This window comes from Diceros bicornis, chromosome 3, assembly GCF_020826845.1.
Source record: "Diceros bicornis minor isolate mBicDic1 chromosome 3, mDicBic1.mat.cur, whole genome shotgun sequence".
NCBI classification, from domain to species: Eukaryota; Metazoa; Chordata; class Mammalia; order Perissodactyla; family Rhinocerotidae; genus Diceros; species Diceros bicornis.
This window is the reverse complement of record NC_080742.1, coordinates 31,875,628-32,019,806: the sequence shown is the minus strand read 5'-3', so window position 1 is coordinate 32,019,806 and position 144,179 is coordinate 31,875,628. Positions and strand designations below refer to the sequence as shown.

At 37.1% G+C, this 144,179-nt stretch overlaps 2 protein-coding genes, 1 long non-coding RNA gene and 1 other non-coding gene across 5 annotated transcripts; 2 read left to right on the top strand and 2 right to left on the bottom strand.

The window, feature by feature from the left end:
• Positions 1-42,100: 42,100 nt before the first annotated feature.
• On the bottom strand, positions 42,101-42,206 carry LOC131400717 (U6 spliceosomal RNA). The gene has a single exon (XR_009217424.1). It is a non-coding gene; the product is annotated as a U6 spliceosomal RNA (small nuclear RNA).
• Positions 42,207-67,217: 25,011 nt separating this feature from the next.
• Positions 67,218-76,293, bottom strand: PEG10 (paternally expressed 10). The gene is given in 3 exon segments (XM_058525757.1): positions 67,218-68,757; positions 68,760-69,949; positions 76,075-76,293. Coding segments are annotated over 3 exon segments (2,367 nt in total). The 5' UTR covers positions 76,080-76,293; the 3' UTR covers positions 67,218-67,585.
• Positions 76,294-76,538: 245 nt separating this feature from the next.
• SGCE (sarcoglycan epsilon) lies at positions 76,539-142,836 on the top strand. Of its 2 annotated transcripts, XM_058525729.1 has the most exons (11): positions 76,540-76,691; positions 102,744-102,866; positions 104,515-104,672; positions 110,750-110,822; positions 114,368-114,566; positions 124,418-124,580; positions 127,343-127,554; positions 128,492-128,518; positions 129,250-129,438; positions 139,697-139,740; positions 142,550-142,836. In XM_058525729.1, exons 1-11 carry the CDS (start codon positions 76,583-76,585, stop codon positions 142,564-142,566), a joined length of 1,314 nt encoding a protein of 437 aa, XP_058381712.1. In that variant the 5' UTR covers positions 76,540-76,582; the 3' UTR covers positions 142,567-142,836. The 2 variants fall into 2 exon arrangements, with proteins under 2 accessions (XP_058381721.1, XP_058381712.1); XM_058525738.1 differs by lacking the exon at positions 139,697-139,740 and having other exon boundaries at positions 76,539-76,691.
• LOC131394395 (uncharacterized) lies at positions 83,435-87,112 on the top strand. Its single transcript, XR_009216116.1, has 3 exons — positions 83,435-84,339; positions 85,010-85,083; positions 86,142-87,112. It is a non-coding gene; the product is annotated as an uncharacterized LOC131394395 (long non-coding RNA).
• Positions 142,837-144,179: the final 1,343 nt, after the last annotated feature.

Below are 144,179 nucleotides of genomic sequence, written 5' to 3'. Positions count from 1 at the left end.
GATATTTTTCTCAGACTAGGGTGATGGATTTTTGGAAGGAAGACCACAGAGGTAAAGTGCCGTTTCCATCACCTTCTATCAAGGGTACATACTGTTAATATGACTTGTCACTGTTGATGTTAACCTTCATCAACTGGCTGATGATTTGCCAGATTTCTCCACTGTAAAGTAACTTTTTCCCCTTCTTTCCATACTGTATCCTTTTGAAGCAAGTTATTATGTACAGTCCATAGTAAAGGAGTAGGGGGTTATGGCCCCATTTCTTGACAGCAGGGTATCTACACAAATTATTTGGAACTCTTTGCATGGGAAATTTGTCTCTTCTGCTCCGTTTATTTACTTATTCAATCATTTAGTTTTATCAGTATGGACTCATGGATATTTATTTTATACTTTGTGTTATAACTCAATACTGTTTTTTTTAATTGCTTAAATTGTTGCAGATTTGACCAGTGGGAAATCTTTCAGTTTGCTTATGTGCCCCTTTGACATGCTTCCATCATGTTTTTTGTTTGTTTTTAGCACCTCCATAATTCTGGCACTACAAGATGCTCTGGGCTCATCTTGTTTATTTCCTGCTCCAGCCCTAGAATCAACCATTCCTCTAAGGATCTCTGGTTCCTTTTTTTTGGAGAATGGTGTTAGAAACCAAGATCTAGGCATTAGGTATCCTCATTGCTACTAGGATGTCATTGCTTCAAGCCCTCTCAGCTGATAGAGCAAGAAAATATACATATGTGTTTACTAATCACTGTATAAACATGTTAACTATAAATATTTCTATATGTAACCATCTGTATTTACATTAAGCTAAACATGAATTCATACTGATGTCTCAAACTCTAATCCGTTGCTGTAACATACACTTTTACAAAGAAAAGGAATTTTCTTTTTCATTAAAAGAGTTAATTTAAATCTCCTTTAAGTTACAATTTTAAGTTTGATCTCAACATTACTCTCTGTTTTGCTTTTTCAAAAAATTACTAAAATAGACTCATTTAACCATTTATCTGTCTAATATTATTTGGTTGATTCAAGTTGGAGAACTTTTATTCTTCTAGGTATACGATTTTATTAGTTAGCAATATCTAGATACACTCATCAGCAGCTTGTCTCTTCTAGTTTGATTACCAAGGAGAAAGAGAAGTTCCAAAGAGGTAGTTCAGGCTGATGAGAAGTCCATTCTCTTGTTATTTATTTAAAATTTTTTTGGTTAGTCAAAAATAAATATGAGAAAAATCATAGGAAACAAAACAAAACAGCTAGTCAAGGGGTTAATGGAAAAATCAGATGTACGCAAAATTATCTACAATATCTACAATATTTTATCTATAATATTTATCTACAAGGGTTTATCTACAATATTTCCTACATGCTCTCTACTTCCTATTTACTGAATTTTTACCAGTTTTGAAGATCACTAATAAGTGATTTGGTTCAAGGGATTCAAGTATCAGATGGAAAGTAATATTAGACTCAGGTAAGAGCTTAACTTAGAAAATCTGCAATTTTGTGATAGTAGGTACTTTATATGGCAATTTTAATCCAAATAAATATATTATGAAAAAAAGATCTAAATCTTACTATAGTTTGAAATCAGGAAGTGTAATGCTTCCAGTTTTGTTTTTCTTTCTCAAGATTGCTTTGGCTATTCCTGGTCTTTTGTGATTCCATATAAATTTTAGGATTGTTTTTTCTATTTCTGTGAAAAACATCATTGGAATTTTGATGGGGATTGCATTAAATCTGTAGACTGCTTTGGGGTAGTATGGACATTTAAACTATATCACTTCTTCCAATTCATGAGCATGGAATGTCTTTCCATTTATTTGTGTCTCCTTAAATTTATTTCATCAGTGTCTTATAGTTTTCAGTGTATAGATCTTCTACCTCCTTGGTTAAATTTATTCCTAAATATTTGATTCTTTTTGATGCTATTGTAAGTGAGATTGTTTTCTTAATTTTTGTTTCTGATAGTTTGTTATTAGTGTATAGAAACAAAACTGATTTTCTGAAAAATTATTTTGTTGATGTCATATGGATTTATAACCTTGTGTAATTTCAGGTGTACATTATTACATATCAGTTTCTGTATAGACTGCATCGTGCTTACCACCAACAGTCTAGTTTTTATCCATCACCATACATATATGCCCCTTTACTCCTTTTGCCCAGCCCCTCACCCCCTTTCCCCTCTGGTAACCACTAATCTGTTCTCTTTGTCCGTGTGTTTGTTTATCTTCCACACATGAGTGAAATCATACAATGTTTGTCTTTCTCTGTCTGGCTTGTTTCACTTAACGTAATACCTCAAGCTCCATCCATGTTGTTGCAAATGGGACGATTTTGTCTTTTTTTTATGGCTGAGTAGTATTGCATTGTGTATATGTACCACATCTTCTTTATCCATTCATCAGTTGATGAGCACTTGGGTTGCTTCCAAGTCTTGGCTGTTGTGAATAATCCTGTAATGAACATAGGGGTGCATAAATCTCTTTGTATTGTTGATTTCATGTTCTTTAGATGAATACCCAGTAGTGGGATAGCTGGATCATATGGAATTTCTATTTTCAATTTTTTGAGAAATCTCCATACTGTTTGCCGTAGTGGCTGCATCAGTTTGTATTCCCACCAGCAGTGTATGAGGGTTCCCTTTGCTCCACATCCTCTCCAACATTTGTTATTTTTTGTCTCATTAATTATAGTCATTCTGACAGGTATAAGGTGATATGTCATTGTAGTTTTGATTTGCATTTCCCTAATAATTAGTGATGTTGAACATCTTTTCATGTGCCTGTTGGCCATCTGTATATCTTCTTTGGAAAAATGTCTGTTCATATCCTCTGCACATTTTTTGATCGGGTTGTTCGTTTTTTTGTTGTTGAGTTGTATGAGTTCTTTATATATTTTGTAAATTAACCCCTTGCTGGATACATGATTTGCAAATATTTTCTCACAGTTGGTGGGTTGTCTTTTTATTTTGTTCATGGTTTCCTTTGCCTTGCAGAAGCTTTTTAGTCTGATGTAGTCCCATTTGTTTATTTTTTCTTTTGTTGCCCTTGCCTGAATAGACATGGTATTTCAAAAGATGCTACTAAGACCGATATAAAAAAGTATACTATCTACATTTTCTTCTAGGAGTTTTATGGTTTCAGGTCTTGCATTCAAGTCTTGAATCCATTTTGAGTTAATTTTTGTGTATGGTGTAAGATAGTGGTCTATTTTCATTCTTTTGCATGTGGTTGTCCAGTTTTCCCAACACCATTTATTGAAGAGACTTTCCTTTCTCCATTGTATGTTCTTGGCTCTTTTGTCAAAGATTAGCTGTCAATAGATGTGTGGTTTTATTTCTGGGCTTTCACTTCTGTTCCATTTATCTGTGGGTCTGTTTTGTACCAGTACCATGCTGTTTTGATTACTATAGCTTTGTAGTGCCTTTTGAAGTCAGGAATTGTGATGCCTCCAGCTTTGTTCTTTTTTCTCAGGATGGCTTTGGCTATTCAGAGTCTTTTGTTGTTCCATAAAAATTTTAGGATTCTTTGTTCTATTTCATGAAGAATGTCATTGGGATTCTGACTGGGATTGCATTGAAACTGTAGATTGCTTTAGGTGATATGGACATTTTAACTATGTTTATTCTTCCAATCCATGAGCAGGGAATATCTTTCCATATCTTTATGTCTTCTTCAGTTTCTTTCAATAATGTCTTATAGTTTTCAGTGTATACATCTTTCACCTCCAGGGTTAAATTTGTTCCTAGGTATTTTATTCTTTTTGTTGTGATTTTAAATGCGATTGGATTCTTGACTTCTCTTTCTTCTAGTTCGTTATTAGTGTATAGAAATGCAACTGACTTTTGTAAATTAATTTTATACCCTGCAACTTTGCTGTAGTTGTTGACTATTTCTAATAGTTTTCTGGTGTATTCTTTAGGGTTTTCTATATTTAGAATCATGTCTTCCACAAACAGCAAGAGTTTTATTTCTTCCTTTCCAATTTGGATAGCTTTTATTTCTTTTTCTTGCCTAATTGCTCTGGCCAAAACCTCCAATACTATGTTGAATAGGAGTGGCAAGAGTGGGCACCCTTGTTTTGTTCCTATTCTCAGAGGGTTGGCTTTCAGTTTTTCCCTGTTAAGTATGATGTTGGCTGTGTTTGTCATATATGGCCTTTATTATGTTGAGGTACTTTCCTTCTATACCCATTTTTTTTAGAGTTTTTATCATAAATGGATGTTGGATCTTGTCAAATGTTTTCTCTGCATCTATTGAGATGATCATGTGGTATTTTTTTATTCCTCATTTTGTTAATGAGGAATAAATGGTCTATCTTTGAGAATGTTCCATGTGCACTTGAGAAGAATACGTATTCTGCTGTTTTGGGCTGGAATGTTCTGTATATATCTATTAAGTCCCTCTGGTCTAGTGGTTCATTTAAGGCCACTCTTTCTTTGTTTACTTTCTATCTGGATGATCTATCCATTGAAGTCAGTGGGGTGTTAAGGTCCCCTACTATTATTGTGTTGCTATCAATTTCTCCCTTCAGGTCTGTTAATAGTTGCTCTATATACTTTAGTGCTCCTGTGTTAGGTGCATATATATTCGTAAGTGTTATGTCCTCTTGGTGGAATGTCTCTTTTATCATTATATATTGCCCCTCTTTGTCTCTCATTGTCTTTTTTATCTTGAAGTCTGCTTTGGCTGATATAAGAGTGGCAACATTTGCTGTCTTTTGCTTGCCGTTTGCTTCCAGTGTCATCTTCCATCCCTTCAGTCTGAGCCTATGTTTGTCATTAGAGCTGAGATGTGTTCCCTGGAAGCAGCATATTGTTGGGTCTTGTTTTTTAATCTATCCAGATACTATTGTCTTTTGATTGGAGAATTCAATCCATTTACATTTAGAGTGATTATTGATAAATGAAGGTTTAATACTGCCATTTTATCTCTTGTTTTCTGGTTGATCTATGTTTCCATTGTTTCTTTTCCCTTGTATTTCTGAATGCCATTTTAGTTTGATGGTTTTCTGTGATGGTTTTCTTTGTTTTCTCTTTATTTATAATTTGTGGCTCTGCTCTGATTTTTTGGTTAGTGGTTACCATAAGTTTGTATAAAAGATCTCAAAGATGAGATAGTCCATTGTCTGATAGTCTCTTATCTCCATTAGCCTAAGCAGCTTTCATCTATTTCCTCTTTCCCCTTTATTTTTTTTGTGAGGAAGATCAGCCCTGAGCTAACATCTGTCAATCTTCCTCTTTTTGCTGAGGAAGACTGGCCCTGGGCTAACATCTGTGCCCATCTTCCTCCACTACACATGAGATGCCACCACAGCATGGCTTGCCAAGCGGTGCATCAGCGCAAGCCCAGGATCCGAACCGGCAAACCCCAGGCTGCCACAGCAGAGTGCGTGCACCTAACTGCTTGCGCCACCAGGCCGGCCCCTCTTCCCCTTTTGAGTTATTGTTGTCACAAATTATTCTTTTTTGTGTTGTGAGTTTGTAACTAAATTAAAGTGTTTATAGTTATTTTTGATGCTTTCCCTCCCTTTATCTTTTATGTTATAATTAAATGTTTGCTAGCCTGTTCTGATAGAGGGCTGCAATTTCCTGATTTTGTCTGTCTATTTATCTTCCTGCTCAAAGCTTTTTAAACTCTTCCTTTTTTGTTTCAGGTAGAAAAGTTGCCTTCATCATTCCTTGTGAGGCAGGTCTAGTGGCTGTGAACTCTCTCAGCTTTTGTTTATCTAGGAAAGCTTTTATTTCTCCATCATATCTGAAGGATAGTTTATCTGGGTAGAGTATTCTTGGCTGAAAGGTCTTGTCTTTCAGTATTTTGAAAATATCATTCCATTCTCTCCTAGCCTGCAAGGTTTCTGCTGAGAAATCCACTGAAAGCCTGATAGGGGTTCATTTGTAGGATATTTTCTTCTGCCTTGCTGCCCTTAATATTTTTTCTTTGTCATTGACTTTTGCCAGTTTTAATATCATGCCTTGGAGAAGGTCTTTTTGTTTTGATGTAATTAGGAGTTCTATTGGCTTCATGTACTTATAAGTCCAGTGCCTTTCCCAGGTTTGGGAAGTTCTGAACTTTTACTTCTTTGAACAAGCTCTCTGCTCCTTTCTCCTTCTTTTCTCTCTGTTGAATACCTATAATCCTTATGTTGCTTTTCCTAGTTGAGTTGGATATTTTTTGAAGAATTTCTTCATTTAAAAAAAAACTTAGTTCTCTCCCCTCTTCCATCTGAAGCATTTCTATATTTCTATCTTCTAGGTCACTTATTCTCTTCTCCATATGTCAGCTCTATTTTTTATGGTTTCTAGGCTCTTTTTTTTCTCATTAATTGTGTTCTTCATAGCCAGAATTTCTGTATAGTTTTTTTTAGGGCTTCGATATCTTTGGTGAAGTATTCCTTCTGCTCATTAATTTTATTCCTGAACTCATTGAACTGTCTTTCTGAGTTTTCTTGTAACTCATTGAGTTTCCTTATGACAACTATTTTGAATTCTCTGTCATTTAGATTGTAAATTTCTGTGACTTCAGGATTGGTTTCTGGAGACTTGTCATTTTCCTTCTGCTCTGAAATGTTACTGTAGTTCTTCATGGTGTTTGATGAATTGATCCTTTACCAGTGCATTCGTTGGTAATGTCAGGTCACAGATTCCACCTGCCACCACTGGTGGGGGCAGGACCTGTGTTTCCTGACCCCGCCTCATCTGCTGGAAGTTGGGCTGGTAGGGCTGCTCTGCATTTGTGTGGCCTGGCCACAGCCACTCTGCAGGTCTCACACAGGCAGGCAGGGCCTCTATGCTCAGTAGGCAGGTTGCTCTTGTGCAGGTGGGGCCCGCTGTTCTCAGCAGGGGACCGGCTGAGCTGTTGCGCTAGGAGGAAGGGGCATTTTCTTTCATGTGAGCCAGTGCTGCTCTAGTGTGAGGTTTGGCTGAGCTGCTGTGATTGATGGGCAGAGTGCCTTTGTGGGTGCTGAGCTGTCACCATGCAGTGGGGAACGTTCCCATAAGCCGGGCTACCATGGCGAAGTTGGTGCTTCCATGGGCTGGGCTACCACTCTAAAGCATTCCTGCACAGGCCAGGCTGCCCCTGCCTCCTCTTACAGTCACACTGGCTACTGTGTGAGGATCCAGGACCTAGATTGCTGCCACTGGGGAGCGGGAGGGGACCACTTACCTAGTTCCACTGTTTTCCAGGGATCCAGCCCACCCACCTTCAGATGTATGGCTGCATGGATCTCTCAGGCATCCTGTTGTGCTGTGTAAGGAATCCTCTGTTGGTTACTGAGTGTCTGTTTAGTTGTAACTTAGAGAGGAGAGACAAAGAGAATAACTCACTCCACCATGATGCTGATGTCACTCCAAAACTGACTTTTGTATAGTGATTTTCTGTCAGGTAACTTTACTGAATTCATTTATTAGTTCTAACAGTTTTTTAGTGGAGTCTTTATGGTTTTCTATATATATAATATGTCATCTGCAAATAGAGACAATTTTACTTCTTCCTTTCTGATTTAGATACTTTTTATTTCTCTTCTTGCCTAATTGCTCTGGCTAGGACTTCCAGTACTACAGTGAATAAAAGTGATGAGAGTGGGCATCCTTGTCTTGTTTCTGATCTTAGAGGAAAAGCATTAAGATTTTTTTTGGGTTTTTTTGTGAGGAAGATCAGCCCTGTGCTAACATCTGCCAATCCTCCTCTTTTTTTTTTTTTTGCTGAGGAAGACTGGCCTGGGCTAACATCTGTGCCCATCTTCCTCCACTTTATATGGGATGCCACCACAGCATGGCTTGCCAAGCGGTGCGTTGGTGCATGCCCAGGATCCGAACTGGTGAACCCTGGGCCGCCGCAGCGGGGCATGCGCACTTAACTGCTTGCACCACCGGGCTGGCCCCGAAAAACATTAAGTTTTTCACCATTCATTATGATGTTAGCTGTAAGCTTGTCATATACGGCCTTTATTATGTTGAGAGTTTTTATCATGAATGGATGTTGAATTTTCTCAAATGCTTTTTCTGCATTTTTTTCTACATCTTTTCAATCATCAATTGAGATGAGCATATGATTTTTATCCTTCATTTTGTCAATGTGGTGTATCACATTGATTTGTGTATGTTGAACCACCCTTAGATTCCTGGAACAAATCCCATTTTATCATGGTATATGATTCTTTTAATTTACTATTGAATTCAATTTGATAATATTTTGTTGAGGATTTTTGCATATATGTTCATCAGGGATATTGGCCTGTAGTTTTCTTTTCTTGCACTGTCCTTGTCTGGTTTTGGTATCTGGGTAATGCTGGCCTTATAAAATCAGTTTGGAAGTGTTTCCTCCTCTTCTATTTTTTGGAAGAGTTTGAAAAGGATTCGTATCAATTATTCTTTAAATACTTCATAGAATTCACCAGTGAATCCCTCTGGTCCTGGGCTTTTCTTTGCTGGGAGGTTTTTGATTACTGTTTCAATCTCCTTTAGTAATTGGTCTTTCAAATTTTCTATTTCTTCATGTATTGGTAGGTCTGATTCTAGGAATTTATCTGTTTCTTCTAGGTTATCCAATTTGTTGGTGTATAGTTGTTCACAGTAGTCTCTTATGATCCTTTGTATTTGTATGGGATGTTATAATGTCTCTTATTTCATTTATACTTTTATTTATTTGAGTCCTCTCACTTTTTTTCTTGGTAAGTCTAGCTAAAGGCTTGTGTCTTTTGTTCACTTTTTCAAAAAACCAGCCCTTAGTTTCGTTGATCTTTTCTATTGTCTTTTTAGTCTCTATTTCATTTATTTCTGCTCTGTTCTTTGTTATTTCCTTTCTTCTGCTACCTTTGGGCTTAGTTTGTTCTTCTTTTTCTGATTGTTTGAGGAGGAACTAGTAAAGTTAAGTTGTTTATTTGAGATCTGTCTTATTTCTTAATGTAGGAGTTTATTGCTATAAATTTCCCTCTTAGAATTTTTGCTCCATCCCATAAGTTCTGGTATGTTGTGTTTCCATTTTCATTTGCCTCAAGATATTTTTTTATTTCTCTTTTTATTTATTCTTTGACACATTGGTTGTTCAGTAACGTGTTGTTTAATTCCCACATATTTGTGAATTTTCCAGTTTTATTCTTGTAATTGATTTCTAGTTTCATATCATTGAGGTCAGAAAAGATGCTTCATATGATTTTAATCTTCTTGAGTTTATTAAGACCTGTTTTGTGGCCTAACATATGATCTATCCCAGAGAATGTTCCTTGCTGCTATTGGATGGAATTTTCTGTAAATGTCTGTTAGGTCCATCTGATCTAATATGCAGTTTAAGTCCAATGTTTCCATATTGGTTTTCTGTCTGGATGATGTATCCATTGTTGAAAGTGGGGTGTTAAAGTCCCTATTATTATTGTATTGTTGCCTAGTTATCCCTTCAGGTCTGTTAGTATTTGCTTTGTATATTTAGGTGCTCCTGTTTTGAGTGCATAAATATTCACTAATGTTATATCTTCTTGAGGAATTGACCCCTTTATCATTATATAATGACCTTCTTTGTCTCTTATTACAGTCTTTGGCTTAAAATCTGTTTTGTCTAAGTATAGCTACCCCTACTTTCTTTTGGTTTCCATTTGCATGGAATATCTCTTTCTATCCCTTCATTTTCAGTCTAGGTGTGTCCTTAAAGCTGAGGTGACTCTCTTGTAGGCAGCATAGAGACAGGTCTTGTTTCTTTATTCATTCAGTCACTCTATGTATTGATTAAAGAATTTATTCCTTTACATTTAAAGTAATTATTGAGAGGTATGGACTTACTATTGCCATTGTGTTAATTTTTTTCCTGGTGTTTTGTAATTCCTCTACTTCTTTATTCCTCTTTGCTCTCTTCTTTTGTGGTTTGATGATTTTCTGTAGTGGTATGCTTTAATTCCTTTCTCTTTATCTTTTGTGTGTCTACTATAGATTGTGCTTTATGGTTACCAAGAGACTTACATTTTACATTTATAACAGTCTATTTTAATCTGATAACAACTTACCTTTGAATGCATACCAAAGCTCTACATTTTCAGATGGAAAATTATTTTGATAGGATGTGGATTATATGTATGTATGCACTTGTCAAAACTCATCAATTGTAGACTTAGTTTTGTGCAGCTAACTGTATATAAATTTTGCCTAAAAGCAAACCTGAGAACAAGGTTCTTGTTAGTAGGCTTACTTTTCTCAGTGATATGATGTAACAATTCTGAAACTAACTTCTGTGTATTCTAGACTTATGAAAATGAGTAAAAATCTTGAGGATAAAGGAATCCAGATTTCTCACTGTTCAGGAACAGTGAAAGAAGGATAAAAATATGGAAAGGGGAGAACCAGTGCATGCTCTGTAGTATTGATTTGGAAATGAAACTCATAGTTATTAATTTAGATATAGAAATAGAAACATAGATACAGAAATAAATATAGGTATAGTATATAGATATAAATAGAGAGATAAAGATATTTCCTAGCTCCCTTTGCTGAAAGGGACTAGAGGCAATAATACATCAGTAGCAATGATCATACATAGCATGCAGATCTTAGTATCTAAATGCCATTCTTGACTAAAAACAACCAAGTTTCCTTGGGAAAGTGAAAGTAAGGAAGTGTTCAAAGAATCATGGAGATATATCAAAAAAATAAAGAAGAGCCTCAGTGGAAGCATGCACTGTGACCCCTGGCCCCCACTGTTGAATAGAGAGGAGGACAGGCAGAGGTATCAAAATAAATATAGTAATGAGTTATAACCACTTTAATAAAATAAGAACCCACGAATCCATACGGGTATAAGTAAATAGGAGAGAATAAATGGCCTTTCTTACAGTGAAATGTCAATAAATACAGATCAGATGATTGAGTTAAAAATCATCAAGAGATAATAAAATTAGTGAATGTTTGAAAAGGATCAAGATATTTTCAAGGCCTCAAATTATCTCCCCACAAATTATTTACTAATGACAATGGGATAAACAATTACTCTAAAGTGGAGAAACTCGCAGACACCACCTTAACGAAGTGATCAAAACTAACTAACATCACGTTACTCCTAAAATGATACACTGAGAATGACACAATATCACTTCTGTGGTATTTCCACCAAAATGAATAACCTAAATCTTATCATGAGGTAAGATCAGACAAAATCACCTTGAGGTACATTCTGCAAAGTAACTGCCCTGCCCTCTTCAAAATTTCAAATCAAGAAAGAAAAAGAAAGTCTAAAGAATTCTTCCAGATTAAAGAAAAACTAAAGAGATGTGATAACCAAAGCAATGCTATGAAAGACATTATTGAGGCACAGATAAACTTGAATATGGATTCAAAATAGTGTATCAATGTCTAATTTCCTTATTTTGACAACTATACTGTAGTTAAGTAAGAAAATATCCTTGTTCTTAGGAAATACACATTGAAGTATTTAGGGAAAAATAGACATGGTATCTTCAACTTGCTTCGAAATGGTTCAGAAAAAAATAGAAATAAGTAGAATAGTAGCAGAAATACATATATGATATACATTTTATGTATAATATGCATATGTGAAATAATACAGCAAATGGGCAAAATGTAAACAATTGGTGTATTTGGGCAATGGGCATATGGAAGATTGCTATCCTACACATTCAACTTTTATGAGTTTGAAATTATATTTAAATAAAATTTTACCAAAGATTTAAAACGTGTTGTTTTTTCTAAAAAAAGAGAGATAAATATAATAATCTCTACAAAATCTAATAAAAATAATAGAAAGAAAACACAAATAAACAAATTTAAGAATGAGAAAATGGATATATGCATAGTCCAGAGGATACTAAAAGGTAAAAGAAAATACTAGCACATCTCTACAGATAAATTTGAAAATATTCTTTGGAATTTATAGATGGAATACTAAGTAGCAAAAAAAATTATGCTGTTGAAGAATACTAAGTGGAATGAAAAATGTTCATGATATATCATTTAAAAAATATAGAACGGTTTGCAAATAGATCGACTCTGGCATTACAAAAATAGATATCAAATCACAATTGGAATAATATATATAAAACAATCTGATAACAGAGATTATCTTTATATAAATGGATTGTGAGTATTTTCTTTTTAGGAGCTTTTCTGTGTTTTCCAAATGTTAGGCAATATCATGTGCTGCTTTTTTCAATAGCTGCAAAAAAACCTCAAAAATTTCATGAAATATCTATGAAAACACACATTAGAAAAACACGTACAATGGCTCTGGAAACTAAGGATTAGAATTCATCATATATCAGAACCTTGGAAGGATTCACACTAATTACAAGCAGATGTTAAGGTTTAAGTAAGTCTAATCATCGCCAACAAATGCTTGACCTCTTGCCCTGGAACAATACAACAGGGAATGGATGCAGCCCTCTGATAGGAAGAGGGTCAACGACTCGGAAATTGGCTGGACACCACCTTCTCATTGCAGATATTTTCTAAGAAAGGAAATTCTTCTCCCCACATCCCCCTCCTCATTAGCTCATTCTTTCTACATCATTTAGAATATCTAAAAGACCTTGAGAATTATCTGAGTGGATATTTTGCCTCCACAGCTCTGCTTTGTAGCTCAGTCAGAGACCAGCAATCCCCAGCATCAGAAAAAGCAGAGAATGATGGAAGAGAGAGTTGGGGCAGAGCAATACAATAATTATTATTTCATGTTGGAGCAATTCATTCATCCATATTATTTCAGTGGAGAACCAGAGGTTTAAATATGATAAATTAAAATAGAGATATATAATAGAATAAATTATTAAGGGAAAAAGAATTTTCTAAAAGATCAATGCAAGAAAGATATGGGAAAGGAAAAAAAGGCTTTAACAAAATATACTAAAGAATAAATATAAAACAAGTTGGATAAAACAAAATCAAACAGAATCATTGATTTGGTTCAATTCCCCCATGAAAAGATAGAGTTTCAGACTGGTTTAAGAAATAAATTCTACCCATATACTGACTACAAGAAACAAATAAAGGATGAAAATAAAGGGATGGAGAAAGATACGTTCAGCAAATACAAATAGAAAAATCAGAGGATGATATTAAGATCCGATAGTAGAATTAAAAAGTATTTAACAAAGAGGGATATTTATAATGATAAAAAGTACAATAAAAATTAATATGGTGGAGAGTGTACAAGATAGCGGCGTAGGCAGACTCTGAACTCACATCTTCCCATGGACACAGCCAATTTACAACTACTCATGGAAAAATTACCCCTGAGACAGAACTGAAAACTGGAAAGAGGAACTCCTGCAACAACGGACAATCCTAACTGAGGTAGAAGAGGCAGAAACTCCCTTCTGGAGAGGAAAAACACTGCCTTCACAAGTCGCCAGCTTCACGGCCGCCCAGGAGCAGCCCACAGGTATGCAGCCTTCCTGGAGGAGCGGGGCCCCGTGCTGGGAGCGCCCCCGCTGTGGGCATTTTGTGGACCCATAGCAATCGAGACGAGTGGCAGAATATCTGACTTTGCCTGCTACTAAAACATTGGGGAGTACCCCCAGAAAAGCTGGTTCACAAAGAAATTAAAACCGGCTCTTAAAGGGCCCACGCGCAAACTCACCCATTTCAGAAAGCAACCTAAAATCACCAGAAAGAAAGGTGCACAGTGCTTTGGTGAAAAGAGACTCACCTAATAGGCCCTGAGTGCATCTCAGTGAGAGGTGAGACCTATAGAGGGACTGGGACATTGGCGGCGGCCAATGTGGCCTGGTGTGGGCGTGCTGACACAGACGCCATTGGAGTTCTCCCTGGGGCCTGCTAACCCAGGGTCTGACCCACCCACTAGAGCACTGATTTAATCCAGCTCAGCCAGGGCAGGCAGCCCACCCTAGAGACTGGCCCCACCTAACAACAAGCCCTCAGGCAACTTGTGGGCCTGTATAGATTGATGACTGGATTCTCTGCAGCCTGGCAACTGGGACTTCAGTGGGGCAGGGTGTGCACAAGGAGCGGGTAGAGAGTGTGGGGCGGTGGTGGAGTGAGTGGGGCTCCTGCCGTGGAGAGCCTGGGTCTGCATCGGGAGGTCGGGACGCGCACACAGGGCAGGAATGTGTTGACTGTGTGTGTGGACCTGTGGGCGGCAAGGCTTGTCAGCTGCAGAAGACTTGTGCTTCTCAAAGACCCACATAGGGGGTTTGCCCCACCTTCCAAAGCCTGAAACAATTGGGTGCTCCCATGCCTGAGGCCAGCCCCACCCAGCTGCAATCCTCAGAGAGCTGACAAGAAACCTAAAGGCTAGAGGGTTATAGCAATTGTAAGGCCCTGAGCCTAACAACCTGCCACGCTGGGGGCCTACTCACTTAAAAGAAATACTGCAACACAAATGTGGTATTAGAACTTGCAGCCAACTGTGCTGGGGCTCCCCATACCTGATAAAGAGACTGAAGGGCCCACAACAACTACAAGCAGCTGAGCATTATGACAGCTGGCCAGGAGCATAACTCGGCCTCCCTGGGCACCTACAGGGAGAGCAAACAGGCCACAACAGAAGGACACACGTAGCCCACATAGGGGTCACCCCTGGAACATTGAGAACTGAGGGAAGCACATGGCAGGCCTCCTAAGCCATCACTTACATAAGGTCACCTATCCAAGAGCAGGAGACATAGCTGACCTACCTAACACGGAGACACAAGCACAGGGAAAGAGGAAAAATGAGGAGGCAAAGGAATACATTCCAAGTAAGGGACCAGGACAAAACCCCAGAAAAGGAACTAAGTGAAACAGAAATGAGCAACCTACCCGACAGAGAGTTCAAACTAAGAGTGTTAAGGATGCTCACTGATCTGGGGAGAAGAATAGATGAACTCAGTGAGAATGTCAACAAAGAAATGGAAGATATAAAACAGAACCAATCCGAAATGAAGAATACAATACTGGAAATGAAAAATTCATTAGAGGGCCTCAAAAGCAGAGTAGAGGATACAGAAGAACGGATCTGTGAGCTGGATGAAAGACTAGAAGAAATTACCCAAGCTGAACAGGTAAAAGAGAAAAGAATTAAAAAGAGTGAGGACAGTCTAAGGGACCTCTGGGACAACATCAAGTGCACTAACATCTGTGATATAGGTGTCCCAGAAGGAGAAGAGAGAGACAAAGGGGCAGAGACTCTGTTTCAAGAAATAATAGATGAAAACTTCCCTAACCTAAGGAAGGAAACAGACATCCAGGTACAGGAAGCACAGAGAGCCCCAAAAAAGGTAAACCCAAGAAGCCCACACCAAAACACATCATAATCAAAATGTCCAGAATTAAAGATAAAGAAAGAATCCTAAAAGCCACAAGAGAAATTCAAGTTACATACAAAGGAAACCCCATAATGCTATCAGCTGACTTCTCAGCAGAAAGCTTACAGGCTAGAAGAGAATGGCATTATATATTTAAAGTGCTTAAAGGAAAAAACTTTCAGCAAGAATACTCTACCCAGCAAGGTTATCATTCAAAATGGAAGGAGAGATCAAAAATTTCCCAGACAAGCAAAAATTAAAGGAGTTTGTCACCAAGAAACCAGTGCTACAAGAAATGTTAAAGGGACTGATTTAAGGGGAAAAGAGAAGACCACAAATAGGAAAAATTATCTATTTCCATGTTAAGAGGGTAATGGATACAAATGCACAAAAAAGAGGTTAGATAGGATATCAAAAACATAAAAGGAGGGAGGAGGGGAGTTAAAGAGTAGAGCTTTCAGACAGAGGTCAAACTAAAGAGACCATCAATTCTGTATAGAAGAAGGAAGGAACAGAGAAAGACTACTAAAACACTGAGAAAAAAAAAAAGTTAAAAAATGGCAGTAAGTACATACTTATCAATAGCTACTTTAAACGTCAATGGACTAAATATGCCAATTAAAAGGCATAGGATGACTGATTGGATAAAAAAACAAGACTCATATATATGCTGCATACAAGAGACACACTTCAGACCTAAAGACACGCACAAACTGAGAGTGAAGGGATGGAAAAAGGTACTCCATGCAAATGGCAATGAAAAGAACGCTGGAGTAGCAGTACTCATATCAGACAAAATAGACTTTAAAACAAAAACTGCAAAAAGAGACAAAGAAGGGCATTACTTAATGATCAAGGGAACAATCCAACAAGAGGATATAACACTTGTAAATATCTATGCACCCAATGTAGGTGCACCTAAATATATAAAGCAATTGTTAACAGACATAAAAACAGAAATAGACAGTAACACAACAATAGTAGGAGACTTTAACACTCCACTTACACCAACGGATAGATCATCCAAACAGAAGGTCAATAAGGAAACATTGGCCTTAAATGATACACTAGAACAGATGGACCTAGTAGATATATACAGAGCATTCCATCCAAAAACCGAAGAATACATGTTCTTCTCAAATGCACATGGAAGATTCTCCAGGATTGATCACATATTAGGCCACAAAACAAGTCTCCACAAATTTAAGAAGATTCAAATAATACCAAGCATCTTTTCTGACCACAACGGTATGAAACTAGAAATCAACTATAGGAAGAAAATCAGAAAAGCCACAAATACGTGGAGATTAAACTAAATGTTACTGAACAACGACTGGGTCAACGAAGAAATCAAAGAAGAAATCAAAAAATACCTGGAGACAAATGAAAATGAAAATACCACATGCCAGAATTTATGGGATACAGCATAAGCGGTTCTAAGAGGGAAGTTTATAGCAATACAGGCCTATCTCAACAAATAAGAAAAATCTCAAATAAACAATCTAACAATGCACCTAAAGGAACTGGAAAAAGAAGAACAAACCAAGCCCCAAATCAGTAGAAGAAGGGAAATAATAAAAATCAGAGCAGAAATAAATGAAATAGAGACCAAAAAAAAAAAAAATAGAAAAAATTAATAAAACCAAGAGCTGGTTCTTTGAAAAGATCGACAAAATTGATAAACCTTTAGCTAGACTCACCAAGAAAAAAAGAGAGAAGGCACAAATAAGTAAAATCAGAAATGAAAGAGGAGAAATTACAACAGACACCTCAGAAATACAAAAAGTTATAAGAGAATACTATGAAAAGCTATATGCCAACCAATTCGACAATCTGGAAGAAATGGATAAATTCTTAGAATCATACACCCTTCCAAAACTGGATCAAGAAGAAGTAGAGAATTTGTATAGACCAATGACTAGTAAGGAGATTGAAACAGTAATCAAAAACCTCCCCAAAAATAAAAGTGCAGGACCAGACGGCTTCCCTGGTGAATTCTACCAAACATTCAAAGAAGACTTAATACCTACCCTTCTCAAACTCTTCCAAAAAATTGAGGAGGTGGGGAAGCTCCCTAACTCATTCTATGAAGCCGACATTACCCTGATACCAAAACGAGACAAGGACAACACAAAAAAAGAAAACTAGAGGCCAATATCACTGATGAACATCGATGCAAAAATCCTCAACAAAATACTAGCAAATCGCATACAACCATACGTTAAGAAGATTATACACCACGATCAAGTGCGATTTATTCCAGGTATGCAGGGATGCTTTAACATTCGCAAATGAATCAAAGTGATAGACCACATTAATAAAATGAAGAATAAAAATCACATGGTCATCTCAATAGATGCAGAGAAAGCATTTGACAAGATACAGCATCCATTTATGTTAAAAACTCTGAATAAAATGGCTATAGAAGGAAAGTACCTCAACATAATAAAGACCATATATGAGAAACCCACAGCTAATATCATCCTCAATGGTGAAAAACTGAAAGCTATCCCTCTAAGAACAGGAACCAGACAAGGATGCCCACTCTCACCACTCCTGTTTAACATAGTACTGGAAGTCCTAGCCAGAGCAATCACACAAGAGAAAGAAATGAAAGGGATCCAAATTGGAAAGGAAGAAGTGAAACTGTCACTATTTACAGATGACATGATTTTATATATAGAAAACCCTAAAGAATCCACCAGAAAACTTTTAGAAGTAATAAACGAATACGGTAAAGTTGCAGGATACAAAATCAACATACAAAAATCAGTTGCATTTCTATACACTAACAACGAAGTAGCAGAAAGAGAAATTAAGAATACCATCCCATTTACAATTGCAACAAAAAGAATAAAATATCTAGGAATAAACTTTTTAACCAAAGAGGTGAAAGAGCTGTACATGGAAAACTATAAAACATTGCTGAAAGAAATTGAAGAAGACACAAAGAAATGGAAAGATATTCCGTGCTCTTGGATTGGAAGAATTAACATGGTTAAGATGTCCATACTTCCTAAAGCCATCTATAGATTCAATGCAATCCCTATCAAAGTTCCAACAACATTTTTCACAGAAATAGAACAAAGAATCCTAAAATTTATATGGAACAACAAAAGACCCCGAATAGCCGAAGGAATCCTGAGAAAAAAGAACAAAGCTGGAGGTATCACACTCCCTGATTTCAAAATATACTACAAAGCTATGGTAACCAAAACAGCATGGTACTGGCACAAAAACAGACACACAGATCAATGGAATAGAATCGAAAACCCAGAAATAAACCCACACATCTATGGACAGCTAATCTTTGACAAAGGAGCCAAGAACATACAATGGAGAAAAGAAAGTCTCTCCAACAAATGGTGTTGGGAAAACTGGACAGCCACATGCAAAAAAGTGAAAGTAGACCCTTACCTTGCACCAAACACAAAAATTAACTCAAAATGGATTAAAGACTTGAATGTAAGACTTGAAACTATGAAACTTCTAGAAGAAAACATAGGCAGTACGCTCTTCGACATCAGTCTTAGCAACATATTTTCAAGTACCATGTCTGACCAGGCAAGAGAAACAAAAGAAAAAATAAACAAATGGGACTACATCAAACTAAAAATCTTCTGCACAGCAAAGGAAACCATCAACAAAACGAAAAGACAACTTAACAATTGGTAGAAGATATTTGCAAACCATGCATCTGATAAAGGCTTAATCTCCAAAATATACAAAGAACTGATGCATCTCAACAACAAAAAACCTAAGAACCCAATTAAAAAATGGGCAAAAGACCTGAACAGACGTTTCTCCAAAGAAGATATACAGATGGCCAACAGGCACATGAAAAGATGTTCAAAATCATTAACTATCAGGGAAATGCAAATCAAAACTACAATGAGATATCACCTCACGCCCGTCAGAATGGCTATATTTAACAAGACAGGAAACAACATGTGTTGGAGAGGATGTGGAGAGAAGGGAACTCTCATACACTGCTGGTGGGAGTGCAAACTGGTGCCGCCACTACGGAAAACAGTATGGAGAGTCCTCAAAAATCAAGGATAGAACTACCATATGATCCAGCTATTCCACTGCTGGGTATTTATCCAAAGAACTTGAAAACACCAATGCGTAAAGATACATTCACCCCTGTGTTCATTGCAGCATTATTCACAATAGCCAAGACTTGGAAGCAACCTTAGTGCCCATCAAGGGACGAATGGATAAAGAAGATGTGGTATATATACACAATGGAATACTACTCAGCCGTAAGAAATGATGAAATCCAGCCATTTGTGACAACATGGATGGACAATGAGGGTATTATGCAAAGTGAAATAAGTCAGAGGGAGAAGGTCAAATACCGTATGATTTCCTTCATTAAGTAGTAGATAATAACAACAATAAACAAACACATAGAGACAGAGATTGGATTGGTGATTACCAGAGGGGAAGTGGGGAGGGAGGAGGGCGAAAGGGATAATTCGGCACATGTGTGTGGTGATGGGTTGCAATTAGTATTTGGGTGGTGAACATGATGTAATTTATGCAGAAATAGAAGTATAATGATGTACACCTGAAATTTATACAATGTTATAAACCAATGTTACTGCAATAAACAAAAAATTTAAAAAAATTAATATGACAATCACTAATGTTTATTTACCAAATAACTAAGAATATAGAGATTTTCAACAGAAGATTTACCAAAATATATGTGATATTTTGTATCTATCACTCTATTATTATATGTATTTCTTATTTTATTATATTCATAGAACAATTGTAAAAAAAAGATCTGAAATTGGGCAGATAAAAAAGTTGGAAAAGTTTTAAATGAAGAGAGTTAGTAAGTAATGTTCTTTCACTAAAATGTGAAAAAAACTAAAATCAATAACAAAGGAACAATGTAAATTTAATTGCTTCATAACTGAAAACACTTTTTAATATGATCTCAAGAAGAAATATGAATTTTAAAACAAAACGTAAAATCACTAAGAGAGTAATGGAAAAGATATATTAGATGAAAACCTAGAAGAACACAGCAAAACCTCTACTTGAAGAAATGCTTCAAGTAAAAGTCTTGCTATTCAATTTTGTAAAGTCAGGAAAGAACAATAAAAGTAACTAAAGTAAACTAAAAGAAAAAAGGAAAAGAAAATTATTACAGGTAAAATTTGAAGTTAATTAAAGGGTGTAACAGTTACCTTTTGTTGTATGACAAACCATCCTCCAATTTAATTGCTTAAAATAAAAACATTTATTTCCTTCAAAAACATGAACTGGTTGCAATTCAGCAGTTTGGCAATATGGGTTGAGCTAGGACGCAGCTGCTGTGGACTGGGGTCTGCTGGTCTCCGCTGGCCTCAGGTACCTGCTATCAGCTGGTGGTCCAACTGAGGCTAGCTAGTTTTTGCAAATCTCAGCTGAGATGGATGGAATGACTGGGGCCTCTCTCCGCTTGGTCTCTCACCCTCCATCAATTTACCTGGGCTTGTTCAAATGGAGGTCATGAATTCTACAGCAAGAGCAGAAGCACACACATCCTCTTGAGGAACAGGCTCTGAATTCACACAGTGTCACTTCTGCCACATTCTATTGGCCAAAGCAAATCACAAGGCCATCTCCAATTCAAAATATGAGGAAATAGATACTATTTTTTGGTAACGGGAATAAAGTTGCAAAGAATTGGGGCCATTTTTGCAATCTATCATAAATGTATTATGTGGCAATTTTAACTTTGAAAACCTGGTATAAATAGGAGCTTTTCTAGTAAAACATACATTTAAATTATTGCCCCAAGAAAAATTGGAAAATTCAGAACAAATCAAGAAATATTTGTTAAAATTCTACAATAAGAAAGATGACAGTTCAGTATAGTTTTATATCCGAGTTGCAGCTAACATCCCAGGAATAGAAAACCTGTGTTATTTAAGCTAATCAGACCATAGAAAAATAAGAAAAAATCCCCGGATATTTGTAATACCACAAATTGCTAACAGTAGCACCTGGAAATAAAAAATACTACCATCATTTGTGAAACTAGATGCTCAAATTCTTTAAAAAAAAAAAAGTGGCTAGCTGAATTAGTTAACTAAAGGCAGCTAACTGGACTATAGTAAAGTAAAAGTTTATTTATTTGGAAAGTATTGACCACCACTATTGACCAAGCAATTTGCTAGGTATTAGGTATACAGCAGTGAACAAAATGTACAACATCTCTTCATCTCATAGGCTAGACAAGTAGAGGGTACAATATACGAGGAACTGGCAAACTCCAGCCCATGGACCAGTTCCAACTTGCTGCCTGTTTTGTAAATAGAGTTTTATGCAAACAAACCACATTTATTTCTTTATGTATTGTCTATGGTTGCTTTTACACAACAGAAGCAGAATTGAGTAGCTGTGACAGAAACCATAAAGACCACAAAGTCTACAATATTCGCTACCTAGCCCTTTATGGAAAAAATTTATTGACCCTGAAACAGACCATAAAGAAATAGCAAGATAATTATAGTTTTTGAAAACTGATGTAAAGAAAATAAATTGATTAATGAGATGGAGAATACCTGAAGAGTCATCTTTAGGTAGATTGGTTAGGGAAAGCTAGTCTGAGGAGATAACGGAGGTCTGAAGGATGAGACTGTCTGACATGTGAAGAATGAGGGAGAGAGCATTTCTGGCAGAGATAACAATATGTAAGAAAGGCTTAATGAGCTTGTGGAGTAGAAGGGAGGCTAGTGCTGTCGAAAAGTAGTAAGCAAGAGCCAAGGGGGAAATTGGTTTGAAAAGATGTTGCAGGTAGGTAAAAACCAGATCCTACAGAGCATGGAAAGAAGTCTGGATTTTACTCGAAGAGCTGTAAGATTCACACTAGCAAGGCAATTACAGCTGGGTGATCTATCAATGTATACTTACAGTTACAAAAAGCAAAAATACGTGATGATATCAATGAATAATTAAAAAAAGACATTTGGTAAAATTCATCAGCCTTTTCTAATTACAACTTCAAGCAAAAAGGAACAGAAAGAAATTCCTTAAAGACAGAAAGAGTCTTTATCAAAACTGCCACCAGCAACAAAATTCATACAAAATGGAAAAATACTGAAGGCATTGCCATTAAAACCAAGCCACCCCCCAAAACAGGCATATCTGCTATCATCTCTATTATTCATTTTTTATAAGATTTTAACTAATGCAAGAAGTAGAAGGAATAAGTACAATTATTGAAAGAAGAAAATTATTATTATTTGTAGTTACTATGAATCTATACCAAGAAAACCCAAGAGACTCAACTTTGAAAACTATTACAGCTAGTTTGAGAATTTAATAAATGGCTAACAATAAATATATAAAAATCAATAGTGTTTACATTAAAAATCACTGGATAGATATTAAAATGTAAAAATGTCCTGCATCCATAATAGTGAAAAAAGTATATGATATGTAGGAATAAATTTAACAAGAAAAATAAGATTTTGTGAAAAGAACTTTTGAAAAACAAGTACCATAAAACAAAATCTGTTTAAATAAAAAGACATCATTTTCCAGGAGGAGGAGAATTCATGTCTATCCTTCCCAGAATAATATATAAATCTAATGTAATTCCAATCAAAATCCCAAAGATATCTAACCTTGGCACTCAATAAAATAATTCTCGAGTTCATATAAAAGAATAAACCCAGGAAACTTGCCAAGAGGTTTGTGAAAAAAAATAGTGTTAGAGAAGTTGTGCTACTAGAAATGAAAATTTTCTTGAAGCTGTTTGATTAAAATGATAGGATACTGGTATAGAAACAGATAAATACATCAAGAGAGTCTACAAGTTATCTACATATATGTTAAATCCTAAAAAGAGAGAGAGAGTGAAATGTAGCATTAAAAGTTAGTGAGGGAAAGAACATACTATTCTATAATTGTGTTAGCGCAACTGGTTAAACATTTCACAGGAGAAAGTTTTAGGTCCCCTAATCTCTCACAGATAGAGTGTAAACTGAAGACAGAATAAAGTTGTAAATGCTAAAAATTAAACTATGGAAACATTCGAAGAAAATATAACAGAATACTTGTATAATCTTGAGGTGAAGGAAGTACTATTAAGCAATACAGGAATCCCAGAATATAAATAACCAAACAAAAAGAACAGAATTGCTAATGTAAAAATTAAATCATCTGTCAATAAGACAATATAAACAAAGCCATAAACATGGATGAACTATATATATGCAAGAATATTAGAAAAATGAGAAAATGAACAGGCAGTTAGAAGATAAAACACAAGTGATTACTAAAAGTATGAAAAGTTGCTCAATCTCAGAGTCTGCAGAGCTTCTTGGATGTATAGATTTGTGTCTTTTTTAACTTGGGAAATTTTCAGCCATTATTTCTTGAAATATTGGGTACTCTTCAAATATTCTTCCTGCCCCTTTCTCTCTCTCCTCTTCTTGTGAGATTTCCTTTATGCGTGTATTGATATTCCTGGTGGTGTCCCACAGTTCTCTTAAGCTCTATTCATTTTTCTGCATCTTTTTTTCTTTCTGCTCCTCAGACGGCATAATTTCATTTGATTTATCTCTAAGTTCTCTGATTCTTTCTTTTGCCTGCTCAAATCTGCTACTGAATCCCGCCAATTTCATTCAAATTTCAAATTTCATTCAAAATTCAAATGAAATTTCAACTGAAATTTCATTTCAGTTATTGTATTTTTCAGTTCCAAATATCCTATTTGGTCCCTTTTTTATGATTTCTCTCTCTTTGTTGATGTTCTCTATTTATTGAAATATCATTTTCCTGGTTTCCTTTATTTCTTTGTCCGTGGTCTCCTTTAGCTCTTTGAGCATACGTAAGACCTTTTATTAAGATCTTCGTCTACTTAAGTGCAAATGTTTGTGCTCCCTCAGGGACAGTTTTTATTCATTTCTTTTTTTTCCTGTGAAAGAGCCATAGTTTTTTCTTTCTTTGTATGCCTCATAATCTTTTGTTGAAAACTGGACATTTTGCTGGAAACTGGAACATGTGGTAACTCTGGAAATGAAATTCTCCTTTCTCTCCAGGATTTGTTGTTTTGTTGCTGTGGGTTGTAGTTTTTGTTTTAGTGACTTTTCTACACTATTTTTGTAAAGACTGTATTCTTTGTCATGTGGGTCTCTGAAGTTTCTGTTCCTTTAGTTTAGTTGTTAGCTAATTGCTTGACAGAGATGTCCTTAAACTCCTGGAGTCAATAAAAAAGAAAAAATAAATGAGAAGAAAAAAGGAAAGGAAAGAAAGAAAAACAATACTCTTCAGGTCTTTGAAGACTGGCACTGTTTGAGGCACTCCTTCATGGCTTAGCTAGTCTGTTTACAACTCTCACTTAGCCTTCACTTCCTGCTTTCATTGAACCTAAAGATCAGCCAAAGGTGAAAGGTTATGGTCTTCTCAGGTCTTTTCTGAGCAGGCATCCTACACTGCGCATGTGTGTGGCTTTCTAGGTTCCCCATTATTGGCAGGAGCTTTTCAAAGCCCTTATTGCCCAAAGATTTTTACTCTCCAAATTTTTATTCCCACATTTCTGTGTGGCTTTCCTTTGTCCCAACTGTTATTTTTGCTCCGGCTGGCAGAACCTCATTCTTTTGATTTTTGATGTTTTAGAGCAACATCCTCCGTGTAGTTGCTTCTCCACCATGAGAGAATTCTAGGTTAGGTGAAACAAAGGCAGGCCCCTAGCATCAGTCCTTCAGGAAACCCACAGACAAGTCAAAAGAGAAAAACACAATTCCCAGGAACAAGGTCTGCTTGGCTCACTCTGGAGTCATGTTCCCACATCAGGAACGCAGGTTATTATTTTCCAGAGCGCTGTTGTGGAAAATAAGACTGGGGAGAGAGGCAGGGCAAGGCTACGTTAACTGTCACAAAATTCTCTTACCCTGTATCTGTGGCCTTTCTCCCAGTTGCTGCAAACATTTGACTATCTGCCACAGTTTCTGTAAGGTCGACTCTGAAAGTTTTTGCAGGTTTTTTGATGTTTCTTGAGAGACAGGCCCTTGGAGGTTCATACTCCACCATTTCCACTGACATCCATGTGTCTAGAAATTCTTTCTTAATGGAAGGGTTGGAGAAATATTTTTTCCCTTTATAATACCAAATGCAATGAAGAGTGCATAAAAAGTTTAAATTACAGACTGATTTTATCAATAACTATGTCAAAAAAAATTTTTGTGTTTCAATGGAATCTGTGCATCTTCCATTCCATAGCCTTCCAGGTTATCAGATTCTAGCCCTGTTCATTGTCTTCAAGCTGTTTTGCATCTTTTTATGTTTAGGTGACTGATAAATATATAAATGCTATCTTATCTGGTAATGACTTTAATTGATTTCCTCCCCTCTTTGGAAAAAACAGTTTTGCCCCCATTTGCAGTTCCTCTCAACATTCCTTTACTCCATATAATTTTTTCTATTTTAACTTTTCCTGTAAACCGGTTATAACATCTGTTTGGTTCCCTCATGTGATAGGAATAAAATAAATTCTTTAACGTGTGTTTATTTATATATTTGTACGAGTGTCATTATTTTCCTTTTTGCTGAAAACTATTTGTTAATAATTATAAATGCAAATATCCTAAATACAAATATTAGTAAATAGAATCTGGCACCACAGTATCAAATATACTATATCTCAGGAATGCAAGGTTGAGTCAATATTAGGATAGCTATTAGTATATATTATCATAATATTTAAGGAGGAAGAAAGTCATGTTATCTTACCTTTAAGAACTTAATTTTTTTGTGTGTGTGAGGAAGATTAGCCCTGAGATAACGTCCATTGTCAATCCTCTTCTTTTTGCTGAGGAAGATTGGCCCTGGGCTAACATCCGTGCCCATCTTCCTCTGCTTTATATGTGGGACGCCTGCCACAGCATGGCTTGATAAGCGGTGCATAGGTCTGCGCCTGGGATCCTAACCCGAGAACCCCAGGCCACCAAGGAGGAGCCTGCGCACTTAACTGCTACACCGCCAGGTTGTCCACTAAGGGCTTAAATTTTTAATGGTTAAGGTATAATTTTCAAAAAGGTAAAATCGTATCTCTCATGAAAATATCAAATGAACATGTATCAAAGATTTTATTCAGCTCATCAAAGAGGGAATCAGTAAGATATTAAAACTAATGCAGAGAGCATTTGAAGAACCAGGATTCTATAGGTAATTTAATAAAAGAATATTAGTATTAGATTTCTGGGGTAGGTACTAAACTGGTTCATACTCTACAGGACAGTAAATGATATAGGGTAGAAGTTATTTGCATCTCTACTGGACAAAAATGTGCATGTTAACTTCTATCTCTACAGACTTGTAAAATGATGCAGGCAATAGGAAGTTCATCAAAGCTGCAAGCCCAGCACGGTGCTCAAAGAATACCCAGTACTCACTTTCGCCTATTTCTGGTTTTGGGGTAATTTTTCTATCACAATGGAGGAGATAATATGTTAGCTTTCCTGTAGGATTGGCTGGTATTTTACTGAGTGTAATTTTGATATTTCTATAAACTATATGACTAGAGAATGTGTTCCCCACGCTTCTCTTCTTACTGTAGCCCTCCTCATAGATCAGCTAGCGGAGATGACCGTGACGTCACTGGGAATTTACTACTCAGGATCCATATCTATGGTTATAGAGTTAGTTTTCAGAGATCAGTGTGGAGAGTCAGATGACCATAACCTGGTTTTGTTAAAGAGAGAGAGGCAAGCATGGATGTGTCAGCTTGACTCCAAAAACCTTTGAATTGAGACCTCCATCATTTTTGGATAAACTCATGGTTACCACACAGCTTTGGGCACAAATAAATGATATGTGTCTATGTATTTCTTTAGAGTAAGGCAAAATGGCATTTTTACTCAGATGTGTTGACTCTGCAGTTCGAGACCAAGTAGCATAATCTTTACACTGGCTCTGAGTGTGATTGATGGTGCTCAGGAACTTATCATAGCTAGAAACCAAAATTTTTCAAATGGGAAAATTCTGAGTGAAAAATTCTGAAATAAACAAAGACAACTCAAGTGAGAACTGACAGGGGTTATTCATTCAGAGTTTGCAAGGCAGTCAGCCTCCATCACTTGCATTTGATGGAGACTCAAAGGCAGACAGGGGAGTGCAAAAGCTTTATAGTGGAAAAAAGGGCTAACTAGAAATGAGGCGTCCTATGTGGTTGGTTTAGGGTAGATTATTTAGCTTTCTCTGGTTCATCCTGAGTTGGAAGCCAGAACAAAAATTAGGGAAGCTGGCAGTCGTTGACCAAGTTCTGATCCTTCAGGGCTGATTGCAGCAGAGGTTGTGGGTCAGAGTTGGATTGCACATATGATCTGACCATTGCCAGTTTGCATATTTAGTCTCTCAGTCCCCTACGCCCTCCCCCTCCCCCCAGCCTTTGGTCATTGTTTCACTTGTGAGAGGTTGACCAATTCAGGGAAGGCTAGAGATCCAGATCTTCACTGATTGGGGATTGTTCAGTCACCTCTGTAGCCAACTGTACTGCAAGATCTTCTTCAATTCCTAAAGACATGTTATAAGCTCAGAAAGGTTGGCACCAAATGTCTGCAAAATCCAGTTAAACTTGGAAATCCTCTCAATTGCTTTTTTACAACGGGTGTAGGATAAGTTTGGACTGTCTCTAGTCTATTAGGAGAGAGTGTTTTTCTCTTATTAATTAAGTCATGCCCTTATTAATGAGTTGTATTTTGGCAAAATTGTAACTACTTTTGAAACTTTATGTCTCTTTTCTGCTATGGCTGAGAGCAAGTACAGTCATGGATCACTTAATGACAGGGATAGTTCTGAGAAATGCGCTCTTAGGCAATTTTGTCATTGTGAGAACATCATACAGTGTACTTACACAAATCTAAATGGTATAGCCTACTACACACCTAGCCTATATGATACTCATCTATGGGATCACCATTGTATATGCTGTTTGTTGTTGACCGAAACGTGTTATGCAGCGTGTGACTGTAAATGGAATCTTTTCTACAGGCTTCTTTATTCCCGGAACTGAGTATGACCTCATATACATACATATTGTATCAGAACTGAATCACAAAGGAAATTTAGATTTTTTAAATCTTGATTGAGGACCTGTTCCTGTAGTTTCTTCTTTTCTCTGTCTCCATAATTCAATCATGGTCCAATCAATTTTTATTGGAAATGTTTCATGTATGGCTTTTAGGAAACTTTGACCTCTTTTTTGAGCCTCTTTCTGACCCTCAGATTTATTGAAAGAGGGATCTTGTAGGTTCCTTTCTGAGTCGATCCAATCAACTTTTGCTATCCAAGATTTAGCATCTGAGATTCTGACCAACATGTGTGCAAGTTTATATAGCCAGGTAACCCTGGGTCATATGCACCCAAAAGAGTTCTGAGTTTCTCTATGAATAGTTGTTCATCCTGTCTGGGTTTAAGGAAATCCTTAATTACAGCTTTTAATTCAACTCAGGTCAAAGATTTAAATTCTACAGTTGCCTGCATACCTGGCTCATGGGAGGGATAGATCTTTAGAGGCAAGTGGTATTTCCAGGTCTTTGGAGAGTCATTGGCAAAGGAAGAGGATCTGGACCAGAGGAAGAAGAGAGAGGAGTCCATGAAGGTGCAGAAGGAGAGAGATCAGAAGATGAGGGGAAGAGGAAGAGCTGGATGTAAGGAGGCAACTGGAGGACGAGGAAAGGGAGGACTTACTAGAGAAATGATCTTGTTTGTTTTTGCTTAAATTTGTTAAATTGCTCATTGTTTTCAGCCAAAGACTCTTTTAGTGAAGCAATTTTTTATTCAGAATTTCATTTAGAGATCTCTGCATATCAATCAAAAAGTCCTGCTCATTAGGCTTGAGATATCTTATTCCCTCTTTTTTCAAAGGTGTCTGTCAAATGAGCAATTTTCTTCAAGTCAAATGTTCCCAAGAGTAGCCATTGAAGGCCCGAATCATCTGTGGTGAAGTTATGCCGTTTAGAAAGATAGGTGCTAGAACTGGGACTGGAAAGAGAGTACATGTAAGAAGGAGTTTTTCCTGGGGAGGAGAGGATTTAGGCTTAGATGACTCCCCGAGGGCTAGCAGTGGTCAGTAGAAAAGTGATGCTTGTGTATCTCATATTTTGGGCCTCTAACCTGAAGGTTGGCCTTCAAATGCAGACCCAATAATCTGCATCCCCAACTCTGTATCCTGCAGGCAGAAAACCAAAGCGAACACTATCTCTGGATCCAGCCAAGCTCTTAAGACAAAAAATCAAGACAGGAGGAGAAACTCATCTGGTTTTTAGTGACCCTCAGCAGAGTTTGTCCAAATGAACACCTGTCCGATAAGAACAGCAAATTCATGAGTCTGTGAGGTCAGCTAGAACAACAGGCTTATAGGGCCTGTGTTTTCACCTGTGATTCGTCTTCTTATAGCAAACAACACTTTCAGACAGCACGACCAAACCAGAAGCACAGAGCACAGCAAAAAGGATTAAAAAAAATGACCTGATTCCACCAAGAAGGCCAAACAAATGGGAACCAATAACAAAGCCTGCCTATTAACTGAGGATAAATAGCCGGGGAACTCAATGCAAAGACAGCAGAGCTCAGACCTGGTCCTGACTTACCACGTCCACACGTACTCCACAGGCCGTGAGCAGCGAGGCACCAGGAACCCCCATGGGCACTGCAACTGGTCGAAGACTGGGGTCCTTTGCAATGGGCAGTGCGGACTACGTTTAGGTGGGGCCTCCAGTAAAACTGTGGAAAAAGAGGAATATCACCCAAATGAGAAGTTTAAAAGGCTATTTATTCAGAGCTTGCTGTAGTGGGGGAGTCAGCCACCATCACTTGTTTTTGTCAGAAACTCCAAGACAGGGAAGGAAGCTTTACAGTGAAAAAAAGAAAAAAAGAATAGGCCTGTGGTATGCTCTGATTGGAGGTTGTTGGCATGGGGAAGCTGGAGGTGGGCTAGCTAGAAGCCAGGCATCCTACATGATTGATTTGGGAAGTATATTTGGCTTTCTCTGGTTCGTCCTGAATTGGAAGCTGGGGCAAAAATTAAAGGAAGTTGGCAGTCAACGACCAAGTCCTGATCGTTCCGGGCTGGTTGCTGCAGAGGTTGTGGGGCAGAGTTGCATCGTCTTATATGTTCTGGCATTGTCCATTTGTATTTTCAGTCTCTTAAGGATAACGGTGATTTTTTTTTTTTTTTTAAATCTGAAAAGCCTTCAGTGAACTGATAGTTGGTTAGTAAGATGTATAACTTTGGATGGGTTTCTCTAGGCCCTATTTGACAGGTTCCATTGGATCATTGGTCTGAGGATTTATTTGGAGGCAATTTCATTTTTATAGCCTCCTTCTAGTTCTCATTTCCTTTCCTCATATCCTGCTGTGTGACCTGGTGCCCTGAAGCTGACATATGGCTACAGCATGTGGCCCTGTCCTTGCCTGCCCAGAGTGTTCCATATTCCAAAAAGGCTGTTAGAAACTCTTTGAAGTCCAAGGTTTTTCCTTTTGTTATTCTTTTAATTGTCAATAATGCTAACCCAGTCATCTTCACACAGAAGCTGATCAATAAGTGATTCTGACTCATTTAAAAGTCTACCTCAGATTCACCAAAGCCCAGAGCTTCCTTAGAGAGAAAGTGGCTCATTAAACTGGTATCACACCAGGACATCCTTATTATCTTCCCCCCGAATTATTAAATGTACATGTTACTGAGCAGAGTGCTTTGCAGATTACTTAAAAAGAAAAGAAAATCTATTTTTGATTGTGAGAAAATCTTTGAGAACCGGAGACAGAGTCAGTCTCAAACTGCTTTTGTACCTGAGCAGAATTGTAAGTTCCTCTGGGCCGTGAGGAAGAGAGAATTAGGCTGCTCATTATCAAGGCTCCTGGGAGTCTTGGCCCCATGGGTTCAGGCTGACCCCAGAACTCACAAATGGCCTGCTGGTGAGGCAGTTAATGAATAAAGAACTGAGTGAAGGCTCTGAGGTTAAAAATTATCAAGAAGGGTTGTATAAAATTTAAATAGGAAGACAAACACTCCACGTCTACGTTTTTAGCCGTGGTTCTCTGCAGTCATTGAATTTAGTTCTATTTCTATATCCGACTTTCTCACACTATCTGAGTGTCGGTTAACAACTACTCATTAGCTTGGGCAACCCCACTCTCATCCTCTTTAAATATTATTGCCAATGTGAAAGTGAGGTTTTTTGATGCCCTCAAGGACAGCTTTTATGTGTAGAAAAGGCCATTTAGAGGTTTACTTAGGTTTCTTTTTAAATGAATATTTTATTTACTTGATTCTTTCTTAAGCTTTTAATTTACCCTATAGTCTTTGAATTCTTTATAAAAGTCTAGCAAATTTTTACAATTGCTTTTAAGGGGGATTTTAGAACATTTTAAATTCCCTTAAACATCTCAGTTTATTAAATTTCCTTTCACGTTTAACATTTTATGTTAAAATGTTCCATTTTCTTCTCAGCAAAACAATTGTCTAACTTAAACACAGTGTTCCGGGCTACTTAACTATTATTACTCTCATAAACTAAACTTATAAATACCTCAAGTTATCTGGAATTTGTCAAGAATATACATAAATTTAGTAAGAATTGAATTTAATATCACAAACCTAAATCAAATACACAAGTACACTTTAGAAAATAGAATTACAAAGCTAATAAGACAAACATTATAAGAAAATATAGTAGGCAATATGCAAAATTTCTTAATGCAAAATATTAATACTATGAATTTTTTATTTTCTTAAGATTTTTATACATACTCCTAATTCTTCCTGGGTGAAAAGATGCTTAATCACTAAAGAGACACTTATGTCATACCAAAAAATTTTTGGAGATGCCTGCTAAGGTGAGGTTCTGGAAAGATTCTTTTTTTTTCATCTTTTTTCCTTTTTCAATTGTAAAAAAATGCATAACATAAAATTTACCATCTATACCATTTCTAAGTGTATATTTCAGTAGTGTTAAATATATTCACACTGTTGTGAAACCAATCTCCAGAACTTTTTCATCTTGAAAAAGTTGCAACTCTATATCCATTAAACAATATCCCATTTCTCTCTCCCCCTAGGCCCTGGCAACTTTTCTACATTTCTTACTATGAATTTGACTACTCTAGATACCTCACATAAATAGAATCATACAGTGTTTGTCTTTTTGTGACTGGCTTATTTTACTCAGCATAATGTCTTCAAGGTTCATCCATGTTGTAATGTGTCAGAATTTCCTTCCTTTTTAAGGCAGAATTCTAGAATGATTCTTGATGACAACAGTGAGAGGTTTAAACTAAGTCTTAGTTATAATCACTATACCTTTAAAAAGGGGATGGAGAAGAGTTTCATATAGTTCATGTCCATGAATTTAAACCACAAATAAGTCACAAATTTCCTAATATAGTCATAAGCTGCCTATTCTCTCCTCAGTTAAGATTTTTCCCACTAGGATGCCTCTTGGATTTTAATACCCCTAATTTCATAAAACATATTTATCTTTCAATGCAATATTTTAGGCTGGTGTTTATATGGAATAAATGTATATTTATATCCCCAAAGCTCAATGCAATATATTTTATCAAATTGATGAGAAGGAAAGGGCTTGAGTTGTGATCCAAATACAATTGACAGAATGACAGAATCAGTGTGGAAGCCTTGACAAGTATACCATACGTCAGTAAAGGTGATGTGACTCTTATGACGCCCGTAGTGTAGAGAGAGGCATTGCAGCTTTACCAACAACTTTTAGTTATGATAATTTCACATCCTAACATTAGAGTCTGTTATTCATATGCAACTGTTTTCTGTATTTTAAGAAATTGTTTGGATGCTTTGAGTTGACGGTTAACATATTAAAACTTTCCCTATTTAAAATAATTGGACAGGGCCGGCTCTGTGGCTTAGTGGTTAAGTGCTCGCACTCCGCTGCTGGCGGCCTGGGTTCGGATCCCAGGGGCGCACCGACGCATCGCTTCTCCGGCCATGCTGAGGCCGCGTCCCACATACAGCAACTAAGAAGGATGTGCAGCTATGACATACAACTATATACTGGGGCTTTGGGGGAAAAAATAAATAAATAAAAATTATAAAATAATTGGACATAGTCTTCTGTTAACGATTTTGTGCATAAGTGCTGATTGTCAGGAACAGTTTACTGACATTAATCAGGAAATACTTGCACTTGTCTTTGAAAGGAGGTGTGCAGTCCCCACTAAGATTGCTGCCACTTGCTTCATCGTCTAAGTTGGATTTTCACTTCTTTGTCTCCTAAGATATTTAAATATCTTTCTGTCTACCTTCAAATACCTTTGGACTTGGCCATATCTTACATTCTCTTCATATTCTTTCCATCTTCTAGAACTATAGTTTTTATAAATATTAGAAGATATCTAATTAAATTCTAGGCACCCCCATGGCTTTGTTTGGTTTTTACACTCTTGACTTTCAAGATCTTTCTATTGACACTTGTGCGTGCAGTATGATCATTTTGCTTTATGTATCTGTATTGCCTATCTTTACCTCTTAATCTGGCTTGTCAAAAAAAAAAGCTCTTCTGGATGGGTTATAGCAATGTTTCTAATATTTAGTGTGTCAAATTTAGGTTTTAATTTCTCTCTTTTAATAAATGCAAGCAATGAAATATGTATTTTAGGCTTCCATTCAGTCTGCTTCACTGCATTACGATTAACAAAGACATTTTTGCTCTAGTCCAAAACAGTGAAATAGCTCACATTACAAAGTGACCAGAGTGATTCTGTCATCTGTAATCTTATTTTTTTATTTTACCACTCATATTAGAAGGTAAATGTCCAACTTGTTTGCTTTACAAAAGGGTCATAAGGGCAAGCTGTTAATTTTTCTCAACCTAGCTTTTTATGGAAATAACTGCAAAATATTCAAGTCAGAAGAAATTGTTACTAGCCTTAGAAGTTTGATGAATTTTTGCTAGATACGAATGGGAGCAGGTTAAGGAAGGATAGACCAGTGTGCCCAGGAAGCCCAAAAGAATCTGAGATCCAAACCCTGGCAAAACCTCTTTTACTCTAATCTATTAACAACTAGTACCCCTTTTGTAAGAAATATTACCAGATTAATGAAAAGATAATACCATTCTAAAGAAAGGGTTTATTTTAAGGAAACAGAAGAAAATTATTCCTTTGACAAATATTAACTGATTTTTATGTGAGAAATCATCTTAAAACAATAATACTTTCCAGGTAAACCACTGGGTCAGCTATAGTAGAGGTCACCAAATAGAAAGGTTCTGAGAGCGCAGACCACCTGTGCCACCATGACCCAACTGCTTGTTCCAAAGAACTCTGGCCCAGGGAGATAAAACTATAAATCAGGAAATTTTACTATTTTTTCAGGGGAATTTCTGCAAACCAATTTTGTCCAGGCAAATACTTTGCTCATTTGGATAAACAGCTCTTCTATTAGGACAGTAGATAGCTGGCTTGGGCAAGCAGCTTCCTTCTCTTTCAACAGTTTACTTATCAAAACACCTTGCTGTATCCACCAATCCCAAATTGTTGTGTCAAAACTATCACAATCACTAACCTGCCGTGAAAGACTTGCTCTATACCTTGTAAACCCAGCCCTCTAAACCCAAATATTATTTCTTGAAATCTCCCTTCTGAGACACACTAAGACTTTCAAGGTGTGGTCTCCGTTATTACAGCAAGTCTAATAAACTTAGTTTTGTTTGATCAACAGGTTTTTCTGATGTTCTTTTGGGAAATTGACATTGATGATCCAGGAGGCTACAAGAAGATCTGATGGGGACCCTCTGGCTGACACAGCTGAAGACCCTCAACTCTGAAACCACATGGACCCTTGAGGCTTCTTGAACCTCATGTTCAGGGGTCTCTCCCACTGCAGTGGTGACATAGGTCCTGCATTGGTGCTCAGGTCCAATACATTTATGTGAAACCCTCTAAAACTGAGTTTATTTTGTATCCTGAGAATGAGGATTCCTCTTAGGAGTCTTTTGGTTATCTGGTCAGATTTGAAAACTCATATTTGGAGGGAAACCTGGCTTGTTATTGACAACACAATATTTTGGTTCTTTTTCTGTTCTTGTTACTTTATGTTGTGAGTTCATAAGAGAAAATTCAGAGGGGAAAGGATTAGCACAGGTTCAACAGTTTGTCTCTCAATCCATCCTCGAGGGCTGACAAGTTCAGAAGGTCTCATCAGACCAGCATCCTTATGGGACCAATTTTGCCTTAGGCCACCTATTCAAACCCAATAAGACCTTCCCTCAGTCTGGCATTTGTTTCTTTGATAAGTACTTAATTTCATTTCTTTTGCTTGGAGCTGGAAGACTCAAGCCTGTGAAAGTAGCTAATCGGCCAGATTCTTATCAAGTGTTGTGATTATCATGAGGTATCCTTTGACACTCTAGGCCACACATGTGCTGCCTTGACACTTTCATTCCTGTGCATATTTCTCTAACTGGCTTAATCTTACCAAGAAGAATTTAGAATTACCATGGCCATTTCCAGGAATTTCTGACATGAACAAGAAGCAATTGGGAGGAGATTCTCTGACATGTGTTCAAACAAGAGGTCAATTTTTTTTTTTTTTGGTGAGGAAGATGCCCCCTGAGCTGACACCTGTTGCCAATCTTCCTCTACTTTATATGTGGGTCGCCGCCACAGCATGGCTGATGAGTGGTGTAAGTCAGCACCCAGGATCCAAACCCGGGCCGGCAACAGCAGAGCACTCACACTTAACCGCTACAGGGCTGGCCCCCTAAGTACCAACTTTTTAGTCACAAGGTTTTATGGAATGGTTAAAGGCCCTAGTTATTGTTTAAATAAATTGTATTTCTTTTTTCTCCTGTGTGTATATCTGTAAAAATAGTTTCTTTCATGTAACCCATCTCCTCTGCTTGCAGAGTTTAGGTAATTCACCTTTAACAGTGATAATTTCGTTTCTGTCTTAAGCTGGCTTTCTCTTGCTTCTTCTTTCCCCCCTTCCTTTCCCTTTCATTTTTCTTTCTCTTTGGAAGTTTGGAAATTAATTTCTTCATTAACATTGCTCTGTCATTAGGTGTAAATTCTGGGAATATCTAGTGCAGATATAAAGTTAAGAATTTCCAAAGTAAAAAAGAGACAGAGGAAATATTAAATTGTTTGTTCTTCTGTTGTATGTTTTCCCTAGGCAAGAGGGAAAAGTTAACTGCGAGTTTAAGTAATAGATGTGATTCCTTGCTAGAAAGAAAAACTCAACATTAAGAACTTCTGGCAAAATTCCACAGCTTTTAAAATTTTTGATATTTTATTATAGAGATTTATTTATATTTGAAAAATCAGGAAAAGATATTACTCTTAAATAGACAATGCTTGGGACAAATTAGAGTAATTTAATTGTAGCTTAAAATCAACACTATGTCTTCTTACTAATTTTATCAACATATAAATATTTTTAGCAAAATATTTTAGTTAGTACAAGGTGTGTATAATTTTTCATTATTTAAATGTTTAAGATTTCCTACATTAGTTCCACAGATCCAGTAAGTTATCTTTGTTTCCACAAATTTTTTAGGACTAAGAAAAATAAAGAAAAGTGAGTTTAAATGAAAATGTAATGAGAGATGTCTTTTGAAAGAGTTTAATTTTTTAAATTCCTATTATATAGCCCAAAGTGTCAATGGCACCAAATTGGAGAAACCTGGTTTAAATCAAAATTATGAACCCAGTCTGACTTGTCCAAGATTTCACCCTGACAATAAGAATTTGGATTCTTATATAAAAATGCCTCTGAACTAAGTTTCTCTAGAAAGGGTTTTTTAACATATTAACATAAAATATTTAAATTTAGTTTCTTTAATTTCTAGAAATTCTGGGAATATTAGGTTTGTATAATAACTTATTAACTTGTATAACCCAACCAGAACAGAGCTCGTTTCTTTTGTAAGCCTTTACAATCTAACTTGTTAATATGCTCTGGAGGTAGGAAGATATTTGAAATCACCCAAACGGAGCTAAAGACTTTCCTCAATCTCAAAAAACCATAAAGAGAGCTTGCAGCTTTAGTTCTACAACCTCGGCTACTTTAGTCTACAAAAGTAAACACAGAACACAAGAACTCACAGGTCAGATATCAAAGAGCTATTCTTCTTTCCAATGGACACAAAAATATTTTCTTAATTGACATGAGTTCACAAATAGACAAACAGAAAAACAAGCCAGATTCTCTATTGTCTCTTACCTGACAAAGAACAGATCTCCATCACCCTTACAGAGATTACTAAACGGCAAGACCATGCAGACAGATTACCAATCATTGTGGTAATCAATTAGGAAACACTTATTGGCCACACACAATTAAAATTCATGTACACACAAGATGCTCAACTCACTATGCAGTCAAGACCAGCCTATTAGATCATTCATTCTTTACTTTGTTGTAGAAAGCAACTTAGCCCAAACACCCAGTTAGACAAAACATGGACCAACTCACAGACTTGACCAAGAACCAAGGAAGAAACAAAAATCAGGAGGGAAAAAGAAAGAAAGAAAAAAACTGGAGAAACAGTGAGGCAACAAAGGTGAGCTTCCGTGGTTGATTGGGAATCGCTGCAGGAGCCAAGAAAAGACATACCTAGGCTTAACAGCTCATTAAGTCCACGTCTTGGACAATGCCATTCTATTGAATTCACCAGGTAAGTTCTCTCAGGTATCTCAGTGGATGACCTATCAACATGTTCAAGTATAATTTTCAAAGAATTGAAACACAGCTCTCATACAAAGATAGAATGAACACAGTTAAATATTTTGTCCAATTTTTTAAATCATGAGGAGACTGTCAAGAAGAGTAAAGGGTCTGAGATTTTACCCTACTTGCAAGCTAAAAAGTTGCCTGCCATGGCATCATGGATGCTGGCAGAAGACACAAGATGCCAGGGTCAGAGGCAAAAAGAAATTTATTACTTGTGGCACAGCAAGCAGCATGAGCATAAGCATATTTGGTGCCAGTTCTGCAAACTATAGTTTCTCCAGAGTGAAGTGAAGAAGCCAGGTGACACCGGCACATGCAGTGGGATTCATAGGAACTCTGAGTTTAGGTAATACACACTAAGCATGCCTGACACCCTCCCTCCCGCCCTCCCCACCTCACAACACCCCACTCAGGAGGGAGACCTGTCTCTGTCTTCCAAGGCTGTAAGCAAACCTACGCTTTCCTCTGGAAGCAAATACTGTATCTTCCAAGGCTGTTTTCTACACAAATATTCTTGAAAAGATAATTCCGAACAAAGGCAGTTAGTATCTCTGTTCATAAGACACACAGAAATGTGAGAGACCCACGGAGAATTGTCTCCTAACATTAACAAGTAAGATGGTAGAGCTAATTAAAAAAACATTTTGAGGAATTATCTATTTATAGGCACTTGAGTAAAGTAATGTTAGAATAAGATTGCTAGATCAGATACAAAAGTGATTGCTTTCTGGTAAAAAACAAACAAAAAAACCCAGTATAATTCTGGGAATTACCTTTTCTATCACACAGAAATCTACAAGATAACCCAAATTTCAGTGTCTGGGCTCTAATCAAATCATAAAGAGAATGGTAAAACACAAGTAAACGTGCCAGTTTAATTTTCTTAAAGAATTAAATAGTACTCAGGTGTTTTTATTAAATAATGATTCAGTATGACATTGAAAATATATACTGTTCTCTGTTGGCTTTATTTCTGAGTTTTGGATAATTTTTCATGGACTGTGAACAAACATAACACGTTTGTTCGTAGTTTAATGTCTTTGCATAGGTACTGAGAATGTCCTTACCTTACCTTTACCGTTTATACAGTGAACTTCTTTGCATCCTTCAAATCTTACCTAAAGTTGTTAGCAAAGACTAATATCCTTAGTTGTCTTGGTAATATTCAGGGTAAAAAATAATATTATCTTGAACACACAATATCCAATTTTCTTTGTTAAGTTTGCTCATGTCCCAGAAGAAAACAAACACCATTTCTCCTATCCAGGGATTCTAGCAATTGTATTAATATTTTCAAAGAACAAACTTTTTCTTTGTTATTTTTCTCTATTGTTAGTCATTTTCAATTTCATGGATTTCTGCTCTGATCTTGACTGATTCTTTCTTTTCAGTTACTTTGGATTTAATTTTTGTTTTTAGGTTCCTATGGTAGAAACTTAGATCCATATTGTTAAATGTTTCTTCTTAAATAAGCATAACATATTATATATATAATCTATAGACATATCCTATATAAACATAGGATCTATAGAACTACAGATTCCTCTCTAAACATTGCTCTATCCTGCATATTTTTATATGAAGTCTTTTCATTATTATTCAGCGAAAAATATTTTAGATTTTCATTGTGATTTCTTCTTTGACCTGTGGTTTATTTAGAAATGTATTAATTTCCAAATACTTGGAGAGTTTCTAGATATTTTTTGTTATTATATTCTGTCTTTAATCAACCTTGTTGAGGTATAATTTTTGTACCAAAATTGCACTCAATTCAAGTAAACAATTTGATAAGTTTTAACAGATATATAAATCTCATGATATCACTGTCAATCAAGATACTGAATATTTCCATCAATCCTCAAATTTCCTCATGCTCTTTTGCAATTTGTTACTCTCTTGCAATAGATATGTTAAAATGATTTAAAAATATACTGTATAAACAATAATCAAAAGAAACTTGGAGTGGTATATTAATATCATATAATATAGACCTCAAAACAAGGAACTATTACCCGGGATAAAGAGAGATATATAATGATCATTCAAATGAACATGGAACGTTCTTCAAATAGACCATACTAGAGGTCATGTAACGAATCTCAGCAAGTTAAGAAAAAATTAAATTATACAAAATGAAAAAGAGAAATACAGCCCTCGACAATCAGGAGAGGTAGACGCATGCTTTTCAAGATAAAACAGAATAGATTTGTTCTAGAGTAAAATTCAGTTTGTTCCAGAATATTAAAGAACATAGAGAAGGATAAAACTTGAGTGTATATAGCAAGTTGTAGAAGCTTTAAGGAAAGTGAATTTTATTTGCCATACTTTATAATATCTGAGTCTGAAAAGAAACAGGCAAAATATGTTAAAATTTTGGCAAAGTTTGCTTAATTTTGATGGGTTTATTTATAAAGACATGATAATATCTTTTACTGCCAAAAACTAAATTAATGCAATACTGGAAAATGTAAATTGATCTTGAAATATTTAGTCTGCTTTTAACAAGATTTCAAAAGATTATTCTTTACCTTCTGTGTAATCTGCAAGTTTAGCAGAAATTCTGTATATCACCAGAATAATTTTCTGTAATTTGTACTGACTATATTATATTTCTGACTATTTTTTAAAAAAGTTCATCTCTTCAGAACAGCTAAAGTTCCTAACGATTTTGTTACCTTCTTCTATTTTTATCAAAAAATATTGCTATCACTTTGACTTGTGTGTACTTAGGCTGTAACTTGTCCTTGCTTACAGGTAATTGTGCTCCGTCTCAATCACATAACCAAATCTTTTCTGACAATTCTTTGTTTTGCTTCCTCAAGATCAGATCCTAAATTCAGAAAAATAAAATTTTTAGGATATCTTTTTCATTTTTTTTATTGTAGTAAAATATACATAACATAAAATTTACTATCAACCATTTTTAAGTGTGCAGTTCTGTGGCATTAAGTACAATAAGTACATTCACATTGTTGCGCAACCATCACCACCATCCATCTCCAGAACTTTTTCATCTTCCCCAACTGAAACTCCATACCCATTAAACAATATCTCCCCATTCCTCTCTCCCCCTAGCCCCTGGCAACCACCATTCTACTTTCTGTCTCTATGAATTTGACTACTCTAAGTTGCTCATATAAGTGGAATCATATAGTAGTTGTCCTATTGTGATTGGTTTATCTCGCTTAGAATGTCTTCAAGGTCCATCCGTACTGTAGCACGGGTCAGAATTTTTTTCCTTTTTAAAGCTGAATAATATTCCATTGTATGTATATGCTAAATCTTGTTTATTCACTCCTCCTTTGATGGACACTTGGATTGCTTTTACCTTTTGGCTATTGTGAATAATGCTGCTATGAACATGGCTGTACAAATAACTCTTGAGACTCTGCTTTCAAATCTTTGGGGTATATACCCAGGAGTGGAATTGCCGGATTATATGGTAATTCCATGTTTAATCTTTTTTTTAGGAACCACCATACCAGTTTCCATAGTGGTTGCACCATTTTATATTTGCACCAGCTATGCCAAGCATTCCAGTTTCTCCACATCTTTGCCAACGCTTATTTTCTGTGTTTTGATAATAACTCTTCTAATGGTTGTGAAATATCTCATTTCTCTAATGGTAAGTGATTTGAACATTTTTTCATGTGCTTATTGCCCATTTGTGTATCTTCTTTAGAGAATTGTCTGTTCAATTTCTTTGCCTATTTTGAAATCTGGTTTTATATTTTTTGGTCCAGGAGTAGCAGTTCTTTATATATTCTGAATATTATCTCCTAATCAGATATGTGATTTGCAAATATTTTCTCCCCTTTCATGGGTTTCCTTTTCACTCTGTTGGTAGTGTACTTTGATGCACAAAAGTTTTTAATTTTGAGGTAGACCAATTTATCTATTTTTTATTATTGCCTGTGCTTTTGGTGTCATATCCAAGAAAGCATTGCCAAATCCAGTGTCATGAAGCTTTTCTCATATATTTTCTTCTAAGAGTTTTATAGTTTTAGCTTTTATGTTTAGGTCTTTGATTTACTTTAAGTTAATCTTTTGTATATGGTGTAAGGTAAGAGTTCAATTTCATTCTTTTGCACATAAATATTCAGTTTTCCCAACACTATTTGCTGAAAAAACATGGAACGTTTTACAAATTTGCATGTCATACTTGTGCAAGGGCCATGATAATCTTCTCTATATCATCCAATTTTAGTATATGTACTGCCAAAACAAGCACTAGATGTCTTTTAAAGCTAACATTAAAATTACCTTTGAGATTTCTCAAAGAGCTCCTGGAAAATTACAATGATTTATACATTTATCTTATAATACTTTAGGTTGCTTTGATATACTTTATATTTCTGAATTAGCTCATCACTATTATAAGAAATTCATGGGAAGAACTGTCAAATGAAAGGATAATTTTGTACAGATAAAATGTTATTTACATAAAATTATCTGAGATTGTACATTGTGAAAAATAAATTGACAGGCTCAAGAGATTTGTTGATGCCTTCATTGTCCATTATATGATCTTACCCAGGGAAAAATATTGATAAAATTCTTAAGAAAGAGTTGTGTATCATACCCCAAAGGAGAGGCTTACTCTCCTCAGTTTTGACATTGTCAGTTACTGTAATCAATCTTTTCAATTTAGTCGTACTATGAAGCAGGCAGTTCTGCTTCCTTGGTGGTTATAATACAAAATCTATTCTTCACCAGATCCAGAAGCTATACTCTTAAATAGTTCTTCAAGAGAAGGACTTCAAAAACTTAGATTAAAATGAGAAAACATAATGTGTAATCTATGTATTGTGAAATAATTACTATACCCTAAAGCATTTATTTTATTTGTTGAAAGATAGTCAGAAATAGCCTGACAACATTGCTTTTGCCTTACCAATGAAAAAAATTTTTTTTAAACACATCAGTTGAGTTTTTGAAGAATATGCTAAAATTGCAAGGTCATGAAAGGTATTTTTGCCCTTTTTGATACATAACATTTTGTTACACATTAATGTATATTTTAACATATATTCAGTACCAAAATAAAATATTTTATTTTAAATATTATTTTTGACACAGGAGGCTTTGTCTTACATAATTCATTCAAAGGAAATTAAGCACCTTGTTTTCTTGGGAAGGAGTGTAAATTTATCCTTATACATTTCAAAAGTTATTAGATATTAAATATTAAAAATTATTTTAAAATAAATACTATATTGTATATTCTTTGTTTATATACTATTAAAATATTTCACTTATATTCACTTTTTTGTTGTATATCATACAAAAATGGATAAAATGATTTTTAAAAACATGGAGAGTTCCTAAGTAAAAAAAGATTAGAAAATGTTGGGTTGTGTAATTATGTACTAGTTTATAGATAACTCTCTTAATGAAAGGTAATAATAGGTCTATGTTAGTGAAAAAAAATTGCCCACAATTTTATAATAAAATAATTCTCAATGGAAAGGGAAGTTTTTCTAATAGATATATACATAAATTTTAATTGTGTCTAGGCATTCATAAGATTCATATCTGTGGTCAAGTATCATTAAAAAAATATTGAAGCTACTTAATTTAAAAATTTCACTGAATTTTAAAATTCTTTGTTTTAGAGGAATATTTTGACATCTTATCCATTTTATAAGGCATCTAGATAAAATGGACATTCTTAGCAATGTCTACATAGTAACAATTTGGCAGCTGAAAATGGAAACATATGCAGCCTTTGTAGTTTCAGCTTAAACAGGGGCAGGATAACCCCCTTTTCTTTTTCTTCAGCCTCTGGTCCTCATAAATTCAAATATTTTGCTAATGGAAAATTCAGTATGCCTGAGGCTTTCAGGAATGTTAAAGCCTTCCTATTCTTACTGACGCTTAGGCAAGTACTGGATAGCTTCCGAGCCTTTCAAAGAGTATTATTTTTAATCATTTTGTGTGTGCAGTCAAAGAAAATTCAGAAAACAGTGTTGTTTGAGGATACTTTCGTATCATCGTAGGTAATTGTTGGCATCCCTCCAGCTTCAGAACTTATTTGTGGAAATATCTTTATCTACCTGCCCCTGCATATGCCTTCTAGATTCCAAACAGTGGTTTGAGGTATCATTTTGAGGTTCAAGGGTTTACATAGGCATTTTTTCACTCTTGAATTAGTATATCCACATTATGTGTGGGAATTCTGGGCTACAGTTTATGCTGTTTATGTTGCCACAAGAATATGCAAGAATGGACATTGAAGTTGGCATCTACCAGAGGAAATACTTGGAAAACAACAAAACAACTTTGGACAAAGGGCATTCTTGAAGAGTATTCTTTAGAGGAAGAGGAGCTTAAATCATTTAATACTCTGAATAGCAAAGGAGATTTTGCATGATGATGATGCCCTGTTCTTCATCCTCTACTACCACCAGTCAAACCAATCCTATTTTCAAGCCTAAAAAATACGAAACAACTGAATGGATTACTGTGAATTTGAATATTTTAATAGTATAACCTCTAGGTCATGAAGAAACTATCTGGTCTCACCCAGCCATGCCTAAAGAAATGGAAGAGAAGAAAGAAGAGATGTAACCAGGCATCAAGCCACTGTAAAGGCAGTTGAATTTTGGCTGTAAGAGAAAGTATATTATTGTTGAATTAAGGAATGTGCATATTGCCCTAAAACGTTTTGTTAGAAGAAGTATCAATGAAAGCATATTTCAGAAACATTTTTGAAAGAGCAGCTTTCTAGAGCCCCGTTATCTCCCGCTATTTCCAGTCTACCTGTTCCCATTATTGACAATAACTATTATAATCCCAATCCCAAACCTGGGTGTTCATACATTTATTCAGCAAACACGTATACATCATTTAGACTGCTGCTATAGCGTACTGATGAGATGATGAGGGCCCAGATAAGGCAAAAGGAACAGAAAGGATAGGTTTAAAATATATTTGAAGTAGGATGTATAGGATATGGAGACTGATTGAAATAAAAGAAGAAAAGGACGTTTGAGATTTTAAAAGAGGATATAATCATGACTCTCATACAAACACAAAATGGGCACCTGCCAAAGATTTTATTTAACTCATTAATTAATGAGGCAGTCATAGATGTTACAGTTGATTCAAATGAGAGTTAAGGAATCACACATATATAAAGATTAAGTATGTTGAAATTAATTTACAAATAGTTGCAAAACTGGCTTATTCCATGGGAGATAGAGAGAAATCAATTGTATTTACCCCAGACAAAATCCATATGCATGATTTTGGACTGCAATCATCTGTATTGCTATCAGTTACCCACAACTTATAAGAATTATAAAAAAGACAGTGAAAAGTACAGAGAACCTATAGAATCAGATATCAGTAATGGTGTGCTTAGATAACCGCTTAATTTTCCATTGAAGACATCTAGAAAACTTTGTGGTCCATTTCAAGAGAGAGAAGGTAATGTTTAATTTAAAAATTTTTGAGTGTACGTTTCCTCAGAGATTTAAAAATAAATACTGCCAAATGCTCTCTATATCTGATGTTCGGTAATTGGTGTTTCTTTTTCAGAAAAGACTGATAACAAGGCTCATAGAGTCTTGAGAAAGTTTATTGATCTGGATCTACCAGATGGAACACGGTAGAACGTTGTTAAGAAAATGGACTCAAGACAGATTGCCAAAGTGCAAATTCTGACTTCGTTACTAACTAGCTATTGACTTTGGGCAAGTTACTTACTTTCTCTGTAACTCAGTTTCTTCATTGCTAAAATGAGAAAAATAATAGTATTTAATTTATAGGGTGGTTGAGGGGATTTCATGAGATAATAAATGTCATGTACCTGACATACAGTAAGCACTCAGTAAATGCTATCTATTGGTATCCCGAGAAAAAGGCTAATAATATCGCTAGTTTTCCTATAAAGAGTACATTTTGATGGAAGCTTATATAAATCCAAAACTGTTTTCCTGATTACAACATTTCCCAGTTCCCTGCAATTTTCAGCCGCACACGTCCTCAGCCCTTCCGCCTGAAAAGCCAACTCCCCGTAAGATGCAGCTAGGGGCATTATCAACACAGCTGGAAGAAACAACCATTGCCCACCTTCAGCCATGGAAGTCTTATCTCATCATCGCTTATGCCCTCTTGGTATCTTAAGTCCCACAGCACTCACCTGTCAGCAGTGAGTCTTTTCCAGATAAATCCTGACTCCAACACTATGGCACCAAAAGTATTGCTTGGTTTCTTTCCCATAGCAAATATTTATCAATCAAATAAATTTTTTTAATCAAATAAAAAATTCCAAAATTACATAAATCCTACATGTCCAATAGGGAAAATAAACATTCTAAAGCAAAAGTGAGAGCACATTATTAATAGGAAACGCTGAGTGATAGATGGCTTAGAGAAATCCTATTGTTGAAGAATAAAGATAAAGAGACATTGAACAATGCAGTTTAATATATGGACCCCAGCCACTTCAGCAAGGAGTCTGCAATTCCTTTTACAATTGCAATTAAAGCCTTCAACAATCTCGGCTGTGAACACAGCTGAGATTTGATAAGAACATAGATCAAATTATTAACTAAAACTGAATCAAGATAATGAGTTCATGGCTTTTTTCACCTTATCTACATTTTACTCTGCTCTCTGAATTTTGTATAATGAATCATTTCAATGTTTAATTAAAAAAAGTGAAACCAAAGCCCACAAAACTCTTAAGGATGCTGTTTGGAAGCCTCAGACAGAAGAGAAGAGAAAGATGTAGACACATAAGGTAATATAAATCAAGTCAATTTATTTATTTTGCACTAACCGCCATACTGCTATGTCAAAATAGTTTTCCTACGTCATTAATACAGAAAATATTGTTCCTATATTGGGAATACACTTGAAGAGTTATGGAGCACCTGGCAAAAAAAAGTAGCTAACTTTATGATAGAAAGTTCTGTATTCCCCCGGTAAATGCACTATTGTTATTCCAACTTAGGCAATAGCGAGTAAGCACTTCTGTTAAAGTTACCAGGTTACTTACTCCCCAGTTTCCATGGTAACTACTTTTTTTTTGGTATATGTGTAAAAATCACAAGATTACTGGCGTTTCTTCCAGAAGTAAGCTCTACAGCACAAGGCTGAGAGGTGAGTGGTTTGTGTTTGAATGGACCTTAAAATGGATTGATACTTCTGGTCTCTTTGTAATGATCATAATGTGATGTTCCTCTACCGAACTAAAGGAAGATGTGGAAGTGAGAAGAAACAATCAATAAGGGATCTAACTTCAAAAACAGGGAAAATGTTGCTTATAACTGAGCAGGCTAATGGACTCAAGGTGAAGAGCTGTGAAAGTAATTCCCTCACAGTGTTTCTTTTGTTTGCCCCTGGAAAGGAATGCATAGGTTATACACATAGAATCCTTTTTCTATGGTAACAGCAACTTTCCCCAGGGCAACAGGAAATAGGAAGGGAAAATATTTGTGCAGGTCTGAGGTGGAGTTACATAGGTGAAATTTTCGTTAAACAATCACGCTTGACCTGATTCTGACTTTCCCTTCACCAAGGACTCCTTACCCTTCTGCTCTTTTCTTTTCCTTATTCTATCAAAGCTTACTCTTAACAATCTGACATAAATGTCCTTAAAATGTAAATACTTGATTATAGGTCATTACGTTAGGTATTTACTCACAATAGGGAATTTGCTCATAATCACAAAGAATCATGCTCTAAGGGTGGCATTTAAGACATAAAGACAGGTTAGAGAGAAAAGAATCCTTTGGTAAGCCTTAAATTACACTCCTGTAGCTGCCTTCTTGTAAAGCTGTAAAGTTAGTCCTATCTAGAAAGATTTATATTTTTTTCTATTTTTAATTGTGGTAAAAAAAAAAAAACACATAAAATTTACCATCTTAATCTTTTTTAAGTGTACACTTCAGTAGGGTTAAGTATATTCACATTGTTATGCAACGCATCTTCAGAACTTTTTCATGTTGCAAAACTGAAACTCTATAACCATTAAGCAACAACTCTCCATTTCTCCCTACCGCTAGTCCCTGACAACCACTATTCTACTGTTCTATGAATCTGCCTACTTTAGATACTGCATATAGTGTTTGTCTTTTTGTGACTGGCTTACTTCACTTAGCATAATGTCCTCAAGGTTCATTCATGTGGTAGCATGTGACATGATTTCCTTCCTTTATAAGGCTGAATCATATTCCATCGTATGTATATACCACACACATTTGGGTTGCTTCCACCTCTTGGCTATTGTGAATAACGCTACTACAAATATCTCTTTGAGATCCTGCTTTCAATCCTTTGGGATATATGCCTAGAAGTGGGACTGCTAAAACATATGTTAATTCTATTTTTAATATTTTGAGGAACCTCCATGCTGTTTTCCATAGTGGGTGCATTTTGCATTTCTACCAATGGTGCACAAGAGTTCCAATTTCTGCATATCCTTGCCAACACTTGTTATTTGCTGTTTTTTTGAAAGGAGCCATCCCAATACATGTGAAGTAATATCTCATGGTGGTTTTGAAGATTTATATTTTTTGTTAATACTTTTTATTTGCACTAGGTCATCCAATTTTATAAATGTTGCCTATAGCTTCACTAAATTACCATATCATATACCTGCAAATATTATAATACTTGGTAAACAATGATACAAAAGAATTAAAAAGCATAATGATTTCTCAAGACTCAGAAGAAATTACTGATAAATGGGGAGTTTGTAGCTATGAATCCCTCAGCTATTTCCTTAATTCCTGGAAGCACACATAAATTCCTGGCTTCCATGTTCTGTTATTATTTCTCTATGCTAAAATATGTACTTTTTTACTACCTAATATGGATACCACCAAATTTTTATGAAAAATATACATAGAGCCATGTTGGATATTTCCACGTTAACATAAAAAGGACTCTTTACAAGCTACTTAAATGAAAATGAAGAGGAAATGATTTCTGATTAATAATAATTATCATAAAATACAACTTTTTGATAAAGCTTTAAGAAAATGTAAAAGCACACAAATCGGAGGCAAGAAAAGGGAGTCTGTTGAAATAACATGAAATTTCAAAATAATGTTTCACAAAATATATAATTTTCTATTTAAAAGATGTTATCTTGATGGTCTGTGTTCAATTCTTGATTAAAATTATGTAACAAAGTCCAGAAGAGCACCAAAATTCAGTCGAAATTGATTAATTCATATGTATTAAAGTATGTTTACAAAAGTTAAATCATGATTCTCGTAAAAATATAATATGAACTTGTGTCAAAGGTGTTTCCAAACTCACTCATTCATAAGAAAACCAGTAAGATGTTAAAACTGATTCAAGGAGCATTTGAGAAGCTATTACATATACATGTGCGTGCAATACATGCACACATTCACAGAGAGATGTTTAGATAAGATAATTGCATAAGATACAAAACTGATAATGTCTCACAGGACTATAATATTTAGTGTTCTCTGTTTCACTGGATAGAAATTATTTCCATCTCTATTGAACAAAAGTCTTGTTAAAAGATAAACTGAAACATATTAAAAATTTTAAGAGTTTGAGAAAAAATCAATTCACATTGGGCAGTGCCAAATTGGAAGCGATTAGGATTGTTCAGGTGACAGGAGTGGAGAGAGGAAATCATTTGACTGGCTCTAGCTTAAAGCCTATTTGGCTGCTGTGATTGGCTGTCCTTACATTTTAATTTTGTACCCCTGAGGCATTTACAGGCTTAGATTTTGGTTTGCTCACATAGGCCGCCAAGGCGTTAGAATCACCTCAGTCTATTGGCCTCTTTGTTTAATTAATTGTCTATAAACTAATGCCTGAAAATTCTGAAATAGTAGTTCCTGGGTCAGGAGCATCTGAATCCCCTGGGAATTTGTTAGAAGTGAAAATTCTCAGGCGCCATGCTAGATCTAGAGAATCAGAAACTCTGGGTGAGGCACAACAACCTGTGATAAGTCCTTTGGATGATTTTGATGTACATTGAGGTTTGAGAACCATTTCCCTAGATAATCCTTGGGTGGCTGTCACCCCCATGTGACACTGAAGGGATATGGTACGTAACTTTTCACCTCACTTTCACACCTTGCCTGTTTTTTTAAATAATAAATAAAAATGTTAAAAATTTGACTCTATTTTTCACAGATTTGAAAATGCCTGTCAATGTCACTTTCACATTTAGGGCCGTCTTCTGTCTTTTACTCCTCAGGCACTTTTTATAGGATGAATCTCAAATATTAAATAAAGAGAAATGCTAATGTTATAATATTTAAATAAAATAATCTTTGTGCATATAATTTCATACGATTTATGGAGAAATTTGAGACGTGAGTTGTTAGCCAAATTATAATGGAGCCTACAAAGCTCTGTATTTGCCGTGTTAGACCTTAGAAGACATCTCATCTTATAACGCTGGTAAGGCACTATTTCTTCTGCATAATAAATGTTATTGTTAAATGAATGGTTAACATTGATTCTTTTGTTGCACATTCCTAACAAAATTATAGTTCTTTTAAGGTGTGCTGACAGGACTAATTTCTAATCTCAGTTTTTATAACTTTGTTCTTCCTTTATACAATGCTGCCAAACAGTACTAAGCAGTCTAAGGAGGAAAAATCTTCCAGCAGTAACACGTTCTATTTCACACTGATTCTTGTGAATCATCTCAATAATATGTTGTTTTGAAGGTCAGCAGCTGGCAGGAAAAAGCAAAGAAGAAATAATGCATGCAGTTTTAAACTTCATAGTACATGAAAAAATCTCTATGTAACCAGTAACTATAAAGCCGTTTATGCTTTTAGATTTTCCATACCTTAAATTTACTGCTCAAAAATGTGATTACTTATCTATGTAGCCATGGGCATGGTATAATATTTGTCTAGCAAACTGAAAGAAAACAAAACAAATACATTTATTTTTAAATGCCCTTCTTTTAATTGCATAAATGTTTACCGTAGAAAATTTAGCAGATAAAATGTAAAAGCAAAAATAACATCACTCAAAATTCCACCTTCCAGAATAACCATAACAACTATTTTTATCTTCATATGAAACATATATTTATGTTAATATATATTTTTTTATGTTAATGGACATATATGTAGTTCAGAAAGAGGTAAGAAAAAATTTCTCAGAAGTACTGAAATTAAGTGTACAAACATCAAATAATACGCTGCATTTTTAAAGCAATACAGTAAAGATGCCCATGTCCGAGAATCTTCTCACAAGCACAAATTTCAAGTATACCAATGAAAAAACCGAAATTTTAATCAGACCAATGCATATTTAGTCTAAGCTAACTTGTCCATTCTGATTTTACCCAGTGATTTATTCATCTATTGTGAAATGGAAAAAAACAAATGTGGCCACCACACCAAGATGATAGGCATTATATTCTTTCATATGTAAAATCACTTTGAAAAATAGGAGTGATACAAGAAAAGGAACAAATCTATAACAGCACTGGAGACGAAGCAGGGTGTCATCATCATACTGAAAATTTGAGGAATTTCTTGAAAATATACAGTAGATAGCAGGATGAGTGCTGGAAACCTCAGAGGAATGCAAAGCATTGAGTCAGCAGGGTTGGTAATGGAAGCTGGCCACAGGCCAATCAGTGAGCCCGTTCATTGAAGAATTGTGCAATAGTTGGGACAGTCCCAACTTGAATATTCTTTAGCCTATAGGCTAAATCCCGTTAGAAGAGTTAAATAAGGTGGAAATTCTGACTCATGGAAAGTGAAGATCCACCATGAGCTCCTGGGCTGGAGTAAGGTAAAAAAGTAACATCTGACCCTTGAATGGACATGAAGAAAATAACAAAGACATGTAGCTTCAGGTCCAAATGAGTTGGACCACAATAATCCTTTCCTTATCTCACCATTTCAGGAAGGTCAGTTGGTTGTCTGCTTCTTATCTATGGGCCCTTTAGAAAAGTTGCCTTTTATCCCCTGGCAAGAAGCAGTCCTTAAACTTTTTGTCACCACACTTTTGGAATCCTAAAGTTACTTCTTCTTTTTGGGGGGCAATTCTATCCAGGAAAGAAAGCTTGAAAATGGCCAAGGAACCTGATGACAGCTATACTGATGAATCAAGTCTTTCATTTATAAATATGAATACAAAAAATAAGTTACTGGGCATTTTGAGAAAAACAAGTAGCAAGAAAGAGAGGCACCAAAATGAATACAAAAAATATGGAGAAAAAAGATAACCTTCTAAAAATTTATAATTCATACTTTCAAATAGATTTAAAAGGTTATTACATCCAAAAAATGAAACTATCAAAATAAGAGGATTCTTGGAAATTAAAAGCATGACACTATGATATTTTTGAAAAGAAATCAATTGTAGGACTGAAGAGCAGTGAAATACTTGTAGAACAATCTAATGACTGGAAGACAAAGTAGAGAGGAATTCACTGCTTTAGGCGTAAGCAAAGAGGTGAAAAATATTTAAAAAATAGTTAAGAAAATATGTAGTAGACATTTGTCATTCTTTTTAGCTACTCAGGAATTTTGAACATCCTTCCAATATTTGAGGAATTTCTCACCTTATGAGCACCACTAAGGTAGAAATCAAACACTTGCTTTTCCAGCCTCCCTTGTTATTTGAAGGTAAACTTTGATTAATTAAAAATAAATATTGCAAACTCTAGGGCAAACTCTCCTAAATTATTTTTTAAAAAGAAGTATAATTAACATGCTAAAAGATGAGATAAGTGAATCACAAAATGCCCAATTGAATTAAAGAAAACAGAAGAATAGAGAGGAAAAAGGAATAAAAAAACAAGTACAATGAATAGAAAACAGTTATAAACAAGGTAGATATTAATAAAACTATATCAATAATCACTTTAACTGTGAATAGTCTAAATATCCCAATTAAAAGACAGAGATTGTCAGAGTGGATAAAAAAATCAAACAATTATATGTTGTTTACAAAAAAGCCACTTTAAATATAAAGACACAGATAGGTTAAAAGTAAAGGAATAGGCCGGCCTCGTGGCTTGGCGCTTGAGTGTGTGCGCTCCGCTGCTGGCGGCCTGGGTTTGGATCCCGGGCGTGCACTGGCGCACCGCTTCTCCGGCCATGCTGAGGCTGCGTCCCACATACAGCAACTAGAAAGATGTGCAGCTATGACATACAACTATCCACTGGGGCTTTGGGGGAAAAATAAATAAATAAAATTATAAAAAAAAAAAGTAAAGGGATAGAGAAAGATCTACTATAATAGCATTAATAAAAAGAAAGCTAAAGTAGCTACATTAATTTCAAAAAGAAGCAGACTTCAGAAAAGAAAATTATTAGAGATAAAGGCATGCATTACATAATAGTAAAAGTGTCAATTCTCCAAGAAGACCTAACAATGTATGTGTAGATAAAAACAGACCTTCAAAATACATGAGGCAAAAACTGATAGAACTGTTAGGAAAAATAGATAAATCCACTATTACATGTGGAGACTTAACACCCCTCTGCAGGTAATGCATAGATCAAGCAGGCAGAAAATCAATAAGAATATAATTGACTGGAACAGCACTCTCAATCAACTTGATCTAATTGACATTTATAGAATACTCTATGCAATAACAGCTGAATACACATTCTTCTCAAGCCCACAGGGAACATTCACGCAGGTAGACTACAATTTAGGACATAAAAGACACCTTTAAAAATTTAAAAGAATAAAAATCATACAAACTATGCTCCAAGACCGCAATGGAATTAAACTACATCAATAAAATTCTAGATCTGGAAAAGTCCCAAATATTTGGAAATTAAACAACATACATCTAAATAATACATGGGTCAACAAAGAAGCCTCAACAAAACTATAATAATTTTGAACTAAATGAAAATACAGCTTGTCAAAACTTGTGCAATGCAAGAAAAACAGTAATTAGTGGGAAATTTATTAAATGTTTATATTAGAAAAGAAGAAAATCTAAAATCAATAATTTAGTTTAGGAAACTAGAGAAAGAAGATCAATTTATACCTAAAGGAAGTAGAAGAAAAGAAATAATAAAAACGAATGCAGAAATTAATGATACTGAAAAGAGGAAAAGAGTAGGAAAATTAGCAAGACCAAAAACTGGCTTTTTAAAATAAAAAGATCAGTAAAATTGTTAAACCTCTGGCCAGGCTGAAAAAAGAGAGAAGACACAAATTATCAACATCAGAAATAAAAGAGAGGTCATCACTACAGATCCTATGGACATTAAAAAGATAATAAAGGAATACTAAGAACTCTACATCCACAAATTTGATAATCTAGATGAAGTGTACCAATTCTCTGAAAGACACAATTTGCCAAAACTCACACAAGAAGAAATAGATAATCTTTATATTTATTAAAGAAATTAAACCGATAATTAATAACTTTTCGAAACAGAAAGCACCAGGCCCAGATGAGTTCACGGGTGAATTCTACCCAATACTTAAGGAAAAAATTATACCAGTTCTCTACACTTTCTTTCAGAGGATAGAAGCAGAGGGAATAATTCCTAATTCATTTTATGAGGTCAGCATTACCCTAATACCAAAAACAGACAAAGACATTACAAGAAAAGAAAACTGCAAATGAATCTCTCCCATGAACATAGGTACAAAAAGTCTCAACAAAGTATAAAAAGAATTAGACACTATGACCAAGTGGGATTTATCATAGGTATGTAAGGCTGGTTCAACATTTGAAAATCAATTAATGTAATCCATCACATCAAGAGGCTAAAAAAGAAAAATCACATGATCATATTAATAGACATAGGAAAAGCATTTGATAAAAGCCAACATGCATTCATGACAAAAACTTTCAGCATACTAGGATTAGAGGGGAACTTCCTCAACTTGATAAAGAATATCTACAAAAATCGTACAGTTAACATCATACTTAATGGTGAGAAACTTGAAGCTTTCCCACTAAGATCAGGAACAAGGTAAGGATGTCTCTTCTTATCACTCCTTTTCAACATTGTACTGGAAATCCTGGCTAATGCAATAAGACAAGAAAAGAAAAGAAAATGTACACAGATGTGGAAGGAAGAAATAAAACAGTGTTTGTTTGCAGATGACATGATTATCTATGTAGAAAATTAGAAAGAATCAACAAAAAGACTCCTGGTACTAATAAGCAATTATAGCAAGGTTTTAAGATATGAGGTTAATGTCCAAAAGGTAATACTTTCATATATATCAGCAATGAGCAAGTGGAATTCTACTATTCATATTTTGAAAACTGAACAATTATATCAAGTGGGGGTATATTATTTCAATATACTTTGGACAAGACCAAGCATAAAAATATATTTCAAAGTGTCAAAGTTAATATTATGTGAGTTTTAAGGGGACACAATTATTGTAGGTGCAAGGCATGATTGACATGTAATAGAGTTAGGACTCTTAAGGGAGAACACAGGGAAGATAAGGAACACTATAAGCAAGCTGAGGTGACAATATAGATTGAGTTTAGTCTTGGGTTATGTGTTGGACTGGTGGGAATATATTTCTTTTGTGAAATTATTCAACTAGAGTTGATGAGGGTGGACAAAATTTGTTTGAGCAACAGATGCTTTTGGAAGACTCAGAATCTTTGACTTTATATCTCCCATTATGAGCACCACCCCCCCCACCAAGAAAAATCTACATGAATATGTTAGAAAAGAAATGTCAAGCTCCTTCCATCAGTGCTAGCTCTCCTCTTGATACAAAAGAAAAGGGACCAACCTTAGAAGCAGGTAAAAAATGTAAAAACTCAACTGGGACAGTCCTGAGTAAACAACAGGAAAAAAACAAAAAAGGACCACCAAAGGTATATCCTCCCTCTTTCTGCAGAGGAATGTTAAAATGGAGTATCTCTGATACCATCAAAGTACCAACAGTGACTCTAGGCCTGGAAAGGCAAGAGTTACAAGAATGCATAGCAGAGGACAGATTGATTCTTACTGGACCCCTGAGGATAGGCTTTGGAGGTATCAACAGCAGCTGCAGGTCAGAACTCTGACGAGTCTGATTCTCTGGTTGACTAGATGTGAGGCAAGGAAGAAACTGCCCCAGATGACCAGATTCAGGCCTAAGAATTTCCAGGGCAATGGGAAAAGAACAGAAAATGCCTTGGGAACTTTGCAGGAAATGAAGAAATACAGACAGTAGGAGATTTGGAGAGTAAGCAAAGTAATGAAATGAACTTTACTTAAATAACTCCTTGATACAGATGTGGGGGAATATGCTCAAAAGAGGGCATGGAGCATTGTCATGATTTAATGCCCATGTTCAGTCTTGGGTGAAGCAATAGAAGGTACAAAAGAGAAAAAAATTAAGTATGTTAACTATGCATGATGGACCACATGATGAGAACACATAGCAAATTTTTGAAAGACAAGAATGTGTCAAATGAAATTTCTGAGCAATAAAACCATGTGCATAGTTGGATATTATCCCCCAAATATGGTGAAAACATGGCAGGAGAATTAATCTCTTAATGGAAGATGACTTATAAGTGAAGTGAATTTGATAGATTTGGGACTCAGAAGAGCTGGTTCTGAATTTAATTTTGGAGATGCTGTAGAAAGTACCATCACCTCTTCAGGGCCAGACAGCTCAAGCTTAAGGGAACTCTATTCCACCCAGATGGCAGTGACACCCTGCTGAGCCAGACTGAAGGAATAATAAACTAGAGAGGATAAAATTTTAAACTTTGACCTGATTCAGAAGGGCATTTCTTTTAACTTGAATTTCTCATAGAAAATTTAATAACAGGGCATTCATACATTCTTACCTGGTTTCCGTATCATGGATTTCTAAATTTATCTATGCAACCTCATGTGTGCCTTATTGGGCATAATTTGGGATTGAAATAGTAAATAGGATAAGATTTTGGCCTAGGCTATGGAGTGTTTTTGGAATTAACATCCTATTATGACCCATTTTGGAGGTTTCTGAAAATAAAAGCTAAACTGCCCACCACTGGGCATAAAATAAACAAAAGAGCAGTACATGTTGTTCAGGAGATGCCTCACTAGGATATGTACAGGCCTGCCTTAACAAGCTACCAGTAGCCCCCTCTCCAAGTGTGACAGCCACCCCACTGGACCCCACAGGTTTGGTTGTTAAACGCAACCAGTTAATAGAATGAGAAGTTGGGGAGAGTAGAGGGAAACCATTCTCTGTCTTACCTCACTTTCATACCGTGGCTCATCTAATAAGAGCTTGTTCTGTCGGGGGAATCCTGGTGAGGAAATTCTCCTCTTCTCTCCCCTGTAGCATGAGGGAGATGGAGGTGAAGGTCACTGTTCTTTCATGGCCCAACACATTGCATTTGTACTTTCTTACTGAGGCCTACTGGCAACAGAGTGCTTTCCATTTCTTTGCTCTAGCTCTTGAATTCCAGAAGTCTTTCTGCATCAGGAGCAAGAGCAAGTCTGTAAAGCTATGGGGAATTCCATGGCCTACGGTGAACTGCAACATAGATGCTCCACTGGTTTTGATATAAAAATGCAAACATCAACCAGAGAGAACTTGATCATATTACTTATATTTATTTTACTGTAATACTACCCAAAGCAATCTACAGATTCAATGCAATCTCGATTAAAATTCCAATGGCATTTTTCACAGAAATGGAACAAACAATCCTAAAGTTTGTATGGAACCACAAAAGACTCCAAATAGACAAAGCAACCTTGAGAAAGAACAACAAAGCTGGAGGCACCATGCTTCCTGATTTCAAACTGAGTACAAAGCTATAGTAATCAAAACATTATGGTATTGGCATAAAAACAGATATATAGATCAATAGAACAGAATAGAGAGCCCAGAAATAAACCCATGCCTATATGGTCAATTAATTTATGACAAAGAAGCCAAGAATATACAATGGGGGAAGGACAGTCTCTTCAATAAATGGTGTTGGGAAAACTGGTCAGCCACAAGCAAAAAAAACGATCCTGAGCCCTCTCTTATACCATACACAAAAATCAACTCCAAATGGATTAAACACTTGAATGTGAGACTTTAAGCCATAAAACTCCTAGAGGAAATCAGGTAAGCTCCTTGACCTTGGGCTTGGCAATAATTTTTTGGATTTGATACAAAAAGCAAAGGCAACAAAGGAAAAATTAACAAGTGGGATGACATTAAACTAAAAAGCTTCTGCACAGCAAAGGAAATAATCAACAAAATGAGAAGGCAATCTACTGAATGGGAGAAAATATTTGCAAACCATATATCTGGTAAGAGGTTAACATCCAAAATATATAAAGAACTCATACAACTAAATATCAAAAAAAAAAAATCTGATCTTAAAAAGGGCAGAGGATCTGAATAGACATTTTTCCACAGAAGACATACCAACAGGTACACAAAAAGATGCTCAGCATCACTAATGGCAAATGCAAATCAAAACTACAATGAGATATCACCTCACACCTGTTAGAATGGCTATCATCAAAAAGACAAGAGGTAAATGTTGGCAAGGATGCAGAGATGAGAACCCTTGTGCACTGTTGGGAATGTAAACTGGTGCAGCCACTGTGGAAAACAGTACAGAGGTTCCTCAAGAAATTAAAAATAGGACTACTATATGATTCAGCAATTCCACTTCTGGGTATTTATCCAAAGGAAACAAAAACACGATCGCAAAAAGGTATCTGCACCCTCATGTTCATTGCAGCATTATTCACAATAGCCAGGATATGGAAACAACCTAAGCGTCCATCAATGGATGAATGGATAAAGAAAATGTAGTATATACATATAATGAATATTATTCAGCCATAAAAAGAAGGAAATCCTTCCATTTGTGACAACAAGGATGGACCTTGAGGTCATTGTGAAATAAGTCAGACAGAAAAAGACAAATACCTATGATATCACTGATATGTGGAATCTAAAAACAAAATGAAAAACGAAAACTCATAGATACAGAGAACAGATTGGTGGTTACTAGAGGCGGGGGTTACGGGGGTGGGCAAAATGGGCGAAGGTGGTCAAAAGACACAAACTGCCAGTAATAAAATAAGTCCTGGGTATGTAATGTACAGCATGGTGTCTATAGTTAATAATTCTATATTGTGTATTTGAATGTTGCTAAGAGAGTAAAACTTAAAAGTTCTCATCACAAGAAAAAAAAATTTGTAACTATGTGTGGTGATGGATGTTAACTAGACTTATTGTGGTGATCATTTCCAATATATACATACAGTAGTCCCCCCTTATCCACAGGGGATATGTTGGACCTCCATTGGATGCCTGAAACCATGGATGGTACTGAACCCTATATATACTATGTTTTTTCTTACATATGCATACCTTTGATAGAGTTTAGTTTATAAATTAGGCACAGTAAGAGATTAACAATAACAACTAAAAATAAAATAGAACAATTACAGCAGTATACTGTAATAAAAGTTACTGTAGATCTTAGCAACCTCAGCATACAATTATTTTTTCCTTATTAAGACCTTTCACCTTTTCACTTAAAGGAAACTTTTCACTTTATGGCTTCTCTGTGGGATGTCCGAATTGCCAGCATCGCTACTCTTGCGCTTTGGGACCATTATTAAGTAAAATAAGAGTTACTTGAACACAAAGCACTGTGATACCTCCACAACAGTCGATTTGATAACCAAGAGGGCTACTAAGTGACTAACAGGAGTGTAACTTATACACAGTGGATACGTTGGGCAAAGGAATGATTCACATCCCGGGCGGGATGGAGCAGGACAGCGTGAGATTTCACCACGTTACTCAGAATGGTGTCCAATTTAAAACTTATGAATTGTTTATTTCCATTCAATATTTTTGGACTGCAGTTGACGGCAGGTAACTGAAACAATGCAAAGCGAAACCAGGATAAGGGGGGACTACTGTATATCGAATCATTATGTTGTACACCTGAAACTAATACCTTATATGTCAATTATATCTCAATTAAAAAAATGATAATAAAAGAAAAGAAGATGCATTTTAATCCACGTCTAACTTCTTGTGTTCATTCTCAAGTAGGTCCAAAAGAGAGAGGAGATAGTGAACTCTCAATCCCAACATTGGATTTTGGTGAAGTTTAGCGCCGACTAACAAGGCTTAAATTTAGTTCTCAGAATTGCCCATGATTTGTGTTGCACTGACAGGGTAATTTGATGGGCCAATTTCGTGGTCCTAAAGCTAGTAAAATGCCATCAGCCTACCACAATTAATCTTCAGAACTGCAGGCAGTAATGAAATTTGGGGTGATACTCAAGTGACTCAAAGTTATAGAAAAGAGCAATACATAGTCTTGAAATCAATTTAGGCCTAGAAGGTAGGATGTTGTGCTGTTTTATTAGACTTGTTCTAACATCAGGTTGATGTAAATAAGATTAAAATAATGTTGAAACCTCTCAGAAGAGAAAAATATTTGTTTTTATTATTTATTTATTTATTTTTTTTGCTGAGGAAGATTGGCCCTGGGCTAACATCTGTGACCATCTTCCTCTACTTTATATGTGGGATGCCTGCCACAGCATGGCTTGATAAGCAGAGCACAGGTCCGTGACTGGGATCTGAACCTGCAAACCCTAGGCCGCAGAAGCAGAGCATGTGAACTTCACCACCACGCCACCAGGCCGGCCCCTATGTTTTTATTTTTTAGGAGAATTTTATCTATAAAAATTTTCATGAGGGGCTGTCTCTGGGTGTAACACTCAACCTATTTCTGTCTTGGTTTATGACATGGATTGCTTGAGAAGAACTAGCCAAAGTTATGTAAGTGATAATTTTAATTTAGCAATCTTCTTATGTAAGAACTATAAGGCTAGACAGAAAACAGTAATTAATGATCTTCCAGCGGTTCATTTGCTCTCTCTTTAGAGCTATTGTCTTGGGTCAAAATGTTATTCTATAAATTATTCCTAGTGACCAGGAAGCAGGATTGTAGATGTACGTGTGTCAAATGTCTGTAGGGATTATCTGGGAACAGAATTAGGGAGCTTTATCGTGGGCTAAAAGGGTTTCTTTGAAGGTTAATTTGGGAGGAAAGAGCATCTAGCCTCCCTTTCTCTTATTGATTCTTTCTAACTCTCAAACACTAATTAAAATAAACACTTAAGAAATTTAGTGAATTATAGAAAAAAATTCAAATGCCAAAAATTAAGAAGGATCCTTTGTCTGCACTAAATGATGATTAAATAGTGCCTGTTCACAAACGACTTGGACAACTATGGTGCCTAAAAGCAGCTGGGGTACCCTGGCTGGAGGATGCTTGGGTGCTCATCCTTCAACTGCATTAGTCCAAGGTCTGTATCCCCAAAAACCTAGCTTAGTGTTATGGCACATTGAAAGAAATCAGTAAATGCACACGCACAGACACACATGCACTAATTTATTTATATCCATCCGGATTTTTCTCTACATATATTCAAAGAAACTGGAAAAGGAGTTATGGGCAGGGGTTGGGTATTTACTTAATTTCTCTGGGATAATATTAGGTACTTGGATTATAAATTAATTTATCACATATTTTATGGGTATGTACTAAACACTTTTTCATTCTGTTGTTCATATTATTTATGAATTCAGAACCATTCATCTTAGTTTTATTATTCCATGAATAATTTTGTTTACCCTCCCCCACCATAAAGCTCTTATCCTTTCTTGTAGTTCTTGAATTATCTGGTATTCATTAGTGTATTTTTTGAGGTATGGATCAAAAGGGATTCTTCTTCATACTCATATTTAATTACTTTTATATGTTTTTAAAAGTTTTGTATTTTCCCATTGGTATTTTATATTACTGTATAATTTATCCAAAAAAGGTAACTCAGAGCTCCAATCAGTGAAACATAGATCTCTATCAAGATTGACCAATGAATGTACATTTATGTATTTTAAGTAAAAGTAGTGTGGTCCTCATTTTAAACAATTGTTTTAATTACTGGCCTCAACTACACTGGATAAGAGAGATTCCTTATATAATCTACGGCTACATGATAGACCTTGTCGATATCTCTCTAGGAAGCCGCCTCTCATAAAATTGGTACGGGTTTCAACAAATACTGCCATTGCTATATAAAATAAGTTTAATGTTCTGGACTAGCCTTGTGATGCAGCTGCATAATTTAATTTAGTGCAATATTGAGGTTCATATCTTTGTTTCCCTGAAGTTTTAGTTAATCATGTGGTTTATGGAAAGAGGTGGGGGTCCAGCTGGGGAGGAGTCTAGGTGTAACAAAACAGGGATGAATAGGATAGCTCAATTTCCTTTCACAGTGATTTGGTTAATAGCTTTTATACCATATTGTTTAAATCACAAGTAACCCTCCAGCAGGGACTTAGGCATTTCATTGTGCCCCCACTCCCAGTTTCCCCAATTCCACCCACCACCCTGCACACTGTGGAAGTCTGTGAACTCTGGGCTGGATGGACAACTGTTCAGGGTAGCCTGCTTCCAAGGAGAGACAGTTCTTAGTTGTGTGTTTTCATCATTAGCCCCAGATCTTGCCATTTAGTCATCATCTTTCACGTATCCTTTCCATTCCAGGATGGTCAGGTCCATCCTGACCACTATGTCACATGAACCGAGGAACCCTTCAAAACCAGCACATTGAGTCCCTTTTTCAGGTTTTCTACATGCAACCTATTATTCTACAACTCTAACGTCATTATGTATTAAAATCTGGTAGGATGAGTGCCTGCTGAACTTCATTTGTCCCTTTAGATGACTTTCATGATCACTCTGATGATTTTGTGTTAATTGGTATTTGGAAAATCTACATGTTAATTTCCCACACATGACTACCTTACTTCATTTGGTATCTTCCTTTTGGTCCTCACTAAAGTTTTTCTAATTTTATATTAATAAATCTCAAGTATTCCAAATAAAATTGATTTTAAAAATAAAATTATTATATGTCATACATATGACACATTCCAATACAGTGACTATTAATTGTGCGGCTTTTATATATGTTTTCGCATCTTGAAGTTTTTATATGTGCAGCTTTATTCCATATGTTAAAAGTTTTGCAACTTAAAAAACTTTTTATATTGTATTAATAGGTCATTAATTGTGTGGCTTTATTTTTATTTTATATGTTAAAGTTTTGCAGCTGGAATAATTTAGTTGATTTCCTGGAGTATTCTAGGTAAATAATTGATACTGGATTGCTTGATTGATGTGTTCTTTATACCACCCCCCATCTCCAAACTTACCCCCACCCTCCCACCCCTATCCTCTAGACTACCTCGTCCCCCCACTGCCCCATCCTCCCTACTCCTCTACTTTCCTTCCCTCTCCCCCCCTCCACTACTCCTTCCTTCCCCCTCCTCCACCTTCCTCCCCTCCTCCACCTTCCTCCCACCCCTTCCCCATCCTCCCTCTCCCTTCCCCCTCCTCCCTCTCCACTGCTTCACCCTCTTCACTGCCCCACCATGTTCCCTTGATGTGGGTGGACGATGAAATAATCAGGACACAGTTTTCACTTAACCACTAAATCTTTATTAATTGAATTTTTATAACATCAATACAATATTAGTAAATAGAGAGAAATACAGAGTAAAGAGAATACAGCAATAAAATGGGGAAGGGTAGGGAGAAGGTGAGGGGTAGGGAGAAGAGGCAGGGGTAAGGAGGAGGGCTACTGAGGGGGGCATAAGCAAGAGTTCTGATTCATCACTTTCCTATAACTTACACGAATATTTACCATCCATAGTCATCAATTTCATTCCAGCAACAATTTCTCAAAGGGTATCTATCCATCCTGTAACTCCCTAAAGGCTTTGCTTACAACGTCCATCCCTGGAGTTAACACCCAGGGCAAAGAGCCTCTGTTAAATTATTTATCCGGTCACCTTTGAACTTTCTCCCACTAGGTTTTTATCCATGTCCAATTCGCCCTTAATAGGTTGATCTCCCTGCAGTTCCCTCCAAGTTGATTTGAAATCTTTAAGGGTAGGCATCAGAGGGTAAAGGATCACAAGTAAGTACACATGTCCACTTATAGAAATATCTAATACATAATATCATGCTAACTTTTAAACTAATCCCACCCACTTAAGATTACTTAATAGTCCCTCCCACCCTAAAATACTTATGATTATATATCACCTATTAATTAAACTGATTATACAAAGGAAAAAAAAATACAATTTTCCACAGACCAATTCAATAGCATTCTACAATCTGAAACAACAAAGAACTTTCAGTCCCACCAGATGTGCATTCTTTCTTTAGATGAAAATGTAGTGTGGTTCTCATCTGGCTTTTCATCTGTGCAGGGTGCCTTCATTTCTACCCAGGTCTTTCCAGTACAGTGTTCTCTGTTGCAATCTTGGAATTCTATCTGATGTTACGTGTCTGTGGCGGATGAGAACTGGATCAATTCAGGAGTTCAAGAGGTACCTGCAAACTTAAACAGAAATCCAGACTGCATTCCATAGATGTGCCCCTCTTATTTTGTGCACCTGCAAGTTCACTGTGCTAGCTCACATTATTTAATCAAACTAATTCTCCATTTTCCAATATCTAATACAAATACCTCATTGCTCAAACTAAATTGACCCTTCAGAAATGTATGTAAACTTCCTCCCTTTCAGTATCCTAGCATGATCACCTTAGCTCTCTCTAGGTTTGCCTAACAATGGGAACTCATATCTTCTTCTTCCTTGATTTTTAAATTAACAATGCAACTTTGGGCTAAAAGTCAATCAATTTTACCTATTTGTTTCAACAGGTCAACTATTGGCTTTGCTTAACAATTCTGATGTTTTATCTCCTTTATTTTGCTCCTTTTCTAACTTCTTTAGATACAGACTTCATTCCTTTGCTTTTCCCTTTCTCATGAATAAAGGCATTTTTGTTGGAAAATGCCAAAAAAAATTTATTCAATTAACATAAGTTTGATCAATAGCAACAAAATAAAGTTGTTGAGTGAAAGGAAACTTCATAAAATTCTGATACTATAGAATAATAAATTTGAGATTACTTATCCTTAACACCTACATGTATAGATAGTATATATAGTAATAGAGCATAGTACACACTGCCAACAAGTTTTTCACAAGATTTACTGAACAGCCAAATGCGTGTCAGGGACATCATCCATGAGTTGTTAACCCGCACCACCACGCTCTCCATGACTGCTTTGCCATTGGCCAACATCTCCAGACTTCTGCTTGCAGTGATGGCAAATGTCCGTGTGCACATGCCAGGGAGGCAGACAATGGCACATTTCTAGGCCCTCTGCAGCTTGAAGATCAATCGACAACTATAAATTTGACACAAAACAACTCGAATTCAAATGTATGGAGGATGGATTGATATCTGAGGTAAACTGAAGCGACGCTTCAAAATAGTCCAGAAGCACAAATGCACCATTTCAAAAGTAATTACTCTACGATACGAGTGACTGACAAGCTTTCTGATTCCGTTGAAAAAAAAAATGGAAAACTTGTTTTGTATTAAGTAGCCAATTAGGTATCTTCTTTGAATTTGTATATCCTTTTGTGTGATTTTTAAAGGCCAATCAATAAAATTAAAATTATATGACATTAAAATAGAAGATTGAAGATGAACAGGATGAACTATTATACAAATACTCCAGTTCTGAGGAGCCTCTCATTCACAGTGTTGTAAGGGAAGTTCACAGTACAGAAATTTTTACACTACGTTACTTATCAATTTTAATTAGTTTAACTCTAACAATAAGAATTGGATAGTACTATGTAATTCAATGGACATAATTTTTGAAAGCAGTCACCACTTTAAAACACTGTTAAAGGACACTACTAACCTACAGCTAAAACTCTTAAGTATTTAAACATGCAAGAATAAGGGTGATAATGAATGTGAAAGACGATGTTGATGAAAAATGAAACTTCACCGTTAGACTTCTCTTCACGATAGGCAATCTGAAATATACACCATGTTGTTTTCTACTGCTCAAACTGTGTTTTGGCAGTTGGAGACTGTGCATTGAAACACACGCTCCGCGAAGCCTGCCTCTTTCTTCTCCATGTGGGGCAGCAAAATGGAGTCTCAGCAACCAAGCAGGAAGGATGACAAATCCTGCAGCAGGATTAATGGCAGTAGTAAAGAATTAAACAGAAAAAGAGAGGTTAGACAAACAGTTCAAGGAAGTAGCAAGGGACCAGGCTAAAGGAAGTCAGGCAGTCCCAGGCTAGCACAAAGCATCCAGGAGACACCAGATGATGTCACTGGATTGAAGACAACTCCCGTGTTGTCTGTTGCTTTGAGTCACTTTCTGAGGCCTTTCATTTATTGGCAGCTTATTATTGGCTCCATCCCCTAAATGGGACCCCTTTCCATTATGCGAACTCTGATCCTTTTAAAGTGGTTACTTCTCAGGTAACCCTGCTGGATCTGAAGCTCACTAAAGAAGTCCATATCCTCACGACAGTGTTCAGCGCCCCAATTCCTTTTCTTCAAAGACATCCCTCTCAGGCATAGGAGTGTGAGTCCGGGTCCTAAAATCATTTCCCCTCTCTAAGCATCCTAATGCTATAGTCCAGTGAGGGGACTGATGATGAAATGCCCAGGTGCACATGGAGGCAGAGACATGGATAGATGCTCCAAAGACTTCAGGTGATGCTCTTTCAGCCAATTAACAACACTCGTGAAAATTCTTTCTGAAGAACCAGGACAAGTTGGTAACATTAACTCCGAGTCTCTTTTTTAAGAGCTGGGTATGGGATTTAGGAGTCCTTATGATTTGCTACTCGTTAACCCTCATAAATGATTGAGAGGTGATCACATTTCACAAACATCTAATATACCTGGAGCCAACAGTCTCTGGTTACCAGGCTTAAAGTTTTGTGGAAGCCATTGCTGGCATGGTGATGGTAAGGTGGTGTTACAAATCCCGAGTTCTTGGGTACATGTGATTTGCACCAGGATGTGAAGGCACACTCTTAACATGCATGAGTCCATCTGAGAGAGCACTTCCTTCTCAGGCCTGAGGTGCTTCTGTGGCAGGGGTTTTGCCTGCTCCTGGGAGAACCGGTCCAGTTGCTGCTCCTTGAGAATTAACAGAACCATGAAAGTGGAGTTTGAAGATGGTGAAGTTTCTAAGGGTGCAGCACAAAGATCACAGAAGTCGTTTCACACTGCACCAATGATTCTGGCTTCCTTGAGAAGGTGCCGCTCCTCCTCCAACCATGTAACGAGAGTACTGAAACTGCAAAAGTCATGTCCTCCTCCTTGTCTCCCCCTCCATAAAGAAAACAGCATTTCCTGTTTGCATCAGCTTCTCTGTATATGTTTGCATCAGCTTCTCTGTATATGTACGAGAAATTTGGCAGCCTACAATTCAGATGGTGACAGAGGTTTCAGTGCTTCCAGAATTTGCTGGGAAGTAAACTTTTTACGAATTTTAGTTAGATTGGCAGTCAAGGTGGAAAACTGAGAGATAATTTGTTGGTAAATATTCTGTCTCTCCCAGAAGATAGTGGAGGTCTTTCGGGATAAGTGCTAGTGCAGGACAGCCCTGACCTGCAGCCTGAATTTCAGAGAGGACCGTGCCTGGGGTTGGCCTAAAGATGCAGTAGCCCAATTTAGCACACAGTCACTGATTGAGAAGCTGAACAGGAAAACATTTTGAGGGCAGAGATCCTGCAGGACATGACAGGTATTCACATGGCGCTGTAGGATGGCGGCGGCGGCGGAGGCGGAGGTGGCGGCGGCGGCTGCGGCGGCGGATACTGGGGTACGGGCGGCTGGCGGTACCAATGCGGATTCCAGGTGATCATTACAGGAACATACAGCGATCGCCCCTGGCCGTCGCGTCCCACTGGGTACCACGCGAATCCTACTGGGTAGGTCGGGTACGTGGCGTACGTGGGGTACGTTTGGTATCCAGGTATCTGAGGAACGTATTCAGTGTACGTTGCCAGGTGAGCTTGGTCTTCCAAATTTGGAATAGAGAGTCGAGGATACTGATTCTGGATAGTGAAATTGTTGGGAGCTCGGCAGTCGTAAGAAACTTGCAGTTTCCACCCCCTTTTCACTTGAAGAACTTGGGCTCCGTTAGGGGCGATTGTCGGAGTGATCAGTCCATCTTTCACATTTCTGGCCACAAAATCTCGCAGAGCTGCCATTTCAGATTCGGACAGTGAGTACACGTGTCCGCTGGGAATACTGTGTGCTCCAGGTATCATTTCTATGGTAGGGTCAACCAGGCGGTGATCTGGATAGACGTTCTCATCCACTGGAGTGTATACATTCTGGACGTAGTAATATCTCACCGGTGGGTAAACTCTGCATCCGTCTACCGGGTAATAAAATGACGGCTGTGCTGGTGGTGGGAGGGATGGTGGGATTGGAGAATACATCCGGCAGTGATATCGGCAATACTCAGAATCAAAGACTATAGACCGGGTGCTCCATGTGATGTTGGGATCATGTGTGCTCAGCCAGCGCACCCCCAGAACAACAGGGAAGAACGGAGACTGAGTCACATCAAACGACAGCACCTCACGGTGATCTCCCAAGTCGACAATCAGGTCGTGCGTTTCGTGGACAACTGGGCCCGACGCTATGGGACGTCCATCAATTGCTTCTACAAGTATCGGCCAGTCCTTGATTCTCAGAGGAATTCCATTTTGAGCAACGTATTCGTGATCAATGAAGTTGCCAGAAGCTCCAGAATCAATCATGGCTCGGACGAACAGGGTGTGTCGGCCCGGAAGATGAATCTGGAGCATCACTTGCAAGTGTGGAGATGAAGCATCATCTTGTGGGGACCTTATTATTTCTGGCCCGGTCGCTGAAGGTCCCTCTACAGCGGGGCCGGGGAGTTTCCCGCCGGCGAAGCCTTTGAGGCCTTGGCAGGACAGTTGTCGGCGTAGTGACCTCCATTTCCACAGTAGAGGCAGAGGTTCAGCTTGCGGCGTCTTTCTTTTTCTTCCTGGGTCAGGCGCATGCGGGCCCCTCCCACCGGCTCGGTCGGATCCACCTGGTGGTGGTGCGCGATGTGCGGCAACACCAGCGCCCGCGGCGGGGAGCGCGGCTTGCGAGCGGCGGCTGCCCGGGCCAGCCTTCTCTCGATGTGGATGCACTGGCCGATCAGGGCGGACAGCGACTTGGCAACTTCGAGGCGCGAGAGCTCCGCCTGGATGTGGTCGCTGAGGCCCTCGTGGTACTGGTCAATCAGCGCAGGCTCATTCCAATCCAGGTCCTGGGCAATCATCTGGAAAGCGTTGGAATAGTCGATGACGGACCCCATGCCTTGGCGCAGACGTCTGATCTTGCGCTTGGCAGCTTCTCGCCGCTGAGGGTCTTCAAAGACGTGCTTCATTTCGGTCATGAAGGCTGGGTAGTTGTGCATCAGGTAGTGGGATCGCTCCAGCTTTGCCGAGGCCCAGCGGGCGGCACGGCCGGTCATCATGCTTGTCACGAAGCAGACGCGGACGCGATCAACTGAGAAATCTCTGGTGCTCTTTTCCATGAAGAGCTGGCACTGGGCCATGAAAGGAACCAGCGTGTCTGGGTTGCCGTCAAACTTCTCGGGAAGGTCGTCTGGGCACTCTTCCTCTACCGGGGTGGGTGGGGCAGCAGCCGCTGCAGCACCGCGGAGCTCGATGTCATCTTCCTCGTCCTGAGGGGCAGGCTCCACTTGCTCACGAAGGGAGGTGTTCTCCTCTGTGAGCTTCTGCACCTGGTTCTGCAGGTTGTTGTTCTCCTCGGACTGCTTCATGACCTTCTCTCTGAGGGAGTTGATCTCTTCAGAGAGATCGTCCCGCCTTCGTTCTGCCAGGTTGGGGATGTACTGGCCCCTCTGGCCGCTGCGGGAGGAGGAGGCGGAGGCGGAGGCGGTGGAGGAGGAGGGAGCGTTGGGGGGAGGAGGAGGAGGAGGAGGGGGGCAGTCGGGCCCCAGGGTGAGAGTTGGGGTGGGAGGAGACCTCCCAGGTGTGGCTTCACTCCTGTGGGGATGGAGGCCTGGGTCCTGGCCTCCTCTTCCACCCTTTCTTCTTTTTGTTTTCAAAAGCTTTTTGTTTCTGTAAATGAGGATAAAAGCATAAATTCAGCATACACATCCAAAGCAACACAATACAAAGAAGATTTTAGCATTTAAAGTATCTACCAAAGTACTTTAAATACATGAGTATTTAAAGTATCTCTTTGCTCTACCTGCTTACATTAATAGGTAATAAACAAACACCCTGCAAAGAAAAGAGAAAGAAGTTAATCAATTAGGACAATAGATAATGAAAAGCAACCTACTTTTTGATGTCCAAATGACCTTTGCTCCTCAAAAGTCACCTGTTCATTATGATTCAACAATTCAGAACTGTATCAACAGCCCGCTTACTTTTACTGATTATAAAAGAACTACTGAGACACTCCAAACAGGTAGTTTTATATTAAGAGAGCAGAGCAAGAAACTTTCAAGGCAAAGATGGATACCAAATAAATTACACAAAATAAAGCCAAAATGATAACTGTTAATAGAGAAGTTACCTGAAAAATAGCTAATATTCTAGCCAATAGGGAACCAAAAAAAAGAAGGGGGGAATTAAAATCACAATGCTTCTATTCATCAACCTTGAGGGGAGGAGGGGTGTGCTGGCAACTGTCACCATGCTGGTCCATCTCTACAGAGAGGGTACCTGGTTACCAAAACAATGACAACCGTCACAAAACCCACAGGATTACTTTTCTGACCATAATTTGATTTCCCAAAGAGAATTCTCTATGGGACAGAAATGGCACTAAGCAGCAATGTGTGTATATCAGTTTCCCTACTTATTATGCAGTCAATCAACAAGTATTAATTGATGTCTCCTAGAAGCTGGGCTATAAAATGGGACATTCAAAGAAGCCCAATAATAGTACACTTCAAACTTATAATAAGGATTTAATTAAAAATTGCAGGTAAAGTACACAGTGATTGTTCAATACCTGTTAGCTGATATTAATAAAGTTATTAATAAAACAGCAAGGTAATTCTCTGTGTAAAGAGCTTGGGATTAAAACAGGGAAGGGCTGTAACTATGGCAACCTGGGCATGCATTTCCCACCTAAAGATATATATATAAATAAATAGTGTGTTGGTCACACAAATCCAGGGCCTCATTTGACTTGCAAATCACTAGTTTGCAATGCCTCGTTTTTAAACAAGATTTGTCAGCACAGCCCCACCCAAAAGTTTGTAATTTAGGGACGGATAGGGCTGTACTCCTAGGGGGTCAGTGGTGCTGTGTGTGTGTGGGGGGGGTGAGAAGATAAAATATCCTAATTATTTGTATGGTGACAACAAATCACACATACAATAAAATCATCACTTCCTGTGTACTTCCTGAAAACAAGGTTAAATGCATCTAGAGGAATTCAATTATTTTAACTTTTCGATGATTTTTTAATGAGCAAATTCTCATATTGGAAAACTTTAGGAAGTGCTCAAAAGTTTAAAAACATAATATATAAAGCAGGCAGACTGCCTGTTCACTAAGTTTCAACTTCGAAGTCCCACCCACCTGTTCCTCTGTGACTCATCAAGGCAAAAGTGGACACCAAATTAATTAGATAAAATAAAACTTTTTATTACATAAAAAGGTAAATGTGTTATTTAGAGAAGTTAGGTGAAAAACAGCTAATATTTCAACCAATAGGGTTCAAGGAAAAAAAAAGGTGATGGTAATCAAACATGATGCCTGTAATCCTCAGTCCTGTCCCTGGCTTGAAGAAATACCCCTTCCTCCTCCTCCTTTCCTAAGACCCCTCCTAATCCTTTAGGCCCCTCCCCTGCCCCAGCCCCACCACCCACAGCTACTTTCCCTATGGCCTGCGCTGTTGGGATGGCCTCTCCAAGGAGTGGCTATACAGCAAGCAGAGTCCTTAAGGGACAGAATTACTGTACCATTTTAATAGTCTTAACTTGCTACTTAATTACTTTAATAACTTAGGCTATAAAAACAATGAATAATTGACATTCAAGATAAAAAGTTTAGAAAAAATTAGAAGATGCAATTAATACATCATAGCCTGTGACATTCAGTTTCATTTCCAACTCCTTAAAGACAATTATACTGGTAACACTCAGAATATAAGGTCACAAAATAATGCAATTATCACTCATTAAATTAAGAGTTTTAATGTCCCATTAAAAGTAACTAATAAGCACAGGTCAGGTGACTCAGGTGCCCCTTCTGTCATCTAGACATTAATACTTTCAAAACGTAGAGATAAGACTTCCAAAAAGGCATTCATAGCATGGCCTGGTGGAGCCTGACACGGGTTAGGAAGGTTAACAACCTACATGTCAATCACAGTCACTGGGGTGGGCTTTATTGAGGCCCAGCTCTGATGGTTTTAACATCTGCAAAACACAATGATAGGACAGAAATAACAATATTAGGAAATCAGCCAACAATTATTGTATTGTTTAGGGAAACAGGAGATCAATAAGAGTTTAAAATTCAAAAGCTTCTGATAGACAGGAAGGTCACAAAAGTGAGAAGAGACTAGCACTGAAAACTGGAGGGGCTGCAACTATGTAACTTGGGGATTCATGCCCCCTCCCCAAAGACATTCAATTCATTTAAAATTTTTTAATCTAATGCTGGTCAAACAAATTCAGGGCCTTATTTGGCCTACAAGGTCACCAGTTTAAGACCCCTGACCTTTACCAATATCAGGCCTTAGGAAAGGGACTCTAAGGCCTAAAAAAGAGAACTGCCCAGAGCAGAGTAGTTTAACCATTAAAGTGTTAGGGTAGTGGGTAGGCAGGTTAACAGTTAGTGTAAGTCAAGTTTAAAAATGTTTAAAACAGCACCTGCAGCACGAGGTAACATGGGAACAGGAGCATTGTGACTTAATTTGAATTACAGAACCATGGCTCCTTAACAGGCCCCCCCACCCCCCTCAGCCCGCAGTAGGGGCTGGATTGGGGAGGCCGGGTCAAGGGGCCCCATTCCTAAAACATGAAAGGACACACAGCATAAAACCAAGCCACTTGGGACAGATGCCATGTTTACATATAAAAAAGAGTTCAGTGTTAGTCTATTTCGGAATTAAATACATTTGATTAATCTTTAACTCTTCACAATGACTTCTAAAAATTTCTATTCCTCAAACTCATCAAAGAGTAATAGTAGCCCCAAACCGCCACACGTTAAACATCCATTAGGAAATGATACTTCATTAAACAACGCTTGTTTTACATTTTCAAATGTTGTCCAAATTTTTTTTTGAGTACTATGTGTACTATTTGTGAAATGCAAATTCTATTAATATGCATATGTTTTTACCATTGTTTTGAACCTCTTTAAAACGCAGATACAGAATTTCCAAAGAAGAGGGGCGTCAAGGTGTCAAGGTGGGTAAAACGGGCATGAGGACTTACTGAAACCTGTAATTATGATAAGCACATGTTATCCATATTGTATACATGTTGAGGAGTGCCGGGCTGTGTCAGCCCCGCACCCCCCGTAAGAAAGTCCTGACTCACGGTTTATAATATATGGAACCTGGCTTTAAAATTTCTTCATTTAGTTAGAAACATAAACATGGTATATCTGACTGGCAGTAAGATATAAATTTGTTTTATATTGATGTTTAATAATGCCAGCTAAAATCCTCAATCTGTATCTTGTAATGTAAACACTTTATGTTACATTACACAAATTTTAAATATGACAATTATGTACCATTAAATAATCCACTTGTCTCAAATTTAAATAATTAGCTTTTGCATTTTATTTTTAAAAAGCTAATTATTTGGAATATTTTACATTAATTTAGTTGTTTTTATTATAATTACAGCTTACATCATTAGAGTTTAAAAATGCATACTTTCTGTCTTTTTTCTTTTTTTAAGGGGAGGAATGCCTTGGACAAATCAGGACAGTAAAGCACCAGGGGAAAGCTCCAGGAGCAAGAAACCAGAACACGCTTGCAGAACTTCCTTGCAGACACCAAGGAAGACACCGAGTAAACCAATTTACTCTGTACATTTAACACATATTTAATGAATGCCTACCATGTGCCAGGCACAATTCATAAATATGTAGGCAGGTTAGCCAAGGCTAATGCCCTAGAGATCCAAGAAAAAAAATCCAGCTTCATAGGCATGCAGATAAATGCCTCATCCTCGCTCAGAGGCCAAGCCAGCAACACCAATAAACCACTTAAAACCCCTCTATGAAACACAGTTCAAGTTGTTCCTTATTTTGTATCCATCGAAGCATCCGATTCCAGTAGGTCCCACCACAGAGGTCCACTAGTGTCTCAAAAAAACCCTTAAATGTGAAAGTATTTAAAACATTTTATTTCTCATTTGTAGTAAAAACATTTAGCTGGATTGCCCTTAGAGGCGCCAGCCATGTCATCTTAGAAGCATCCTTCATAACCCACTACCAGGCGTTTAAATTGTGGGACTATGTTATCTACCATACGCAAAGTGCTTATAAAAAGTGCTTATAAATGCCAGGTATAATTACTATTGTTGTTAATTGTTCTTATTTATTATTCTTATATTTGTTAGACACTAGTGAATAAAAAGCAAAACCAGCGCAGCAGAGAAACTGCAGGTGGGCGGGGCTGTGCAGCCAGGCTCGCGCAGTGAAGGCACGCAGGCGCAGAGGGGCTGGGCCTGATGGGAGGGGCTGGGGGCTCCCAATGCGCAGGCGCAAGTGGCTCTGCGGGAGGCGGGGCTGTTGCCCAGCTCAGAGGAGGCAGGCTCAAGGAGAGGTGGGGTCTGGGGCAGCCACGTCAGGGGAGGCGGGCTCAGGGAGAGGCGGGGTCTGGGGCAGCCACGTCAGAGGAGGAGGGCTCAGGGAGAGGCGGGGCCTGGGGAAGCAGGGTCTAGGAGGCGCGCTCTGGGAAGGCGCGCTGCAGAGGAGGCGCGCTCTGAGTAGGCGCTGGGAGGCGCTAAGCACGCTCTGAGCAGATACTGCAGAGAAGGCGCGCTAGAATGGGCGGGGCAGGTCTGAGAGTGGCTGCATGCCTCTCCCACGATCCCCCCTCCCGAAACCCCTCCCACCGCCCTCCAACAGCCAGATTCATTTCATGCAACAAGAGCAATCACCTCCAGATCCAATCCCCCCCTCCAATACTAAGCAAACCAACAGTTTCCACAAACTGTTGCTGGACGCCAATTCGCGCTGCCACTACAACTACACCACTACCTCAATCAAGCGCAACTAGGCAAGGCAACCCGCTCTGCCACCACCAAAAGATTCCCTTTTACACACTCAAGTCAGTGCCCCTTTACTCCACTGCTATAGCAGCAATGGTGTGGACAGAATGTTAAACACTAATTTTTGCCCAGGGCTCCATTTTGTCTAACAGCACCATCATGCAGAGAACCGTCCTGCAGAAAAACATAGTGGGAGCCATTCCAAAAGGTGTGTTAGAGACAAAGGGTGGGGTCCCCTTCTAAGAAGACAGAGTAATCGTACTTTGCAGCTCATGTCCCTCTACAGCTGGTCTTTTTGTAGCACGCGAAACAGTGCAGCTTGTGTACCTCTGGGCTGTTACTACTTTGTAGCGCATTTTAGGTGCAAATTATTCTGCAGCTCATGTACCTCTGCAGTTCCTGTGCAATGAAGCGCTATTGTGGTGCTAATCGTATCATTTTCCTAGCGCTAATCTGCAGCCCAGATTTTGTGCATTTAAAGCGCAAATCAGTCATCAGTCCGCAGCTCGTATGTGGCTGCACTTCATACTGGTTTGTAGCACAATTGAAGCGCCCATCAGTCTGTAGCGCATTTGAAGTGCCAATTTGTAGCGTACTTGAAGCGCTTATCAGTTTGTAGCGCATCGAAGCGCCCGTCAATCTGTAGCGCATTTGAAGCGCTTACCAGTTTGTAGCGCATTGAAGCACCAATTAGTTTTAGCACCTATCACTTTGTAGCGCATCTAAAGAGTAAATTGATCTGTAGTTCATGTCTGTCTGTAGCTCACGTCTGTCCACAGCTCATGTCTGTCTGCAGCCCGTATCTGGACTTGGGTCCTGGAAATCAAAGCCGTGAAAGCTTGGTTTCTCCACTCTCTTTTGGGGTACAGCCAGTGAAGGCGTGACAAGGTTTGCATGGAGACATTCATGGGCGCTACTCCATCTCCCGCAGCTCCCGCTAAGGACGGGGAATGAATGTGATCTTAAAAAAAAAAACATCCTCACCGCATACTCACCACGCGAGGACTCCTCTGCGAAGACACGAAGGACGGGGTCCCACACCTGCGCCAGGCGTGGGCTCCGCTGGGTGCTCCGCAGCCCGGAGTGGCTCCGGACGCGAGCCCGCTCAGCGGACCTTCCGCGAGGCTCGGTGGACCCTCTTCGCTGTTCTCCTCAGGTCACCGTCAGGTTTCTTCGACACACACCAACCGAAGTTGAAGCGCGTGTACCAGGAGCGCCGACTGGGAGCCTTATATAGGCTGAACAGAGGAGGGGGGCGCCAAATCCCAGAGTGCTCCGCGGGTTAGGGGGCGGAGGGGGAGCGGGGGCGGAGGGGATGGGGGATGGGGGATGGGGGTGGGGGCGGTGGCCACGCTACACTGGCCCGCCGCTAGGGGGAGTACGGGATTAAGGAGGGGGTGCAGGATGCTGATGCTGAACTGGCCAAGCTGGGAGGAAAGAAGAAAGGGAGGGGAGGGGAGAATCGAGGACGGCAGGCCTAGCCAGGCCAAGAATGCAATTGCCCCGGTGGTGGGAGCTGGGAGACCCTTGTGCTTGGACGGGACAGGGTCGCGGGACGCGCAGGATGAGCCCCGCGACCGCTGGCACCTTCTTGCTGACAGGTTAGTGGCCCGCGCGCGACGGGAGGTCCCGGGGCCAACAGGCCACCGCCTCCCCATCCCCCGCCCGGGTTTTGGGTACCCGGGGTGTCAGCCCTTCTTCCTCCCTCCGCCCCCACTGCACCCCTTCTCCAAGACGCCCCGCACCCCACTTCCCGGGCCCTGTGCGTCCCTTCCCAGGCTTGACCCCTGGCCTTTTCTTTTTTTCTCCGCGCCCCCGCGGGCCCCTCCCTGCCAGGAGCGCGCAGAAATTCCATCTCCAATTTCCACTCCCCACCCCACCCCCATCCCCAGCCCCGGTTGCGGACCTCTCCCGATCCCTGCAGCAAAGAGCTGGGGGTCGTTGCCCATTTTCTCGGGTGCCCGTTACCCCGCGAATGGGGCTCTGCGGGCCGGAGGCGAGCCGCAGGAAATGGATGTCAAGCTGCGTTTTCCTCTACACAGATCTTTTTTTCTTTTTCTCGAATCCGATCGGGAGAGAACACAAAAATGTGCATTTGAAACACCGAATGCCCCGTTTTCCTAAACGCTTTTCTTGGGGGCGGAAATCCCATTTTTTTTCTTAGGTTTTACGGAGCAGGGAAGCGGAGTCCTGAACTGCTGGGAGCTAAACAGGGCGTTCGGGTCAGGGTTAACCCCGGCTGGGAGCCAGAGACGCTGCAAACAGCACCGTTTGCCCCACCAAGTGCACTATTTCGAGAAAGCAAAAACAATTAAAAACAGCTGTGGATGCCTCCAGCGAGCTTGGCGGGCTTCGGAGGCTCCCAGCTACGGCCTTTTGGTGGTGATTACGAGGTTTACGCAGAGACCTAGCGCTCTACAACGTTACATTTTTCGAAATCTTGTAGGGTGAACGAATACATTTAGTCACGGTAACGGCACGTCTAATCCTTTCAAGCGTGTTGGCGAGATTCGGCCACAAACATCTCTGTGTATTTATTCGTATAAACATATATGTTTTACGTTAGAGAAAATTGCAGTGAGTTACAAGACTCTAAAATACTGATGAAGGATGCTTAAAAAAAAAAAAGCCTCAACACGGATTTCCATTTAAGCGCCTCAAAGTGTTAGGCGCAGAGAAAACGGACAATCTGTTGATAATCTTAGTAAAAGAAGTTTAAGTTAAAATGGAAAACCAAATTGTCCACAACTGAGTGAGGTTCCTGAAACACGGATGAGACACATTCGTATTTGGAGGCTAAAATTGGGCATATTTTAGTAACATCGCTACAGATTATTTTATGCTTAAAGGATAAAGAAGAATTTGACCCATTGTAGGTGGCAGAGTAGCAGGGATCGCACTTAAGGCGAGCCTTTCTAGGAATAAACAAAACTGTAGCACGCTGAGATTTTACTTTTTATTAGAAATAAAATGTGGACTCTCAGATACATGGATGAATGAAGTGCAGATTTCCAACAATGAAAGATATTTTTCTAGGAAGTTGAGTGAACACAATTATACTTTTCGGAAGTGCCTTTTAATCTTTAAGATGTTCACCCTTTTCTCCAAGATAGAATAATTTCAGAATTTCTTACGTTTGCTAGAGTACTGTTTTGGTGACCACCAGACTGTCAAATTCTTAGCATTTTTTTTTTTATCCAGAAAAGTTACTTCACCTAGTTGTTAACCTATAGACATTCTTTTTCTAAAAAGTGAGATTAAAAACCAGTATAGATGGTAGGGAAAATTCAAGTTTAAAAATCTATCCCAAGACTTTTAAAGTTTGAATCAATTTACTTTTTTTTTCAAAATGTTAACCAGCATTTTTTTTGGTTAAAAAAAAAAGTTAGTATTATTTTTATCATAATAGGAGTAATTTCTATTCATTGTACAAAATTCATGGAAAAAAACTCCAGAAAACTGGAAAAAAATCAAGAAGAAAATCAAGATCACCTGTAACCTCTTCATCCTGAGATAACCCCAGTAGGCATGATGAAGTCTACTTTTTCAGACTTTCTCTATGCGTATATGTGTACCTAAATAATATATTTTTTTATAGAGTTAAAAATTAAAGTGGGATCAAATTTTCCTCCATTATTTTCTTTCCAAGGAGGCTTAACTATCAAATAACATTAAATTGGCAGAGTTTTTTTTAAAGGAAATAATATTAATTACTTTTTCTAACTAAAATTTTAAATGAACAACCTTAGTACATAAATATTTAAAACCAGAGAACTGAGAATTTCCTTTGATCTCACTATTCTAACATACACGTAGTTATCATTTTGGTGTATCTCCTTGTGTTTCTTATTCCTCTATATATGAAATAATTTATACTTTGCTTAGAAATAGAATTTTCTAAGGAAAAAAATCAGTAGATATATAATTTTGAAAACTTTATCTAAAACAATGTTAAGATGAAAACAAAATACCTTAATAGACAAATACTTCAGATAACATTTTTTTATTGTGTAAAACTACAAAACAATGTTAAAAGTCAAACCCCTCCCCCCAAAATTAATAGACAATAATTTTAAACACTTTTGATGTTTAGTATCATAAGTGCATTTTGTATTTTCTCAAATATTTGTTCCCAATGTTGACTATTTCTTACCCATTTTTCACAAGACTACATGTAAAGCAAAAAGAGGTGCTAATGTGCGTTATTTATTTTACCAAATAATAACTTGGCATTGTATTTGGATATTTTAACCCACTTTTGTGAGAATTTGGTGTGGGTCTATAAAGCTGTTTTTTTACCACCTGTATTTAACTTTTAGTGTAGTGAGAAAATTGTATTTCAGAACAAAATGGGATTTTCACTTGTTAAGTAATGGCTAGACTTTCTATTTGGACATTTTACCTATTTTATGACAATTTGCCATGTGTCTATGAAGCTGTCGATTTACCTCATGTATTTAGCTTAATTTCTCAGGTGGTGGGAAAATAGTATTTCAAACCAAAGTGGAATTTTCGCTTGTTAAATAATAAGTGGACTTTCTAATTGGACATTGTATCTATTTTGAGTGACGATTTGCTGTGGATCTATGAACCTGCTGATTTACCATATGCGTTTGGTTTGACTTTTAAGATGGTAGGGAAAATTTATTTCTAAGCAAAGTAACAGTTGTCAAATATTAACTGGACTTAGTATTTGATCATTTTATCCATTTATTATGTTTGCCATAAATCTAAAAGCTATTGATTTACTTCATATATTTAGCTTAACTTCTAGTACAGTCAACAAATTGTATTTCTAAGCAAAGTGGAATTTTCTCTTGTCTCTCAGACATTGAAAATAGCAAAGGATAGCACCAGAGAAAACGAGGGAGACAACCTCAAAGAGATCAAGATAACATGTATCCAGTTTCTAAGACTGGTTTTCCACTGATGAAAATCATGCTCTAAACAAAATGCCGAAGCAGTGAAGAAACCCTGACATGTTAAAAAGTTCTCAGATATTCAGATTGTTTGGGATTCTAATAAGTGAAGTATTAATAGATCATATTTTCTCCCAAATAACCAGCCACATTGTTTCTTTTTCTTTTTCACTGTTTGCACTTACTCTGTCTGACCCTGTTTTCTTAAAACTTACCCTTACTTCAGTTCTAAACACCAAAGTGCAAATTCTGTTGCTGGTCTCATTTCCTACTTTTAGAGTGAAAAAGGGCTCTAGGTGAATAGATGATATGAGTTTATGTGTCCATTACAGATTGTTAGGCTGCAGCTCTGTTTTCGTCCAGAGCTTCACAGAAATATTAACATGATGATTTTCTTTCTTTCCACCCTCTCCAGCAGAGACAGGCAGAGACAGACAAGACAGACAGACAGACATGGACAGACAGACACACTCGTACACACACACAAAACATCCAGGCTTTTTCTAAACTTCAGGATCCGCTTCTCCAGTCTGCTATCTCCCTGATTTCCAGAAACATTAACCGGAAAGCAGCAATGCAAAATTCAAAGAAAAGAAGCTAGTGTTTCTAAGTATCAACAAGTCTTTTCAAATGAATATTCTTCTGATTCGGGTTTTCAGGTTGATAGGATCAAATATAGTCTCAATGCTCTTAAAGCTGTTTCACATGAACTGCCTCCAAGCAAAATTCTCTCAAAGCCAAATTCCGAGTCTTCAATTTTTTAAACAATGCAACTATGGTAAAGACAGTATTGAATAAAGAAAAAAATCACAGTCTGACACTAGAACAAACATTTCCATTGATGCTCCGTCCCTTCTCTTCTTTGTTCTGTGTGCATATACATCTTTACATGACTATAATTTTAATATGTGTAGATTTGTTACACTTTGTTTTGAAAGATAAGTGAATCTTGCTTTCAGCAAAGCATTTGTCAAGGCTTTAGGATGCTCTTGTGTGTGAGGTGATGTGTAAGACCAGCAGGATTGCTTTGTGAGCGTGAAACAGGCTGAACTAGCACCCGCCAGGTTTGTGGGTTTCTGGGTTTGGGTCCGGGAGTGGTCCCTAGTAAAGGATCACAAGCCTTTGCCCTGGGTCTTCTCTTCTTCAACATTTTTGTGAATGACTTTGGTGAAGATCTAGGATGCTTGCTTTAAAATCCATAGATGACTTGAAAAGGGATAACTGTTACAAATGGATAACAGAATTTAGAGTTAACATGGTTTAAATAGGCTGCAATGCTATGCAAAAAGGTGTTTTATAGCAGTAAATGCATCATAATTCATTGGTGTGTAAGAAAGGAGGTGACTTGATATAGTGGCGATTTTAGAGGAAAAAGGGTTAATATGAACCAGTGGCGTGATGTGGCTGCAAAAAATAAAATAAAATTTAGATTCTGGTAATACTATAGTGTCCATATGTCACAAAAATTAATAGGACCCAGCTCTAATTAACCACATCTGTAGTATTGTGTCCATTTCTGGCTGTCACATTTAAAGAGAGATGCTGACAAATTAGACAACTTCCAGAACGGTCCATGGGGATGGTGAGAGGTCTGGTAATCCTGTCATAGGAGGTATCCTCAAAGGGTCTGGAAATGTTTAGCTTGAAGACTAAAAGTAGATGTAAACTCTCTTCTGTTTGCTTCGGAAAGCAGAGCTAGCATCAGTGAGTGGAAGGTAGAGATGGATTTCAACTCGAGACTTGCTAACAGTTAGTGCAGCTTAGCAAGGGAATCAACTTAACACCTTTACTTGGTCTATTCTTTTAAAATATCAGAAATAGTCACCTTTCTTGCAATGAATATTTAATTTGAAGGCCGTGATAACGTGTTAGTGTAGGACAGCAAAGACACTTGTAATGGAAACATTTTGTTTTCTGATAAACTATCTGACAAGAATAGTCCTACGTGTTGCAAGTTGATCTCTTACAACTTGAAAATAGCTGCAACTGGGCAATTTCATACATTCCTGCTTCCCTTCTCATTCCATTTCAAACATGAAAATCGGAGAAGAGAATTGAAGATTTTTTTTTTTCCCTGCAAAGTATCCTGGCCTTAACTTGCTTCCTAGAGTTAGTCCTTTCCTGGTGTTTCTTGCTTGCTGGGAGCAGGTTGCTAGGGCAGAGTGGCCATGGATGCTGGGGGTGCCCAGGGTTAAGGGGGAATAGGCTGCTACTGGCCGCTGGTCCGGGACAGCTCAGCCCTCGGCTGCTAGATCCTTTTACCCAGGGGGAAATGTGGGATAATTCTTCCTTCTGCAGTTTTTCACTCTCCTTATATGTCCTTGCAATACTTAAAGTTACAATTTTTGGCTTTTCAACAGAAAGTAAAACCTTTTAATCAAAACTAACTTCAGTCCCTGTGCTCTTTCAACTTCTCTCCATTTCAGGTTAGCCTGCTTTCTGACTGCCTCAGAGGCACATTCTTAGTGTCTCAAACATGACTTGGGGCAGACTTTTCTATCCTCTCCATCTGCCAATTATTGTTTATTTTGATAACCATATCTAACTTTGAAAATGTGATTGGTAATTTGTGGAGTACAAATTAATACTGCACACAGGACCCTACCTCTGAGGAGTGATAACCTGTAACATATCTGACTCCCCAGAAATTATTTTTATGCCGTGGAGCCTTGAAAACTAAGGGAAACTGATGAGAGATGTGAAGAGAGCAGAGAACATTCTTCAGACAATTTTTTTTAACCAACTTTTTCCTGTTTCTTTCTCTCCTACATCTTCCTCCCACACCCAGAACTTTCTCATTCAAAGTGTTAGATCAGAAATATGGTCACTCTAACTCTGACCCTGTGAAGTCTATGTTTAATGTTGAACAGGTTTTTCCTCTCCTTATTTTCTCTATCTTTTATGAAAGTGCCGTGCACTTTTGTGGGATTGTAATAACGCACGGGGCAACTTGTGATGGCTTGCTTCCCAGTTGTTGAAGATGCCACAGGCGTTCCTGGGCTGAGCTCATATTTCCGAGAGAGAAATGCTCAAAGAGGAGGTTCTGGCTTGTCAACTCTCGCTCACCTGATCCGCAGCCGGCTGCTTGCAATTCCTTGAATGCAGTGCTTGCTCCTGCTCCTGGGCTCGGGAAGTAAATAATCCCCAGTGTTTTAATTTTAAAACTTTAAGAAGTTATCTCAAAAAATGAATAGGTAGCCTCAAAACATGAGTTGCTGGCATGATTATTAATGTTCTTGAAAAAATTAATACGTTAGTAAGGCTAACGTGCTATTTTCTTCTTGGGTCACTTTGGTAGAATTTTTATTTTTTATCTCTTCATCTGAGAATTTTTTTGCAATATTTATGCAATAGCAGTTTAAAGGAGTTTTATTACTTAAAAAGCACTCATCTTTAGCTCATCTCACTTTCTACTTAATTGCCTTGGACTACTCAGATTTTTGGAATAGATCTTTGGCAGTCTGTACCACAGGACTCGCCACGGCATCTGTTGGGACATGGAAGGCAGACTTTTTCTTTGCTCACAAATGAAGCTGCTCATTTAGAAAATGTTTAGGAGTTAGGCAGCTCCGGTGTAAATTCTTTCCCATTCTCTAGCTTTTTACTCATTCATCTGGTCATCACTTTGATTATTATGGAGATTTGGGGTTTGCTTCAAATTTGAAAGAAGAGCTTACAGTTAATTTTCCTATAGCAGTTACAGTGACACATTTCAGTTCCCGATTTCTTCAGCAATAGGTATGGAAGTAAAGTTGATCTTTTACCTTGGAAAGCAGAAGAAAAGAAAAAATTAGCCCCGAGGGTTTTTTTTTTTTTCCTCCGTAGCAAATTGGTTGTTTCTCGCCGAGCGGTAAAATGACATTGGCTTTTCTCTCCTATGAAATAGTTAATCCATGTAGCACTTTTAGTATCTTTCCTTTTCTGTAGTGATGGAGTTGGTTCTAGTCAAAGACCAGCCCTGCAGAAGTGGAAACAGAACAGGTTGCTACATGTGCTTATCAGAATGTGAAATGTACGTGGTTTTTTGTCTAGCTGTTTCACTTTTAGGAGTTCAGCTTACAGATATACTCAATGAAAGTGCTTAAAGATAAAAGAATAAGGATGTTTATTGTAGTAGTAATAGTAATAATGAAAAACTAGAAAAATAGTGGTCATCTTTACTAACTAATAGTTCTTTTATTCATTTATTTTTTGGGTGTCGACTGGTCTTGAGACTCCGTGTTAGATGCTGGGGAATACACAGTCCTGGCCGTCATGGAACTTGTACATTAGTAGGGTTGACAGGGATTAATCAAATAATCGCGCATATAAATGTGTCCTTAGAACTATGGTAAGTGCTACAAACACTGCTAGAATTTCTAAGTAGGGGATTTGGCCAGACGGGGATTAAGGAAGGCTTCTCTGAGGAAGTACTCAGATCTGAAGGATGAGTTATTGTTAGTGAGATAAAGAGGAAAGGTATATCTGAGGTAAAAGGAGGAACTCCATAGTGGCCCTGGGGCAGGTTGACATGGCAGATAGAAGTTGCTGGAAGAAGTCCAGTGAGGTTGGAGCCCAGAGAGAAGGGGGAGCACAATATAAAAGGAGGCTAGATAGGAGGTGGGGGAGCAAATTTTGCAGGACCTGTCTGACCACCTTAAAGAGTGTAATCTTTATCCTAAAACCAATGGGAAGTCTTTGCAGGGGTTTAAGTAGGACATGATCAGATTTGCATTTCAAAAAGAGCACTTTGGCTGCTTTGTGAAGAAAGAGTTGGAGGGGTCAGAACAGATTGCAGCAGACCAGGTGGAAGGCTACTTTAGGAATCTAGAATAGAGATGATGACCTCTGGGCTAGGGTGGTGATGGGGAGATGAAGGTAAAAGGGACATTTTGAGGGATAAACAACAACAGAAGTGTGTTGTAGATTGCATTTGGGGTAGAGTTGGCAGGAGGAGATGTCAAGGATGATTTCTAGATTTCTGTCATATTCATGAGGATGTATGGTGGCACCATTCACAGGATGAGGAATGCCAGAAGACGACCAGACTTTAAGGGAAAGATCAGGAGTCAGAGTTTGGACAGGCTGATTCAAGGTGATGATAAATAAATTATGATTGAGCCATACAACACAAAGCTATGTAATCTTAAAATGTGATATCATGTAAACATGTTCAAGATATATGCTAAGTGAAAAAAGTGTGATTGCTTTATGTAAAAAAGAGCATGGTGTATGTATGTTTATATGTATATGTGTACAAACGTATTTTTGCATATGTACAGAATATGGAAGGATGCAAAGACTATTAGGAGTGGATACCCTAGGCAGGGGCATGGGAGGGATGGCCATAAATATGTGAGAAGGAACTTTTATATTTTATACCCTCCTGGTTATACTATTTGAATGTATTACAATGAAAATGTATGGCTTCTATAATACAGAAAATTAATGACAGTTTCTAGTAAACACCCAATATGAGAGTATTTCTCTTTCAGAGGTTTCTTAATTGGAAAATCTCGTAAGCATTATTATATTTTTTGTTTTGAACAGAATTTTTTCCGGCAGGTTTACTTCCCTAACCCAGTAGCTCTTACACTTTGCCTTTTAATCCTTTTCCACTAGATTGCACTATTACCCCAGATTTCACCTAGTCTACGTACTGTTTGGTATTCTGCCTTTCACTAATTTTATTAATGTCAAAACAGTCCAGCATTTTGCAGATGAGGACATTAAATTGTAATGATGCATATGACTGCTGCATATATTATGTCTCTCTTTTGTTAAGGGTCCCACCGGTGCTCCTTATTTGTCCAATATTTCTGAGGTAGAACGCAGACAGTACTGTTTCTGGGCAGTAGAAACGCGGTATCTCCCTTGGTCGGGCTATTTGAGCAAAGGAGTAAAACTACCAAGAGAAGTGGATAACCCTCCCTTTTCCATTAACGATTCTATCAAACCAATACTTTTTTTACTGTACATTTAGTTTTTTCCCCCAATTTTGATATGTGTAATGCAAAGTTGAATCTTGTGCTCATGCAATTTTTGCTTTTGTTGCCTTATTTCCTCAGAATAACTACTTAGGAGCTTATGAGAGTCAGAGAGTACAAATGTCAATGTAACTCGCTTCTTATTACATCTGCCTTTCCTCAAAAGGGTTCAGCTGCCGCGCTCAACCAGTATGCCTTGGCCAGTGCTGGGAATGAAGACTTGCTGAGATGCCACGTGGAGTAGGGGATGCTTGGAGCCCCGGGGCTGTTGCCTCTGCTCCTGAGCAGCTCCCAGCGTTTACTCCACTCTGCCATACAAATATTATCATTTTTCATGTGTCTCATGACCATGGAAACAAAAAAGAGAGGGATATATTCTATAATGCCACCTGTAGTGACAATAATTTTTTTCATTTGAACATCTGTTTTTTTTAAAAATCACATTTAAATAAATCTAAAATTTTCTTCATCTTATTTGAAGATTAACTGTAATTGAATAGGTCACAATTTTGAGAACATCATTATGTGCTAAGCACTCTTCTGAGGGTTTTAAATGTATTATCTCATTTAATACTTGAAGTGTCTCTATGAATTGGGCACCGTTCTGTCCCTGCCAGATGAGGAAGCTGAGGTAGGAGACACTGAATAACTTGCTCAATGGACAAAACCTGGGGTTTGATCCCAGGCAGTCTGTCTCCAGAGACTCTGATATTAACCACTACCTTTCTGTACTCCAGTTTTATTTCACTCTAAAGTCTAATATCTTACCTAGCTTGTGCTAAAATTATAAAATTCTAATAATTTTTAATTGTGTTAACTTATTACTCATGTTCTGCCATGATCGGCTGTTCTGTTTTAATAAAGTTTGGAAGCTTCTTATTCTGGCATTCTTGGTTTAACGTCTTGCTGTTATGCTTTTCTTAGGAATATCTTTTCCTGACTCCCTTCAGAGGTTGGCGTGGACAGTCCTCCTAAGCAAAGCCTTTTTTTCTCCATAGGTTCCAACTAACATTTTAGCTTTCTTCTTTTAATGGATTGTGTGTGTGTGTGTGTGTGCGCATAATGTGTGGGATTAATTTCCATGGGCATTGCTTCATTGCTAGCTATTTCTAATCTAGCAGTCAGGGGAAACTTATTTTTTCTAGAAACAAAAATAAGTTGAAGATGACCTACTAGGAATAATAGTAGTATCTCAAATTACATTAAAAATATATAGTTTACAAATTGCTCTCCCATTTAACCATTTGGGGGTAGTATTGACTAGCAGATGACATGGACTTTGCAGTCAGCCAAGAAATGGGTTCAAAATCCAACTCTGCCATGTACTAAACCTATGCCCTGGGGTAGGTTACGGAATTTCCCAGGACTTTTTATCCTCATTGTGAAATGGAGCTAATAATGCCTACTTCACATAGTTGATGATGTAAGGATTAAATTAGTTGATACGTATAAAACCTTTAGTGTAGTGCCTTGCACTTAACACTCTAAGCATGGTAGCTAATGATAATGTCAATTAACATTTTTTAGAGAGAAAAATGTAAAAACAATATTTTAACATAAGAGGCAATTTAAAAGTATCAAGGATAGTTGCATAAAGAGAAAATGGATAGGGCAAGGGAGCAACACAGTGACATGGGGAATGGTCAGAGAAGGAAAGAGATGTAGAGGACATGAGCTATATATCTAGTTTCTGGAAACAAAGTCTGCATCCCCTTCGAGAAAAATATGAAAAGAGACAGATTAACCAGTGGACAGGGAAAGACTTGACGGTTTGGTTTTACGGTGAGTGTGTTAATCAGATTAAATATCATTTGGCATATCCTGCTGTTTACTTAGACAGTGATGTTGGAGTAAGTTATTATTCATTATTTCTATCCCTTGACATTCTGATTAGCTCATCAGCAATCAGTCACTATTCACAGCTCTTCAGTTGTTTTTATTAAATAGCATACCCCTCGTCCCCCAGTCAGCAAATTATTCAGGTTTGGGAAAGAGTGGTCTCTCTTCAGAAAGTGCTTGTCTCAGGTCAGATGAAATGTAGTCAAGCTGCTACAAGACTCAGAGCAAATCATGGAATCTTGAGACAAACTTAAGTATCGTGTGGTTTCTAGGGAATTTAAGGGCATGCCAGCCACCTTTGGATTAATTCAGGCTTTGATGGTTTTTGAGAGGGAGCATTGAGGAATTGGTTAAATTGTATATCTTGGTATGCTAGCTAATTAGGTGAAAGTCTTCTTGGTTTGGGCTGTGTAAATGCAGTATGCATGTCATGCTTTGCTTTTGTGTTTATGAATTAGAGCAAAACTTACATCCAGGTACAATTGTAGCATAGATTATCATGAACCCAGTGAGCACAGTGGAGTTCCTTTCAAGGTATGAGGATGGCCCATTATCTTTGGAAAGAGTCCAAGAACCAGTCTATACAGGTTGACATTTTTTTACACATCAGATTTAATCTTGGAAAGTTATGTATAGAATAGATATTTTTTAATTGAGTCATATTTTCCCATCCTAACTAATGATATTCTCATAGGAAAAAAATTCTTTGGTCCTTTTCTAATGAAAATCAAACTTTAGGATACTAGCTTCTTTCAGTGAGTATTTTGCAATTGTCAATGTACAGATTACTGTAATTTTCTATACAAGAAGTTAGTCGAGTGGATCCATGATCTTGGACACACAATTAAAAACAAATAGTTATTTCCATGTGATTGAGATTTCTCCATCAAGGACTTGACTGGTTAGGCAGACACACCATCTGTGGCGTTGGGTCTTGCCTTTGGTGACAGTTGTTGCAATGACAGTTGTTGCGAGTTGGGCCATAAAAAATTGTATTTTTATTTAGATTTGTTGGACTACAGTCTTCTGTGATCAAAGTAGGACTTTAGATGGATCAATGTGAACTTTTAAAAAATGAATACATGGAAAGCAATGCTGGCCTTAAAATAGGGCCATATCTGTGGGATGTGTTTAAACTATTTTACCCTGCCTCTATTTTTTAACAGTTGAGGCACCAGTCACATTTGTCTTTTGAATCCTGTAAAAGCCAACTAGACTGCCCTTGTACGGGGCCTGGAAGGTATGAGCAATGATATGTTGGTTCACCCAGCAAGGATGTGCAGTGGCATTAAATCTTATGCTGGGTTAGTCAGGTTCTAAGAGCCGGAGTAGAGTGTAAGACAAAAAAATCCCCATAGGCTTAAGTTATCCTAGTAAATCCTTTAAATCTCCCATAAAATACAGTGTGTGTAGTTTTGTGTATATAACTCTGAACAATAATTCTTGTGTACAACATCGTCTGAGAACCACTGGACGAGACTAAAGGAAAGAACAAAAGGGGTGCTGTCTGGACACTCATACCATTCTTTCTTTATGGTAACTCCCCAGTCCATGGAAAAGTGGAGAACTTTAAAGAGTGCCTGCTTGCCTGCAGGATTTACTCCATTCTGCTTTAAGATCAAGCCTCTATAATTTTCAGACATGTTGATAGATTTGTTTGGTTTTGTAAGGAATGAACTAGACAACATGCATGAAAGCACCTTGCTCAGGGCCTGGCAAGATGTTGGGTTTAAATGTAAATGTTGCTTGTCAGGTCCATATATGTACATTGTTCTTTGGAAAGTTGAAGAGAAGAATTTGGCCACCTGCTTCCTGTCTTTCTAGGTTGGGACTTTCCACTGTCCAGCAGTGACTTACATGTTCTTGCAAATTGACTGTATCTGTGGGCCAGTTGGAGGCAGAAGTGGGTGAGGTTTTCAATTCTAAGGTCAACCCTACATTTGGCACATATGATGTGACTCACTGAATATACTATATACCCTTGGGTTCTCTAGGTCTTCTCTCGGTCTTCTGGAGTTCATATTTGTGTATGAGAATCATCTGATGAAATTGTGTAAGCCATTTACGTAGACTCTCCATGGTGGAGTCATGAGTGTGTTTTTAAATTTTTTTTATTATGTATTTTTTGGGGTGCCTTTGAATATGTATTTTTAGAGAGCTGCCCAGGTGATTCTTATGTAACCAGCACGTCGCCTTTGGAGTCCAGCGATCAGGAGAACACTGCGGGGCTTGGGGTATTTTGCCACCAGAGACTATAAACATTTCTGATCCTATTTTAGCTTAAATTATTTAGAAAATGACTACTGTGTTTTTCATCTAGATTTAAAAGGACATAATTTCAGTTATTAAGTGAATCAACCATTTATTAGGTGAATCATCCATAAGATTGGTCTTTTAGTAGATGTAAAATTAGTATACTTAAGTTTACGTATTTTAAAAATTAAATATCAACCAAGTCGTTTATTTGCTTTGCGGTGCTGTGGCCTTTGATTTTTTACTCCCAGGTATCACTGAAATGATCACCTGAGGTTTTGTTTGCTTGTTTGTTTTTAGTAACTTAGATTTTGAACTGAATTCTTTTTTTCGTTTTGGAAGGAAACTTGTTATTTCTCATAACTTAGTTTAAGTTTGGAATTTCACTGAAAATTAGTTTGAAAAGAAAATATACATTCCCTCTCTGATTTACCAAGCCCTGTGGACATTAAGTTTCCTGTACCCCAACACGTTTGTCTTCACTTGTCCTTACTTTCTGATTGATGAAGTATTTTCTGTACTTGTATATGCTTGGTCCCACCTATTCTAGTTTTTCTCGAATTGTATCTCATCAATTATGTTCCTTTTTATCTTCAGTCTCTTTCTCTCTCCTTATGTCTTTCCTCCAGCTTATGAACAAAATCTGTTTCCCTACACTAAAATGACCAACCCTTCTCTCCACCTTGCTACTCTTCAGTCTATCATATCATTTTATCTCTTTGCTCCCCTATTCCAGCCAATGTTCGTGAAAGATTAACTGTATTTGTTGCATCTACATCTTGACCTTTTGCAGTTTGGCTTCTACTCTTACCGCCACTCTATTGAAACTCCACTCTATTGGAACTCCACTTTCAAGGAGTCACAGGTAACTTCTCACTTTTCACATCCAGCAGTCTGTTCTAAGCTCTCATCCTTCTTGACCTTTTTGCAATAGGTGAAGATGTTGAGCACACTCTCTTTCTTAATATTTCTTCTGTTGACATATATGACACTTCAGGCTTAGTTGTCCACCCTCTGAATACCTCATCTCTTATTTCTTTGCTGAATCATCCTCTGCTTTTGCTAGGCCAGTGTGTTTATTAACATGTTTTTCTGGCTTTGCTGTCCCTTCTACTTTTTGTGCATTCCTTTGTGTTATCTTTCAGCTCCAGAAGCTAGGACAAAACTATGGGGTACACCCCGGGGGATTCCTGGACTGAGCTGAATCCAGAGGGAACATATCTGAGATGGCTAAAGGAAGGGAGAATGAGATGGAGACCCAATGTTGTAGTTACGAAAATGGTGCCCAGATATCAAGTCTGAATGGTAAAGATGAAAAATGGGAGAGTAAGCAGTAAGACTGGTAGTTCTAAGGTCAAAGAAGATGATGATGGGATATGGGATAGATGAATGGGTCAAGAACATGAATGTGTATCTTCTCCAGAGCACTTTGTACATGAGGGCCTATTCCATGTTACCCAAGAGCTTGATCTCTTAAGGAATTGCAATTCAGCTTTGGCTTCAACAGTCATTTTTATGGAGGTGAACTTCAAATCCTCATCTGAAGCTGCATTAGATTCTCTTATGAACCAGATCTCTATAACCATCTTCCTCTTAGATGGTTTTACCTGGATATTCAACTGGTACCCCAAGTTTAACATATCCCAAATTAAATTTATCATCTTTCTCCTGAAATTTACTTCTTTTTAGGGAGCTCCTAATGTGTCATTCTGGATCAAAAATTCATAGCCATTTGATTCTCCTTCTAGTCCACATCTGGCAATTTTGAAAAGTACTGGCAGTATTATCTCCATGATGTCTTGTAACTGGCCCCACCTATACTTTTCTTTTGCTTCAACCGCTGATTTATGAGCTGACTGCTAGCCTACACTCCAGAGATAGCCCCTTATTTAATATCCCCTAACCCCAATTCTATTCATTGCTGCCAGTGTAAAGTCTCCAGGAATCAACTGTGAGTGTAAAAGATACTTTAAACGTACCACAACATTCCTAGCCAGGGAAGATTGCTTCTCCCCTCAGTGTTTTTGTAGCACTTATGCTTTCTACCATTGTGTGTGTAATTATTATATATATACTATATTATATATTACATATATATTTCCGTTCATGAATTATCAATCCCTATAGATTGTAAGCTCCTTGGGGGCAGGAACTTGTTTACCTTGTATCCCCATATCTTCCTTGTATTAACATGCAACAAATATTTATTTGATGGAATTAAACAGCTAGCTGGGCTGGAAGGAATCTGATTCCAGTTAATAGTAGGTGATCTGTGATAGTCATTTAATTTGACATTAATTTCATTTTTCATGCATTTGTTTTATTCTGAAAAGCTTTTTTATTAAGCTGTGCTGATGGCATAAATGGAACAGTTAACTGGAAGACCAAACAGGCCAGCAATTTTATTATCAGCAGAACAATGACTGCTGGGAAGAAAGATGGTGAGTTTAGGTTGTAAATCTAAATCCCCTTTGGGGAGTCAATTAAATGTCCGCTTCCAATATTCCTTTTGCTTTTTTAAGTCGTGTGGATTTTTTTTTGATAAGTTAATCTGAAAAAATAAAATTTTGTTTTCCTAATCTTCTAAAACTTCTGATCCTCTATGTTCTTAATCCATTATTTTCCAAGTTTTTTCCCTTTGCTGTAGTTTTGCCTAAAAATAGTTCTTGTTTTTAACCTATCGTTGCCCCTTATCCAGTCACTAGCTTGCCACTTACAAAAATTGTCCCAGTGTGGTTTTTATAACAATTTATTTATAACATTGAAAAACATTAAGAAGTATATTTAACATAAATCATTTTAAAACAGTATTTATATAACCTTAGAAAAATGGTCATAAAGTATTTTGGCTAATTGTGGGTGATTTTTTGAATGATTTTTGTTGCAAAACCAAATAGATATGTTTTACTATTAAATAATTAGATGGCATTTGTTTTCTATTGAAAAAATGACCTGACCTTTGAATGACTGATTGTTCTTTCTAAATTTTTCTTCCCTATCTATAAATATGTCCGTTAGCAATATGCCAGACCTTTGAAATAATGCATTTCATCGGGGAGAAAAAGACTTACTTATTAACCGAAAGATTAGTTGTTTTCAAAATACCAATCATCATGATGAGCTTTTACTTAATATTTCTTGATTATTTGCCTTTACGATTCCCCCCCCGCCCCAACACCATCGCACATACACACACACAAAATTTTGGCTGCGTGTGGTCATGACCATTAGCAGAATAGTAGCCTGGTTTCCATAACTTTGGGGCAACTGAAGTGTCTATAAAAATGACAACAATTTAAAAATATTTCCAAAAGAACAGTAATTTTATGTGATAAAAAGGCCTTACTGCCAGATGAAACGTCCTGGGCACCTTGGAGGAGTGGTTCTTGGCTGACCAGTTCAGGTTACCACATTCTCTTATTTCCTCAGTTTCTCTTGAGTTCATCCTTTAGCTTCTTCCTTCTTGGTCTCTTCATCCAATTTAAATCCCATCATTATAGTTCTGTATTATCAAAATATCTTATACGGAGAGTAATAAGTTTCATCAACTGTATGAAGAGAGTTGTTTCTAGTAGGTTATATAGCAAGGCCATTTTAAATGTTAGCTCAGAAATTACATGTTCTTTGAGATATTTTTCACCATAAATCCCAGTTATCTCTTTTTGACAATTTCAAGAGAGCACAAAAGATTATAAGAGCGCTTATATAGTAAAATAAGTTTGGAATTGTATTTTTTGTGTAGCTTTCTTTTTAAATAATGTTTTAAATCTTAACTTCAGCAGTGGGATGGTTCCTCTTCTGTAAATAGGATTTTAAGGAGTTTGGAACGTTTCAGACCAACATATTTGGTATCATTCTACCTTGACACACATTAAGTAGTTATAAAAATTATAAAGAGCACTCTGAATATGTATTCTTTTCTCTTTTTCCTGGGAAGGGGTAGAGGGACTTAAAATTTACCCCTGAAATAATTTAAATAAAAAAAGAATAAGCCTTTACATTACTTATTTATATACTTCATTTAAATGAACATCTTCAAATTCTCCTTTCTTACTTAGGACAACTCAGATTCTAAAATGGGTTATCCTTAGGTTTACTGATAAAATTTCATTGCTTTTTTCCTAAGACACAAAGACAGTCAAAATGATTGTGTCTTCATTTCCTTATTATTTTCAACTTAAATGTTACACTTTAACAGGACATGTATGGGAATACATTAATATGTACTCTGAATAATTTAGTAGAATTCTCTTCTGCCATCTTAAAGGAGGCTCCTGCTTAGCTTACGGACAGTCAAGGGCCTGCATGGCTTAAAGACAGAAATATCTCTCTAGATGAGTTTTTTTCCTCTGTAATTGGAGAGGAGCCCAAAGTGCCCCTAGCGTTGAAAATATGTATACTCCTTTGCCTCTGAAAGGTGGCAAAGTCAGGAGGAAGAATCACAAAGTTTCAGGACTTCAAAAGATCATCTACCAGAGGTGTGAGTTTCCCCTTCTAGGCTCTGGCTGTGAGGGCTGGAATGTCTCCTCCTAAACTTCAGGTTTGTTTCTTTCTTTAAACAAAAGAAAGTTCAGGTTTGTTTTTTCTTGAAATTGTGATTGTTAACTTACTTCTTCCAATGGTGCAGTATAATTAAGACAACTTCATGAACTAACAGAATGAACTTGGATTACCTGGTTAAATTCTGGTTCATAGTAAAACAAGAGAGATAATTAAGAAAGTTAAGGTGTTATGCAACGTAATTAGCTTACTGTGGTGGGTTGTAATAATATAATGTACAGGCACCAAATATATTACCTAATGTTTTCAAATCAACAAAATACATGACTCCCCGGGTTCAAGTCCTGGCTCTTCCTCTTAGTAGTCCCGTAGGCTTGAGCCTGTCACTTAGTCTCTCTGGGTTCAATTTTGTTGTCTCTAAAATGAAGGACTTGGGCTGGCCCCGTGGCTTAGCGGTTAAGTGCGCGCGCTCTGCTGCTGGCGGCCCGGGTTCGGATCCCGGGTGCGCACCGACGCACCGCTTCTCTGGCCATGCTGAGGCCGCGTCCCACATACGGCAACTAGACGGATGTGCAGCTATGACATACACTATCTACTGGGGCTTTGGGGGGAAAAAAAAAATGAAGGACTGAATTCTCCAGGAGAGCAAATGCATGCCAATTCCAGTTGGTAGTATCCATCAGGAATTCTGGGTTGAGTAGAATGTGAGGCCATATCTACATAGGAAGTAATGGCTATGATCTGTCTCTCAGCAGAGAAAGATATTTGGCATGCCCGGACGGTATGACATCTAAAACCTTTTTCAGCTGCAGCGTTCTATGAGACTAAGTTTATTGATCACCAGTTAACAATGATTTGCAATCACTTTCCAACTGACATTTAAGAAAAAAACAACAAAACAAACACACATTATCTTTATATGGGGAATTAAGATATTTAACTTCAGTTTGGAAAAATGGTTTCGGTAAGTGGCTTCTGTTGGGGGCAAAAGTCTCATGAAGAATCCTGTCTGCTCTTTGTAGAAAAAGATCCAAGTATTGGTTTCTCTTCTACCTCACATAAAGAAAAATAGCCATATCTCTTAGAAGAATGAAGTTTAAAAAGGCAATTTAATGCCTTCCCTGTGATGAATTCTAGGGCCTAGGTGTGGGCTATCTGTGACTGAAATAAAAACAATAGCTGACCACGGCCAGATGAGTGGCCTGCAGGACTTTGATGTTGAGTAAACTCAAAGGTGAAGGGCAGACTGCTGAGAGAAGCTTTTGATTGAAAGCCAAGATTTATGAGGCTGGACTGATAAAATGCAAGGTAAATCTCAGTGAGAAAAAAAAAAACAGGTTGTGTACCTGGCTGTATATTGATGTCTCTCAAAATATTTTTCTATTTATCTGTTTTAGTAATTAAATTTCAATTTGACTATAAAAATAACACGTTAAAAAATAAACTAGAAGGGAACCGTAAATACATCAGGCTTTGAAAACCCTGAAATGAGTTCTCTTGATGTAGAGATAGCAAATGGGATTCATCTCATAATCAATTCCAATTCATTGGTAGCAGCTTCTTTTTTTTTTTTTTTTTTTTTGGTGAGGAAGATCAGCCCTGAGCTAACATCCATGCCAATCCTCCTCTTTTTGCTGAGGAAGACTGGCCCTGGGCTAACATCCATGCCCATCTTCCTCTACTTTATATGGGACGCCGCCACAGCATGGCCTGACAAGTGGTGCATTGGTGTGCGCTCAGGATCCGAACCCAGGTCACCAGCAGCAGAGCGCGCGCACTTAACCGCTACGCCACGGGGCCGGCCCCGGTAGCAGCTTCTTGAAGTGCTGTGTATGCAGGGGCTCTGAGCTTCATGAAGAGCTTTTAGCTGTTAAAACTATAAAATATAAGACAAGTCTTATTTTTCCTGTCAGTACTTAGAATTTTTAATTATCAGGGATGATCATATGGTAAAATAAGTTTAAAAATTTTATTTTTTGTGTAACTTTAAATAATGGTCCAGTTTTTAACTTTAACAAGGGAGAGGTGTCTCTTCTGTAAATAAGATTTTGAGGAATTGAAATATCTAGTTGCTTAGGCAAAAGTTTATTTTAAAAGCTATACCAGATAAGTGGCTATTCCATGTTATCTTTATATTTTAAACATATTTAAAAATCTTCTTCATCATTCTTTTTTTTTTTTTTTTTGTAAGGAAGATCAGTCCTGAGCTAACATCCCTGCTAATCCTCCTCTTTTTTTGGTGAGGAAGACCAGCTCTGAGCTGACATCTATTGCCAATCCTCCTCCTTTTTTTTCCCCCAAAGCCCCAGTAGATAGTTGTATGTCATAGCTGCACATCCTTCTAGTTGCTGTATGTGGGATGCAACCTCAGCATGGCCGGAGAAGCGGTGAGTCGGTGCGCGCCCGGGATCCGAACTCGGGCCGCCAGCAGCGGAGCGCGCGCACTTAACTGCTGAGCTATGGGGCCAGCCCTTCTTCATCATTCTTATCCAAATTTTTTTTTTCAAATAATACTTACTATTAATGCAGTACTATGAACAGTTGGGAAATATGCACTATCTTATTTAAGTAATTTACACTCAGTTAAAACACCCTTGTCATGCTTCCCAATGAATAGCTCTTAAAATCTTTAAACACTTTGAACATGAGAGGCAAATTAACAAAATCGAAATGCTTTTAGAAACATTTTAATTTCTTATTAATAAATTACTTATCAATTATAGTATGTTATAATATTCTTAGGCTGATAAATGCTGAGAGTAATAGATCACTTAATCAATAGATCTCTTTGTTTAAATTATGCAGTATATTTCCCACACATCAAATATGTAACAAATTACTTTATGCAACACATTAAATCCATTTGTTTTTATTTGACAGTTCATGTTTATGTAATATATAGGTTGAATTAAGACCTATGGTACTCTTATTTGTTTCTGAGTGCATTTGATACATGGAGTTATGTTGCCATCTCCTCAAGTAATGGCTATATCCCAATTATAGTAGGATCATCTATTCAGAAGTATACTGCATCAACTAAGAACCAGTAAATACACTGCAAAAGGGTCTTTGGGTCGCCAAAATAAATGCTGCAAATGTAGGCTCCTCTTTTTCACATCTAGAAGAGCCCTGCGTGCATTAAGACAGTACAAATTTGTTCTTACTTTAACGTGCAGTCTCACCTCATTTGGTAGTCTGGTTTCTAAACCTGCAGCGGATTAATAGCAGCAAATTAGAAGGGACAGAGAAACTGCTATAGGAAACATACTGATAGCAATGAGAAATGGCAGCTGACAACTTGTCTACAGATGAGAAAACAGAAAATCTATAAAACACACAACCTTAAAGAGCATTAGCAGACTGGGACCCACTAGCGCTAGTGTGATCAGTAAATGACAAGGCAACCAGATAGTCCATAAGGGCATCACTATATAATAGAGCAGAGTGCAATAATGGATGTGCCAAATGATGATCTTATGCCGTTATGAAAGAGGATCGACCGTGGAGTAGTTTAGAAAACTCAGCTCTCTGAAATGTTTCCTTCCTTGGGGTTACTGGTAAACTGAGATTTTACTATATTCTCTCACACCGTAAAAATTAGAAACTTATTGTATAAATGGACCTTTTAATTTGTTGATAAAGCATCTCTGAGAGAGATATACACATAACAGGTACCTAATAAAAAGGTCGTCTGGACGTGAATACTGACAACACTATGATTTTCTTCTCAATGATTTCAGAGGAGAGACTGCTTTAAGGTTTAAATCTAGCTGGGACTTATAGGATCTCACACTCAGCCGCTGGTTTATAGCCATATACTTGTTCTTGGTGATGCAGAAAAAGGGCTGGTAAGTGTTCTCGGGACTTTGTAGAGAAGGGCCTTTGTACATGCCTATGGACGTGCATATGCCATTAAAAATAATCATTGTGATAATTGTGAAGTTATATGCTACAGATTTATTAGCAATGCACCACCTTAATCCTTTCAAAATATAATATTTACTAAATACATCCAAATTTGCTTTTGTTTTTAAGTAATTGTAAATAAGTACACAAATGCACACCATTGTATTTTCATCACGATGTTGCTCCCATAGGGATAAAATTTCAAATGGACTATTAATAAAGGAAGACAGGATGCTATTTAGCTAGCCTGAGGTTCCACTTTATTGCTAACTGCCTTCACCGTAACTGCCTTCACCGTCTGTTACTTGGTTCTTGGCTCTTTGTTGTCACATAGTATACATTGTTGAAATGGTCTATAGTTTCTATACTTCATGACTAAAACGTACAGAGAATAGTTTTGTGAAAAGATTTTGGTAGCATGGTAACGAGGGACATTGGAGCTGCATTTAGGGAGGGTGAAGTAATTACCCCGGCCACTTGCCCACATACCTTTTTGCTCTTCTCAACTAAGATATGTAATTTTTCCTAAAAAAAAATAAATCTATTATTTATGACTACCTATCTTCAGTTTTTAATCTTTGCAAATCTAGCTCCCTTGCTGATTGAAGATGATGTTTGATCCCCTTGTGGGTTGGACTTTCGGTTTAATTGTTTTTCCCATTAATGGTGATGGATTTGTGTGGGTTTAGCCACACACTGGTTTCCAGTTTCATTTGTATCCAGTGGCATGAGTTTGCAGAGGTAGTGGATTTGCAGCTGTAGACGATTGCAAAACCGTGCAATACACAGAGAGGCCAGACCCTGTGACCTCAGCTTGATTAGCATGGCACTGGACACGTGTATGTTCCAGAGATTATTAGGTTTTAGTACTGCGGATTCTTAGAATGTTTAAATTTGATTTTCAAGACTTGCTTTTAAGGACAGCAGTATGCTTCAAGTTTACTGTTTGTGAGTACTCTCTAGACATATGTGTGTGCAACACATGTTAACTGTTGGTAACAGCCTTTGTTGGTGTTGGTGCAGACCCCATCAGCATTATCTATAGAGCTCATGTTTAGAACAAGAGCCTATAACTTCAAATTCTTTATGTAATTTGTTGTTTTCAAAAGGAAGCTAGGTATAAACACTGCCCAAATAGCCCCTGTTGAAGAGCTATTTGTTTTGCAGGTAACAAATCGGAAAGGAAAAGGTAAAGGGCGCTTCTCTAAAATGTTGCGTGGGTGCCCATAATTTAAACTGATGCTCCAGAAAGGAAGTATTATTTTTACAAACAAAACATAGTGGCTTAGTCATTTTCCATTTCTAGGTGATGAATGTGTCATACATCTGTATCATGGTTTTCTCAAAGTGGATGGTATGGTGTACTTAAAGTGAAACAGGCTTTACTGTGGAGTTGCCAAGAGAACTGACCAGCAAGTATGCGGTTCAGCAGATTGCAGAAGGCAATTGAGTATACATGAATAAAGAAATGTGTATGTCATCTTCAAACCCAGGAGGGCCGTGGTAGATTGTGGTTTGGCTCTGTAGATCACTGAAATATGTTTTATGAAAGCAGAATCTGAGATGTTCTATAGTAGTCCTTGAAGTAAGGTGATAGGCAGTGGCAGGTACCCTTTTATGGCTCCACTTCAGGCCCTGCCAAGGGCTATGTAGAAAATAAGATCATTTCAATATTATTTAATATGAACAACCCTTATTTTTGCTTTATAAGCTAGCTTTTACCACCTTAGGGCAGCAAAAACTAAGGGAGACTGTTAGTTTATAATGTAAATGGAGGATGATAACCTGTAAACAGCTACATGCGTATGAGAATTAATTCAAGTTATAAAACTGAAGTTTAAATTATTATGTATATTTAGTCCACAAACATGAGACCTGGGTTTACCTTTGCAGCGCTTTGTTTTATTATATATTCATCCATTCAATAGGCATTGATAAAATCATTCAAATATGCCAGACACCTTCTAGGTGCCAAGAAAATAACGATGGTAAATAAAATCCACTGCTGGAGTTCAAAATGTTTTTAATCTCTAGAAAGAATAATTAGATAAGCTCTGAAGAGATTCCTTCAGATTATTTGAAATATTCCTGTGCTTTGGATGTAGGATTGTGTTCTAGAATTTAAACACCTTTACATATAGAATGAAATAACTTCTCAGCAGGAGTTCACAGCTCTCCATAATTTAACTCTTCTTCCCAGTTTTCCTCCCCCTACCTTAAATACACCAGAATCTAGCATCACTGGCTTAATTCCCTTCCTTGAAAAGGCCCCACGGTATCCCATGATTACATCTTGCATGTCTTCACTGCTGAAATGCCTGCATTTCCCATCTCTGAGTTTCAGAATCTTGCTAGTACTTTAAGAGCCATATCGAATTCTACTTCTTATGTAAATCTGTTCCAGATCTTTCCAGGTATTGCCAGAGTAGTTTATACCTCTGGGATCATACCTAGTTAGGTGGGCCTTGGTCTCCCAAACCAGATGGTCAACTCATGGAAGGCAAGGACTGGCTGTCCTTCATCTTCACGTTCTCCACAGCACCTAACATTCAAGAGATGTGGAATCCAACTGGTGAAAAATCTCAAATTCTCATCCTATTTTTTTGTGATTCATTCATTTTCGTTTTTGGAATGGGACCATTTCCGCAGGTGAGTAAGGTGTTTTTGGGTGGAAGTTGGGTAATCTAAATGCCATAGGAAGACTACTTATGAATGCTCGTACAAAACAAGTCAGGAGGGGGCTGGCCCAGTGGCATAGTGGTTGTGCGCTCCACTTTGGCGGCCCAGATCCTGGGCGCCAACCTATGTACGGCTCATCAAGCCATGCTGTGGCGGCGTCCCATATACAAAATAGAAGAGGATGGGGACAGATGTTAGCTCAGGGTTAATCTTCCTCTGCAAAAAGAGGAAGATTGGCAGTGGATGTTAGCTCAGGGCCGATCTTCCTCACCAAAAAAATAAATAAATAAAACAAATCAGGAAAAAACGAGTCTCCTACATACCTAGTTTAAACCTAACTTTGAGCTTCCTTCTCTCTGTTACATAGCCTTTGAAGTTGTGTTTTTAGTAGTAAAGCAATGGATACATGAAGCTACAAGCCAAATATTTTCGTTCAGTTCCCCATTTTTGGCAGTCATCCACAGAACTGCAGGGACAAATTTTCACAGATAAAGAAACATTTTGTGGGAGTTCCTATTTTTATGCTGAAAAATTTGCTGTCAGTGTGATCTTGCTATTCAGGGCTTTTATTTAGTTGTGAGCCTGGAGTGAGCCTGGAGTTCTTAAGGTATTACTACATTTATAAATCCATCAGTGACTAAGAGAAAGAAATGGCCTGATAGGGTTTATCTGTTTAAAAATTGCAGCCACTAGCCAATCAGGAAGATAGAAAACCAACAGGGATTTTAGAGGTGACAAGGGTAATGGCAGTAATGTGTTGGTGGAGATGATGAAATCAGAGGAAAAACAATAGGTGGAAACTAATCAAACCAATTTGGCCATTTTAATGTACTCATATTATATTTCTTAAGTAACCAGGAAATGATGAAATCTGCCTCATTTCACTTCAAGAAATTATTTGCACTGAATTTTATCATGTAATTGTTATTGCTTATTTAGGATGTAGCATAATAGAATATATTATGTGAATCATTAAATGTCAAGATCAGGTAAAATGGAATGAATCATTTCTAGGAGAGACATGAGGAGTAATACCGATAGAAAAGTTATCCAATGCATTTTTATTAAGTATATATGAAAGTCGCCTTACATGTATCAGTGGTGTTATATAATCTGATATGCTTTGTCTTAACTGTCAAACAGTTAAGACAGCATAGAGTCTTAACATTTAAAAATTATTCTTTATGCTTTGCTTTGAAAAAAAGGAAAAAGAGAAAAACTGTAGCAATTATGTAGTTGGTCAGTTCTCATAATGTATTTCGTTAGTAATAATTTCAATAAAAAGAAATTACCAAAATGATATTATGGATGTCTTCATTATTTAATAACAATGTAAAATGTTAAATGTGCCTAATTTTGTTTACGTAGTGTTTGAAAAGTCTCTAAACATATCAAGTTGAAAGAGTTGTTCCGTGTTTTGTCCTAAAATCACTTCCTTTTAAAATAAACTTCTTAACAATATCTTGCACGTTGCTTCAGTTTTCCCAGAAATTTCTACACAGTGAAACCCTTCTTCAGAGTGCAAGTGAATTATCAAAAGCGTATCTCATTATTTGTCTTTCTGTCTCTTATCTTTCCTCTTTGTTTTCAGTGTACACTATTTTCTCGAAGGTGCACTCAGATCGGAACGTGTACCCATCTGCAGGTGTCCTCTTTGTTCATGTTTTGGAAAGAGAGTATTTTAAGGGGGAATTTCCACCTTACCCAAAACCTGGTATGTTCTTGGTGGGGGAAAAAGTGGTTAATTTACTAAATTTTCCTTTTTGTTCAATGTGCGTAATCTAGATGATGTATGATCAAATATTATGGACATTATTTGAAATGGTCTGGATACGTGATAAATTGGTTGTTGCAGGATATTTCCCATTTTAAGATTAGAAATTTAATTACAGAAGGAAATAATTCATTTTTGAATTTTAAAGAAAGCATATTTCTGGTTTCCCAGTCTTGAGTTTCATGCTTCTGACAAATGATCTACCTATATTCACATAGAAATAATTATAGCTCTACAATTATGATTCCCTACTTTAAGACTTAGAGTTTTACATAGTACATTGATTTTTGGAAAACTGTACATATGTTGTAGAAGAGAATGAAATATGGTATTAAGAAAGAGTTCTCAAAAAAGGTTTTACAATATGAGATAATTTTATATAACTTCATAATAATATAATGGAGATTAATTTCTTCAAAGTGATACCAATTATAAAATTTTATTTAATTCACTATTGGTTTAAATTATCTTATGTTGGATTGTCACAAATGCCATCAAATTAACGAAGATATAGAAAAAATAGCAAGAGAAAATATAGTGTTATTATAACTCTTGAGTAACAAAAATAAGTTTTCTGAAAATTATAGTATTAGAATTAATATAATATTATTTATATAGATTATATGATGAATAGCATACCTGCAAACACTCATAAAATATAGTTAGCCGTATTCTCACCAACATTCAAGGAAAAAAAGGTGGTTTTTTCCATCAGTTATTTAAAAAAGGTTTTCTTATGTGGCATTTTATGTTTGCAAAACTATGTAGCTAAACCTTTTGAGCAGCGGCTCCAACATTTATAAAAAAAACATGCAGTTAAGAGCATAGTTTCTGAAGTGAGCCAAGTTTAAATTCTAGTTTCACCACTTAATATGACCATGGAGAAGTTACTTAACATGGAAAATTTCACATTCGATCAATAAAATTAGGGCTTATAATAGTACTACTTTTATGGGTATGTTTGAAAATCAGAAGAAATGGTGCCTTTAGAGGCCAGGCACAACAGGGCCAGGCATATGCTAATAAATGATACTATTATTATTGTGTCATTAATAAATGTTGTCATTGTTACAGTTCTTTTGGATTTATAACAGCTTTTTCAACTCATCCCTCAGTGTTTTAAAATTACATTATTTTTGTTTTGATGATACTTTTATAATTTTGAGATGTCCCTTAAGATCAGTTTGATAGTGTCCAGAGATATACATGAAAGGAAGGCTTCTCAAGAGAACAAATACATCAACATGATTAGGGATTTTCCCAAAAGATAGTTGTCTCACTGGCAGAGCTTTCTCACTTCTCTGTGACTCCCTCGCCCAAAAAAAGAAAAGAAATTTCCAAAAGTGCTGTATGAATCTGCTTTCTTTGTTGCATCAGATTTATAGAAAAACTAAACAACCAAAAGGATTTTTTCTTTACATGAGACCCTAATCTAAACTTCCAGATGGATTTTTTTTTTTTCGGTGTGTGTTTAGTTTGCTACAAATGTAAGAAAAAAATTTTAGGCAGAAATATTTTGATTGAAACTTCCAAAGCAACAAGTGTGAAAATAACTGTCTTATATCTGAATTCTGTGTTTCTTATCTAGGCGAGATTAGTAATGATCCCATAACATTTAACACAAATTTAATGGGTTACCCAGACCGACCTGGATGGCTTCGATATATCCAGAGGACACCGTATAGTGATGGAGTCCTGTATGGATCTCCAACAGCTGAAAATGTGGGGAAACCAACAGTCATTGAGGTAATTTACTTAGAAAGAGCAAATTTTATTTTTGTGTTTTTGTAGTTTGAGTTTCAAATGTTGAAATTAAAATTACACGGCAGTGTTTTCAGTATTTTATGCATGGAAACACACTAGATAACATTTGGAAAAGTACCATTCATTTCTGTTGGTCTACAAAGTTTTTTGTTTCAGCTTTTATATAAAAAAGGCAGTCTAAATTAGTGGAAAAAAATTAAAAGACATTTAAAAGAAATTTATTACTATAATATGAAATCTATTTAAGAAAATAAATACAAACTTAAAACACTTATTTGCTCCATATTTTAATTCCAAATTTCATGTTCATTGAAATACAGTCATTAAGCAGACATCTTATGAGCCCCTACCATGTGCTAAGCATTATGATAGATGCTGGTGATAGAAAGATGAATAACAGGTGAGCCCTGGCATGTCTTTCAGTCCAGGGGTTGAAGCACTGGAATGGAAACTCATGCTTAGCCAACACTGACATAGCTGTTAAAATAAGAAGGTGCTGTTTGATGCAGAGTTGTAAGAGGGTAAGTAGGAATTCACAAAGTAGAAGGAAGGCTATCTTAGGCAGCAAAAACAGCACATCAAAATCTTGGAGGTATAAATAAAAACCACATGGTCTCAGAAGACTACAAGTGTGGCTGGAGGGTAGGATGTACCTCCGAGGGAAAAGGGTAGGAACGGAGGTGTTGATGTGGGTAGGGACAGATCTTTGAGGGCCCTGTAAGCCATGCTGATATGTTTGACTTTTATTTTGGAAGTGATGGGGGTGTTATACGTCATCAGATTTTCACCAGTATCTAACATCATACCTGGAATATGTTAGAAATTAAAACAGTAACAAAAACAATGATGACATTGAACCTTTAATGGAAATTAATACTTTTTAAAAAAATGAATGGACATAAAAGCTAAAAGTCTTTCACTGTTTACTATACCTAACAAAGTCAGAATTATAATGGCAATAAATGCCAGGAGAGTAATACTATAGTTTTAGGCCCTGGTGCCTCCAGGATCTTAGATTCTAATTTAACTGTTCAATTCTGTAAGGATTTACTGGTAGAGACCAGGACAGCAGCGTAGGAACTGCTAGTAGAATTGCCATTAGCTTGCATAGGTCCTGGGTGACCTGTTTTCTACCTGGTACAAACTTTCAGGGGATTATGTGCTTTGAGTTTTTCTCCGAAGTTTTAATTATCCGTGGACTGTGGATATGAGCTTCCATGTTGGCCAGGAAAAGATGTTTCTTCATTTGAATTAAAGTTGTATTAACATGACTTTTTAATGATTTCTAGCTATAAATCTGCTTCCTTAAGACAGTGTAGATATAAGATAGAAATATATATAGATATAAGAAAGTTATTTTGAGTTATTGTCAAAATAATTTTTAAAAATATTCAGTAAATTTATAAAAGAAATATATAAATGTAATTCACCACATTACAAGATTAAAGGAGAAAAACAGCATATCACCTTGATTGATGCAGAGAAAGCATTTAATAAAGTTCAAACCTACTCTTGATAAGAAAAAATAACTCTTAGCAAACTAGGAATAGAAGTGTACTTCCTTAACCTGATAGATTACTTACCAAAAGTAAAGCAAACATCATTTTTTTAATGTGTGTTTGTTTGTTTGTTTGTTTGTTTATTTATTTTGTGAGGAAGATCAGCCCTGAGCTAGCATCTATGCCAATCCTCCTCTTTTTGCTGAGGAAGACTGGCCCTGAGCTAACATCCGTGCCCATCTTCCTCCACTTTAGGTGGGACGCCGCCACAGCATGGCCTGACAAGAGGAGCATCAGTGCGCGCCTGGGATCCGAACCCGGGCCAGCAGCGGAGTGCGCACACTTAACCGCTACGCCATGGGGCCGGCCCTGCAAACATGATTTTTTAATGGAAAACACTTGGGGAATTCCATTAAAATTCAGGAACGAAACAAGGGTGACCCCCTCCGCCACATCTATTATAGAATATATTAGAAGTCCTAGACAGTGCAGTCAAGAAAGGAAAAGAAAAGTGTTTGAAAGGAAGAAACAGAATAGTCAATGATAGAAAGAGTCTATAGACTGTTAAAATCTCAAGAAAGCCTAGCAGTAAGCTGTAGGATGGGTAGAAAAATTTAGTTATGTGTTCTACATCAGTAACAAGTATTGGGAAAATACATAGTTTAAAAAGATACTGTTCTTAATAGCAACAAAAATTATAAGATACCTGGAATAAATCTAACTGAAGGTATGCAACCATCTGTATGGGGAAAATTATAAAACTTAATGATCATTGATAGTGAAGAATACCTATATAAATGAAAAGATAGTCCATTCAGGGATAGGAAGACTCAAAATCATGAGGGTGTCACTTTCCCCCTAATTAATCTATAGATTCAAGACAATTCCAATAAAAATTGCAGTAGGTTTTTTCATGGAACTTAGCAACTAATTCTAAAATTTATAAAGAAGATAATGGCCAAGAATAATCAAGATACTCCTAAATAAAAAAAGAGGGGAAGGTTTCTTTCCCTTCCAGGTATCAAGATTTATTATAAATCTGTAGTAATTATCATAAGGATGTATTGATACAGGGATAGACAAATTAATCAATGTCAACCAATGAATGGAAGAGAGGGCCCAGAAACAGATCCATCTAGGGGCCGGCCCAGTGGCGCAGGCGGTTAAGTGTGCGCGCTCCGCTGCAGTGGGCTGGGGTTCGCCAGTTCGGATCCTGGGTGCGCACCATGCTGTGGCGGCGTCCCATATAAAGTGGAGGAAGATGGGCACAGATGTTAGCCCAGGGCCAGTCTTACTCAGCAAAAAAAGAGGAGGATTGGCAGATGTTAGCACAGGGCTGATCTCCTCACAAAAAAAAAAAAAAGAAACAGATGGATCTACATAAGAAACAATGATATATGTCTGAAGAGATGGTGCCACAGATCACTGTAGAAAAGGATGTCTATTGAATGGTGCTCAGACAATTAGTTAGCCATACAGCCAACATAAAATTAGATTCTTCACATGAAATACAAAACCTAAGTCTAGATAAAGGATTTAAATGTGAAAAGTAAAATTTTAAACTACTATATAAAGATGGAGAAGAATATCTTTCTGAGTTTGGGGTAGGGAAGGATTTCTTACATAATACCTAAATATTTTTATTTAAGAGAAAAGATTGGTAAGTTTTACCATATTAAACTTGCGAATTTCTGTTCATCAAAAGAAACCATGGGGAAAAAAAGACAACCCACAAACTGGAAGAACTTTTAAATATATATATCTGACTAATGGTGAATCTAAAATATAAAAAAGGACTCCTACAATTCAGTAAGAAAAAGACATGAACAGACATTTCACAAAAGAGGAGACATAAATGCCAATTAAGTAAAGAAGCTTACTCTCATCAGTAATGAGGAATATTCAAATTAAGACCACAATGAGAATTTTACCCTCAGTAAAATTCATTGCAGGTGGGTGTGGGAACTGGCATAACCACTTCAGAAGACAGTACTGAATATTTCACATAGCTGAGTATCACTGTACTGTATGACCAGTCCCACTTCTGGGTGTATACCCAAAGAAACACTTGCAGATGTCCACTGGGAGGCATGTATAGTCATGCTCATTGAGCAATATTTGTATAGCAAAACACTGGAAACCCACAAAGCAATAGCCAAAAACCCATTAGCAAGAGAATAGATAAAAAAGTCCATCAGCAAGAGAATGGATAACTTGTGGAGTATTCACACAGTGAATGTTTACACCAAAAATGAAGTTAAGCTTGCACAGCAACATGGATAAATGTTTTAAACATAATGTTGAATAAAAAAAAGTCCCAGAAGACTACATATAGTTTACCATTTTTGTAGAGCTGAAAAACAAGCAAACTAAACAATATATTTTAAGTATATATGCATTTATAATAAAACTATATTTAAAATGAATGGGATGATAAACACAAAATTCAAAATGGCTCCTTCTGGTTGGAGAGAGGCAAGGAGCCAGGATAGGAGAGAAACCCATGTGTTAAGCTAGGATTCACAGGGGTTCATTATGTTCTCATACCTTACTACTAGCATATAATGTTACAAATATGTCTCAAATAATATGCTAAAAAGATGAAAATTTAACATATCTTTCATCAAAAACAAGTAGTGATTTATCTGTAAATAACTCATTTCTGCATCCATGTATAGTAACATATTTACAGTATTTTAAAATATTCTATTAATACTACAGTCAAAAGAGTTTTCATATCTTAAACTAACATTGAATCATATAAATCCACTGATGAATTTATTCAGTAGATATTTATTAAGCATCTAAAATAGATCAGCCACTATTCTGGAAATAGGGGATCAAAAAGTATGCATGCACACATTCGCATACCTCTCTGCTATGAAGGGCTTCAGAACATCATAAGTAAAATTTGATTGAGGATATTACAGTATTTAAGTATCTCATTAGAAGTGATAGAAGGACTGCATTCTGTTATCGCTGTTTAAAAATTAAACGTTAAATATAAATTCAGATAACAAAATTCTTCCTCCTGATTTATGAAATGTTCTTCACTCTCTTCAGTAGCCTGTGATTTAAAAAAAAGCTTATTAGAATTTATGAAATTTACAATAATGAAATTTGTGATAATTATGGGAAGGCTAGCCATAAAAATATTGCCACTAATTTAGAAATGTCTAATCTTTCTTTCTGAGCTTTAGTTTTGAGATATTATAATAAATAGTGGAGGATTGATCTTTTTTTCCATTGAGAATGTGATTAAGTTTTTTACAGGGTAAACTTTTTAAATCATGAAGATTCCCAAATGAAATCTCTTTTGCATTTTTTCCGTTTGCTTCTTTGTGATCAATAGTTCCTAGTCTCTTAATGACTAGTCTTAATTTTAGTGTTCAATGTGAACCTGATTGATCATGTGTCCCAACAGATAGCAGCAAGGAAGTCATTAAATCCGACAGAAATTTGACAAATGGTGGAGAGAGAAGTTCTTTTAACTTTGTGGAATAATATGCTTTTCAGAATATGTGCTTTTGAATATTGTTATAGGTTTGGAATTATTTATTCCAAAATTCTGATTTTTACTGTTCTCTTCAAATAATATTTCTGATGAGTGTAATTGATTTCATTTAAAGCTCACATGTGATGCTATAAAAATCTTTGATATTTGTAAATGCGCAAGATGTTTCTCTTTAGTTTGAGTCAGTTTTGTCCTGCTCTTTTGTCTCAGTGTCACCTACAGCCGCAGTCACTGTCAGAAGGCTAGTGCTGGGATGCTAAGACTTTTACACAAGCACTTGTTTTTTTTGAGGTATTGCAGACCTGTCTGAATGATTTAATATCTGTTATAAAGTTAATTATTCTTGATTTTTGAAGGCCTATGCTGTTGTTGGCCTTTGCTTTGTTTGTTGTTTGCAGTGGCTGTTTCTGAGTTGACTTTGATGTAAGTTCATTGGCTCTGCAAATGTTTACTAATACTTGACTCTACAAAAGGATTGATTTGTGTTTTTGAGCGTGTGCCGTAAGCTTTATAGACTATGATCCTTCTGCTTTACTCCCATCGTAAGTGAGATATGATTTCCAAAGGGTTATTCATGACACTTTTTGACTGGTTGTTGTGCAGTTTAGTTCTGAATGCAAACAACACCAAGATATGCTTGTTTTAAAGTGGACTGTCCAGGATAATCCTTAAGATCCATTTAAAAGTACAAATATGTTTTGGTTTTTTTGAAATCTTAGAATGGCACTGGTAAGTCGTTCATATGGTTAATCCATTTACTAATGATGCATCTGCATTGCTACTAGCACTTAACAGTCTTCCATAAAAGGGTCTTTCTGATTTTAACTTTTGTTTTAGCGTGTTAAATAGACGTGACTAATTATTTATTTTCCCATAATATTGCTAAAAGCTCTGAGTTCTTATGGCCCAGAGAAGGAATATTTTGTAAGTATATAAACAAATAATGAAAATGGAAAGAACAATGATTTGTGTTCATTGTGTCCTTAATGAATTTCGTTTTCCAAATAACATTTCACTTCTTTAATATGATTTTCTTTTTCTAATAGATAACTGCCTACAATAGACGTACATTTGAGACTACAAGGCATAATTTGATAATTAATATAATGTCGGCAGAAGGTAGGTATGGAAAAATATGTTGCTGATTCTTTCCTTATTTATTAGAAGTATTTCATTATGTTTTCTATCCATGTAAAATATAGTTAAGGTTTAAAAGTACTATATACCTAATATAACTTAGGAAATAGTAAAATGCAGAAAAGAAAACTAAGCAATATTTACTTGGTTAGAAAATAATCATGATGTGTTATGGTGCTGAAAAGCTCTGGATAGGAAGCCAAACAGGCCACTTATTTCTCCAGGCCTTGGCTTCATCAACTGTAAAATGGAACCAACAATAGCATTTCTCTTCATATATGAAAAACAAGTCCAAGTACCAGTTCTGTGGACCTTGGGCCTGGACAGAGGATTCCCTGTCCACTTTTCCCCTCCCCAAGGGCTTTTGTTAGGTATTCATGTTTGAATTAGGGAGACCTTTGTTCTTGACTCTAATTGTAATTGGATGCTTGCATCCAGTCTAAGCTGTCCCCATAGAATTGAAATACCCTTAATGAGCAGAATAATTGCTAAGTTCCCTTTCTCATTGGGAGTTCATCAGTATAGTTATATAGTTACATTACAGTGGGCTTGGACCACTAACCTCACCATTATGCTCTCAGAGGGACTCAAAACCCTGTGTCAGGTATGGGAGTCCCTACAAACTCCACAGACAGGCTGGTCTAGAGTTTGAACTTCCTCCTTCTCAAGTCTGGTCTCAGTCCTGTAGATACAGAGTACCCAGGTGTCCTAGTAGGTGTGGGGACCCATATCCAAGCAGATACTAATGGAACTGCTAGACAACTGTAGGAGTGAAAATTGGCTTTAGGGGCTATTCATCTAAATCAGAGGTTTTGAAGGTGTGTTGGTGAGGAAGGAAGACTAGATGGGTTTTGAAAGCCTCTGCACTTACTTCAGTCAGAGCTGCTCCCCTGCCTTTTACATAGGGTTCAATGCCCCAAAACTATGAAAACCAGTGAACCAAATGGCATGCATTTATCCTTGCTGGTCTCGATGGAATGTATATGGGCACTGGGATTTACCTCTTTGAGCATAGGCTCCATATGCCGTTTCTCCCAGAGAAGGTTAGGAAAAGAAATAACATGAGTCCAGATATCAGGATAATCATGCTCAGTCTGACTCCCTACCCAGCTGTCTCCTGCTCTGAGAGACCTAATGGGAAATTAGTAATGTGGAATCACACAGCGTGGAGCTCAAGGAGAGTACATAGAGTGATTCTCTAAATTGGGTTCAGTGCTGCAAAGGCCTGCCGCCAATCGGTTGGCCTACCGTTCCCTTGGCCTCTGTGATGTCCAAATATAGTAGGCATGGGATTTCCCCAAAGTTAGAAAGCGACTGTGACTCATCTCTGGGAGGCCTGGCAGCAACACTTGGCCAAGTAGACAGCAGACAGCCGCCCAGCCAGAGCCTCTGAGGGGTGTGGCGGCAGCGGGTCTCAGACAGGAGCCGAGAAGCAGGGTCACGTGGATTAGGAAAAGCCAAATAACAGTTCTCCGAAAAGTAGCATGGCTAATGAGAAAAAAGTTTTGCCTGCTTTCTTAGAAAAGTGGATGTAAAAACACTGAATGAAATTTATGGATGATAGACTTCTAGCATACTCAAAAACTATATTTGGTATTACTTATAAATATTATTTATTGCCAAGAAACTGTTCTTCATGACATATTTCTGCATGACTATTTCTTGTTATAGGGAAAAATCTAGCATGATTAAGCTACTGTCTATCTGTATAAAACAGGAAATGTATCTGTATAAAACAGGAAACTTATCTACATAAAAGAGAATAAATACATCATATTTTAGAAGATTGCAGATGGGCCATATATCAAACAAATCTAACAAAATCATAAGCAGAATAAATAACAGTGTAGGAGATGAGTAAAGAACCTTCTGTGATTAAAGCCTTGAAAAACTCAATCTTTAGGAAGAGACACCACGCTCTAGAAAACTCTCTAAGCTGGAATATCTTCCCAGACTTCACCTCTGTCATCAAATGTCCTTTAATATTAAAGAGGCTTCATAAGAAATGGGGTCATCCAGATTTCAGTTATTTACTATGTAATTTTTTAAATTTAATAATCAAATAAGAGTGGAATACCCTATAGATACGTGAGTTTTAATGAAACAACTCAGAGGCTATCTATACATAGTGTAATTACTACTGGGGACATTAAATCTATGTATAGTCCCAGAAACATTTTCTTTTCCTTTTAGGGGAAGAATTCAGGTAATCAACCTCTTCATGTTTTATAATAATTGCTAAAATTTAATGTTTTATAAGTTCTTACTCTATGCTGGGAGCTATGCTGAGCACTTTATATACATAGTCATCTCCGTTAGCTTAGATAGAAATCATATGAGGTAAGTTCAAAATGATGGTAAATTCCTAGTCCTCTCTAAAGATCAGCTTCCCCTTCTAAAAGCATGGAGAAACATAAAAGTACCTACTCACCCTCTGGTTGTGAGTATGAAATGTGATAATTCACCTCAGTCTCTTAGGTTGGCGTGCCTCATAGTAAGTATTCAAAAAAAGTCACCTTTATTATTACAGAAATATTATTAAAAAGAAAGCTATTCTTTATCTTAATAGAACAATCAGAATATAGGAAATGATGGTTTGTAACTCAAGAGTAACATTTGAGAAACTGAAATAATTATACTTATTTAGAGTTTCTTCTATTGAGACTCTGAATTGGACAGTGGGTTGGTTTAAAATATTAACTTTGAAATCTTTAGAGGGAAATGTTGAGACATTGGGGAGGAAGAAAGCTCACTAAATGTCTAAAAATATGAGATATGGAATTTCACGAGAAATTTAAAATATAATTTCTCTAGAATATTTAATTATGGAGTGATCAAAGGAGTGAAATTGTGTGATTTCAGAATTCTTATTGAAAATGTAATTAATAGTTATTTTAGTAAAAAGTAATGTTTTCACGTGCTCCAATAAGATCAGTAATACTGCAAATTAAAAATATATTTCAAATCATATATAAACTAGCCACAAGCAAGTGCAGATATTTTGTAACGTCTTCTCTATTTGGAAAAGGATGTTGCTCCCTGCCCCAGGTTCCTCCTCTGTTCACATGGGAACAGCACTACCTGGGGTTGTACTGATTAAGTGAGGGGATATATTTGCAACAGTTCTGTCAATTTTAAAACACTGCAAATACAAAATATTATTCTTACCCATGTAGAGATCTGGAAATGCTGCTTCCACCTGGGTGCATTTGCAGGGGAGGAGGCTGGCAGGTCACTGGCAAATGGAGACAGATTTGGCATTTTTTTCTTTTTTGGCCAAATCCTATCATTATAAATTGCCCTGGTGTCCCTTGGATTTGATTACACTGTAGATAAAATTCTGTGTCAAATGTATGTTATGTTTTTAGATAGGTCCTCTGTTACACAGAAAGCCTTTAAAGTCGATATTAATATCGTTCCCCAAAACCAGAAATGACAGAAATCAACAAATCTCAAATTGTTCTTTTGTTTCCCTTTCAAAAAATTACTTCATTAAAGATATGCATACCCTTTTTCACCAAAATTAGACTTCCCGTTACCGTATCAAGCAGAATTCTTCATTAAAAATATGAATGTAGAAGAAATGTTGGCCAGCGAGGTTCTTGGAGACTTTCTTGGGGCCGTGAAAAATGTGTGGCAGCCAGAGCGTCTGAACGCCATAAACATCACGTCGGCCCTAGACAGGGGCGGCAGGGTTCCGCTTCCTATTAATGACATGAAGGAGGGGTAAGCACACCTTTATCTCATTGCCTTAAATGTGGATTTTTAAATATGGTGATCTTATCAACCTTATTATAGATGGAAGACGGCCTGTTGCATTTTTCCTTTTAATAAGAAATAGGTATTGTAAAGACATGAAAATACTAGCAATTTTCTATATTGACAAAGAGGTTACATTAATGGTTCTTTATATCTGATGTTCCAGGGCCTGTGAAATCTAATTGTAGATCAGGATCAGCATCATAAATTATAGCACTAAGTCTGTTGTATCTTCCGTAGAGAAGCTGATGATTTAGGGCCCTGAATTTCAAAGGAAATTGATGCCCCAGTTATCAGCTGCAGAAAGACAGGCAGACTGCTGTAACTTTATTCTAGGAAACTATTTCTTCTCCTTTAACATTCTTTCCACCATGTGTTGGTGACTGATGGCTGGGGTGGATTTGAAACCCATTCCTAAAGCCTGGCCTTGTCACTCACAAGCTGCGTGACATCGGGCAAAACGCTGCACTCCTCTGTGCATCAGCTTCCTCATCTGCTCCACTGGGGATTACGCTCTCCCACGGGCGTGTTATATGATGAAATGAGACAATGCATTTGAAAGGGGTTTGCCTATTTTCAAGCCTTACATACGAAGTATGACTTATACCTTTGTAGAGGTTAAGACACACTCCTATGCTTGGGTGAATTGAAAGGACCGAAGGTCAGTGTTGAATCAAACTTTGATCTTTAATTTCTAATCTGTCGTTTGAGGCAGAACTGCCTTTTTTTATTTTTTAACCAGTCCTACAGATGTGTGAGATACGGAGTAAATCACATTTTGTGCAGCATATCCGTTTCCAACTCCTTCTTTATCCATATTCCTGTTAACACTTTTATATGGATGATATCTGGAATTAACTAGAATACCTGGATTAAGAAGAATTAAATTGAAGGGCAGTTTTAAAGGAGAACTTGGTTGGAAATAAGGGAAAAGATCACAAATAGACATTGATGAAGTATGAGGGAGTAGGCAGAAGGGGGATAAGGGATAAGCAGTGAGCTGTAAAATCCAACTTACAAATTTCAGAATTAAACTGTACCTTGTATGTTACAGTAATGGATTTTGAAGTCAGTCAAGCACATGTAGAAGTGCTTTGAGGAAAATAGTTGCTTTATCTCTTGTCTATCTGTTGGTTGGCTTTCTGTATGAAAACATAATTCTAGAGCTTAAATTTTTACCTCAGAGTCACAGCATGGTTCTCTTTCCCACTGAGTAATTAAAGTCAAACCACAGAAAAAGATGAACAGGGGTATCTTCCCTGAAAACATTCTCCAAATATGGAGTCTTTTCAGCAGTTTCTTAAAGTAACGTGTTCCACGATGATTGTTAAAACAAGGACCGACAGATGCTGGAGGAAGCAGCGTGGAAACCAGGCACTGGGAGACTTTTCCACAGCTGTACTTGCTCCTGGGCTCACGCACTCTGCTGTCAGTAGTGCCGGCCCCACCCGTGGAGGCGTTTTTAGAAACAACTAAACTAAACTGAACTAAATAACTCTATAAACCAAACTCTGACCTAAAACAGTGCTTCCCAACTATGTCTAGCGTGAGAATTGCCAGTAGAGCTTTATTAAAAATATGGATAGGTTCCTGGCCTCTGATTCCCCGTAGAGATTCTGAATCTTTGAGTCTAGGGTTGGGCCTGAGCATGTGACTCTAAATTAAGAACAGAATTTTTGTCCTACGAGTACTTGTTAGAGAATTCAGTCATTAGCTGACTGAGCCCCAGCACCTGCTGGAGGGCAGCGTGTGCTGTCAGATATTTGAGAGTTGGTCCTGTGGCCTTTATTTGGACCCTGTTGTCTCAGATCCCTTCCCAACTTGAAATGCTTTCTATGAGTTTTAATTTAATGTTAAGCTGTAACCTTTACAAAGTATTCATATGCTAAGTCTTTTAAAATAGCATTTCTGTAAATTGTACCCCGTGCCAACTCTGTTACTCCAGTGTCCCTATATGAGCACCAATAAGATGAGACCCTACCTGAGTATAATTCCTGAAGAAAAATTTGTCCCTGGGAATTATTTTGCTTAAATTAGTTGTTATATAATGTCATGGTAACAAAAATAATTTTCTACCCCCTGTTGCCTTAAATCTAGAAATAAATCCAATGCTCAACTCATCTCTTGTGCCTTCCTTTCTTTTTAATGGTGTGTATCATGATTGTTAATTCACGTAACAAACTTTTTTGCCTCTGTACTTTGTTTTGAAAATAACACGGGCTATAAATCCCTTTATGAAATGAAATAGTGAAAAGATTAAGAGATAGGGTCAGAGGTAGCAAAGCAATTGCATCCCTTTATTTTCCAAAATTTTATTTAAAAATGTATTCATATACTTCAAAGTATTAATTAAGCACCTAATAATGTGTTCTGTTGAATACTTAGCGTAAGTTTCATTCTCTTATTTAAAAAAAAAAACTCCCTGAAATTATTTCCTGTTACTCGTGGAAGCCACAGTCTACTAACTGCAGATTTTTCCGTATTTGATATATGTAGTCAAATAAACAGCAGATGACTAAGAGAAGCTCTCAGTAGTAGACCCTCAGAGTAAACCTATGGCCCCTCCACAGCCCAAAGCGCCAGTAAATGTCGATCATGAAGAACCCACTCTGCAGCATCCCAGGACCTCATCCTTCTTGATGTGCATTTTTTTTCATCTCTGCAAAACTCGCTGACAGCTTTCAAAGTTCTCCTAAATGTAACAGAAAACAATTATGAAGATTTACTTCAAAGTAAGTAAGCTCCTGCAAAGGAAGGTTGAGCCTCCTGAAAAGATTCCTTTTCACGTGCCAGACCCATAACCCCAGGACAACTGTGCTCTCTCTGGGTGTGGTCCTGGTGCCCCTTCTGCTCCTGACACTGAGCCCGAGGCTAAGGACTCGAAGATGCATTTAGCCTGGGATAAAGCTGGTGGAAAGAGGAGCGGGTTCATATTTCATTCTAGGCATGGAGTGGCTGCCAACCCAGGGTGAGTGATGCAGTGTAAATGGTGACTATGAAGGGAATGATGGGGTGTGAGGATTAAAGAATATACTCACTTTCCATAAAAGATTGTCAAACCTACCACTATTTCCTCTGCTTACCAAAGCATGTGGATCTAGCCTCAGTCAGCAACAGAGGATCCTAGTTTATTCTCTAGACAGTCTCACGAAGTACTCCCTCTAATTAATTGTCTGCATTTTTGCCCCATAAAGGCCTCAGTGAAAAGTTACAGTTGGCAGTCAGTGGCTGCCAAATCCTGCTCTGATGCAAGCTCATGATCCTGGGGCCAGTCCGTAGTGCTCTGCTGAATTTGTCCCCATGTTTGGTGATTTACAATATTTTATTCTTAAATAATGTGCCTCCTGTATTTTTGGTGCAAATATCCTTTCTTTTATGGAATGATGGTGACAGGAGCTAGGAACTTCTGAAAAAAGCCTTTAATAAAATAAAAATTGGAAGCCCATGTAAGTCCATTTTTGTAAGTATAAAAATAAATATAAGTAAATGAAATCCATGCAACTATATTTCTAATATCTCTTTTAAGTTCTGCACGTAGATGCATTCTTTTCTTTCATGGTTGAACATTTATTATGTATATTTTTTATGGGGGAATAGTCTATTAGTCTCTGGGGTACAGTGATTTAAAACAATACAATCTAAGCTCACAATCTGTTAGTACCAGGCAAGTAATCAGATCATTAAAAAGCAGTGTTGTATGTACTGCAGGTGAGGTAGTCCCAGAGGCTGCTGCTCCCCCACTTTAGGTCCGTGCCCGGAAAGGGTTCGTGGAGGAGGTGAAGCCTGATCTGAGTTTAAAATATAAGTACAAATTAGCCTGCTTAAAAAATGAAAAAGGGGGAATCTAGGCTGAGGGAACAGCTTGGACAAAAGCCCTTAGGTAGAGGAAAGTCTGGTGGATTTGGAAACCTACTTCATGTGGAAGTGGGGGACAGGGATCCAGCAGTGATAGTTACCAAGGATGCAAAGATGAGACCATGTCAGGCCTTGTACACCAGGAAAAATTGTTTGGATTTTTATCCTGAAGCGTTAGAGACCTTTGCAGAAAATGGTTTATAGTAAAGTTTTCATTTTAGCAGATGGGCCTGCTAAGCCCACCACATGGTTGAAAGAGTAAACTGAACCCAAATGCCTCCTTTCTGCAAGCAGGAAATCCACCGCCCACCCACCCCCACCCCAAATAACCCAGAAGGGTCTGAGCCTTGTGGGCCAGTTCCTTCTTCTGATAAGATAATTCATTCCTTCTCTAATGGAGATGAGTAAGCAAGCAGTAGAGCTAGAGTCCAGAAGTGTCCTTTATTCTTTTTTTAATTCTGTATTAAATCTTTTACTTATTCTTTATTTTTTGCCCTATTTTTTGATTACTTGCAGGAATGCACAGAACAAAGAAGTGGGGTGGGGGCCAGAGGCAGGAATTGTGGTGCATTTTCTTTTAAGAGCTCAAGAGTTCCCAGCCAACATGTAACATGTGGACACATTCTTCTCTTTTAAACTTTTATCTCTTATATACACAAAATAAAGAGTAAAATACATTCTTTACTTGGACATTTAGGTACGTAATACAATCATTGGATCCATTTATCTGGCTTTTGCTGAACAAGGCAGAGTTTTGACTTAAATTTTTTACCTATTCCTTGGTTCTCCACATTGTATGTGTAAAGGCCTCAGTAAGTATGCTTTACCTCAAGGGAAATTGAATTGTTCAGATTGGAAGAACAAAATCCTTCATAAGGAGCAAGTTCCATCTAGTGTACACCAATTCCTAAGATGTTGAGGCACCATGTTTTGTTCACATTGTTTGAGAGTCTTGCACTTGATAATACGCTTCCATCTCGTCTGTTTACACACATTTGAAAGTTCGAAAACATGTGGCTAAGATCGTAAAGGTCAAGATCATCCTCATTTCACTTCATAAAAATTTTAAGTTTCTGCATATTGAAGAGCTAACTAAAAGGAAAACAGATTATGAAAAATGTAATTTTAGCATGTAGAGTGTAGAGTTATTATTATTGTTATACCTGGCCTCATACAAAATTATTTTTTAAAATAGCCAACATGTTGAAACTTACTGGCTCTACAAAAGAAACAGTAAATACACATTTTTTTGACCTACAAGGCAAATCCAATGTCTCTTTCTCTTGAACATGACATTTGTAGTCTGTGTTTTATTTATTAACTTACTTATTTTCCCAATTTTGTTGAGATATAATTGACATATAACATTGTTTAGGTTTAAGGTGTACAATATAATTATTTGATATATGTATATATGCAAAATGATTACCACAATGAGTTTAAACATCCATCACCTCACATGTATATTTTTTTTCTTGTGATGAGAACTTTTAAGATATACTCTCTTAGCAACTTTGAAATATACAAATGCTTGTGTTTTTAAACTGGTGTAATGCTTTTCATTCATTCATTCATTCATTCATTCATTCTGCAAATAGGCTCCCTGAGGACAGTGAGAAAGACTGGGTTCAAGGAGAACTGTTAGAGGCTGTTGCTTCACTCCCTGTGGAAAGGGATGGTGACTAGGACTAGGATTGTATCAGTGGGGTGGATCAAAGTGGACAGGTGTGTATGAGAGTTCTTTCAGGGTAAATGTCAGAGACTGATGGTGGATTGAATGTGTGAGGAAAAGGACAGGAGTCAGAGATGATGGTACTTGAGCATCTGGCCATGCCAATCACTGAGAGAAGAAGATAGAGGAGGAACAGGTGAGGTGGGGTGGGGTGATGATGAGCTCAGTTCGGAGCATATTAAGTTTGCGAAGCTTATGGATCATCCAAGTAGCGATGAAAGTAATTTGGCAGTATGTGTCAACTGTCATAAAAATGTTTCCACTTCTAGTCCTCTCTTTTAAGATAGTAACTAAAGAATACGCACAGAGAGAGTCTTTGCAATATTATTTATAACATCAAAAAATTGGAAGCAACTTACATGTCCAACTCTGAAATAATTGCTGAATAAATCATGTGCACTTAAAAAATTATATTGCCATAAAACTATAATTACAAAGATTGTACAATATGGAAAATGCTTATGACGCATTAAGTGAAAAAGCAGGATAGAAAATTGTATTTTAGAGATGATTGCAATTAGGTTAAAATATATGCATTTGAAAAATATTCTGCAAGGTACATTGGAAAATGAAAATAGTTATCTTGGTAACATAAATTAATTCTGTTTTTATATCCCAAGTTTTATGTAATGTTTTTATGTTGCTTTTATAATTTGAGAAAAAAAATAAAACATGTCAAAGCACCAAAAACTCTTATGCTTATGCCCATTTATGTTATCTTGATGCTAATTAATTTAAAATCTTACTAATTATAATTACAAATCAATGTCATGTTAAAGCAAGAGGACTGTTAACAGTTGTAAGAAATATTCATTTGATTTTTGTATTTACAAATATATTTCACAATTATCAAGGAAAAATATCTTCCTGGCTAGGCAGTTAACAAGGGGATAGAAATTGACTTTATGTGAAGCTTGAAAGTAACAACTTGTTTTAAACATATTTTTATTTTTATATATTTATATTAACTGATCATCTAAATACTTTACCAATGGTTTGTCACATTTACTTTTGTTCTGAATTTTTAATTTTTAATTTGATCTGTAATTTCAGTCTGTTGTATACTATTTGTCTCCCAAAGGCACTAGTGTTTTTAAATGTTCTTTCGAATGAATCTTAAGTCCAAATATAAATTTGACATAAAGAGCAACCAAATGAATTTGTGCAATCGTGCTCTGCAACACAGTTGTCAGCTCAGGGTGTGACCTCATGCTTACATTGACGTTGCTTTGAATTTTTGTGCGGCACTTTTATTTCATTTCATTTTTAAAAATAACAGCTTTATTGAGATATAATTCACATACCATCCAGTTCACCTATTTAAGGTATATAACTCAGTGGATTCTAGTTTATTCACAAAGCTTTGCAGTCATTACCACAATCAATTTTAGAACATTTTCGTCATCCCAACATCGCCCTCTTATACCCATTAGCACTCACTTACCACCATCACCACCCTCAGCACTGGGCAACCACTATTTATTTGCTATCTCTATAAATTTGCCTATTCTGGACATTTTGTATGAATGGAATTATATAATATGTGGTCTTTCGTGACTGACTCCTTTCACTTAGATTATTGTTTTCAAGGTTCATCCATGCTGTAGCATGTATTGGTATTTCATTCCTTTTTATGGCTGAGTAATATTCTATTGTATGGATATTTCACCTTTTATCAGTTCATCAGTTGATGATCATTTGGATTGTTTCCACCTTTTGACTCCTGTGACTAATGTTGCTATGAACGTTCATGCACAAATTTTTGTATAAATATATTTTCATTTCTCTTAGGGTGTATACTTAGGAGTGGAATTGCTGGGTCATATGTTAACTCTAACCTTTTGAGGAACTGCCAGACTGTTTTCCAAAGCAGTTGCACCATTTTACGTTCCCACCAGCAGAGTAGGAGAGTTCGAATTTCTCCACATCTACCCCAGCACTTCCTATTATCTGTCTTTTTTATTATAACCATCCTAATGGCTGTGAAATGGTATCTTGTGGTTTTGATTTGTTTTGCTGATGGCTGATGATGTTTAGCATCTTTTCATGCACTTATTAGATATTTGGATATCTTTTTTGGAGAAATGTCTGTTCAGATCCTTTACCATTTTTAAATTGGATTGTTTGTCTTTTTGTTATTGAATTGTAAGAGTCCTTTATATTTTGTAGATACAAGTCCCTTGTTAGAGATATGATTTGCAAATGTTTTCTCCCATTCCGTGGGTTGCCTTTTCACTTTCTTGATAGTGTCCTTTGAAACACAAGGTTTTTAATTTTGATAATGTCCAAATTATCTATTTTTTCTGTTATTGCTGGAACTTTTGGTATCATATCTAAGAAACCATTGCCTAAGCCAAGGTCAGGAAAATTTACACCTGTTTTCTTCTCAGAGTTTAATAGTTTTATCTCTTACATTTAGGTCTTTTATCTATTTTGAGTTAATCTTTTATATGGTGTGAGGTAGGGGTCCAACTTCATTGTTTTGCATATGGATATCCAGAAGTACCATTTGTTGTAAAGACTATTCTTTCCCCCGTTGAACTGTCTTGGCACCCGTGACAAAAACCAGTTTACTAAATATGAGAGTTTAGGGCCGGCCCCCTGGCTTAGCGGTTAAGTGCGTGCGCTCCGCTACTGGTGGCCCGGGTTTGGATCCCGGGTGCGCACTGATGCACCGCTTCTCCAGCCATGCTGAGGCCATGTCCCACATACAGCAACTAGAAGGATGTGTAACTATGACATACAACTATCTGCTGGGGCTTTGGGGGGGAAAAAAAGGAGGAGGATTGGCAATAGATGTTAGCTCAGAGCCAGTCTTCCTCAGCAAAAAGAGGAAGATTAACATGGATGTTAGCTCAGGGCTGATCTTCCTCACAAAAAAAAAAAATATGAGAGTTTATTTCTGGACTCTGAATTCTATTCCATTGATCCACATGTCTATTCTTATACTAGTACAGTCAACCCTCTGTATCCATGAGTTTTGCACCTGTGAATTCAACCAACTGCAGATTGAAATTTCACAGATAGGAAGGGATTGAATTGAGTTGAATCCATGGATGTAAAACCCATGGATATGAAAGGCCGACTGTATTCATTGTACTATGCCATTTTATATAAAAGACTTGAGCATCTGTGGATTTTGGTATGTATGGGGATCCTGGAACCAGTCCCCCACAGATACTGAGGGATGACTATACCCACCGTCTTGATTACTATTGCTTTGTAGTAAGTTTTGAAATTGGTGATTGTGACTCTTCCAACTTTTTCTTTTTCAAGAATTTTTTTGTGTGTGTGTGTGGCTGTTTTGGTTCCCTTGACTTTCCATATAAATTTTAGGATTAGTTTGTCAATTTCTGCAAAGAAGCCCGCTGGAATTTTGATGGGTTTTTTCATTTTCTAAGTAGCTATATAGCATTGTCATTAGGAAAAGAAATAATATTTATTTAGAGTAATTTCCTGGTTTTCTCTTTTCTTTTAAAAGACCTATGAGGTTCTCATCTTCTCAGGCTGCTCTAAGATTATTTAAATGCTGTTATCATTATCTTCTCTTTCATTATTAATCTCTTATTAGCCAATTAAGTAGAGTTCTTTCCTTCTAATTGCAAAGATACCAAAAAAATAAGTTTTGTTTGCCTCGATTGTGTTTACCAAACAATAGTTTTTCTCTCATAATAACTTCTTAGATAAAAGATGGAGAGACCTAGCAGTAGGAGTCTGTGCAGTAGAAAAGCTGACATAACTTTTGGGTGGAATAGCTCAGTCTGCTTAAAGCTCCATACCTCTAGGGATGTAATTTCACAATCTTATTAAAATGAAATCAAGTGAAGATTTATTACTAATAATTATTTATTATTTTAGTGATAGTGTTATTTTTCTAAACAATTTAAGAATAATTTTTAAATGTAAGTAATCTACTAAATATAGTAATCAGAATATGACACATGCTTGTTTTGAATTAAAATAAATAGGATGAAAAAAACTTTTGGAAATTAACATAGAATCAAGAGAGTGTCTGTTGCACCAAAGCACTCCGTAAATATTGGTTGAATAAAGGAAAGCACGAAAGGAAGTCTTTACGTGAATCACTGTTTTTAAAGCCCAGGCCCCCACCTTAGGGGTGATTCTAGATAATCCCTCAACTCAAAAGGATAAATCCTGCTTTCAGGGTAGATTGTTTTGCAGTGTTTCCAATTTTCTTAACGGATAACCTAAGAGTTTCACATTTTTGCAGCGTTTATGTCATGGTTGGTGCCGATGTCCCGTTTTCTTCTTGTTTACGAGAAGTTGAAAATCCACAGAATCAGTTGAGATGCAGTCAAGAAATGGAGCCTGTAATAACATGTGATAAAAAATTCCGTACTCAATTTTACATTGACTGGTGCAAAATTTCGTTGGTGAGTTTTTATTTTATTTTGTTTCAAATGTAATTAGAAGCGATGTGGCTGGAGATAACATTTGACTAAAGCCTGAATTGCTTTTAGGAACAAATCCTGGGTTTACTTTGTTAACTGCAGTTGACCTCCGTTGACGTTAAGGATTTGGCAAGCTCATTGACAGTGCATCCATTTAGGAAAGAGTATTTCCACTTTTGTACTCGGTCTACCCTTGATTAGTTGCTGGGGCAGGATTAGCTTGGCAGGTGGTCCAAATGGCCCCCTGGGCATCCAGGTGGCTGCTAAGTCAGGATAGATTATGGAGTCAATGTGACGTGTGACGGAAGTCTCAAATATGCTGCCACTACCCCACTTTGGAATGAGAGACTGGAGTACGATAATAAATCTGAAAATAAAGCAATATTGTTCTATGATTCAGTGTCCTGGAAACTCAAATTGTAGGGAAAGTTCGAGGGATAAGAAACAATTCCTACTGAGGAAAGTCAGAGTCTTACCCACAGCCCCATAAATATTAAATATTCTTTCTAAACTAGTTTTTAATTACTATGCCGAAGGACTTCAGAAAATGTGGATAAGGTTTCATATGTATGTAAGAGAGAGAAACGTGTAGTATTTTATATAAAATTTATATTAGATTTTCTGATCCTGCTTTCTGGAAGATAGGAAAGTTGTTTTACTTCTTCAGTGACCTTTAGATTTAACTTCTGTCAACTCTTGATGATTGGTGGTGAGTGAATTAGATCTAAGTTTAAAGTTGACATTTGAACAAAGTTATTGACACATAAACACAACTGTCACTTCATGTCCTAGCGAACCAGCTGCAGGCGACTTTCCTGGATCCGGGCGGGAGAACATGGTACTCACGCCGCAGCTCTTAGCACCTGTAGCCCTTGGCCCTGGACTCCTCTTTCATGTCGCTTGTGTCTTAGGAAATAATACTCCTTCTTTGCCTTCTCAAATCAAGTAAAATTATTAAGATCCTGTGGTTTATGTGTGTTATAGATAAATGTTGAATTTGCAAAGCTCAATGTTTCAGTCATGGTGCTAGTCGTGCACGGGTGCGAGAGACTGCGGCTGCAGTCAGAACGGAAGCAGCTGCCTCTGACCAGGGTCAGTAGATGGGGGCCCCTAACCGCGCCATTTTACTTGTGCTTGTGCTGTAAACTGTTTATGTTTAGGGATATTATCTAATTTCTAAGGGTTTAAAAGTGACTTAATGCTTTGAAGATTTTAGTTTTTGTGGTAAGACTTTATAAATGGAAAGGTTGGGATTTTCATTTTTTATTTTACGTCTATTTATTTATATGTCACATCTTACCACAGAAGATTTCACGAGACTTAAATAAAAGAGTCAAACCATAAACATATAAAAACAGTAAAGTAGAAGAGAAATGGGAAATCATGACCTAAACTTTACAAAAAATTAAGCCTAAGGTCAAGTTTGACCACAAGCCTCCTAATGTCCAGGATTAAAAGAGGAAATTCATCAGTTATTTTGCTCTCATTCTTAAAGGAGTTCTTTGGGAGAAAATAAATTTTTTACTAGCACTGTATTGTTCACAAAATTCTTCAAGTGGAGTTTTTTGGGTGAGGATTCTGAGAAATGCCACAGATAATTCTTCCCAGCTTTTTTTTTGTAGGGGGAGCACATGTAGTAACAAATTTCACGTGGCTATTTTTGTAGTGTCCTTCAATAAAAACCATAGCATGATAAATGCAACTCAGTGAAAGCAGTTCAGTTAATGTGGAGATAAATTAATATAGTGCAAGTGTTGTGCAGTTTTTGATCCTAGGATTGTTGTTGTTGGTGCTGTAGACTCCTAGTGACTGTGTGTACAGCAGAGCGGAACCCTGCCCGGTCTTTTTGCACCATCCTCTCAGCTTCTTGCGCTATATCAGACAATGCTCTGCTGCTATTCATAGGGTTTTCATGGCCAATTTTTTTCCAGAAGTAGGTGGCCAGGTCTGTCCTAGTCTGGAAGCTCCACTGAAATCTGTCCACCATGGGTGACCCTGCTGGTATTTGAAATACTGGTGGCATAGCTTTCAGCATCACAGCAACATGCAGCCACCACAGTATGACAACCCACAGATGGGTGGTGTGGTTCCTTGAATGGGAAAGGAACCTGGGCCGTGGTGAGAGCTTACTCGCTAGACCACAGGGCTGGCTGATCCTAGGACAGAATTTAGTGAAACTATAGCATTGGATGGGTTACGTGTTCCTTAGACTATCTTCCCTAAAAACTACTCTGTCAGCTGGATGGCAGAAAGATCAAGGTTGTAATCATTTAAAAATTCTCTTTTTTTTTTCTTTTCTCTTTCACTAACCTTAGGAACCATACCTGCATACCTGGTTATCAGCCGGTTCACTGTTTGTTAACATCTGCACTAGAGGTTTGTCACTAGGAAACAAGGAATTTATGTAGTAGCGTGAAGGGCTTCTGCTTTGAGGAAGGAAACTAGAAAAGAACAGCAACTACACACACAGACACACACATATTTATTATGTATATATATATGTACGTGTGTATATATGTTGTGGGAAGGACATAGAAAGTAGGCCAACATAAACCCTTTAATTTATTACTTTTATTCATTACTTCTTCATAGCTCCCATAAATAATTGCAAGTTCGAGATGAAAAAGTAATTGGAAAAGATTGCTTTTTAGAAATTTGTCAAAGAATGTTTTGCTGTGTCTAGATCTTAAACTCTGATGTTTGCCGCTATTAATTTGATGTGTAATTGTCTTCTTTTGCATCAGGTTGATAAAACAAAGCAAGTGTCCACCTATCAGGAAGTGATTCGTGGAGAGGGGATTTTACCTGATGGTGGAGAGTACAAACCCCCTTCCGATTCTTTGAAAAGCAGAGACTATTACACGGATTTCCTAATTACACTGGCTGTGCCCTCGGCAGTAGCATTGCTCCTTTTTCTAATACTTGCTTATATTATGTGCTGCCGACGGGAAGGAGTGTGAGTACTTTAAAACGCTAATACAAAATTATAGAGCCTACTAAGATAACATACAAGATTCCATTAAAAGCCAAGTTCCATTTAGTTCATAAAGCACTTTATAAATGAATTGAAATTATTTTCAAGTCAAACTACACAGTACTTTATTTCTTTAAAATGAATTAAAATAGTTTCTAGTCTAGTAAATCAAATTAGGTGATATAATTACTTTATTCAAAAATTATTAAGGCTAGATGTAAATTCATGCTGGCGAAACAGTCCCAAGAATAATTGAGGCTAGATATTTTGGTTACGCAAGCCATCTTGTGTAAGCAGAGACTGCGGAATCGATTGACATGGTAATTGCACTTTAAATAAATAAATAGTCTTCGTCACTTTGATCAGAAGTGATGGTCAGAATTCTTCTTGACATTGTTCAGCTGTCAAACAGGGTGACACAATCTAAATGTTTAAAATATGTGTATAAAAACTTAGCAGTATATTAATGGAAAAAAGAGTATAATTTGAGTAATGAGCCTTCACTTCATGAATAGTTAGTACTTTCAGGACATCTGTGTCAATTAAAATAATCTCCTGAGATTATCTGGAAATCAGGGTAACAAAGCAAAGGATAAAAAATTAATAAAGCAGCAAGTAACAAATTCTTCCATTTATACATGTAGCCTGATTTCATTATGTCATAGGATTTATTTCCAAGAGCTTAATTCTTAGTCTCCATTTTTTTTTTCGTTTTTCTGTGTGTTTCTCATCAGTATTCCATCTCTGTACGTGTACTCATCCAAATAATGTCATAAACTTGGTGGCAAATGCTGCCTGGTTGCATTTAATAGTAACAATGTCAGCATTTCCACATCATGCAGGATCCCATGAGCATATAGTCTTAATGTTCCAAATATCAATGCTATTATTTAATTCGTAAATTTTGTTTTGTTTCTAGGGAAAAGAGAAACATGCAAACACCAGAGTAAGTGTCTTCTTTCCTGTTATTTTCTTTATCATGCTTTTTCACTTCTCAGTTGCCCATCATGCTCCATATGTGTGTCATGCTTTTTTTTTTCCATTCATCGTCTTTCATATTTCATAAATGTGAAAGCTGCTTTCTAAATAGAGATATTTAGGAGGGGTAGAAACTAAAAATAAAAAGGGTTTGAAAACTAAGATTATATAGATAAAAATTAAACCTAAAATATTTCAGATTCAGAATATTAACTTGCCATTTATATTATGTGATTTCCCAATCTACATTTCTATAAACCAGAGAACAGATGAAAAGACCTTTCATACACGTTTTCCTGAATCTACAGTAATAACCTACCATAAAATGAAACTTCTGTGAGTATTTATAAATGCCCCATCAGAAGCAACAATATAAAAGCTGTGGTAGTTTTATCTTAATTGTAGAAATTAAATAAAATGCCAGTTTCTTACTTAGGGCTGTAATATTAACACAATGCTTTATAGCTTAGTTTAATGAGAGACACATTCATTTAAAAATTAGTTTATAATTTTCAGTTGCGCTATGTTAAAAGTACATGAAATCTATCTGTTTGTGGAATAACTTGTAGATTTCCCAAAGTGCAATAATATTTTCTTGTTTTAAAAAGAAAAGACTGTTTCGTAACTGTTTCAAATTGGTGACCCATTGGGCTAATATATGATTTTAAATATGTGTTGTTTTATTTCTTTTTGACCTAGCATCCAACTGGTCCATCATAGTGCTATTCAGAAATCTACCAAAGAACTTCGTGACATGTCCAAGAATAGAGAGATAGCATGGCCCCTGTCAACGCTGCCTGTGTTTCACCCTGTGACTGGGGAAATCATACCTCCCCTGCATGCAGACAGTTATGAAAGCACTAATATGCCATTGATGCAAACGCAGCAGTAAGTATCCTCTTGGAACCGTAGTTATGAACATGCATGAATATATCTACTTAATGTCTATAAAGACCAGAGCTTTTCATTGTTGTTGCTTTTGTTTGTTTCTTTGTTTATAACTAGAAGAGAAAAATGCCAAAAGGACATTGATAGTGTTGATCCCATTCCTACTGTGCTGACCCAAATAATAGAATTACTTTCAGGAAATGGTTTTTTTTCCCTTTACTAATCCAAACAAAATGACATTCACCTTAATATTTAAGAAATGGACACTGTTAGTAAATTAACAGGGCTGGCCCTATGGCTTAGCGGTTAAGTGCGCATGCTCCGCTACTGGCGGCCCGGGTTCGGATCCCAGGCGCATCCAAGGCACCGCTTCTCCGGCCATGCTGAGGCCGCATCCCACATACAGCAACTAGAAGAATGTGCAACTATGACACATAACTATCTACTGGGGCTTTGGGAAGAAAAAAAAAGGAGGATTGGCAATAGATGTTAGCTCAGAGCTGGTCTTCCTCAGCAAAAAGAGAAGGATTAGCATGAATGTTAGCTCACGGCTGATCTTCCTCACAAAAAAAAAGAAAAAATTAATTAATTAACATATGTTTGCTCACAGATGAGTTAATTGTGAAAAGAGTAGCATATCCTAAAGCATGACAAATTGATTATTTTTTAGAGCTATTATTAGAATTATTGCTTCTGTTAACCAATTTTTTTTAATGTTATTACCACAGATCTATTTGATCGAAATTTTTTGCCTCAGGATAAAAGGTTTTTAGGTTGTTTTTTCTGATCTGCTTGTATATCAATATGAGTAGTTTGAATTTTGGCTATAAACACAATTGATTAGTGCAGACTTTCTCTGTAGTGCTAAAAGGACTGTGGTCAGAAGGCCTGGAAGAGGCCTTTGTAAGGGGTAAGCATGGGGGGAGAGGAGTTGAGGAAATTGTCCAGTTGCTCTTGAGAACCGGTGTTAGATGCCTAGAAGCTTGATTTTCATATAAGGCAATTGTAGGTAAAACTCATTCATTTTTAAGAACATGGCTCTTTTTTTCTTTTTTATCCATATGTTCAAATGGGTTAAATTCAGTTTCCCCAAAGAAGTCACAAGTTTGCTTTTGAGATCGCCTTACTTTTCACTTTACTTTTGTAAATAGAATGGATATACAGAAAAATCTACCCCCCAACACATATAATCCTTAGGATATGATGTAAAAGTAACCTCTTACTGATTAAAGATTTATCTGGAAACCATGCTGGGTGCAAACATTTTTCCATTGTGAATGCTTGTTTTGTAACCGTGTAAAATGCATGTGGTAATTTGAAGATTAAGCAGTAATTAATATGAATAGTATAGACAGTCCGACTCAACAAATTTGTCCAAAGTACTTTGGAAATCTAAAAGTATTATGAGTATTTTCCTGAAATCCTCTAACATCATTTACTTAGTGTTGACTAGGCCAAGGTATGTGTTTATGTGTGCATGTGTGTGTGAGTAATTGATTCAAGTCCTATTAACAGTGGGGAAAATTGCATACATTTAAAATTTTGAGTTTTGTTAACATTCATATTCTATCAAGGATGTAAGTATTAAAGTCTTACAAAATACAGTTGTACTGAATTGAAGGGGTGGATTTCTGTGTTCTCTGATGGTTAATGGATCATCATAAAACCCACTTTACCAGGATTAGATACTGAGGAGAAAAATTTATCGAATTTCATGAATATTGTAATAGTTCACAATTCAGCACTCTCTCCTGCCTTTTTTAGATAAAAATTATGAATAGCCTTATTCATTTTCAAAATGAAAAGAATTAAAGACTTCTTTAAGGCCACCATTTTTTTTATTCTTTACCCAAGAGTGCTAGTGAAATGTTGATATATATTCTTCAAATGTTGATATTTGTTCTCAAAAATGAAATGGTCAAATACACTTGGAAAACAGGTTTTTTGGTTTTCGTTTTTTAAACTACAAGAGTTCTCAGAGCCTTTAGTGTGTGGATATGCTTTGTGAATCCATGGAAAAAGGTCAGAAGAGGTAACTCTTTAAAGAACGGTTTGGGAAATGCTTCTCTTGACAAAATAACAAAGCTATCAAATTTTAGAATAGAGAAATATTTGTTATAATAAGTAGGGTAACTTGAATATGTTTGTAAATCAGTAAAACTCTATTGTTGGTGAAGTTTAAGGGAGGAGAAAAGACCATGTCATTTTTTAGATACACTTTATAACCGTATATATTGAGAATAGGATAGCTCCTTAAAAATTATTTGGATTCCCCATGGTTAGGATTCTGCAATATTGCCACTAATATACAAGCAAAATAACATTTCCTATCTAGTTTACAACCAAATGCATCTTCCTGGTCCTTCCATAACCCCATCAGACTGTCATTATGTTGATCAGATCTCTCTGTTTACAAATGTAATAGGTTATTTTATTGAACTTGCAACAATTTGACCATATATGTATTTTTAAGTCCAGAAAACGATATTATTCAGATTTCTGCTGATGGAAAAACTCCATTAACTAGCACTTCTATATAAATAGAGTACATAGATAATTGATGATGTTCACAATGATTATTCTGAGGCACTGCGAGATCATCAAGTGTGTCTGACTCATCAGAGGAAAATTAAATTACATTTGGTGTAGGTTCAATTTTCAGTGTATATTATCTTTCTTTTAGTCTTGGAAATGGCTAATATGTGCACAGTCTCTATGGTAACTCCCTATAAGCCAGAATATGTGATTAACCTCATTTTCCAACCATGCCAGATAATAGGGAGTTTATTGTATCAGGTTTGTCACAGGTGTCCTTTACAAAAATTCAGCTTTTACTCCTTACCTTAAAAGTGTAGCCCTGTTTTTAAAGTTTATTTTTAGCACCAAGTACATACATATGTAAATATTTTGGTCATTTGGATTGAACTGAATTCTCAACATTAAAATAAGATAACTATATTTGATGAGGCATTACAGTACTTGATAACCAGGTAGATGCTTGAATGATGTTGCCTGGTGTTTATTAATTAACCCTTCCTAAGAGGGCATGTGTTTCATCCTCACATATTCATACTAAATGTACTGAATTTATTATTCATAAATAATTTGGCTAGCTACAGGATTTCGTGTTTGTTCTTGAGACTCAACACCAGAAATGTTCAAGCATAAGGATATGGCTGAAAGTTTGTGTTGGCTTCTAAGCAAGACTCAAGAACGTTCAAAGCTTTCCTTCAAAGCTGCATAGAAACTTGTTTGGGTCTTTTAAACCAGTCACTCCATGAGGTGTAGAGAACCTCGTAACAGTGTAAGGTATATAGGACTCACCAAAGTTGTGTAATGAGGGGCTGCCACAGTTATTTATCAATTACACAGTAATATTTTCTTTTTGGTAGAATGCTTCATAGGACTCCAGACTGGCACCATAAATGAGACAGTAGAAAAATGTTTAATCATTTGCAGGTGATAAAATTGAGACACGGATAAGAGACAAACTAAATTAGGTCAAAACTGAGATTAGATTATTTACCTATCTTGATATGCAGTCAGGGACAGATAATGTGGTCGTTGACCTCAGAAGGATCTCTGATCCAGGTTACAGGCAAGGTGCAGGTTACAGAAAAATACAAACAGGCTGTTAAAGTTATCAGATAGTATAGAAATGTAAGGTAAATTTAATTTGATCTTTGCTACTGTATTTATTGTTTAGTAAACTTGTTTATTTTGGAATGATTTTCAAGGTACAGAAAAGTTGCAGAGATAATACAGAGTTCCCAAGTATCCCTTATCCAGTTTCTCCCCTTGTTAGCGTCTTGCAGTACCATGGTACACTGCCACAACTTAAGAGACCTACACTGGTGCTTACTATTAACCAGACTTCAGACTTTTTTTTCTTTCAGATTTCACTAGTTTTTTTCCCCTAATGTCCTTTTTTTCCTGTTCCGTGATTCTGTCTAGGACATAATAGTTGGCATGTCTCTTTAGTCTCCTCTGGTCTGGGCAGTTTCTTAGACCTTCCTTGTTTCTCGTGACCTCGACAGTCTTGAGGAGCCAGGTATTCTGTGGAATGTCCTCCGTCCCTTGGTATAGTCACGCTTTCTACGTCTGTACTTAATCAGTTGTCTTTGTAGCTCAGTGAATAAATGTTGCCATTAATATTAAGAAGAATTTTTTCCTCACTAGGCAGTCTCCTTACTTATTACAATTCATTACTGCAAATCACTTATAAAGTAAATTCTTTTTTTTTTTTTGTGAGGGAGATCAGCCCTGAGCTAACATTCATGCTAATCCTTCTCTTTTTGCTGAGGAAGACTGGCTCTAAGCTAACATCCATTGCCAATCCTCCTCCTTTTTTTTTTTTTCCCCAAAGCCCCAGTAGATAGTTGTATGTCATAGCTGCACATCCTTCTAGTTGCTGTATGTGGGACGCGGCCTCAGCATCGCAGGACAAGCAGTGCGTCGGTGCGTGCCCGGGATCCGAACCCGGGCCGCCAGTGGCCGAGTGCGTGCACTTAACCGCTAAGCCACGGGGCCGGCCCTAAAGTAAATTCTTAAAAATAAATTTGCTTTGTCCAAAGAATCAGTGTAGTGGTTAGGAGTTATGTTTTGGACCAAAGACTTAACATCAAAAATATATTACAGATTTGACTGATGTACCTCAAAGATAAACCTTTGTAATGATTTAAATTAAGAAAATCAAATTGCAAGTCATAGAATTTTAGGTCCTGAAGCGCTGTTGAGAGGTAGTCTGTCCTGGTTGTTCCTAAACCAAGCTGCAGGTCACAGTCAGCTGTGGAGCTTTTATGGTGTAGATCCCAGGGCCCTGCCTCTGGGGATTTGGAATCTGGTGGACGTGTGTGTCATGGTGGAGCAGGAGAAAAGGTTGAGAACCCCTGATTTAAATACTTAAAAGACCTAGGTTCTAGGATTTGGGAAGGCCAGATTGGTATTTCTGGTGGTATTTTTGTTGGGGGTTGAGGTGGAGAAGGAGTTATTCATCACACTCCTCCAGTAGAGTTTTAAAAGGGGATGGGGCCAGCCCGGTGGCGTAGTGGTTAAGTTCCTGTGCTCTGCTTGGCAGCCCAGGTTTGTGGATTCAGATCCCAGGTGCAGACCTACATCACTCACCAGCCACGCTGTGGCGGCATCCCACATACAAAATAGAGGAAGATTGGCACAAATGTTAGCTCAGGGCCAGTCTTCCTCACACACACCCCCCCCCCCCCAAAAAAGGAGGGGAACAATTTCTCCTAATTCCCCCTGAGGGGTCTGTGCAAAGGAAAAGTATGAAAGGGGGCTGTTATCTAGGGTGCCGGCGGCTGTCTGGGGGTTTATATTAGCCTCTGGACTTTCCACACCTCTTGAAGCTGCCTGGGGAGAACGGTGTGAAGGGAGAGCTGAGTGCTGATTAGAAAATGATGCCCGAATGCGACAAAGAAATGCTAAACCTTGAACAGCTAAAAACCACCTGGAAATTGTACTCATTTGCAGTTTTGTGGGAGGCATTGACTGGAGGATCCCAAATACTCAGTTTTCTAAAAAGGAATTTATTCTTAAATTTGTACTGTATTATGTGGTCTTTTAGAGGGTAGATCTGCCTCCTGTTTATTCTTTTCTTATACCAACATCAATATCAATTGATTTTTCCTAAGTGGGAGGCATCTTCTTAGAGGATTTTATGTAATGAACAATAAAGGAAAGTGCCCAGACATTTTCTAGGAAGATTTTAATTGGCTATACAAAAATTTTCCTTATTCATTATACTAAACATAACACCTAATCCAGGGTAATTGAGTCTCCCTCAAAACAGGAGGTAGGTTGTGCTTAATCTTTTGCAAATTAACAAGTATAAAAGTAGAATTAAATCTTCTAATTAAAGCTACTTAGTAATTAACCATTTTAGCTTTTATCTAAAATATTTTTCCATTTGTCTTCCCTTTGGTAATAATTAGAACTAACTTCATGGTAAAATTCCATAAATAAAAAATTAGGTTTCAATAAAAGTTAATATCAGTTGAAGAGAATGTTTCAGGGGACCAAGATAATGATTTCCTGTTGACAAAAAGTGTCAAACACCCAGGGATATTTTGGAGGCATTGACTTTTTTTTTTTAATTCAGCGAGTATACACTAAAAGCGATAGATGCACTATCTCTTTGATGGATTTTGGTTTTGTCGGTTTGTATTGCTGTTTAAAGCTGTGGTAGGCTTGCTTTTGGCTTCATACAAGCAGGGGAAAAAACAAAAGAAATAAATGAATGTCTCCTTTCTCTTTTATATTCCATGTATGTTCTACATTGCTTTTAGTTAAAATTAGGTTTTGAAATTAAAGATGATGGTGATGTTTCCAGTTTCTTTGTGTCCTTCCTTCCTTCCTTAGTCTAAATAGTGGCCTGATTCTATAGTAAAAGTAGTTATAGAATCCAACTCAGCATTTCTAGAAAAAAAAAAATTGTAGAAAATTCAGGGTTTGGGGGCAATATCGATTTTGCTGAAATAGAGAAATATCAAAAATATATTACTATTTCTTATTGTTAAATGACTCCATACTAATTCAAAAGGGATGTGTTTTGTATTCCACATGACTAAACTAATGTCATTTATTTTCAACTGTGGCACAGATTCTATGGCTTTATGCAAATCACTTAACCTTTCTTTGCTTTTGAGTCTTTAAGCAAGTAGGAATATAATGGGTTGATAATCATCAACCTTACTCATAGAATTACTCTACAGGATATCCAAGAATGTCAAATTACCTTAAAACGATGGTACAAATAATAAATAATTGCGTACTCCCCCCAAATCACTTATTTATTAATTTGCAAGTTATTACCTTTGCTTTCTTAAAGAATGAAGTTTGTGCAATGGCTAATTTACATAATTTTCTATTCAAATGGATGTAATTAATGGTAGTAAAATTAGAAAATAATTAATGGTAATAATTTAGAGAATTGCAGTTTTCTTAAATCTTTTTTCTACGGAATGCAGTTTACACATAATAATCTTTCATTTTATTCTAAATAGTTTTATGACTTTATAAAGGTCCTTTCTTTGAAAGATTAGAGGCCTTCTGTTTGAAGCCAACCTCCACTCTCCTGTATAATTGCCCTTAGCAGCCTGCTTTCACCAAAGATGGAAAGGCTTCCATTTTCTTACTGCATTCTCTGCTTAACTATATCGGAGTTAGTTGTAGGCATTTTTCCAGTATGCCTGAAGCAGTGCTCTTATGAAGTACCTCCCTTCAACTCTTAAATGGAATACACACTTCAAATATGCCCATCACAGATATATTAACACTCTAACACTCACAGGCTCACATGTAGTCACAAGTTTGGGCAACCAAAAAACAGCGCTGTGTGTGCACAGGTGGAGACTCTGGGGAATTTGGCTCTCCACGTATTTTTGTTGAGCAACTTTTTGCACACATAAGCACTTTTATATAACTCATCTAGGTTTCAGTTGAAGTTGCAAGGAGTGCACGTACATCGTTCAAACTTAACAAATTGGGACACACACTGCAGAGACTTTTAAATCCCTAAACCAATGTAACACACACAATTGCTTTCTCGTACATCTCCCAATTTCTTGTTAGTTTGTGTGGCACTTTCTCAACCAACCATTTCTCTTCAAACTGAGCCAAGCCCATTGCTATTTAGAAAGTTTAGCAGTGTAGCGGAAGAGGAAAAAAATGGAGACTAGAGAAGAAATGACAGAGCGTAGATTGACTTTGATCGGTAGTTTTCAAACTGTGTTCCACGGAAGGGTAGGTTGGATTGGCCAATGGGAGAGGGGGTCCCAACTACGTCATCCAAGTATTGATTTTGAATTTTGGGTATCTGTGATCTAGGGCTTTTGAAGGGCTTTCTTTGTCCTCTTTGGTATTTTTATTTTGTCAAAATGTACTGATTTAATCCATTAATAGGCTAGGTAGAGCTAGAGATGATAGGAAATGAGGAAGTGCATGTGTGTGCATGTGTGCCTATATAAGGTGTGCTGTGTTAGTTTCTAATGTAGAATAGACCCAAATTAGTTGTTCCTGAGAAGTTAAAACTCATATCCCTCTCCCAAATGTCTGTGAAATTGCATTTGGACTTCTGTAGTAAAGATGCTTGTTCTACCGTCTTTAAATCTAGAATTTACTTCCTCTTGTGGTTTATAAATTAATCTTTTTACTTTCATGATCAAAACCACTATAAATACATTGTGTGAAATACTGAAAGAATAGACAAACCAAACAACAAAAAAGCTACTCCGAAACCACACAAGGATAAGTAGGGATGATAGATAATAGCAAAAAAGAATAATTATTGGGATGAATTATTAAGTAACTTCCTCAAATTGAATTAGAATTGATTTTGTTATTTCCTTAACAATATATTTAAAATGGAACTGAAAATTTTAAAAAACTCACTTGAAGTTATTAACATTTCTATAGATTAATTTAGAGTTTAAACAGTATTTAACTAGCATGTACTGTTTTTCACTTTAGATCGTTGAATTTGGAACATAATATTTGCCTCGATGAAATGATTCAGATCAATGGTTTTCAAACTTTGTTTCTTGGAGATTTCTTAGAAATGCCTTAGGGGCCAGCGGGTGGGGCCAAGGAAACAAAGCGGGCGGGATTTCTGGCTCCCTTGTTTCAACCCAGGCAACCTCACATTTATCTCTTTTGTATGTCAAGAGTTCTGCTTAGGATTTCAATTAAAAGGAATTCCATTACTGAAGAGAAACAAGAAAAACTTTGAAAATCCCTGGCTGGGATCAAGCCCTGCTCTGTAGCAAGAGGCTGCCTCCTAGAATTTCTTCCACACAGAATCTAAATTGTACATTTTAAATACAATTTTAAACTAATTTTAATATCAAAATTTGAAACTAAATGAGTGTGAGTGTTAATAAACGTGTGTATTATGTGAATCTTTGTAAGTATCTTCACTTTTGCATGTATTCATTCAAAAATTACTTATTGCATGCTTACTGCTGGGAATACTGAACAAAATAGGATGGTTCTTACTGTTAAGGTAGTTTGGGGCAATTAAACATTATGTGAGGGGAAATAGAATGACAATCAGCGTGTATGAAAGTATGCTAAAAGGTAACCTAGTTGGGGGAATGCTTAGAGACTGAGGAGGCGTAGAAGAGGTGGTACTTGAGATGTTATTTCTTTAATTAAAAATAATAAGTTAAAAAATTAATTAACATTCCTTGTGGAATATTTTTAAATTATGAGAGTAATACATGTCCACTGTAACAAATTTTGAGTAGAATTGTCAAGGACAAATGGAAGCTGGTTGGGTGCCAGAGATGATAGTGGCCATGGAGGTGGTGGTTCTGTCTCAAGCAGTCAGGGAGGGCTCCATGTAGGGACTGGATATATTGATGGCCTTCTAGGCCACACTGAGAAACTTGAAACTTAATGTACAGGTAGGTATAAGGAAATAATAAAATGTGTGTTATTTGAATGACACAATCAGATTTGTGTCATAGAAGATCCTCTGACAGCACAGTGGACTATAAAAGAGCAAGAATGGAAATGAGGAAACAATACAGATCAGTTGCAAAGATCCAAATGAGAAATGATGATGGCTTCAACCAGCGTAGCAATGGAGATGGGGAAGAAGTGGACAAATTCAAAGGAGATTGAGGAGAATCGTCGAGAGTTCCAAAGTGATTGGATGTGGGGACTGAAGGGGAGAGGGAAGGGCCAATGATGACTTCTACATTTTGACTAGTGCATTTGGGTGGATGGCCAGTGTCATTCTCTGGGATGGGGATGGAAAAACACAGGTTTAGCATAGTGAATGACGATGGTTATATATGTTGTTCTCTGAGAGTGTATGAGTGTGTATATGTGTTCTAGACCTGGATCTAAAAGTGTACAGGTTATGAGCACAAGCCTTGGACCCCCTGTGTTCACATCTTTATCCACCACTTCCTAGCTATGTAGCCTCAGAACTCTAAGCCTATTTCCTCATCTGTAAATTAGGAAAAATAATACCTAACTCCTAGGGTTGTTGTGAGGTACAACATAGCATGCAGTAGGAACTCAATGAATGTTATCAAATATTGTTATTATTTATCTTCCTCAGACCTCAGTTTCCTCATCCATAAATTCATGAGAAGTGAGCCGGGGGAGTTGTGCTGGATTAGATGATTTCTGAGATCCTTTCTAGCTATAAAGTTTTTCATTCTAATATGTCTGCTCTCTGTTTACATGAGTGTAAACAAACACAGTTTTACTCAAAAATATTAATCATTTCTAGGAACTTGCCACATCAGACTCAGATTCCCCAACAGCAGACTACAGGTGAGTACCAGAAGTAATAAGTTGGTGCTTATGGATGAAGCTAGTAGATTAAAAGATAATTATAGTACTATGTAATTTGTGAACCTTTAGCTTCACCGAGGAAGGCAAAACAGTGTGTCATTCCTTAATTAGAGTTAGAACCTCAGAATAGCTTAGATTATTGCATAGATTGGCATCGGAGTGATAAACACAGGGTAAACGATCTTAGAGCAAAAGCATCCATGGAGGTCCTGCCTAATTAAGGAAGATTGAATAAAATCCCCTTCCTTCAGCGAAGCTCCCTATTCTTCCCGTTGGTATGAAAGATTCTTAGCTTGGATGCATCCAGGATTTGTCTCAGTAAGTGAGCAGCTTGAAACTGACTCTCACAAAAGGAAACCATTGTGACTAATCACTGAGGCTTTGGGGGGGATAAATGAGAAATGGTTGGCCTGGTTTTAATGCCACTTTAAAAAGCTGTTATAACATGACCAGCGACAACAAGATGGTGGACAATTCTCCCTAGACTATTCTATTTCCCTAAGACTTGCGTTCTTTAAGTTTATTTCTTTCAAGTGTCTCTAAAAAATTTCCACAGCCAATTATTTCATTCATCTCGGTACCGAGTAGATAACTTATTCATGATTGTCTTCTAATTAGTGGTTGATTCTTAGTTCTAATTGCCAGGCAACCAGTAATGCCTTTGTAGCTCTTTTGGAAAAGTGAGAGAAGTTTTAAAAATGTAGGTTGGATGTGGAATTCTGAGTGTGAATAGTGTATTGTGGTAGGAAAGCTATTAAGTAAGTCTCTTAAAAACTTTAGGCACATACAGAAATTTATTGGATGTTTTCATTCAAAAATTATCTTCTCTATTACTGCTTTCGGGAATTTAAGGAGATTTTCATTTGACAACTTTTCAAAGATTTGAGGCAAGTATAATGACGTTGTTCATCAGATTTTAATTACGAGATAACGTTTATCAGAATTTTCCCCCACAATTTTGATTACTTGTTTTAATTAAATGCTAACATGTTTCAACAAGACTGTTCAATATATTGATGTGGTGGTTCTACTGTGTAAGCATTCAAGAGATTGATGAAGGAACACACTTTGTTATAAATATGTGTTATCCAAAGAGCAAAGAAATAAATGAATCTCTACTACCACTAATTTCATGGCTTTTTTTTTAAAAAAGGAAAAATTTTTAAAGAATATTTCTACAGTGGAAATGTTAGAACTTTATCCTCGTTAACCTCATAGACTTCCATTTCTCCTAATATGTCTTTCTTCTGATTTTTAATTATTTCAGGCAAGGAGTGAGTAGAAGGGAGACAATTTCTAGCAAAACAATAAATTTTTTTGAGTGCTTTAAAAATCCAGATTTTACTTATTCTGCCATTAGGGGAAATAAGGAAACCTAAGTAGATGATATTAGGGAGATTTATTTGATAGTTGTATAGATTTTTAGTAAATAGACTTGTTAGCATGCTACATTTTAGTAATAGGCAGCATTTCCAAATACAAGGACAATTTATGCCTGAGCAAATGTGATAAGAGCCAAAGAATTTCCCTTGGAGGATTTTAGGTTGTTCAACATAATTTTCTAAATTATTTTTCTAAAACAGGTTTTGAGGAGCAGACGTTTTACTTGAGTCAAGAAAGCTTTGATCTCCTTTTTAGTTAACTTTGTAACCTATTACTTTCTTATTTTCTTATATTTTTCTGCAATTTGGAGCATATTATTGACTAAAGTGCACTATCTCCTCTTGGTTGTTTTCTTCTTGTTTTTGGTGAGTCCCCAAAGTATGTAAGTGCTAAAGGGAGAGAGACCACCCTAGCATTTTTTATAATTGTGATAGGTTGTTGTGTTTCTGCCTCAGATAAATGTAAAACCAAATAGAGTCATGCCTCCTGGAGAGAAGAGCTAAATGGGCAGGTTACATTCCTTCTTCTGATTCTGTTCATTTGAATGAAAAACTGAAGTTTGTTTCTCCATTTCTAAGTTGCTCTGTTCTGTCTGCACATGCATGGATTCAGTGCTGTTTTTGTATTTTCATGGGTACAACAGCTTTTCTGTTCCTCCATCCTGGTTATCCTAGTACCGCAAGGAGGCAACAACATTTGTGCATGATTATCATGAAATAATAATTTGCTTTTTCCAAGTACCTCAGAGCACTATGCTAGTGTCACAGTTTTCTTTATGGAGATAATTTAATCACAGGTTTGTCTCTAGAATACCAAGTAATTTTATTTGTAGCTACCTATATGGAATTTGTCAGGGGAGAGTGTATTTTAAAGTTTGGTTTATTTAGTTAGTTGTTTTCTTTTAAATGATAATCAAAAGTTGAAGAAATGAACTAGCTGCTGGTGTTGTAATCCTGGACTTAAGCACTAGCTGGGATAATGGATCACTTGAAAGCTGACAAGAGCACTGCCTTTTGGACCAACCCCAGCCCATTAGGTTTGATGCCCCTTCAGGTTTTCTCATTTTCTCTGCCCTTCCAACCCACATGATATTGTCTAAAAAGCCATGATTAAAAGGTACAGTCATACATCCTTCACTCAACTTCATTCTTTTTGTTTATCGTGGGAGGAATTTTCAGGCCATACCTTTTGAGAAATACAAAACATTATAGCTTTGGCCAAAGAAAGGGGACAGATTTAGAATTTTTTTAAAACCAAATATAGAGAAATAAAGCAACATAATTATTTTAAATTATGTTGAAAAGATAGACAGTTACTTGTTTTGCTCAAGTTTTTGTTTTGCTCAAAATCTACAGTGTCCATGCCCTGACTAACTCATGCCTATGTTCATTCTTCCACATTGCAGGTAAATGGTATCCCTGAAGAAAGGAAACTGACCGAAGCAATGAATTTATAATCAGGCAACAGAGCAGTTACATCTTGTTCCTCCTCTCTCCCAATCATGCATGAGCTTTTCTGGCATATACTGTGCATGTTGACAGTATTAAGTGTGTACCAAACAATACAATATAACTTTCATTTTACTAATGTGTTTTTTTTGTACTTAAAGCATTTTTGACAATTTGTAAAACACTGATGACTTTATATTTGTTACAATAAAAAGTGATCTTTAAAATAAATATTATTAATGAAGCCTAATGTCTGGTGAAATTTATTTCAGAAAGTATTTGATTACCTCCTATATAGTAGGAATCTTTCGTTGCTAGGAACAGGTTCATGTGTTCATTCTTCATTCAACAAGATTTTATTAAGCACTTCCTATAAATATATAAAATGTCTGTGCTTCCAAGTGAGCAACCCATTTAAATAATACTTTTATCTTTGTGGCCTTTAAAGCCTGTTCTTTTATATAACACCTCTTAGAGTGTTTTAGGGTAAACCTGGTTTTATGGATTGTGGATCTAATGATACCCCGTTCATGAAGGGTGGCCCAGGCTGCATAATTACCTGACTCCATAACCAGATATGTGGTTTTAGAAGCAAGCCAGGAGCTATTACTCAAAAAGAGAATGGTTACCTGTTGATGGTGACATGAATTAGCTCCAAAACCCCAGGCTCCCCTGCAATAACACTACTTTCAAGGCTTAGCAAAGTTTCCTCATACCATGTTGGTCTGCTTCATGCATCTTGGACACTATTGGATCAATGTGGCCATCAGGCCAGTTAGCAAGGCCACTTTTGTTGCATGCTAGACCAGCTGGAGAGCCTTCTCTTACTCTGCTGTGGGTAGATTTCTGTGTTAGCTGTTACTTGGTCAGAGGACACACAAATGCTATCTAAATCTGATTCCAAAATCCCAAAAGATTCCCTGTTAGTATTGTGTACAACAACTTGTCTTGCACTTAGGGGAAATACTCTATTACGTCCTTCACGTTGGAAACCCCCTTCCCCCATCTCCTTCCTGGGACTTAACAGAGAATGTAGGTTCTTTGATTTCTTAGAGATTTCTCTTGTATTCTTATTCCTTCCCAAGACAACTAGGGCATTGCCACTTGCTGTTCTTCAGGATTGATCAGCTTGAGGTTGTAAATATATTGGATCAGGTTCATGTCCTAGGAGCAAGGAAAGGTTGCCACAATTCCAGATGACTAGACTGTGGCATAACAGCAGAGAATTAACAAACTGTTGCTCTGTCAGGTGAAATTAAAGTGTCCCTGGTAGTCCAAGTGAGCAGGAACTGCAGGTCAAGGGTCAGGAACTTGATTCATCTGTTCTAGGAAAGAGGCCACTGTGGGAATTGGAAAATGCAGGTGGGGTTCGTTTCAGTTTTCACACCACATTAAGGAATTGAATGAGGATAAGAATCATTGGGATAAGTCTCACAAATGTTTTGATAATTGCCTTAATCTCTGCAATTCCCTCTGAAAAAGTGATCTTGACTCGGACTTAATATTTGGATGGGGAGGAAGAGTCCAAATAGCTTCCCAATGGTCATTGCTACCCTAACAGTCCTTGCTTTATGGGTCAAAAAAAAT

Bases quoted from the DNA above. Each gene is read 5' to 3' on its own strand.
- SGCE (XM_058525729.1), top strand. From the start codon at position 76,583: ATGCAATTGCCCCGGTGGTGGGAGCTGGGAGACCCTTGTGCTTGGACG. The intron at 102,867-104,514 runs GTATGTTCTTGG...TTTCTTATCTAG, and splicing joins TCCACCTTACCCAAAACCTG to GCGAGATTAGTAATGATCCC. The intron at 129,439-139,696 runs GTAAGTATCCTC...AATCATTTCTAG, and splicing joins CCATTGATGCAAACGCAGCA to GAACTTGCCACATCAGACTC.